Source organism: Diplotaxodon limnothrissa, linkage group LG9, assembly GCF_057381915.1.
Source record: "Diplotaxodon limnothrissa isolate DT_005_m linkage group LG9, D_limnothrissa_male_GT1.1, whole genome shotgun sequence".
NCBI lineage: Eukaryota > Metazoa > Chordata > Actinopteri > Cichliformes > Cichlidae > Diplotaxodon > Diplotaxodon limnothrissa.
The window spans coordinates 8,332,358-8,476,536 of record NC_140604.1 but is presented as its reverse complement, the minus strand read 5'-3'; the positions used below and the strand labels follow the sequence as shown (position 1 = coordinate 8,476,536).

Genomic DNA, 144,179 nt, shown 5'->3' with positions numbered 1-144,179 from the left:
CAAGGGAACACTGAAGAAATTCCCTAACTTTATTCATTTCATAATCAGTGTGGGATAAACAGACAGACAGACTGAAAGCATCACGCCTCCAGCCATGGCTGTTGTATTAGCCAAAGCCTGAAAATCATCTGAAACAAGAATCATTGAAGGAGCACAACATCTGAGATACAAATTGATATAAATAACCTGATTAAAGTGTCCATGCAGGCAGACAAAGATTAATCACATTCAAAACAAAGATGGGTTTCTGCAACAGGAAGAGATAAGAATTACAGTGATGATGAGGATTCCTGTACTTAATTTTCATCCAAAGGGAGAAACTCTAGACAGACAGTAGGTGGGAGGATACATATAAACTGAATCCAGTGTCAAACAAAAGCAGAAGTGTTTAGCTGTCCTTGTTCACAGCCAACAGACAGAATATGTCATCAGCCCTCTGTCCCCAGGCAGCTTTTGCTCTGTGGGAGAAGGAAAGAATAGGAGGAGCAGCAATTCCTGCAATGATCAAGTGGCCATGTGGCATCACCTATGAGACAAAAGTAGTAGTACAAAATACAATAGTTAAGCAGCCCTGATTTAACAGCAGGAGCCTGCACTACTCGCAGGCCTACAAGCCTCCCATTACCAGAACTAATCAGCACATCATTCTCCACATTAAAAAGGTGACGGAAAGAGCCCCGCAATATCATCTTCAGAGATATTTATGGTTTCTGAACAAGTCCATAATTTCAAAGAGAAAAAAATATAGTGGTTTTTGCAAGATATTAATTAGTGTTCCTCAGCATGGAAAAATCACTTGGTGCAATCAAGCATCCTCAAATCACATATTGACCATTTCACTACTGTGGGCTGAACTCTAGATTTAGGTCTTTTTATGGTTTACAAACAATTCGTGGCTCTCGCTGAGATCACGCTTCACTCTGCGGGAGGAAAAAATCAAGGTTGCAGGAACTTATCAAAGTTATATTGATAGAGTTGTATTGTTGGTTGTCATTTATGCTTAGAAATATTTAACCATAGATGCTTAGAAGTGTATAATCAATTGTGTAGTGATAAGTTGTGTGATCTTTAACAGGCTACAGAGGCCTGGTGTGCATTCCACACTGGGAGCATGGGAAAGTTCGTACCTTGTTTAATTGTTATGGTAGGATTAACGTAGTTACATTTGTTTTAGTTTAAGTGCTTTTTGTGTATAAATGAACTGCTAGACTTCCTTACTGTGTTATCTAGGATGAGGGGGGGTCTACCCTCTTCCTGACCAAGGATGTTTGCTTGTGTGCTTTTATGACCCTTTGATCAGCAGTAACACACACACACACACACACACACACACACACACACACACACACACACACACACAGGCAAGGTACTCTTTGTGTATGTAGACGTCATATGTTAATGAACCTATGCATATTCATGTAACCTCAATAAAAGGACAGTGATACGGGAGAACGGACGAGAGCAACTGGGGCCAAGCGAAGGAACGGCGTTTGTCCGGTTCTCTCCCGTGCACGAATAACATGAAGCTTGCCTACTTCGTGTCTTGCTTTGCGGTGTAATTATATTGCCTTCAACGTTTCAGCGAATAGGTTTATGCTACAAACCCATCATATATTTCCAAGACAGGACAGGCCAGTCTGTTCCAAAAACATTTAATTTTTTTCATCTCATGCAGTGAACTCCTAACCAATCCATGCTTCGTCACACCTTTAAGCTTAAACGGGCTGTCAAGCATGTGGAAGACAGAGCTCGGGACAAAAGGACAACTCCAATCAACGTAACTGATTGCATACAGTCTGCAGGATCCATTAACCACGTGAAGAGTTAGTAGTATTTTCAGCTACAACAGTTTTAACAGTCACACTAAAGTTAAGATGAGGATTGAGTAGAATGATCTAGCAAAATGGCTAGAATGAAATATCTTAGAGGGAACCTGGCATCTTGTCCAAGTCTGAGTGGTTAAACTGCCTTCCTATCACACTTTCCAAAAATCACGAATGATGTATAGGGTAAGGAAAGACATAGAGGCATGGAGAAGAATACTTAGGCAGACAGAAAACGTGGCGACAGACTCGTGGCTAAAGAGGGATAGATAAAATGTGGAGGCTGGAGAGTATAGTGGCAGTACAGTGTTTGTTGGATACGGTGATAGAAGGTCCTAAAGTCTGTGGAAAGGCTCAATTTGGCAGTGGTCATCCAGAGCTCCTCTTTCCCCAGATGGAGATGAAAGGCTGCTGTTTGGCCCAGCCTGAGCCGGCTAAGCTTAGATGCTCTGTAACATGGTAGAGAAAACACAGAATCCACAACAAGCAAGCCAGATCCAAATGACCTGTCACCTCCGCTTACCGTGGCAATGGAACAGCAGCACATTTTCTGGCACACGCCTGCATGTTCTGTCCAAAGCCGTGACCAGCTCCTGATTTCATGCTTCCAGAGACACGAGTCAGACAGGCCAGGAGCACCTGAAATGCTTCATTTCGTTCTTTCATTAATAGCAGCACGTAAAAATTCATCCTTTAAATTTACTTTCTAAATCTTTTTCTCTGTCTCAGAGTGCAGGCTATTACTCAGCATCACATGGCCTGGTTGTCAAACAGAGCACATGGTCTGTAAAGCTGTTTTCAGGTTCTTTGTAATGGAAGTGAGCATGTCCTGCCCGCCAGTAACCAATTTAGTACCCTGTGTGCTTTGGAAGGGAACAGCCAAGGATCTCGTCCTACCTCAACAAAAAGAGAAAGAATGCTTCGTATTCAAACAAATAAAAGTCATCATTCTTCTCTCTGAGTTGCGCTTGCTCATTTTCTTCCTTTTACATCTGCTTCCTCTGACAGTGTTTTTATTTTTTCTTGGTAAAATGATGTGGAAATTTTAGTTCTGATGTAACTGGAAAAAGGGAGCTCTTCCAGTGGCAACAAATCCTTGTGTTTCGGTACTGTATCACTGCGGCACCAAGCCGGCTACTGGCCATCAACCACGACAAATGGCTGGAACCTCTCAGAGGATCCCTCACCCTGCTCAGCACAGGCAAAGTTCTCCCCCAAGCCTCCCTAATGTCTCCCACAAGTTAAACCGACTAAGGACCAGATGCTCAGGATTCCTGACATAAGGATGGAAAAATTTACTTTTAAGTTTGACTTTTCTTTTCTGTGATTCTTATCATATCACTCATAATATTTAGAGATTTGAATTTTACATATGGATTCGTTCTACACAAAGAGTGTATGGAAACAATAACGCAGTGAGCTCACAGAGGGCTTCACTGCAACAGTATCTGCATTTCATTACTCAGCGTCATTACCCAGGCATCACCTTCTCCAACATGGGGGTGTTGAAGAACAGAGAGAATAAGATGATTGGAATCACTCATTGTTGCAACCACACAAACATGCAGCCAAAGAGTTATTAGTGTATCTGGTAAAAGCATTGTCCCATCGAAAGATTTCCATGTGCAGACTCTTAATGTGTGTCGCCCACCTCCTCCACAGCTGTGGATGGCTGACCCACCCTTACCTTTAAATGCTCTGTGGGGGCCGTAAACCTTGATAGAACACGCAGGTACAGCTTGGAATAACATTGTTAACTTTAATAAGGTTAATAAAAGGGCAACAGGCTCTTAAGAAGTGCCTCCTCCAAAGTGTGTGTGCAAGTCTTTGGGCTGGCCTCAGATGTGTGTTTAAAGGAGCATCATGCAGTGATGGTAATGGCACATGGAGGTTTACTTGTCAGCAAGCTTGTGGCTAAGCAGCACTATTGGGATTTCAAACAAACCCAAAAGATTTACTCAAACTTATGACTGTCTCATTCAATCAGTTAAAACGAATCAATAAGGGCAAAGCTGTTTTTTGTATGTAATTCAATCAAAAAACAACATTTATTTTATTTTTGTTGAAAGATAAGTGAATTAAAATTAACTGTATTATAAAAAAATTGCCAAACATAAAAGGAAATGGCACCCTCACTGACTGGGAAAATGTTTTTCAATGTAACTTTGATTTAAAAAATTACAGATTACTGATTACAAATGACTCAAATCTGGAATTACATTTTTCAGACAGAACATAAAGTTGAAAGTGAATAACACTATGCAAGTTAAGTTGACTATATCTATACAGTGTTTATTAGATCACCACCCTAAGGAAGGTTTATGTTACAGCTGTCCTAAAACACTATTGGTAATTACCAAAAACATTCATTAAATATTATTTATGTTTTTGGGGGGTTTTATGTGTATTTTTTCTGAAACAAAGGCCATAATTTTGTTGTTTTTATGAAGGTTACAAAGTGTAGTGCAATCCTAAGTTCCCACCAGTGGACACTTCCTTCCAAGTAAGATGGCATTGCCTCCCCTTTTCAGATCTGCCAAAACGAGATAGGAGAACACGCTACCTGTTGTCCATTTTATCCTCTACCCTATTTTTCATTTCTTTTTTCCAGTTACTAAGTAATACTAGTAATTTCCTCACATTCCTGAACAGAACACAGTAAATATGTAACTTTTTTTTAAAAGTTAGTTTTATAACACAATAATAAATAAATTATTAAAATTTATCATTTATACCACAATAACAAGAGACCTTGCATTACAGACATCTGAAACATGTAAAATTAGAGACAGCAATGCATCGCCCACTTCTGTCTCAGGGAGATTTGAAGATTTAAGTCTAGTTGTCTCCAGCCTTAAGTCAAGAGTATCACTCCACCAGAAAACTGCAATCACACTGCTCCAGAAGCAGAGAGGAAATGGGGCTACATGGAGCAAACACCCACTCTCACTCCAGGAGGCTCGCTGACCTCTGAATGGCAATAACCAGACACTGTGTCTCTCAGGATCTTTGACCAGAGAGCAGACAGAAAGATCCAGCACTGTTATTACTGTACTGCACACCAAAAAAGTCTTCATACTGGAGTGATTGTTTATGAGCCTGGTGACATTAAATTCCCCCCATTTTTAAAATGACACAACTTTGCTAATGTTGGCTGAAAAACTACCAAATTTGCTTTGTCAAAATTTAGGTTCAGTTAAAATATTTCTGGAGAGGTGAGTCTGTTATTGAGGTTGGACGGACATCCTGCGATGCTATGATAGACAGAACAAAACACCCACATAGTGTAAAGGTGTGAATTTTAACTTCTCAGCTAATGAAGTTCAATAGAGAGATAAATAGTCTGCAGCACAGCAGACAGAGGATTAGCTGGCTCTGTGTGTCTGAAAAATCCCTGAGTGGGAGCTGAAATAAACCGAGGAGAGCCGAGCCAAACTGAGCGGAGGCGTAACAGTTATCTCTCCCCGACTGAGCGTACGTCCAAACTCCATCACAGCTGAACAGGAGGAGAAAACAGCAGCTGTCTGGCACACAGAAAGGACCTGGAGAGCAGCTGCATAGCTTTGTTGAAGGGGGGTGGTTACAGTGTTCAGGTTAAAAATCAGAGCTTTGACTTGGTGGCTGAACGTCCACGTGAAGAAGACTTTGCACAATTAAACGCTCATTTTGAATGGGACCTTTTATGTTCTTCCCTAGTTTATCTTTATCTTTTATATGGTCTTTGATACATCTTTGAGCACATAGGCCAAATCCACCTGCTGTTCAAATCTTCTGTTTGTGAGGGGCAACCAATCAGAAGTAAGCTGGATGTTGGTTTTAAAAGGTGGGGCAGCATAAATGACCGCTATTATATAAATAAGGGTTATTTTGTGTTGTGACTCATGCGAGGCAGTCTCACTGAGTCCAAGAATAAAAATATGGAGAGTCTTGGCTGCAGAGGTAGGATGTGTGCTAATGGGTGTACATGGCACCCATTAGCAGCACGTAAACATTGCATTACAGCACCTGAAAGCACTGGGGCAGCAGCAAATGCTCCATCATAAATTACCTTCCACAAAATCCAAAAAGTCGACTGTTACCTAATCACCAGGACAACCTCTGCCGCACTCCCCTCAGTCCCAATTTAAGGGCAGCTTTCTAACATTTTATTGTTTTTCAAGTTTATTTTCTCACTATTTGGTTTCATTCATTGGACTTTTATTTCATACAGAGGTCTGCTGTTTATTTGGGCTGAGACGGGGAAAAAGAAAAGAGAGAGAGGGATGGTATGATCTTACATGTGCCCTCCATTTGTCTGCCCATGTGTTTGCTCTCCAAATAGTCCAATAATGAGCATTTTTAATAAAATCTACACACGCAGAGATTCTTAAACATTCTCCCACCCAAATGTGGTGATGAAATAGGAGATCTTCCACTAAAGAATAGTTTCTCTAGTGATAATATTTTTCTCACTGTGTTAAAGCCTGAGCACAGTACTTCATCTTCTGGGAGTGTGTGTGGTGAGGCTACAGAAGGGAAGCTAATGTGCTGGCATAAGCTGGAACAACTGTAATTACTGGCAGCTGCCACATGTGAAGGAGGTATTTCTTGTCTGTATGAGCTGTATGCTTGTCTGTTGAAGTCCTGATACCATAATGCTTGGGCAGGTATCGACTGTATCAGCTATATGGGTGGGGAAGGATTGAGCCGAATGCGTTTGCTATTCAAATCAGAGCCATCAGGATTTTTTGTCAGATCCTCAAACTGCTGGACTGCAAGACTGCTCACTCTGCTACAAAGTGTTTAATGAAGAGCGTGAACATTTGTCAGCTATGTGATTGGTGTTTTGCTGATCAATTTGACATGTTTTGAGATTCAGCATTGAAACAGAGTGATAGCTGAAGGTACAGACTGATGGCATTGGATGGAAAATCTCAAACAACACTATTAGGACTCTCTGTTATTTGTCACCATTACCTGTCAGTCTAGTAAGCCAGAGCTGGCAGATGTCTATCATATAACACTAGATATGCATGGTTGTGTGCTGTAACAAAAAAAAAAAAAACAATCAGAATGCAAACCTTTCTAATGTAATGTAGCTGAAAGTTACAGTTTACAAAGATTAAATTAGATTTTTAGAAGTTACTTTATTGTAAGTCGTTAACTTTTATATGAACAACTACTTGGCTTTTTGGAAAACAGTCTTAAAGTTAGATCCAAATGTTGGACTCTAAAAAAAAAACGTTTACAGGTTTATTTACAACAACAGAGTTCTCAAGTTTTTCTCCACAGAATTCTCAACAATCTCTCCAGCTTGTCCACACCCAGACATCTGCACAGAAGAGGTAAATACCAAACACAGGAGGCAACCACAGAGTAAACACACCGAGCATGAGGAGCTTAACCACTAATCTACTAACTAATGTGGTTAGCTCAACGACCAGGGGTGAACTGGATATAGAAATAGCAGCAGGTGAGTGATTGCAGACAGGTGAACTCAACCACTTCTGAGCCAGAAGTGGAGAAACGAGGAAAAGTCTTGTCCCTGAAACAGAAGAACTGAGGTTATTTAATCATATACAAACACATATACACACACCCACAAAGAAAATAACAAGATCTCTCTGATAAAAAAAAAAAAAGACTCTGCCAGTCTGCAGTGGAAATCTCTGACTATATCTGTCCAGGATGGCAAATCACCAAACCCATGAGCATTCATTAAGTCCATATCCCTCCCGGCCAACCAGATATTGGAAACAACTTCGACGCTGCCTAATATTCAGAACCCTCCTGACCTTGTAGGCTGGCTGTCCGTCAACGGCCCAGGTGGCAGGAATGGGGTTGGAAAGAGGGCACAACAGGCTGGATTAAACGGTTTTCAGCTTGGACGCATAGAAGACATGGAATCTTAAATAATTACATTCGTCGATGCCTGAATTAACCCTTGTGTCTGTCAGCTTTTTAAATTAATATAATTTTAAACAACAGTCACCTTAAGGCAGTTTATATTGTAATGTAAAGAGCCTACAGTAATAGAGAGGACAAAAAGAGAGCTTTTCTTATTCGATCCGTGACTGAATATTTTTCATGGATAACCCGACTTTCTGACCTGGGATTTACAATGGTGTAAAAAAAATGTTGCCCCCCTTCCTGATTTCCTATTTCTTTGTGTGTTTGTCACACTTAAATGTTTCAGATCATCAAACAAATGGAAATATTATACAAAGGTTACATGAGTAAACACAAAACGTAGTTTCTAAATGAAGGGTTTTTTTATTAAGAGGTAAAAATCCAAACCTACATGGCCTGTGTGAAAAAGCGATTGCCCCCTAAACCTAATAACTGGTTGGACTACTCTGAGCAGCAGCAGTTAAGCATTTCTGATAACTGTCAATGAGTCTTTAACAGCACTGTGGAGGAATTTTGGCCCACTCATCTTTGCAAAATTGAGGTAATTTGGCCACATCACACTACCACCACCATATTTTACTGTTGGTGTAAGGTGTAATGTTCCTTTTTTGAAATGGCACACACACCTTCCAAAAAGTTACATTTTTGTCTTATCAGTCCACAGAGTATTTTCCCAAATGTCTTGGGGATCATCAAGATGTTTTTTTGGCAAATGTGAGACGAGGCTTTCTTTTTGGTTAGCAGTGGTTTTCTCTTTGAATTGCTCCCATATGTAGCCTGCTCTCAATGAGTAACCATGCCCAGTTCAAGCTGTTGTTGGCAGTATATCAATAAAAATGAAGTGAATTGAAAGAGATTAGTGAGAGACAAAGGGATTTTGTTTCTGAAGTTTCTGATGAAGCACCAGTAGAAGTGGTGAAGCTTCTTCTGGGAGGCCAAAAGGAGCTACCAGATTTTCAAGTAGCCAAAGTAATGATTGAAGGTGTTTTTCCATTTGTCCCCTTCTTTTATGTGCGTGGCACACATTCTGTAGGTTAATTTTGAAGAAGATGGTGACTCCCTGCAACAGTTAAATTACAGAGAACAAGAGAGCCAGAGGATATTTAGTCTTGACAGGTATGTTCTTCAAACTGCTGAAACTGATGCATGCAAAGAGTGTCTCATCCTTCTTCTTCACAGTGAAGCTGATGGCAAGACATGAGGCAGAAGATGTTATCTCCAGCTAAGAGATCAATTATATATTTTTCCTTTGCCTCGCATTCAGGCTTCATCAAGCTGTATAGGTGGCTGGTTGGAAAAGGTGCACTTGATAGTAAATCTATTGCACAGTCATAGTGGAGACATAGAGGAAGAGAAAGAGTCAAATGTTACAGAACACCTATTCAAGATCATGATACTCAACAGGCACTGTGGACAAATCTGAGGGTTTCGAAGTGGGAGAGTCAGGGTTCACTGGAGGAGAGGGAAGCTTAAGGTGGCTCTAATGACAGAAGACGCTTTATCTCCAAATATTATTTCAATAATGATCAGTGTTAAGGTAGTGAATTCTGAACCAGTGCTGACCAAAAACCAGGGGTGTGTTAGGAGTGTTGAATAAGTACAGACCGTTTTGCTGTATGTGATTACCCCAGAGAATGAGAGAGACTGGTAACTTTGTTTGAGTGAAGGCAGTTAACAAACACAATTTAAAGCTAAAACCTGAAGGGACTCTGGTGTGTGTTTCACAGGTATTCCTAATTCTTTAGCCAGTGTTAAATCCAAAAAACTCTGTTCTGCTCCATGCATGCTTGGAGAGAATGAGAGATCAAGTTAACAGCACTGGAAAATTATTATTCTTGGTAGGGAGAAGTTACTGTTTATTTTATCTGCAAGTATCCTCAGTTTTACTGAAGGGCTCTGTTTATATTGTGGTCAGAGAGGACAGTTCATTGATTCATGCCTCCAGCAACCAAAAGACACTCACCCGCTGGGCTGCTTCTTTACGTCTCTGATGTTGAGAGATGAGCTCTGCCGAGTTCCATCGATTGTTTCAGAATTCACGGACTCACGTCCTCCTCTGCTAAGTTCTTCCAGGGCAACTTAACTGGAAGTGGAAACTGTTTTGCGCAGGTCCCATGGGAGTTGAAGTCTTTCATTTGCTGTTGCTCACAAATGTGGTTTTGCAGTTTATGCAGTTAGTTCAACAACCAGGTGCCATCTATGTGTTACTTTGGTAGTTTTTTATCTGCTCGCTTTCATTTGCTTCCTCTTTCATTTTAAAATTTAGTTCCTCTTGTGGTGTTTACTTTACTTCCCATCTTTGTCCCCATTACCCCAACCTTGTCATTATTGTCTTGTATGAGTTCTCCTGTGCCTTGTTATCCTTCTTGTGAATTTACCATGGCTTTTCTCCCTCATATTTCTGTCTCCTACCTGTTTTCTCATATTGGCTCCTTGTTTACTTGGATTCTTCAGCAGTTTTTTGGTAGGCTGCCTCATCTTTCAGGTCTTTTTGTTGTTTTTTACAAAAAGTCAGCAGCTTTGGTAGATACTCAATGGACGTTTTCAACAGTGCTCTCCACCATCATAGTAAAATCACCCAGTATGGGAATGTCTGCTGGAAAATGTATCCTTCCAATGCTAGGAAACTCTGATGGTGTAATACTTTGCTAAGTGTGCAACACATCACACACAGTTATCTAATGCCACACCTCAGCATGACACACACCTTCCTCCACATGCCCCGTGTTCGTTCACAATAGTTTATCTCAGTATCTCAACTCTTGCATGCTTGAACTCACACTCACCACAATAAACTTTGCAGTTTCATAATTTTTGTGCTTTAATTGGGGTGATTTTGGAAGTGGTGTTACACTGTTTGCTCACATGCTTTACAGATGAGTTAATTACTCCAACATTTACACAGCAGTTTTTAAACAGAGGAAGTTTTAGTTAGGAAAACACAGTTCCATGCACACTAAATTAGTGTCTAAGTCGAACTAAACTGTAACCAGGCTCACAACATTTAACTACACCTAGGTATAGTGCAATAACACTAGTCAAAAACACTGGACAAATTGCCCAAATTGTTTGAACACACAATTATTTTTCAGCATCACTCTGAGGCAGGCTATTTCTAATTTTAGAAATATTACACAAAGTCCCACATCAGTCCCACATTTTCGTTAACATGCACACTGAATGGCATATCCTTTTTTAACCTTGTATGGTGTTCGGGTCTGCAATACCCATGCCATTTAGAGGCCGCTGCCCCTTTAGGCAGTATATACCATCAAAACCTGCAAAATATGATATAAAGATATTTACACTTGATTATAACTGATTTTATTTTTTTATAACATTTAATTTAAAAAAACGAGAAGCACATTAATTCATAAATGTGATCGAACAAAGGTAAAGGGAAAAAATTTACCATGTTTGCTGTTCACATGGCTCGTAATTGGGATGAAGTAAACATCTGTTGAGTAATTTTACATAAAGTTGTTTGATAGTGTTAATTGGAAAGCCAAAACTCTAGCGGGCGGGTCCACCAGACCCATGAACACTGGCTGAGTAACAAAAATACGAACGCCACACAAGGGTTAAAAAAATTACTTAAAGATTTCCCACAGTGTTACTGGGGGGCATGATAATGCCATACAGAGTAAATATAAGGCTAAATATCATGTTTCTACAATTTTGGGGGTCAAGAACAATAACCTCAGATATATCTGAATTTAAAAGAAGAAGGTTAGAAGTCATCCAGGCATTTCTGTTATTCTCTTCTCAATATAACTGCACACTCTCTATATGCTCATGTAAAGCTGAGGAGCGCGAGCCAAAGAAATTTCATTACGGATAAATGTGGCTACACTTTATCTGGACAATAAAACTTGAAACTTATGTCTTTAAGACATGGCTATAGTGTCATCTGTCTTAATGGGGGGACAAAGCGTGATATCATCTGCATAGCAGATGCTTTCTAATAATACTTCCTCGGGGTAGCGTTAATAGCTATAGATTGGTCATATTTCATATTTCCAGGCCAAATTTAGGTATTGTAAATAGTAAGATTCCAAGATAAGAACAAATAAAATGGTTTTGAGTTTTCCCATTAGAGTGTAGAAAGGACAAACAAAAATTCTGACCTAACCGCACAAACTACTGTCTTTGGACTGTGCGAGGATCTGAGAGAGAACCCACACAAACACAGGGAGAACATGGAAACTGTATGTGGATTTTAACCTTCTTTACACAATCATTGTGTAAAAAACTATAATAATATGAAACTTATATAATCAAATATATTCATCAAAACCAATAATTTAAGGCAAAACGAAGATCTTTTTAAAAAAAATAGAAAACTGATCACTTTCACATACAGATTTGAGATATCCTTGAATGTTCAAAACAGTTTTATTATGTCACTGGAAAAGCCTTTAAAACCAGAAAATGACAAATGTTAAATCACATTAGAGAAAAAAAATTCAATACTACATTGCCTGTCACTGATCTCCAAGCTGGAAGTACATAATATATTGAAATAGATTCAGTCACACTGGAACATAGTAATAAGAGGGAATTAGTGGAATCTTCTACGAAAGCATTCGCAGGAGGAGGAGATTTTAATCAGTGGAGAAACTTACTTTTACAGCAGCAGTCATTACTTTATATTTTTTAACATTTTGCTTCCTTATTACATTTCAAAGCTGTCTCAAGTCATAACTGATCTACAAATGGGTTTCAGTGAAATGTTTGCTTTTTCTTGCACACTATGAATTCTACAGATTTTTCCATCATCCTCACAGAACTTCAGCTCCTAAATCAACAGCTTTATTATGATACCAGGAGTAATACTACCAGTATTCTGTGAAAACGTTGGTAGAACACCGGTCACTCCCTATGCCAGGCTAACCACAAGCATTTATGACTTCTCCCAACCTGTAACACAACATTCATCCATAATGCTCATTTGGTTTCACCTGCACACACAACTTCACGGGACCATGAATAGGGAGAAGCAGAGGAGATGGGCCGGAGGAATCTTTACGTGTTTTATTTGGAAACCTGAACCCTTGCCGGTAATTGCCCAAAATGACTATAATCGTAATTGACGGTCTGGCTTTCTACTTTGCCTCTACAAATTTCCAGAACAACGGGACCTTCAGTTACTCTGTTAAAAGTCTGGACACAGAAACACACACGCTCTTTATCCATCAGCGTAAGACTTAATGTCTCTCCTCCTTTTGTCCTCATGCTGTTCGGAGCTTGTCGGGTCAAGACCTCTGTGTGTGCGTGCACAGTGATGTAGCTGCCCATTAAGCCGGTCTGAGAGGAGGAAAGCGTTCCTGAGGGGAGAGGTGGTGATTTCTGCCAGCTGTCTCTGTGATGACAAGTCTGACATGTTCCTCGTTCTGACATCACACACACGCACTCCTCACAACTGGAAGGCGAGAGCACGGTGTATGTATTTTAACATCGTTTTGCTCTATGTTGTTAAACTGTAAATTCACAGCAGTATGCTTTTCATTGAGCTGGGCACAAAATGGAGCGAAAATAGACTTTGGTTTATTTTCCAACCGCAGTTTTACATGGTCCACTCGAGTGAAGAAAAAGTACCCTGAGGCACACGAATAGTAATTCTTTTCTACCTTGAAATTAAATTTGGGCTCCCCTTAAAGTGGTGGGCGCACCAACAGGCTATACTGACATTTAAATAAAGATGTATTCGTTTTTTAGCTGAGGTCAGACTTGCATTCATACTCTTCTATTTGTATGCTGTGGAGCCACATAATAGCATGAATCAAATAAGTCCTTTAGCAAATTCTTCTATAAGACACATATTAGTAGTGTTGCTGATTGTGTTCCTCGCCTGAGGGTCCGTTACCTGGCTCATGGCCGGCTCCGGTGGCCAGGGCAGGCATGTCTCCTGCCGGCTGCTTCCTGGTTCTCCTCAGACTGTGGAAAATGGCAGCGGGGTGTCAGAGTTAAGGAGCTCCTCAGAAGGAATCTCCACGGAGCAGCTGAATCTGAGGATGGGCTTTATGCCATAGAGCCCTGCAAGAGAACAAGAATTTTGAGCCTACTTGTGGCAGAATAGATGTATATGTCTGAGTATGTGTTTAGGGATTACACTGGCATCTGTAACCATGGATATAAATATATATATTATAAAACATATATTTGTCTCTGTAGGTGAGCCAGTGCATGACTCACTCTGTGTGCATTGACAGCGCGTTCACAGTTTTCTTGAGGTGTTTACAACCCAACACTTTTTTCATAAGCTGCTGTACATCCTGCTTCATACATGATCAAACAACACCTTGCCCAGCATCCATGCTGTGTATGTACACATCTGAACACACACACACACACACACACACACAGCTATGCCAGAGTTTGTTCAGCATCCAGCAGAAATGATGGAAACTTTATCTGCTGAGGGGAAAATAAGCAAGCAAATACAAGAAACCTGTGAAATATCTAACAGGCGTGGAAAAACAACGCTTCATAAATAATGGCAATAGACCAAACAGCCAGATAGAGCAGGAAGAAGGGGATGTAGAGGATAAATAAAAATGAATGTGGCTCACTGAAATCTTCCACTGCAGCAGATGAACCTCCTGAATCACAACACAAGGAAAACACATAGTTAATGTGAATCAACTTGGACAATGCAAAGCATATTCTGTTCATTTCCAGCTCCATACCTTAATTCCTGAATTCTAGTGAAGCCCATTTCTATGATTCATGGTTCAAACTACTTTTTTATCCTTCTCTTCATCATCTGTATGGGTTCTTCCCCAAAGTTTTAAGCCAGTTTTTTTCTGACTGACCCCTCATATTTTTAAACAAACATCCTGTGACTAGTTTGCTACTCTGTTAAAAAAGATCCTAATCAGCAAGTCTAAAAGACAGAAAATACTGAGATATTAGGTAAAACGGGCACACTAAATAGAAAAGTTAAACATTCGCCAACTAAACATTTCTAAACATTTCATTTTCATTTTAAGAGCTGCATGAAACCATTAATCACGTTCCTCATTAATCAAATCATGATTAAGTGATGCTGAAATGTGCAGCACTTTGCACCATGTATATGTTGCAGGCACATAGTTTCAGATTAATATTATATTTCAAAGTTTTCCCTTCAGCAGACCCAAAAGACCCCTAGAAATCTGTGCAAGGTCCCCAAGTCCAGCTAGTTTTTTTGTATCCAGCACAAACGGTTTAACTGAAAAAATAGAGAATGGAAAATAATTCGGCTCTTTACAGCACGCAGCCTAATCAGCTATATGTCAGCTCCCGTGTGCTGTGGCCCAGTCAAACTGTAGTTCCTTTGGGTACTTTTAACATTTCACTTTACTGGAAGAAAATGCTATAATTAAACTCAAGTGGTGACATAAGCTACATTATGTGTGTCTCTCATGTTGATAAGTGTTGGCTCCTTGGGAACACTGAGTCACAGTGTGTAGTATTTGACTCAGAACCACTTGACCAACGATGGGGAAAACCAAGACACCTGCGGCACTCCAGCTCACTGGTTCACTCAATGGCTAGGTGGTGTAAGCCACACACACGAAGTCTGAAAACAATTCTTCAAACTGTTAACCAGAACTTTATTATACAAACATTTCTGTAAATTAATTTCCTCTGCCCCTGCTGACAGCTGTGTACAAACACATGGAGAGGTTGAGCCTCAAACCTGCCAAGACATCAAGCCCACATAGAAAATATTACCACGCCTGTCTGACATACTGCGACGTGAACTCACCTCAGGGCCTAGCAGACCCCAGGTGGACCCTTGTGGAAAAAGCATCCAGACAATACAGTCCAGTATCAGAAAAAGGGATATTTTTCTTCTGGATTAAGACGTACAAAATATGGTGCATCCATCAAAGACCACTTAAGAAACAATCGATTTTCCAATGTGAGGAGATCTGGGAGATGAATTCAAAATCCTGCTACTATGTCACCGCAGATTTGACAGTCGTTTGCATGAGCTTTCAAAATGGTTAGGGACAATCGAAAAAACCTGAGGAAATCAGATTTAACTTCTGTTAAACCTTTTGTTTATTTCAATAAAACAGGTTAAGAGGATCAGCAGAGACGAGCAAAGGCACCTCAAGCCATGACCACAAAATCTCTCCAGCAGGCCAATTTTGAACAGGGGGACTAATCCTAACATGCCAAGAGCACTGACCCATGCTAAATCAGTTCAGTGTTTCAAAAGACAGCACTATGGCACGGTTTTGTCATAACCTTTGTGATTGGAATGACAGACTTTATGAAAAACAAGGGATGGAGAAATGGCTTTGGTGGGATTAAAGGGGGGGGGGGGGGGGGGGGGGCAGATTTACTGTATGCTATGTTGTAAAAGGGGAATGACCACATTGTCCCTGATCGGAGGAAGGATTCATCTTTCCATTCATGGAGTTTTCTGAAGGCCAAGGATCATGTCGCAGGCCTGGAACACCTGGGAATGTTTACAAGCCCCAAAAGGATCATAATAGACAAACTTTAAGATTAGAAAAAAAAACATTCTCAACTGTTAGAGTCTGCTCAGAAGTGACACCTTACCGTTTGGACAACGGTCAAGCTCTGCTTAATTGCAATCAGTTGTTCCATCGTATGTCCCTGTAAAACTTGATATCTTCACATGGTTCTGCCACCATCTAGTGGGAACTATTGCAACTGCAGGGACTGTTGGGCCTGAAAACCCAACCTGAAGGACCTTTCCTCAACAAAACACCTGTATGTATGTAAGTCAGAAGATCTTGTCTGCACGTTTTTTGTCGTGTTCAGTGTGTGAAACCTGAGGTTCAACAGATATTTAAAGAGAAAACATCTCTGGATGATGGATGGATGAGTGGAAAGATGGAAAGGTGCACAGACTGTTTTTCTTCTTCTCTTTTCAAAAACAATCCTTTCTGCTGGGCCTGCGGGGAGAATCGGTGGAACAAGCTGAATCTCAGCTGGATGCTGATGAAGTTAGAGAAAGAAACAGTCAGGAGGTGAATGACTTACAGAGAAAAACACTCGAGTGCCTGAAACTTCTCACTGCCTATCAAGAAATGTAAAGTCTGTTTCAAGTTTAAAACTTGAAGACAGTTTTGTTATTTAATCTTTAGCTTCCTCTCCTCTTTCTTGAGCAGACGGGACATTGGAAGATCACTGCTCAAAGCAAATGACCAAAAGACATCAAGAACTTCATCAGGTAAAGAAACAGGAGAAAAACGTGTCATCCTCTGAATGCTTTCTCAGGGTTCAACTGGGAGAAATGCTGTCTCCATCTGGGCCTGACAGGAAGAGCAACGACAGGACACAAGAGAGGTCAACTTTGCCAACGAAGGTCAGCGCCACTGAATCCTCCCCAGGCACCCACTGGGATGTTGGATTTTCTGTCTGTCCTGTTCTTCCCACATCCAGTAACAGCAAGGCCAGCTCCTGGCACTGGATTTTACTGGGCCACCACGAATGACACTCGTCTCCACTGCGTAACTGATGACCATCCAAAACCAGCCCTGTCACACCTGCTCTGGTTACAGCTCAAAGGAGCAGTTAGCTCCAAAGTTATCCAGCAGCTCCAGTGTCTGCTGATCAGCTTCAGGGTTTATCTACACTGGTCCTTATATGACAGAAAATCTATTCAGCAGCCTGTGCAACACATGCTCCTTTTACCAACACCGTTCTGTCAGTTTCAGCATTGTTTTGTCTTAGGCCTAAATGATCTTTGGTCAAATTACGAAGATCACCTTTTATTTTCCACTGTGCTGGTGCTTTTGACTTCATGAATCCCTCTGATCTTAAGAAAAACAATTAAAAAGAACTTTACTCTCACACTTTTCAAATTACTCTCAATGAAAAAATTTTTAAACTCAAATTACAATTTCACAAGCACTGCTGCAACTTCCATTCCTACATCAGTGATCCCAGCTCTAACTCATAATCCCATAATTTCTTCAATCCAACCATTGACAATCAGAATTTGTATTTTTTGCTGTCACTTTAAACTTCACATGTCACCCTATTGAGGCTGGGATTGGCTCCAGGCCTCCTGTGGCACCTAATTATATAAGTGGAAGGTGGATGGATGGACGGATGGATGAACGGATGGATGATTTGCCTTTCTCCAAAACACAAGGTTAGGGTTAGCACCTGTGATGCATCTCACAGGGTTTACGGTAAGACTTGGGTCTGTCTTTTTGTTTTCCTCCTCCAACATCATAATAAATCTTCTGTTTCTTGCAAAATAGTGGACCATGCATTGATAGGAAGAAAAATATTTTCCAGAATGTTCCTCCCAAAAGGCCTGATAATAGACAAATAGTACTGAAATTGCCTAGTTCCTAGTGAAAAACTCATTTTGATTGTGTCACATTTGTAGTGCAACGGAAAAAAATTAAGATAGATTTTTCAGCCCAAAGCACATCCAGCACCAGAAAGGAGAATCATAATTTAGTCAGTAATTTAAAACAGATTTTAGGACTAATTCCAAATGGGGTTAAACCCTCCTGCCTCTACTACCTCCACATCGTTGGCAGCTAAAGATTAACTGTGAACCAAACCAGCCCTTTTAATGTCTTTTCCCTCTTTTCTTAATCTTTCTGGTTTATCCAATTATAGAGGTGTGCAAAAGGGAACTGCGTGAATATATATATATATATATATATATATATATATATATATATATATATATATATATAAACAAAACAGCAACGCATTCCCTCTAACTCCAACTATCATCTAAATCCACTCTACGAGTCCTGTCTTTGCATCTTAATCCATTCCCCACCACAGCATAGTTCCGCACTCTTGCAGCATCCAAGGCCACAGACTTGCTGAGGTATTAAATTTGCAGACAGTAATCAACAGCTGCATGCTGAAGGGTACACTATGTTGTTTTTGCTTGCTCTTGTGTGTTCCCATAAAGGTCAGTTATGATAGCAGACAGCACACAATCTTCAAGTCCACAAAAAGAGGTTTCCAAACATTAGTCCTGTGATGATGTTTAAAAAGAGGGAGGTTCTGCTACAGACACTGAAGATGAGAGATTTACAAGCTCGTGGGTTTAAAACGAGGAATAAAGCTGTGCTTTTTATGGAAAACTGTGTTTTTTTAACTTGAAGCCCCATTGGTAAGCTTCGGTTTGGGGTGTTGGTATCGGGGCGACTGTGAAGAAAGAAATCAATTTGTATTTCAGCTACTCTACATCATACTGACTTGAAGGAACCACAATGTGCAAAGTCAGACAGACAGAAGTAGATAGAGTTACAGGCGATGCACACAAGCATACATGACACACTTGTAAGAGCATAATTGCAGCTTAACCAGCTGTGGTAAAGGCGAACATTCATTTACACACAGTGGAACTCCATTTCAATGAGCTGTGCATAATTGCAGTGTATTAAAGCGTGGTCTTTGGGAATTTTTATCCACATGACATTCTGAAATGGAAAGAAAGAAATTGAGAAATCCTTCTGATGGCAGCCCTCTGCCGTTTTCTGGTTCTTCTGTGGAAAAACACATTGTTGAATAATGTCTTTCTCCTGCCTCGCTGTGGCCCTGCCAAAGTGTCACCACGTCCATTCCTATTAAGCATGAGGCGCGTGGCGTTGGCGGGACAGGGTTGAGTTTTCTGGAGCGTGCCATGCGTCTTCTGCTTAATAGCCGTTAGCTTTATGAGGGATCGGGGCTGCTTAAAATAAGACTTGGCGGTACCTGGCACGGTTTGTGTTCCTGCAATGACTGACTGCTATGAAGGAGGAGAGGAGCAGTAATAACAATGCAATGAGCAATAGGAAGAAGTCCATGCATGCATATAAACAGCGTATGGAAACAGATAAGCAAATGTGGAATATCGATGTAAACCAAGATGTAGAAGAGTTCATATCAACAAGGGCAGCATCCTTGTGAGCGCTCATCTCTCGGGCTCAGGTGTGATTTTTTTGACAGCTCAGACAGAATCAGCACTCAGCCATGTGTTCCTCATGATTCTCTAGTTTTTCCACATAAAATACTTCTGCTTATATATGTACACACATGAACAAATACATGCTATACAGATATAAATCTGTGTTTAGGTCAACCTGTCCTTACAGAGTGCTTAGATATGTGAAATCATTCTCTCCTTACTTAGTGCACGCCAAGAAAATCAACATGAGTCTACTGTATTTTTTATTTCCTATAGAAAACTCCAGTAAATAACTGGTAGGTTTTGAACTTTGCACCAGATCCTCACACTTCCCGTGTTAATATAAGCTCTTAGTTACAAGGTTATCGTATCAATCAGTATGAACTGTACGAATAATGATAAAAAGTGACAAAAGTCACTTTGTCTACACAAAAATCATTTGACCACAGAAATAGATTTGAGTAAGCCAACCAGCCAAAAATCTACAGGAATACAGGATGATACCCACCCGCCAGGTGTGTCAGCTCACCTGAACAGACCTGGAAATCAAGTTTCTGCCTAAGGTTTGACTGTGCTTCTCCCTCTTTTACTTTAGACGAGATCGGAGGTGCTCAGGGTGGTATGGCTGTAAGTTAAATAGGGGTGGCTGTAGCTCAGGAGGTAGAGCAGGTCATCTACTGCTCAGAAGGTTAGTGGTTTGATCCCTGGCTCCTCCAGTCTATATGCCGAGTATCCTTGGGCAAGTTGCTTTCTGATGCATCAATGAGAGCATGAATATTAGTAAAGAACAAAATCTGAATTGGGTGAATGTGGCATGTTGTATAGAGCGCTTTGACTACTCTGGGGAAGTAGAAAAAGGCTATATAAGAGTCAGACCATTTACTTAACACTACAAATCAATAGTGAACAGACAGGGAAGGTTTTATCCAGTTTGACCCCCCAAAAAACAAAAAGAAAATTATAAAAGACTTTTTGAGAAACTGGAATTTTTCATTCCATTTGTGTTGACATACAGTTTAGTTAAACATGTTTTTTAACCCTTTAAAGCCTGAAACATGAAATCATTTCAGGCAAATTCCTTTTTTCTTTTGAGATTATTGAACCATTTGACAAATTTGTTATAAAATGTATTCTTAATTTTTATAGTATTTGCTACATCTGGAATTTTGCTTAAAATGTATTGTGCAATTTATTTAGATTTTTCAAGGGAAAAAGTCACACTGATTATATACACTAGATGTCGATACACCATATATATCTATATATATATGTATCTATCTATCTATCTATCTATCTATCTATCTATATATATATATATATATATATATATATATATATATATATATATATATATATATATATATATATATATATATATATATACAGTGATGCCGGTAACGCGTTGCTTAGTAACGCGTTACTCCGAATATGACCCCTTTTTCAGTAACGACTAATCTAACGCGTTACTATTTCCATAACAGTAGTCAGATTAAAGTTACTTGTCCAAACCACTGTGCGTTACTATTTTTTTAAGCAAAAAGGTTTGGTTTTTTCTTTTCGTCTCAGCGGATGACAAACGCATACGTGTCGTGAAACGTCACATAAGCGACAGGTCACGTTTCCCGCTCACAAGCAGCCAGCGACGTAAAAAAGTGTAAACAACAATGGAGGGAGAGAGATGTTCGTTCTTTAGCTGGAAATATGGTCACTATTTTGAGTTTCTGTCAACTAAAGATTTAAATATTAAGGTTCGTTGTACATTCTGTGTTGGCGAAAAAGTGTTATCTACCTTCAAAAACACTACGTCAAACTTAAAGAAACATTTGGAGTCGCAGCACAGCACAGTCAAACTCACAGAGAGAGTCCCACCAAGTGGTCCGAAGCAGAGAGCCGTGACTTCCGCAGAAGGTCCTACACCCCCCAAACAACAAAAGTTGGACTTTGGTGCAAAACCAGTAAGTGATGAAGAATTGAAGAAGTTGGTCGCGCAGTATATTGTAGAAGAAATGCTACCTATAAACACTGTTGACTCGCCCTCGTTTCGTGCCATAATAAAAAAGATCCCTACTTCTGTTAATGCCGAGCTGCCTCACCGAACGACTTTTACTTCTTACTTGGAGAAGGAGTTTACAGAAATGGAGAGAAATTTGAAGGCCACACTGAATGAGATTGACTTTGTTTCAACTACCGCGGATATTTGGACTGCTAACAACAGAAGCTATATGGGAGTAACGCTCCACTGGATCAGTAGAACCACATTAGAGCGTCACAAGGTTGCATTAGCATGTAGGCGAATTCGTGGTAGACACACGTATGATGTCATTGGTACAGAAATCGAAAACATCCACTCCTCTTATGGATTACTCAACAAAGTAGTTGCAACAGTTACTGATAATGGATCCAACTTTGTTAAGGCGTTTCAAGTTTATCATCCTGTCACGGAGTCCGATGATGAGACGGAGGAGGAAGAGTCCAGCCCCAAAGACGACGATGTCACTTTTTCTGATCTGTCAGAAATCCTCTCGGCTGAGAATGAAAGTGATGGTCAGCTGTCTCTTCCCCCGCACCGCAGGTGTGCTTCGCACACCATCAACATAATTTGCACACGTGATGTGGAGAAACATTTAACAACCAATGCAGAGAGCAGGGCTGTGTATAGGAGCAGCACAGCAAAATGCACAGCTCTTTGGACCAAATCGAGTAGATCTACACTTGCATCAGAAACAGTGGAAGAAATCAGCAAAAGAAAGCTCCTAATACCAACATCCACAAGGTGGAATTCCTTTTTTGATGCTGTAAAGAGAATTGCAGAAATCCCCATGGGTGAGCTGAATACTCTGTGCACAAAGCTAGGACTGAAGTGCTTCAAAGATCAAGAATACCAGTTCCTGCATGAGTACTGCATGGCCATGAAACCTCTGACTGCAGCACTGGACATTTTACAAGGCGACTGTCCATATGGAACTTTACTACCAACACTTGAAGTTCTGATGCAGAAGACCCAGGCTGTGAAAGATGACCTCTCCAGGATGACTGCAGGCCTTCCAGATGCCATTGTACAGGTACGCTCTATCTTGAAATTAGTCAGATTTTTTGCTTCATACAATTCACAAACATGGAACAGAATATTAATTATCATTGAAAAATAAGATTAAAACAATTAAAATGTTTACAAGTAACCTAAAACAAAATTAATCCATAATACTGATCTCATATTAGGCATGGTTTGCAAATAATTCAATAACATAATAAATTGTAGGCATAAAAATATCAATTATGTTTTTTAGGCTATTCAGACTCGTTTCGCCGGTGTGCTGGATGACAAAGATGCCCTTCTTGCAGCTGCCAGTTGTCCAAAATTCAAACTCCGATGGCTGAGAGATGCAGGAAGGAGGGAGCGAGTAAAACAGCTTCTGACAGCAGAGTGTTGCACCACTGCTCCTCTGGCAAAAAACCCTGCCAGTGTGCCCAGTGCTACTACATCTAGCAGCCAAGGTGAGATGGACTTTTTCACTTTTGAGGCAGAGCCAGAGGAGGAGACCTATTCTGCAGAAAAAGAAGTCATGGACTACCTGATGTCAGGCTACGACCTTCAGATTCTGCATAAATTTTCAAGCATAAAGACAATTTTTTTAAAGTATAACACTCCAACCCCATCAAGTGCTCCTGTGGAGCGACTTTTTAGTCTGGGAGGTTTGGTGCTCACGCCTAAAAGAAATCGACTTTCTGACAAAAGGTTTGAGAAGCTTCTGTTAATGAGGTACAACCACTGGTTTACTCGCTCCACTCTACTGTTTCCCCCATAACATGCGATGACAACATATACTGAAAAAACAGAGAATGGGGAATCCAATTTAAATAACTATTTACAAGTAATTGAATTAAGTTTATCAAAGTCACTTAATAAACTTATTAAAGTTTTCAAGTTGATTAACTTAAAACAATTACCTGCAAGGAAGTAAGGCAATTTAAGTTGGACCTGCAGTCTCTTTTTTTTTTTTTTTTCATAAGATTAGTCCAAAGTTACAAAAGCGGACAATAGTGCTTACATGTGGATGGTATAAAAAGTATCTTAAGGGAAGTCAAGAAAGACTCTTTGTTTGTTTGTTTGTTTGTTTTTTTTATAAAAAGTATTTATGTTAAGTGAAGTAACAAGACTGTCTTTATTTTCATACAAACAAGTATTTCTGTCAGGAAAAAAGTTTTAAGTTCAACTTCAAATGTCAGGAGATATATTGTTGACATTACTGTTAAAATACACTTCCAATAAAGTGAGTATTGGCAAAATCGGTTGATGTTTTTATGTTGAGGCAGTGGGGAGTGTTATTGGCAGCTTCTGAAAGTAACTAATAAAGTAACTAGTAATCTAACTTAGTTACTTTAAAAATAAAGTAATCAGTAAAGTAACTAAGTTACTTTTGGAAGGAGTAATCAGTAGTCCGTAATATATTACTTTTTCAAAGTAACTGTGGCAACACTGTGTATATATATATAGTATAATAACACTGTAAACTCCAAATATGTCCAGATAAGATGTTAAGTAAAGTTAAGTAAAGCATGCTACACTGCAGATGTCTTTTAAGAATGTGATGATAAAAAATAATCACTAGATGGCGCAATCAGCCCACTGAAAATATAACACACAAACCCTGTATTGGAGAATGGTAGGTACCTTAGGTTTACATTGCGGCTTCAGTATCTGTATTTTTGTGTTCAGACATCAGTAATCTCATCCACTGCCTTCCACGCAGGGCCCCTTATTCCTAATGATACGAAGGGGCCACAGAGGAGACTGTTTAGCTTTTGATCCTCATATAGTTAAGGTGGCACACAAACATAAAAAATTATATATACATACATATATATATATATATATATATATATATATATATATATAGATATAGATAGATAGATAGATACATAGATAGATAGATAGATAGATAGATAGATAGATAGATAGATATGCTAAAAAACAACAACAAAACTTTAATTTTACAGTGTTTATTTATCGGATAAAGTAAGTTAAATTTCATCGTTATTATTGTCCGGCTGGAAGCAGCAGGGGTGTCAAAATTCAGAGGCCATATCCACCCGAGGCCTTCGCGGTCTAAGTGCGCCGGGTCCTCCGAAAGCCAGGTAGGCTGAAGTGAGCGACTGTGAAATTGGACGGTCAGAATTACGTCACGAGCTCTCTCGGTGGAGATCAACTCTGCCGTCTGCTGCTTGCTATCTAAAATATAACCGGACTTTGGCGCAAATTCTCGACCATCTCACACTTCTGTTTAATCGGTTTTCTGTTTGACGTTTATTCAGTTGTGTGAAATACTCAGGAATCCTCCAGAGGGCTTAATAAAGTTTTATTGACTCTAATCATCTCAGCCAAACCGATTTACTCACGAATAAATAAAACACTGAAAAAAGCCAGACAATAACATTTTTAAGTTATCCAAGTGACTTATCATGTTTAACCTGAGTAGCGAAAACCGCGGGGGTTTGCTGCTCTCGCCGGCTCAGATATTTAAGGTTTACACACCTACATTCTCGCCTGAAAATATGTTAAAAGTTTATTTTGCGACCCAGAAAGAATAATAAGAGTAATATTAACACTAAGTAGCTGCCGCCATTGTTGGAAACTGGAATTGGCTGGACCGTGCTTTGAATTCTGGGATATGGTTTTTCAACTTTGTTGTCCGGGTGGAAAATCGGGAGAAATTCGGGAGAATGGTGGCTCCGGGAGATTTTCGGAAGGGGCACTCCCGGAGAAATCGGGACGGTTGGCATGCATGCCTTAGACCCATGCAATTCATTTTTCCCTACTTTTACAAAAAAAAAAAAACCAAACGGTTCTGCGGCTCAGACAGCGTGTAGCGGTTGCTAGGCAACAGTTTCTCGTTTTTTCTTTGAGGGTGGGCGGGGTTAAACGCAGATCAAATGACATCACAACCAGGGATCAAAGGAGTAGTCACGTCACAGGCAACGTGTATCTATATATAGAAGGCAAGGCAATGTCTAGACACACACACCGCTTGGGTTCAAACGCAGTTACTTGCTTAATAACAAACCTAGAATAAATTTTCACGAAGCAAAGAGAAATTTAAACACAATGAAAAATATAAAAGCTAGGAGTAATCTGGATAATTGTACAACTGATGACACAGTAAGTGCTGTGAAATCACTTGTGCGCCAGTTGTTCGACAACATTACAGCGGGGCAGTGGGACGAGTTTCTGTTAGGTCGCGCAGACAAGGTCACCACACAACAGCTCTCTCAATTTGTGGCAAACATGGTGACCCTGTGCTCGCAGTCGACAGCTGCAAACCAGGGGTCTTCCCAGGCCACCCCTGCACTTGACGTCTCCTCTGCCACTGCTGGCAGAAAAATAGTCAAGCGAAGGAAGACTGCACGTGGCGGTGGGTTAAAGAAAAAACTCAAAAACCCGTGGATGCGCTGTAGGCGTCAGTCAAGTTCTGTCAGCTCCGCAGACGGAGTTGAAAGCGCCATAGAAAATCCAGTCAATGTAACATCTTGTGACGTTCCTATGGATTACACCGTACAGTCAGTCATTGACGGTGTGATTTTTCAGGCCGAAAAAGCAGCACATCTCTCTGCTGAAAATTACAAGAAAGAAATGTTTGACAAACTCTGGCCTGAGCTGGAGTCTAAAGATGTAGAAATCGCAGAAAATGTGGAAACGGTCATTTTCTCTGACATCTGTAAGGAGCTGGCTATTCCAGAGCATGCGGTTTTCTCCACCATGGTTTTAGACGAAAAACACCAAGAAACGATCATTTCTACATTCAAAAAACACCTGGTTCCATCTTCTGAATATACATCTAGTTCTGTAAAAGCTCCAACCCCACAGAAATCCCCTGTTAAACATGAAAGCGTGCCGGCTGAAAACAACTCTGAGGATCAAATATGGCTGAGCAAACTTATTCAAACTGTGTTTTCAGAGTTTGCTAAAATATCAGTGTCCCCCTCTTCCGATTCTCTGCATGAACGTTTGTTGGAGGAGGTCTGGGCTGAAATCCAGAACATTAAAGTGCCTTTAGGCCCAGAAGTGCTGGAAAAGGTTGCCAAGGACATTTTCAGTGATCTAAATGAAAAATTAACTGCTTTAGATGAATCACTGAGTGACACCACAGTTTTTTGTGTGTTCAAACAACACCTATTGGCATTAACAGACACGTGTGAAGTTGAATCACGTGAAAAAGAAGAAAAATACAGACTTTCTGTGGAACTCTGTAATGGGGACGTGATTAGGTGTGCTTTTGATAAGGCAGGCATTTTCATGCCCCCAGACATGATTGAAGCCATCCAAAACAGATTTACCACTGTAGTCTGGAAAGAACTCAAAGAAGAATGTGTTAAAGTTCCATTGGAGAACTTTAAAAACCTCAGCAAGCTGGTTTACAAATCTCTTTGCAAAAAGTATAAAACGCCTGAGAACGTTCTCCTGTTCATGCAGTTACAGTACCCAATAGTTGAGGAAACAATCGTGGACGTGTTCAAAAACCAAATAGCAAAATTATCTAAGAAACCGGGTTCCATCCGCCAATTTTTAGCATCTGCACGCAATTTTTTTTGCCGGAGCAAAAGACACAATAAGGTTTCTGTAATGTAGGGAAATCAACTGAAAACATTTCTTAAAAACTAATTGGAGCCATTTTTAAAATCATAATGGCTCTTTAATTAATTGGATCATTTATGAAACTCCGCGGACCGGTCGCGACAGATGGCCGTCCCCTCACTGAGCCTGGTTCTGTCGGAGGTTTCTTTCTCTTAAAAGAAAGTTTTTCCTCCCCACTGTCGCCGAGTGCTTGCTCAGAGGGGTGTGTCTGCTGGGGTTTTCTTTTTAACACTGGAAGGTACCAAACCTTACAGTAATACATTGTAAGGTTTCCTTACAGTGTATTACTGTAAGGAAACCTTACAGTGTGAAAAGACCATCATTTACTTTCCCTTACAGATTGAAGTGAACTGAATTGAACCGAAAACACAACTAATTCAGCGCTTCAAGTTAATGTCAATAAAAATGTTTACATTTCATGCCCTGATTTCTGTTTGATTTCATTGTCTGTGAGTTGAACAAATTCATTCTTACCAACTTCGTGTTTCATTTAAACGTGTAACCTATTTTTAAACCTTTCAAAAATCTGAACATGGCAGAATACCGTTTAATAAAGCAGAATGTGATATTTTGTATCTGACTTATTTCAAAACATACATTGATTTATGTGTGGAAGAAGACAATGCATTGTCTTCTTCTCTCATTTTTTAAAGGAGAGAAAAGAAAAGGCAAATTCCTTTTTTCTTTTGAGATTATTGAACCATTTGACAAATTTGTTATAAAATGTATTCTTAATTTTTATAGTATTTGCTACATCTGGAATTTTGCTTAAAATGTATTGTGCAATTTATTTAGATTTTTCAAGGGAAAAAGTCACACTGATTATATACACTAGATGTCGATACACCATATCTATCTATCTATCTATCTATCTATCTATCTATCTATCTATCTATCTATCTATCTATCTATCTATCTATCTATCTATCTATCTATCTATCTATCTATCTATCTATCTATCTATCTATCTATCTATCTAGAGATATAGATATAGATATAGAGATATAGATATAGATATAGAGATATAGATATAGAGATATAGATATAGATATAGATATAGATATAGATATAGATATAGATATAGATATAGATATAGATATAGATATAGATATATAGATATAGATATATAGATAGATATAGTATAATAACACTGTAAACTCCAAATATGTCCAGATAAGATGTTAAGTAAAGTTAAGTAAAGCATGCTACACTGCAGATGTCTTTTAAGAATGTGATGATAAAAAATAATCACTAGATGGCGCAATCAGCCCACTGAAAATATAACACACAAACCCTGTATTGGAGAATGGTAGGTACCTTAGGTTTACATTGCGGCTTCAGTATCTGTATTTTTGTGTTCAGACATCAGTAATCTCATCCACTGCCTTCCACGCAGGGCCCCTTATTCCTAATGATACGAAGGGGCCACAGAGGAGACTGTTTAGCTTTTGATCCTCATATAGTTAAGGTGGCACACAAACATAAAAAATTATATATATATATATATATATATATATATATATATATATATATATATATATATATAGATAGATATGCTAAAAAACAACAACAAAACTTTAATTTTACAGTGTTTATTTATCGGATAAAGTAAGTTAAATTTCATCGTTATTATTGTCCGGCTGGAAGCAGCAGGGGTGTCAAAATTCAGAGGCCATATCCACCCGAGGCCTTCGCGGTCTAAGTGCGCCGGGTCCTCCGAAAGCCAGGTAGGCTGAAGTGAGCGACTGTGAAATTGGACGGTCAGAATTACGTCACGAGCTCTCTCGGTGGAGATCAACTCTGCCGTCTGCTGCTTGCTATCTAAAATATAACCGGACTTTGGCGCAAATTCTCGACCATCTCACACTTCTGTTTAATCGGTTTTCTGTTTGACGTTTATTCAGTTGTGTGAAATACTCAGGAATCCTCCAGAGGGCTTAATAAAGTTTTATTGACTCTAATCATCTCAGCCGAACCGATTTACTCACGAATAAATAAAACACTGAAAAAAGCCAGACAATAACATTTTTAAGTTATCCAAGTGACTTATCATGTTTAACCTGAGTAGCGAAAACCGCGGGGGTTTGCTGCTCTCGCCGGCTCAGATATTTAAGGTTTACACACCTACATTCTCGCCTGAAAATATGTTAAAAGTTTATTTTGCGACCCAGAAAGAATAATAAGAGTAATACTAGAAAAATTTGCATTTCCTGCGAAAATGCAGTGTGGATGCTTAAAGCTGAAGCTGTATGCAAAAAGTAGCTGAAAAAGCTGAAAAGTTGCAGAAATTGTAAAAACTTTGCAGAAGCAAAAGAAGTTTGCTAAAATGGAATAACTTAGCAGAACTGCAATATCTTAGAGGAAACATAATACTTGGCAGAAATACAATAGCATAGCAGAATTTAGCAGAAATATTGTAACTTACCAGAAACATGATAACTTCTCAAAAATACAAGAATTTAGGAGAAATAGTATAAGATAACAGAAAGAATATATTTAGCCAAAAATACTTAAACATTACAGAAACACTATGATTTAGAAAAATAGTACAACAGAGCAGAAATATTGTGATTTACCAGAGACACTGTGATGAACTATGAATATTGTAATTTTAAATTAAGACTATGTTTTAGCACAAATATTATAATTTGGCAGAAATACTATAATTTAGCAGAAATACTATATTAAGCACAAATCCTATAAAAAGCAGAAATGGTATGATTAAGCATAAATACTACATTTAGTAGAAATACTATATTAAGCACAAATCTTATAAAAAGCAGAAATACTATATTAAGCACAAATCCTATAAAAGCAGAAATAGTATATTAAGCACAAATCTTATAAAATAGCAGAAATAGTGTGATTTAGCACAATAGTAATAAGTTAAACAGAAAAATTGGAAAAGCAAAATGGACAGCTGAAAAAATGCTGAACATGCTGAGGTTCCCTCAAATATACTTGTTAAATGACAAAAATCAGCAAAAAAATTTATGACTGCCACACAATTACAAATATGTACACATGAGGAAACACACATGCACAGAGAGACACACACACAAGATCCAATTCAGTCAACCAGTCTAAATATATTGAATTTGAATCTTACAATGGGATCATCCCATTAAAAGGCTTTCTCTCTCTCTCTCTCTCTCTCTCTGTCACACACACACACAAACACACACACACACACACACACACACATACACACACACAGGGAGCGAGAAGTAAGTTTCTAGGTCAGCCTGGGAGCTGGTGAATTTGAATCCACCAATCAGAGAGGCTGTGCACTTTTCCCCACCAAAACAGGTGCATCTGTTTACACACGCAGCAGCACAGAGAGACACAGGATTTTTGCAGTCTATTTCTCATAGTGACGACTCCCCTCAAACAAATGACCATAATTTCCTAACCGTAGGGGCTAGAGCGGTCATTCTTACACCGTTTTGTTCAGAAGAGATGGGGGAATCTTCAAGTGTTGACAATTTAATATTAAAATATGAATTTTTAGAGATATATGACATGGATGACTTGTTGACTTAGAAGCCACGAATTCCCCAATATGCAAATTTGAATGCCTGAGACCACATATGTGATTGGCTGGCTGGGAAGCCGTGCAGGCCCTGATTTGTGGATTTGAATTCCTCAGCCCTCAGATATGATTGGCTGGCTTAGAAGCCACGAAGGCCCCAATATGCAAATTTGAATGCCTCAGGACACTTATTTGATTGGCTGGGAAACTGTGCAGGCCCTGATTTGAAAATTTGAATGTCTCAGTCCTCACAGAGGATTGGCTGCCTGGGGACCTGGCAGAAATATATAGAAATACTATTATTAAGCATAAATACTACATTTAGTAGAAATACTATGTTTTAGCACAAATACTATAAAAAGAAGAAAAACTATAATTTAGCAGAAATACTATATTAAGCACAAATCCTATAAAAAGCAGAAATACTATAATTTAGAACAAATAGTATAAAAAGCAGAAATACTATAATTTAGCAGAAATACTATGTTAGGCACAAATCCTATAAAAAGCAGAAATACTATAATTTAGCAGAAATACTATGTTAGGCACAAATCCTATAAAAAGCAGAAATACTATAATTTAGCAGAAATACTATATTAGGCATAAATCCTATGAAAAGCAGAAATAGTATGATTTAGCAGAAATACTGTATTTAGCACAAGTACCGAAAAGTACCAGAAATACTATGATTTAGCAGAATAGTAATAACTTATTGAAACACAAATGCACAGAGGGACACACAAACACAGGCTCTAATCCAGTCAACCAGTCTAACTATGTTCAATTTAAATCCTACAATGACATGCTGCCAAATAAGGGCAGGGTCCTCTCTCTCCCACTAAACACACACACACACACACACACACACACACACACAGGGAGAGAGGACTAAGTTTCTAGGTCAGCCTGGGAGCTGCTGAATTTGAATCCACCAATCAGAGAGGCTGTTTACGTTTTCCCGCCAAAACAGGTGCATCTTTTTACACACGCAGCACAGAGACATAGACCTGCTTCTTTCAGTTTATTTCACATAGTGAGGATTCCCCTCAAACAAATGACCATAATTTCCTAACCATAGGGGCTAGAGCGGTCATTCTTACACCGTTTTGTTCAGAAGAGATGGGGGAATCTTCAAGTGTTGACAATTTATCATTAAAATATGAATTTTTAGAGATATATGACATGGATGACTTGTTGACTTAGAAGCCACGAATTCCCCAATATGCAAATTTGAATACCTGGAGCCCACATACATGATTGGCTGGCTGGGAAGCTGTGCAGGCCCTGATTTGTGGATTTGAATTCCTCAGCCCTCAGATATGATTGGCTGGCTTAGAAGCCATGAAGGCCCCAATATGCAAATTTGAATGCCTCAGGACACATATATGATTGGCTGGGAAACCGTGCAGGCCCTGATTTGAAAATTTGAATGTCTAAGTCCTCACAGAGGATTGGCTGCCTGGGGACCTGGCAGAAATATATAGAAATATATAGAAATACTATGATTAAGCATAAATACTACATTTATTAGAAATACTATGTTTTAGCACAAATACTATAAAAAGCAGAAATACTATAATTTAGCAGAAATACTATATTAAGCACAAATCCTATAAAAAGCAGAAATAGGATGATTAAGCATAAACACTACATTTAGTAGAAATATTATGTTTGAGCAAAAATCCTATAAAAAGCAGAAATACTATATTAGGCACAAATCCCATAAAAAGCAGAAATAGTATGATTAAGCATAAATACTACATTTAGTAGAAATACTATGTTTTAGCACAAATAGTATAAAAAGCAGAAATACTGTAATTTAGCAGAAATACTATATTAGGCACAAATCTTATAAAATAGCAGAAATAGTATGATTTAGCACAATAGTAATCAGTTAAACAGAAAAATTGGAAAAGCAAAATGGACAGCTGAAAAAATGCTGAACATGCTGAGGGTCCCTCAAATATACTTGTTAAATGAAAAAATCAGCAAAAAAATGCACAGGGAGAGAGAAGTAAGTTTCTAGGTCAGCCTGGGAGCTGCTGAATTTGAATCCACCAATCAGAGAGCCTGTGTACTTTTTCCCGCCAAAACATGTGCCTCTTTTTACAGACGCAGCACAGAGAGGCACAGGATTATTGCAGCCTATTTCTCATAGTGAGGACTCCCCTCAAACAAATGACCATAATTCCCAAACCGTAGGGGCTAGAGCGGTCATTCTTACACCGTTTTGTTCAGAAGAGATGGGGGAATCTTCCAGTGTTTACAATTTATCATTAAAATATGAATTATTAAAGATATTTGACTTCTAATGCACCATAACTGAGTAGAGCGAAGCAAAAACTGCCTTGACTTGCCCTCAAACAACGCTTTGTAACTCGAAATCTATTTGGAGTATCGATATCATTCTTTCACCGTAAGAGACAGCAGGCTTTGGTGAACAGTCATGGAAATTTTCAGGTCTCTGTGGAAATCCAAAAAAAAATTATGACGAGAGAAAAAAGTGGTTCATTTCCAGAGTTTTAAATCTGAAGAAATCTGAGCGAAGGACGAATTTCCTACCCTCAAACAAGTCCAACTCATTTCAGAACGGTAATAGGTGAGAAAGAAATTCTTGAATTGTGAGCGTCACGAGTGTCTGAAGATATTCGGGGACAAGCCTCATGTCTTAAAGTCGCTTCGTTAAGGAGATATGATGATTCGAATATGCCCCTCATTACAAAAATCCAGCGATGATTTTGAACAAGCTCTCCATTGACTTTATATGGAGAGTTTTGAGACCTTGTGTTGGTCTGAGGAGATTTGCAAAAATTCTATGAATCCCACAACAATGATAGTGACATTTTCTGAAAGCCAGAAAAAATACCTACGTTTTGATGTATAATTTGTGGAAGTTGAGTGAAAATTGAGCAAGTAGCAAGAAGTTGTTCGGACATGAAGTGAAAATTGTAAAACCTTCAGTGGCACACTGGAAGCCAAGAGCATAGCAACCATAACAACGCATGTATTTTGTGAAAAATCACAATTTTGCAACTCAAAACTTTAAGAGGCATAAAAGTAAAACAGTAAAAGATTTCAAAAAGCTGAATCATACCTGAATAGCCCAATAATTTGTGAACATTTTAAAGTTTGAATGGTTGTTCTAGGTGAAAATATGAGGAAGTAGTTAAGTTTCAAAAACAAGCAAATTTTAGCAGAATTGCAGAAGTTTCCCATTCATTTCAATGGGACAAATTAAAGGAAAAAAGCTTAATATTTTAAAAAGTATAATAGTTAAAAATAGCAAAAATCGTAGCGTAAATTAGCAGAAATAGCAGAATAGTTTAAAATTTGAACGGTGAAAATCGGCTGAAAATTGTGGAAGTAGTTAAGTGCCAAAAAGTGTACGGAAGCAACTAGAATAATAATAATAAAGAATAAAGAGAAACAGGAACTCAATAGTGTGGATGCTTAAAGCATCCACACAATTAACACTAAGTAGCTGCCGCCATTGTTGGAAACTGGAATTGGCTGGACCGTGCTTTGAATTCTGGGATATGGTTTTTCAACTTTGTTGTCCGGGTGGAAAATCGGGAGAAATTCGGGAGAATGGTGGCTCCGGGAGATTTTCGGAAGGGGCACTCCCGGAGAAATCGGGACGGTTGGCATGCATGCCTTAGACCCATGCAATTCATTTTTCCCTACTTTTACAAAAAAAAAAAAACCAAACGGTTCTGCGGCTCAGACAGCGTGTAGCGGTTGCTAGGCAACAGTTTCTCGTTTTTTCTTTGAGGGTGGGCGGGGTTAAACGCAGATCAAATGACATCACAACCAGGGATCAAAGGAGTAGTCACGTCACAGGCAACGTGTATCTATATATAGAAGGCAAGGCAATGTCTAGACACACACACCGCTTGGGTTCAAACGCAGTTACTTGCTTAATAACAAACCTAGAATAAATTTTCACGAAGCAAAGAGAAATTTAAACACAATGAAAAATATAAACGCTAGGAGTAATCTGGATAATTGTACAACTGATGACACAGTAAGTGCTGTGAAATCACTTGTGCGCCAGTTGTTCGACAACATTACAGCGGGGCAGTGGGACGAGTTTCTGTTAGGTCGCGCAGACAAGGTCACCACACAACAGCTCTCTCAATTTGTGGCAAACATGGTGACCCTGTGCTCGCAGTCGACAGCTGCAAACCAGGGGTCTTCCCAGGCCACCCCTGCACTTGACGTCTCCTCTGCCACTGCTGGCAGAAAAATAGTCAAGCGAAGGAAGACTGCACGTGGCGGTGGGTTAAAGAAAAAACTCAAAAACCCGTGGATGCGCTGTAGGCGTCAGTCAAGTTCTGTCAGCTCCGCAGACGGAGTTGAAAGCGCCATAGAAAATCCAGTCAATGTAACATCTTGTGACGTTCCTATGGATTACACCGTACAGTCAGTCATTGACGGTGTGATTTTTCAGGCCGAAAAAGCAGCACATCTCTCTGCTGAAAATTACAAGAAAGAAATGTTTGACAAACTCTGGCCTGAGCTGGAGTCTAAAGATGTAGAAATCGCAGAAAATGTGGAAACGGTCATTTTCTCTGACATCTGTAAGGAGCTGGCTATTCCAGAGCATGCTGTTTTCTCCACCATGGTTTTAGACGAAAAACACCAAGAAACGATCATTTCTACATTCAAAAAACACCTGGTTCCATCTTCTGAATATACATCTAGTTCTGTAAAAGCTCCAACCCCACAGAAATCCCCTGTTAAACATGAAAGCATGCCGGCTGAAAACAACTCTGAGGATCAAATATGGCTGAGCAAACTTATTCAAACTGTGTTTTCAGAGTTTGCTAAAATATCAGTGTCCCCCTCTTCCGATTCTCTGCATGAACGTTTGTTGGAGAAGGTCTGGGCTGAAATCCAGAACATTAAAGTGCCTTTAGGCCCAGAAGTGCTGGAAAAGGTTGCCAAGGACATTTTCAGTGATCTAAATGAAAAATTAACTGCTTTAGATGAATCACTGAGTGACACCACAGTTTTTTGTGTGTTCAAACAACACCTATTGGCATTAACAGACACGTGTGAAGTTGAATCACGTGAAAAAGAAGAAAAATACAGACTTTCTGTGGAACTCTGTAATGGGGACGTGATTAGGTGTGCTTTTGATAAGGCAGGCATTTTCATGCCCCCAGACATGATTGAAGCCATCCAAAACAGATTTACCACTGTAGTCTGGAAAGAACTCAAAGAAGAATGTGTTAAAGTTCCATTGGAGAACTTTAAAAACCTCAGCAAGCTGGTTTACAAATCTCTTTGCAAAAAGTATAAAACGCCTGAGAACGTTCTCCTGTTCATGCAGTTACAGTACCCAATAGTTGAGGAAACAATCGTGGACGTGTTCAAAAACCAAATAGCAAAATTATCTAAGAAACCGGGTTCCATCCGCCAATTTTTAGCATCTGCACGCAATTTTTTTTGCCGGAGCAAAAGACACAATAAGGTTTCTGTAATGTAGGGAAATCAACTGAAAACATTTCTTAAAAACTAATTGGAGCCATTTTTAAAATCATAATGGCTCTTTAATTAATTGGATCATTTATGAAACTCCGCGGACCGGTCGCGACAGATGGCCGTCCCCTCACTGAGCCTGGTTCTGTCGGAGGTTTCTTTCTCTTAAAAGAAAGTTTTTCCTCCCCACTGTCGCCGAGTGCTTGCTCAGAGGGGTGTGTCTGCTGGGGTTTTCTTTTTAACACTGGAAGGTACCAAACCTTACAGTAATACATTGTAAGGTTTCCTTACAGTGTATTACTGTAAGGAAACCTTACAGTGTGAAAAGACCATCATTTACTTTCCCTTACAGATTGAAGTGAACTGAATTGAACCGAAAACACAACTAATTCAGCGCTTCAAGTTAATGTCAATAAAAATGTTTACATTTCATGCCCTGATTTCTGTTTGATTTCATTGTCTGTGAGTTGAACAAATTCATTCTTACCAACTTCGTGTTTCATTTAAACGTGTAACCTATTTTTAAACCTTTCAAAAATCTGAACATGGCAGAATACCGTTTAATAAAGCAGAATGTGATATTTTGTATCTGACTTATTTCAAAACATACATTGATTTATGTGTGGAAGAAGACAATGTAGCATTTTTTAAAGGAGAGAAAAGAAAAGGCAAATTCCTTTTTTCTTTTGAGATTATTGAACCATTTGACAAATTTGTTATAAAATGTATTCTTAATTTTTATAGTATTTGCTACATCTGGAATTTTGCTTAAAATGTATTGTGCAATTTATTTAGATTTTTCAAGGGAAAAAGTCACACTGATTATATACACTAGATGTCGATACACCATATCTATCTATCTATCTATCTATCTATCTATCTATCTATCTATCTATCTATCTATCTATCTATCTATCTATATATATATATATATATATATATATAGATATAGATATAGATATATATATATATATATATAGATATAGATATATATATAGTATAATAACACTGTAAACTCCAAATATGTCCAGATAAGATGTTAAGTAAAGTTAAGTAAAGCATGCTACACTGCAGATGTCTTTTAAGAATGTGATGATAAAAAATAATCACTAGATGGCGCAATCAGCCCACTGAAAATATAACACACAAACCCTGTATTGGAGAATGGTAGGTACCTTAGGTTTACATTGCGGCTTCAGTATCTGTATTTTTGTGTTCAGACATCAGTAATCTCATCCACTGCCTTCCACGCAGGGCCCCTTATTCCTAATGATACGAAGGGGCCACAGAGGAGACTGTTTAGCTTTTGATCCTCATATAGTTAAGGTGGCACACAAACATAAAAAATTATATATATATATATATATATATATATATATATATATATATATATATATATATATATATATATATATATATATATATACATATATATATATAGATAGATAGATAGATAGATATGCTAAAAAACAACAACAAAACTTTAATTTTACAGTGTTTATTTATCGGATAAAGTAAGTTAAATTTCATCGTTATTATTGTCCGGCTGGAAGCAGCAGGGGTGTCAAAATTCAGAGGCCATATCCACCCGAGGCCTTCGCGGTCTAAGTGCGCCGGGTCCTCCGAAAGCCAGGTAGGCTGAAGTGAGCGACTGTGAAATTGGACGGTCAGAATTACGTCACGAGCTCTCTCGGTGGAGATCAACTCTGCCGTCTGCTGCTTGCTATCTAAAATATAACCGGACTTTGGCGCAAATTCTCGACCATCTCACACTTCTGTTTAATCGGTTTTCTGTTTGACGTTTATTCAGTTGTGTGAAATACTCAGGAATCCTCCAGAGGGCTTAATAAAGTTTTATTGACTCTAATCATCTCAGCCAAACCGATTTACTCACGAATAAATAAAACACTGAAAAAAGCCAGACAATAACATTTTTAAGTTATCCAAGTGACTTATCATGTTTAACCTGAGTAGCGAAAACCGCGGGGGTTTGCTGCTCTCGCCGGCTCAGATATTTAAGGTTTACACACCTACATTCTCGCCTGAAAATATGTTAAAAGTTTATTTTGCGACCCAGAAAGAATAATAAGAGTAATATTAACACTAAGTAGCTGCCGCCATTGTTGGAAACTGGAATTGGCTGGACCGTGCTTTGAATTCTGGGATATGGTTTTTCAACTTTGTTGTCCGGGTGGAAAATCGGGAGAAATTCGGGAGAATGGTGGCTCCGGGAGATTTTCGGAAGGGGCACTCCCGGAGAAATCGGGACGGTTGGCATGCATGCCTTAGACCCATGCAATTCATTTTTCCCTACTTTTACAAAAAAAACAAAAAACAAACAAACAAACGGTTCTGCGGCTCAGACAGCGTGTAGCGGTTGCTAGGCAACAGTTTCTCGTTTTTTCTTTGAGGGTGGGCGGGGTTAAACGCAGATCAAATGACATCACAACCAGGGATCAAAGGAGTAGTCACGTCACAGGCAACGTGTATCTATATATAGAAGGCAAGGCAATGTCTAGACACACACACCGCTTGGGTTCAAACGCAGTTACTTGCTTAATAACAAACCTAGAATAAATTTTCACGAAGCAAAGAGAAATTTAAACACAATGAAAAATATAAACGCTAGGAGTAATCTGGATAATTGTACAACTGATGACACAGTAAGTGCTGTGAAATCACTTGTGCGCCAGTTGTTCGACAACATTACAGCGGGGCAGTGGGACGAGTTTCTGTTAGGTCGCGCAGACAAGGTCACCACACAACAGCTCTCTCAATTTGTGGCAAACATGGTGACCCTGTGCTCGCAGTCGACAGCTGCAAACCAGGGGTCTTCCCAGGCCACCCCTGCACTTGACGTCTCCTCTGCCACTGCTGGCAGAAAAATAGTCAAGCGAAGGAAGACTGCACGTGGCGGTGGGTTAAAGAAAAAACTCAAAAACCCGTGGATGCGCTGTAGGCGTCAGTCAAGTTCTGTCAGCTCCGCAGACGGAGTTGAAAGCGCCATAGAAAATCCAGTCAATGTAACATCTTGTGACGTTCCTATGGATTACACCGTACAGTCAGTCATTGACGGTGTGATTTTTCAGGCCGAAAAAGCAGCACATCTCTCTGCTGAAAATTACAAGAAAGAAATGTTTGACAAACTCTGGCCTGAGCTGGAGTCTAAAGATGTAGAAATCGCAGAAAATGTGGAAACGGTCATTTTCTCTGACATCTGTAAGGAGCTGGCTATTCCAGAGCATGCTGTTTTCTCCACCATGGTTTTAGACGAAAAACACCAAGAAACGATCATTTCTACATTCAAAAAACACCTGGTTCCATCTTCTGAATATACATCTAGTTCTGTAAAAGCTCCAACCCCACAGAAATCCCCTGTTAAACATGAAAGCATGCCGGCTGAAAACAACTCTGAGGATCAAATATGGCTGAGCAAACTTATTCAAACTGTGTTTTCAGAGTTTGCTAAAATATCAGTGTCCCCCTCTTCCGATTCTCTGCATGAACGTTTGTTGGAGAAGGTCTGGGCTGAAATCCAGAACATTAAAGTGCCTTTAGGCCCAGAAGTGCTGGAAAAGGTTGCCAAGGACATTTTCAGTGATCTAAATGAAAAATTAACTGCTTTAGATGAATCACTGAGTGACACCACAGTTTTTTGTGTGTTCAAACAACACCTATTGGCATTAACAGACACGTGTGAAGTTGAATCACGTGAAAAAGAAGAAAAATACAGACTTTCTGTGGAACTCTGTAATGGGGACGTGATTAGGTGTGCTTTTGATAAGGCAGGCATTTTCATGCCCCCAGACATGATTGAAGCCATCCAAAACAGATTTACCACTGTAGTCTGGAAAGAACTCAAAGAAGAATGTGTTAAAGTTCCATTGGAGAACTTTAAAAACCTCAGCAAGCTGGTTTACAAATCTCTTTGCAAAAAGTATAAAACGCCTGAGAACGTTCTCCTGTTCATGCAGTTACAGTACCCAATAGTTGAGGAAACAATCGTGGACGTGTTCAAAAACCAAATAGCAAAATTATCTAAGAAACCGGGTTCCATCCGCCAATTTTTAGCATCTGCACGCAATTTTTTTTGCCGGAGCAAAAGACACAATAAGGTTTCTGTAATGTAGGGAAATCAACTGAAAACATTTCTTAAAAACTAATTGGAGCCATTTTTAAAATCATAATGGCTCTTTAATTAATTGGATCATTTATGAAACTCCGCGGACCGGTCGCGACAGATGGCCGTCCCCTCACTGAGCCTGGTTCTGTCGGAGGTTTCTTTCTCTTAAAAGAAAGTTTTTCCTCCCCACTGTCGCCGAGTGCTTGCTCAGAGGGGTGTGTCTGCTGGGGTTTTCTTTTTAACACTGGAAGGTACCAAACCTTACAGTAATACATTGTAAGGTTTCCTTACAGTGTATTACTGTAAGGAAACCTTACAGTGTGAAAAGACCATCATTTACTTTCCCTTACAGATTGAAGTGAACTGAATTGAACCGAAAACACAACTAATTCAGCGCTTCAAGTTAATGTCAATAAAAATGTTTACATTTCATGCCCTGATTTCTGTTTGATTTCATTGTCTGTGAGTTGAACAAATTCATTCTTACCAACTTCGTGTTTCATTTAAACGTGTAACCTATTTTTAAACCTTTCAAAAATCTGAACATGGCAGAATACCGTTTAATAAAGCAGAATGTGATATTTTGTATCTGACTTATTTCAAAACATACATTGATTTATGTGTGGAAGAAGACAATGTAGCATTTTTTAAAGGAGAGAAAAGAAAAGAGCCAGCTGAGTCTATTATTGTTACCAGACAAGAATATAACTGCACCAAATTTTGGAAGATTAAATACAAGAAATTTTAATCTTTTGACAAAGTGATTAAGTGAAACATTTTGGATTTACTCAGTTTCGAATGATGAGATTTTCTGAAATGTAGATATATTTAAAATAAATACATTTTTAAAATAGACATTGAACAGGATACACTTCCTTTTCAACATGACACCCACCTTCAGAAGGCATGTGACGCTCCTTATTGGCCCACAGTTTTCACTGATCGATGTCTCAGGCCAAAGGGTTGAGTAATGAACCATGACGGCTCTGTAGGCACGTTCACTTATTCAACCTGAACTAAACTGAGAGCAAATTTTGGCTTTTAGGGAGAGGTGAAAGAGATACCTGTAAAGGAAAGAGGAGATGTTGATTCAAAGCAAAAAAAATATGAACAAATGAGATCTTCAAAGTTAACGGAACGCAAGCTGATGAATGATTCAAATGAGTTTTTATCCCAATGAGCTTGTTTAATTGGTTGTTAAAAGCCAGAATTGTGATTTAAATCATAATTCAATTCATCTCCCAGCTCTGTGATTAATTACTGGATTATTAAAAGTATACTCATCACTTCTCGTAGCACAACAATAAACTGTGAAAAATGAATGAATGAAAATCTGTGGTCTCAAAGAATCACCTGTTAGGACATTAAACATTGTTGAGCTCGATATGGCCAATTTGTTTGTGTTGAGCTTATTCCTTGGTCATTTGGTGAAGAGGCTTCTGTGTGAACCTGTGATGACAAAAGTGCTGAAATTAAATTGTGCGTTTTTATTTTACTGTGAATGACAAACAGGAAGTTGGTACATGCAAGAATGAAATGTCCCCAGTAAATAGAACAGAACTGCCCTTTTGTCACGGTACTGGCTTAACCATCATACACCCTCTCTGTGCTGTTTGAGTTTTTGGTTTTGTTGTCTGTATTAGAGTTTTCCAGCAACAAAGCTGCCGTTTTGACTTTACTCCCCATGTACAAGTCCTGGTGAGACCTTTACTGTCATTGTACATGTACAACGAAATTGAGGATGCTTCACACCAACTGCAGGAATAAAATATTCATTGTAAGACAGCAGCAATTTAAAAAACAAAAACAGAAATGTATACAAAAGGAGAGAGGAGCACACATTTCACTGTAAGGTCTAGTCCAACGTAAGATCACTAAGTTAGGACAACTTAGTCATTGCAAGTACACAGTAATAAGAATAACCCGATTAATCTCAGTGTGAAATACCAATTGTATACCCACTAAACACCAAGTGCTAATAAATTAAAAGAAAACATTTTTTTCTTACACAAATTAAATGCAACTAGATCACATGATGTTTTTTTCTCATATTTCTAGATTAACACTGCAAATATAATTCAAAAATAATTAACAACACTTCTTGTAATGGAGTTAAAATCCAAATTTTATTTTCAAAACAAAAAATATATCAGCCAACATACTGGACACTGTTCTGCTGCACAACAAACAATATATTGCCACTATTAGAGCTTGTGTTATTTCACTATATTTTAAATGTTATCAATTTTATATACTATATTTTTAGTTAGACAACCTGAAACTTTAAGCTTACAATGAAACTTAGTCTCAGATTTAATTAATCTGAAACTAAGTTTAAGCTTCCCATAACTTTGTATTGCAAGTTACATTACCGATATAGTCTATATAAAATGTATTGTTTACCTACAAATGCAGTCTGTAGTTCAAATGCTTTTTTTGCATTCAAAAAACAGAAGCTAATATTCCAGTCATGGCATTACTGCCAAAATGACTGTCATGGATTTAGGTCGTCCAAATATAAGTTGATTCTGTTCATCTGGACGTACGCTACGATACGTCCAGATGATACAGTAGTGAGGAGTAGATTTCTTCACAGTAGATGTCATTCTAAAAGTGCGGTAACTACGTTTTTAGGATATAATCCACCCACTGTTATCATCGTCAATGCCCTGTACCAACACAGAGCAGAGCAGCTACTTGAACGCTACTCTAACAGAGGTCGATTATCTTGTTAATAATTTTACCTCCTCACTATTTATGACTGGTGAGTAGAGCTACAACATCAACTCATAAAAGATCACTAAAGTGAAATTACACAAGATGAAAAATGACAATATATGAATTTCCTATGAATTCATTATCATGTGAGCCCTTAAATGAAAGTCTTTCTCGAAGTCTGCTTTTCCTGAGCTGTAAAGGACTCAGTCTCACCTGTGAATGGTAAATGCACTGATTCTTATATAGTGCTTTTCTACTCTCCCGGAGTACTCAAAGCACTCTGTACAACATGGCTCATTCACAAGCACAAGCATATATATATATATATATATATATATATATATATATATATATATATAATTTTTTATGTTTGTGTGCCACCTTAACTATATGAGGATCAAAAGCTAAACAGTCTCCTCTGTGGCCCCTTCGTATCATTAGGAATAAGGGGCCCTGCGTGGAAGGCAGTGGATGAGATTACTGATGTCTGAACACAAAAATACAGATACTGAAGCCGCAATGTAAACCTAAGGTACCTACCATTCTCCAATACAGGGTTTGTGTGTTATATTTTCAGTGGGCTGATTGCGCCATCTAGTGATTATTTTTTATCATCACATTCTTAAAAGACATCTGCAGTGTAGCATGCTTTACTTAACTTTACTTAACATCTTATCTGGACATATTTGGAGTTTACAGTGTTATTATACTATATATATATCTATATCTATATATATATAACACCCAGCACACCCATGCGGGCGGTTTTATCCTTCAAGCTCGGGTCCTCTACCAGAGGCCTGGGAGCTTGAGGGTCCTGCGCAGTATCTTAGCTGTTCCCAGGACTGCGCTCTTCTGGACAGAGATCTCCGATGTTGTTCCCGGGATCTGCTGGAGCCACTCGCCTAGCTTGGGAGTCACCGCACCTAGTGCTCCGATTACCACGGGGACCACCGTTACCTTCACCCTCCACATCCTCTCGAGCTCTTCTCTGAGCCCTTGGTATTTCTCCAGCTTCTCGTGTTCCTTCTTCCTGATATTGCTGTCATTCGGAACCGCTACATCGATCACTACGGCCGTCTTCTTCTGTTTGTCTACCACCACTATGTCCGGTTGGTTAGCCACCACCATTTTGTCCGTCTGTATCTGGAAGTCCCACAGGATCTTAGCTCGGTCATTCTCCACCACCCTTGGGGGCATCTCCCATTTTGACCTCGGGACTTCCAGGTTATACTCGGCACAGATGTTCCTGTACACTATGCCGGCCACTTGGTTATGGCGTTCCATGTATGCCTTGCCTGCTAGCATCTTGCACCCTGCTGTTATGTGCTGGATTGTCTCTGGGGCATCTTTACACAGCCTGCACCTGGGGTCTTGCCAGGTGTGATAGACCCCAGCCTCTATGGATCTTGTGCTCAGAGCTTGTTCTTGTGCTGCCATGATTAGTGCCTCTGTGCTGTCTTTCAGTCCAGCTTTGTCCAGCCACTGGTAGGATTTCTGGATATCAGCCACCTCCTCTATCTGCCGGTGGTACATACCGTGCAAGGGCCTGTCCTTCCATGATGGTTCCTCGTCTCCCTCCTCTTTCTTGGGTTTCTGTTGCCTGAGGTATTCACTGAGCACTCGGTCAGTTGGGGCCATCTTCCCAATGTATTCTTGGATGTTCCTTGTCTCATCCTGGACTGTGGTGCTGACACTCACCAGTCCCCGGCCCCCTTCCTTCCGCTTAGCGTACAGCCTCAGGGTGCTGGACTTGGGGTGAAACCCTCCATGCATGGTAAGGAGCTTTCTTGTCTTTATGTCAGTGGCTTCTATCTCCTCCTTTGGCCAGCCTATTACCCCAGCAGGGTACCTGATCACGGGCAGGGCGTACGTGTTGATGGCCCGGATCTTGTTCTTACCATTCAGCTGACTGCTCAGGACTTGCCTGACCCTCTGCAGGTACTTGGTGGTTGCAGCTTTTCTAGCGGCCTCTTCATGGTTCCCATTCGCCTGCGGGATCCCCAGGTACTTGTAACTGTCCTCTATGTCTGCAATGTTGCCTTCTGGTAGTTCAATCCCCTCAGTTCTGACTACCTTCCCTCTCTTTGATACCATCCGACTACACTTCTCCAGTCCGAACGACATTCCAATGTCATTGCTGTATAGCCTGGTAGTGTGGATCAGTGAATCGATGTCTCGTTCACTCTTGGCATACAGCTTGATGTCATCCATGTACAGGAGGTGGCTGACAACTGCTCCGTTCCGTAGTCGGTATCCGTAGCCAGTCTTGTTAATGATCTCACTGAGGGGGTTCAGGCCTATGTAGAACAGCAGTGGGGACAGAGCATCTCCCTGGTAGATCCCGCACTTGATGGTGACTTGTGCTATGGGCTTGGAGTTGGCCTCTAGTGTTGTACGCCACATCCCCATTGAGTTCCTGATGAAGGTTCTTAGGGTCCCATTGATCTTGTACAATTCTAGGCATTCCAGTATCCAGCTGTGGGGCATTGAGTCATAGGCCTTCTTGTAATCAATCCAGGCAGTGCACAGGTTGGTCAGTAACCCCGGCGGAAGGGGCTACATGAATAGGATGAGGGAACTATGGATATATATATATACATATATATATATATATATATATATATATATATATATATATATATATATATATATATAGATAGATAGATAGATAGATAGATATATATATAGATATATATGGTGTATCGACATCTAGTGTATATAATCAGTGTGACTTTTTCCCTTGAAAAATCTAAATAAATTGCACAATACATTTTAAGCAAAATTCCAGATGTAGCAAATACTATAAAAATTAAGAATACATTTTATAACAAATTTGTCAAATGGTTCAATAATCTCAAAAGAAAAAAGGAATTTGCCTGAAATGATTTCATGTTTCAGGCTTTAAAGGGTTAAAAAACATGTTTAACTAAACTGTATGTCAACACAAATGGAATGAAAAATTCCAGTTTCTCAAAAAGTCTTTTATAATTTTCTTTTTGTTTTTTGGGGGGTCAAACTGGATAAAACCTTCCCTGTCTGTTCACTATTGATTTGTAGTGTTAAGTAAATGGTCTGACTCTTATATAGCCTTTTTCTACTTCCCCAGAGTAGTCAAAGCGCTCTATACAACATGCCACATTCACCCAATTCAGATTTTGTTCTTTACTAATATTCATGCTCTCATTGATGCATCAGAAAGCAACTTGCCCAAGGATACTCGGCATATAGACTGGAGGAGCCAGGGATCAAACCACTAACCTTCTGAGCAGTAGATGACCTGCTCTACCTCCTGAGCTACAGCCACCCCTATTTAACTTACAGCCATACCACCCTGAGCACCTCCGATCTCGTCTAAAGTAAAAGAGGGAGAAGCACAGTCAAACCTTAGGCAGAAACTTGATTTCCAGGTCTGTTCAGGTGAGCTGACACACCTGGCGGGTGGGTATCATCCTGTATTCCTGTAGATTTTTGGCTGGTTGGCTTACTCAAATCTATTTCTGTGGTCAAATGATTTTTGTGTAGACAAAGTGACTTTTGTCACTTTTTATCATTATTCGTACAGTTCATACTGATTGATACGATAACCTTGTAACTAAGAGCTTATATTAACACGGGAAGTGTGAGGATCTGGTGCAAAGTTCAAAACCTACCAGTTATTTACTGGAGTTTTCTATAGGAAATAAAAAATACAGTAGACTCATGTTGATTTTCTTGGCGTGCACTAAGTAAGGAGAGAATGATTTCACATATCTAAGCACTCTGTAAGGACAGGTTGACCTAAACACAGATTTATATCTGTATAGCATGTATTTGTTCATGTGTGTACATATATAAGCAGAAGTATTTTATGTGGAAAAACTAGAGAATCATGAGGAACACATGGCTGAGTGCTGATTCTGTCTGAGCTGTCAAAAAAATCACACCTGAGCCCGAGAGATGAGCGCTCACAAGGATGCTGCCCTTGTTGATATGAACTCTTCTACATCTTGGTTTACATCGATATTCCACATTTGCTTATCTGTTTCCATACGCTGTTTATATGCATGCATGGACTTCTTCCTATTGCTCATTGCATTGTTATTACTGCTCCTCTCCTCCTTCATAGCAGTCAGTCATTGCAGGAACACAAACCGTGCCAGGTACCGCCAAGTCTTATTTTAAGCAGCCCCGATCCCTCATAAAGCTAACGGCTATTAAGCAGAAGACGCATGGCACGCTCCAGAAAACTCAACCCTGTCCCGCCAACGCCACGCGCCTCATGCTTAATAGGAATGGACGTGGTGACACTTTGGCAGGGCCACAGCGAGGCAGGAGAAAGACATTATTCAACAATGTGTTTTTCCACAGAAGAACCAGAAAACGGCAGAGGGCTGCCATCAGAAGGATTTCTCAATTTCTTTCTTTCCATTTCAGAATGTCATGTGGATAAAAATTCCCAAAGACCACGCTTTAATACACTGCAATTATGCACAGCTCATTGAAATGGAGTTCCACTGTGTGTAAATGAATGTTCGCCTTTACCACAGCTGGTTAAGCTGCAATTATGCTCTTACAAGTGTGTCATGTATGCTTGTGTGCATCGCCTGTAACTCTATCTACTTCTGTCTGTCTGACTTTGCACATTGTGGTTCCTTCAAGTCAGTATGATGTAGAGTAGCTGAAATACAAATTGATTTCTTTCTTCACAGTCGCCCCGATACCAACACCCCAAACCGAAGCTTACCAATGGGGCTTCAAGTTAAAAAAACACAGTTTTCCATAAAAAGCACAGCTTTATTCCTCGTTTTAAACCCACGAGCTTGTAAATCTCTCATCTTCAGTGTCTGTAGCAGAACCTCCCTCTTTTTAAACATCATCACAGGACTAATGTTTGGAAACCTCTTTTTGTGGACTTGAAGATTGTGTGCTGTCTGCTATCATAACTGACCTTTATGGGAACACACAAGAGCAAGCAAAAACAACATAGTGTACCCTTCAGCATGCAGCTGTTGATTACTGTCTGCAAATTTAATACCTCAGCAAGTCTGTGGCCTTGGATGCTGCAAGAGTGCGGAACTATGCTGTGGTGGGGAATGGATTAAGATGCAAAGACAGGACTCGTAGAGTGGATTTAGATGATAGTTGGAGTTAGAGGGAATGCGTTGCTGTTTTGTTTATATATATATATATATATATATATACATATTCACGCAGTTCCCTTTTGCACACCTCTATAATTGGATAAACCAGAAAGATTAAGAAAAGAGGGAAAAGACATTAAAAGGGCTGGTTTGGTTCACAGTTAATCTTTAGCTGCCAACGATGTGGAGGTAGTAGAGGCAGGAGGGTTTAACCCCATTTGGAATTAGTCCTAAAATCTGTTTTAAATTACTGACTAAATTATGATTCTCCTTTCTGGTGCTGGATGTGCTTTGGGCTGAAAAATCTATCTTAATTTTTTTCCGTTGCACTACAAATGTGACACAATCAAAATGAGTTTTTCACTAGGAACTAGGCAATTTCAGTACTATTTGTCTATTATCAGGCCTTTTGGGAGGAACATTCTGGAAAATATTTTTCTTCCTATCAATGCATGGTCCACTATTTTGCAAGAAACAGAAGATTTATTATGATGTTGGAGGAGGAAAACAAAAAGACAGACCCAAGTCTTACCGTAAACCCTGTGAGATGCATCACAGGTGCTAACCCTAACCTTGTGTTTTGGAGAAAGGCAAATCATCCATCCGTTCATCCATCCGTCCATCCATCCACCTTCCACTTATATAATTAGGTGCCACAGGAGGCCTGGAGCCAATCCCAGCCTCAATAGGGTGACATGTGAAGTTTAAAGTGACAGCAAAAAATACAAATTCTGATTGTCAATGGTTGGATTGAAGAAATTATGGGATTATGAGTTAGAGCTGGGATCACTGATGTAGGAATGGAAGTTGCAGCAGTGCTTGTGAAATTGTAATTTGAGTTTAAAACTTTTTTCATTGAGAGTAATTTGAAAACTGTGAGAGTAAAGTTCTTTTTAATTGTTTTTCTTAAGATCAGAGGGATTCATGAAGTCAAAAGCACCAGCACAGTGGAAAATAAAAGGTGATCTTCGTAATTTGACCAAAGATCATTTAGGCCTAAGACAAAACAATGCTGAAACTGACAGAACGGTGTTGGTAAAAGGAGCATGTGTTGCACAGGCTGCTGAATAGATTTTCTGTCATATAAGGACCAGTGTAGATAAACCCTGAAGCTGATCAGCAGACACTGGAGCTGCTGGATAACTTTGGAGCTAACTGCTCCTTTGAGCTGTAACCAGAGCAGGTGTGACAGGGCTGGTTTTGGATGGTCATCAGTTACGCAGTGGAGACGAGTGTCATTCATGGTGGCCCAGTAAAATCCAGTGCCAGGAGCTGGCCTTGCTGTTACTGGATGTGGGAAGAACAGGACAGACAGAAAATCCAACATCCCAGTGGGTGCCTGGGGAGGATTCAGTGGCGCTGACCTTCGTTGGCAAAGTTGACCTCTCTTGTGTCCTGTCGTTGCTCTTCCTGTCAGGCCCAGATGGAGACAGCATTTCTCCCAGTTGAACCCTGAGAAAGCATTCAGAGGATGACACGTTTTTCTCCTGTTTCTTTACCTGATGAAGTTCTTGATGTCTTTTGGTCATTTGCTTTGAGCAGTGATCTTCCAATGTCCCGTCTGCTCAAGAAAGAGGAGAGGAAGCTAAAGATTAAATAACAAAACTGTCTTCAAGTTTTAAACTTGAAACAGACTTTACATTTCTTGATAGGCAGTGAGAAGTTTCAGGCACTCGAGTGTTTTTCTCTGTAAGTCATTCACCTCCTGACTGTTTCTTTCTCTAACTTCATCAGCATCCAGCTGAGATTCAGATTGTTCCACCGATTCTCCCCGCAGGCCCAGCAGAAAGGATTGTTTTTGAAAAGAGAAGAAGAAAAACAGTCTGTGCACCTTTCCATCTTTCCACTCATCCATCCATCATCCAGAGATGTTTTCTCTTTAAATATCTGTTGAACCTCAGGTTTCACACACTGAACACGACAAAAAACGTGCAGACAAGATCTTCTGACTTACATACATACAGGTGTTTTGTTGAGGAAAGGTCCTTCAGGTTGGGTTTTCAGGCCCAACAGTCCCTGCAGTTGCAATAGTTCCCACTAGATGGTGGCAGAACCATGTGAAGATATCAAGTTTTACAGGGACATACGATGGAACAACTGATTGCAATTAAGCAGAGCTTGACCGTTGTCCAAACGGTAAGGTGTCACTTCTGAGCAGACTCTAACAGTTGAGAATGTTTTTTTTTCTAATCTTAAAGTTAGTCTATTATGATCCTTTTGGGGCTTGTAAACATTCCCAGGTGTTCCAGGCCTGCGACATGATCCTTGGCCTTCAGAAAACTCCATGAATGGAAAGATGAATCCTTCCTCCGATCAGGGACAATGTGGTCATTCCCCTTTTACAACATAGCATACAGTAAATCTGCCCCCCCCCCCCCCCCCCCTTTAATCCCACCAAAGCCATTTCTCCATCCCTTGTTTTTCATAAAGTCTGTCATTCCAATCACAAAGGTTATGACAAAACCGTGCCATAGTGCTGTCTTTTGAAACACTGAACTGATTTAGCATGGGTCAGTGCTCTTGGCATGTTAGGATTAGTCCCCCTGTTCAAAATTGGCCTGCTGGAGAGATTTTGTGGTCATGGCTTGAGGTGCCTTTGCTCGTCTCTGCTGATCCTCTTAACCTGTTTTATTGAAATAAACAAAAGGTTTAACAGAAGTTAAATCTGATTTCCTCAGGTTTTTTCGATTGTCCCTAACCATTTTGAAAGCTCATGCAAACGACTGTCAAATCTGCGGTGACATAGTAGCAGGATTTTGAATTCATCTCCCAGATCTCCTCACATTGGAAAATCGATTGTTTCTTAAGTGGTCTTTGATGGATGCACCATATTTTGTACGTCTTAATCCAGAAGAAAAATATCCCTTTTTCTGATACTGGACTGTATTGTCTGGATGCTTTTTCCACAAGGGTCCACCTGGGGTCTGCTAGGCCCTGAGGTGAGTTCACGTCGCAGTATGTCAGACAGGCGTGGTAATATTTTCTATGTGGGCTTGATGTCTTGGCAGGTTTGAGGCTCAACCTCTCCATGTGTTTGTACACAGCTGTCAGCAGGGGCAGAGGAAATTAATTTACAGAAATGTTTGTATAATAAAGTTCTGGTTAACAGTTTGAAGAATTCTTTTCAGACTTCGTGTGTGTGGCTTACACCACCTAGCCATTGAGTGAACCAGTGAGCTGGAGTGCCGCAGGTGTCTTGGTTTTCCCCATCGTTGGTCAAGTGGTTCTGAGTCAAATACTACACACTGTGACTCAGTGTTCCCAAGGAGCCAACACTTATCAACATGAGAGACACACATAATGTAGCTTATGTCACCACTTGAGTTTAATTATAGCATTTTCTTCCAGTAAAGTGAAATGTTAAAAGTACCCAAAGGAACTACAGTTTGACTGGGCCACAGCACACGGGAGCTGACATATAGCTGATTAGGCTGCGTGCTGTAAAGAGCCGAATTATTTTCCATTCTCTATTTTTTCAGTTAAACCGTTTGTGCTGGATACAAAAAACTAGCTGGACTTGGGGACCTTGCACAGATTTCTAGGGGTCTTTTGGGTCTGCTGAAGGGAAAACTTTGAAATATAATATTAATCTGAAACTATGTGCCTGCAACATATACATGGTGCAAAGTGCTGCACATTTCAGCATCACTTAATCATGATTTGATTAATGAGGAACGTGATTAATGGTTTCATGCAGCTCTTAAAATGAAAATGAAATGTTTAGAAATGTTTAGTTGGCGAATGTTTAACTTTTCTATTTAGTGTGCCCGTTTTACCTAATATCTCAGTATTTTCTGTCTTTTAGACTTGCTGATTAGGATCTTTTTTAACAGAGTAGCAAACTAGTCACAGGATGTTTGTTTAAAAATATGAGGGGTCAGTCAGAAAAAAACTGGCTTAAAACTTTGGGGAAGAACCCATACAGATGATGAAGAGAAGGATAAAAAAGTAGTTTGAACCATGAATCATAGAAATGGGCTTCACTAGAATTCAGGAATTAAGGTATGGAGCCGGAAATGAACAGAATATGCTTTGCATTGTCCAAGTTGATTCACATTAACTATGTGTTTTCCTTGTGTTGTGATTCAGGAGGTTCATCTGCTGCAGTGGAAGATTTCAGTGAGCCACATTCATTTTTATTTATCCTCTACATCCCCTTCTTCCTGCTCTATCTGGCTGTTTGGTCTATTACCATTATTTATGAAGCGTTGTTTTTCCACGCCTGTTAGATATTTCACAGGTTTCTTGTATTTGCTTGCTTATTTTCCCCTCAGCAGATAAAGTTTCCATCATTTCTGCTGGATGCTGAACAAACTCTGGCATAGCTGTGTGTGTGTGTGTGTGTGTGTGTGTGTGTGTGTGTGTGTGTGTTCAGATGTGTACATACACAGCATGGATGCTGGGCAAGGTGTTGTTTGATCATGTATGAAGCAGGATGTACAGCAGCTTATGAAAAAAGTGTTGGGTTGTAAACACCTCAAGAAAACTGTGAACGCGCTGTCAATGCACACAGAGTGAGTCATGCACTGGCTCACCTACAGAGACAAATATATGTTTTATAATATATATATTTATATCCATGGTTACAGATGCCAGTGTAATCCCTAAACACATACTCAGACATATACATCTATTCTGCCACAAGTAGGCTCAAAATTCTTGTTCTCTTGCAGGGCTCTATGGCATAAAGCCCATCCTCAGATTCAGCTGCTCCGTGGAGATTCCTTCTGAGGAGCTCCTTAACTCTGACACCCCGCTGCCATTTTCCACAGTCTGAGGAGAACCAGGAAGCAGCCGGCAGGAGACATGCCTGCCCTGGCCACCGGAGCCGGCCATGAGCCAGGCGAGGAACACAATCAGCAACACTACTAATATGTGTCTTATAGAAGAATTTGCTAAAGGACTTATTTGATTCATGCTATTATGTGGCCGTACCTACGGTGGCCCCTAGAGACAAAGCATGTATAAACTCCAAAACACTTACAAATTCCAAATAGCACGCACCAACTCCTCAACACATACAAAATCCAAAACACATGCAAACTCCAAAACACATGCAAAATCCAAAACACGTACAAAATCCAAGACACGTACAAGCTCCAAAACACATACAAAATCCAAAACACGTACAAAATACAAAACACGTGCAAAATCCAAAACACGTGCAAACTCCAAAACACGTGCAAAATCCAAAACACGTACAAAATCCAAGACACGTACAAGCTCCAAAACACGTACAAAATCCAAAACACGTACAAAATACAAAACACGTGCAAAATCCAAAACACGTGCAAACTCCAAAACACGTGCAAACTCCAAAACACGTACAAAATTCAAAACACGTACAAAATTCAAAACACGTACAAAATTCAAAACACATGCAAAATCCAAAACACGTACAAAATCCAAAACACGTGCAAAATCCAAAACACGTACAAGATTCAAAACACGTGCAAAATCCAAAACACGTACAAAATTCAAAACACGTGCAAAATCCAAAACATGTACAAAATTCAAAACACGTGCAAACTCCAAAACACATGCAAAATCCAAAACACATGCAAAATCCAAAACACGTGCAAAATCCAAAACACGTACAAAATTCAAAACACGTGCAAACTCCAAAACACGTGCAAAATACTAAACACGTACAAAATTCAAAACACATGCAAAATACAAAACACGTACAAAATCCAAAACACGTACAAAATCCAAAACACATGCAAAATCCAAAACACGTGCAAAATCCAAATCACAACGGAAGTGCTCCAGGACGCTAGGGGCAGTGTTGAGCTCGATTTGTAAAATAAACGGCAAGTTTGTTGCAAACACATGGGCTCTAGTCTCCGTTGCGCTTCCCAGGTTGCCTAGCAACTATGATACTAACAGCTGGAAACGTGTCATACAACTTTTTTTGACAGAAATGAAGGAGAACATATTTTTTTTCATTTGTTTGTTTGTTTCTACAAGAGCTTTGTGTGATTTGATAAGTATCTGAGGCTGAGACCACAGGACAGTAAAACATGATTTTTGGGCTTCATTTCTGTACTGAACAGTCATTTAAGATTAGCTAGTAAATAACAATTAGCTAATGTTGTTCATGAGACTAAAGTCATATCACTTTGGTAATGTAAATATAATATGGCCAATATTATGGTTATTATATTAGTCATTATTAGGTATTACAGCAGTGAACATGAACTCTTTGTCAAATACTGAGCTTCAGTACAGATTCAAGTTGCAGTTATTTACATGTCTTACCACCTTAAATCTTCACTCAAAGACAAGTATATAGGAATGACTGCCAAATTTATTTGCCACTGAAGCCGAAGGATGGCATCTGAATAAAACCTCTCTTGACATGCCTAGATGACATTAAAGCTTGGTTGGCTCTAAACTTTTTAAATTTGAATGAAAAGAAAACAGATTTGTTGGTGTTTGGACCCAGTGGCCCCTGTGAGTCCTCTTCTTTTCATTTGGAACCCCTGGAGGTTTATTTTAAACCTGTTGTTACTGCCCTTGGTTTTAAGTTGGACCAGTCCATTTTTATCATTTAAGGCGACTGGCAAGAGTGAAATCGTTTCTTTCTAGGCAGCACTTTGAAACCGTGATCCATGCTTTTATTTCTTCCCCTGTGGACTACTGTAACGCACTTTATGTGGGGGTCAGTCAGTTGTTACTCTGACATCTGCAGCTGGTTCAAAATGTATATTGACAGTGCATATATAGGTGTATCATATATAAGAGACAAATGTTGTTCCTTCAGTATGTTGGCATTACTAAATTTGGCTCAAATGCTTACATACATGTGTAAAAAGAAAATGTACAAGCTGTGAGCTGTTTCAAATCAAATCCCTTTTATTGTCACATCACATGTGCAGGTACATTGGTACAGCACATGTGAGTGAAATTCTTGTGTGCGAGCTTCACAAGCAACAGAGTTGTGCAAAATACAATAATGTAAACAAGCAAAATACAAGAATGGCTACATCTGAAACTAATAAATATATGTACAATATATAATAGTATATATATGTTTCTGATAAAATGAAGAGTAGACTGATGTATTAAATATTCCTTTATTGGGTGAGAAAATCAGACCATGTCATAACTGCTTTAAGTCATACAGAATAGATATCAGAGCTTTAAACAGGCTGACGTCTGCTAAATGGGTCAAACTGGGCAGAAAGTATACAAACACATAACATCCTTATAGAATATGATGTAACACTATAGATCAACTTACCTCAGAATATATAAAGCATATAAACAATTACAGCAATATGATGCAACAAACACAGCAGTGCTACTAATCCAAAATACTCAAAGCTTCATAGAACTGAAACAAACATTTATTTTTAGTTCCATTCTGCTGCTGATACAGACTTTAGGTTTCTGAACATTAAACTTGTTGCTGCCTTTCATAGTGCGTAACTTGAAGGCCCTGAGTACTTTCTCCCACACTGGAAACACTGGAATGATAAAATTATTTGAACATTACCTAATAAGACTGATTCAGGACAGACAATTAGTTATTTTAAACTTTTCTAGCAGTCCTTCACAAACAGGGAACAGTCTGTCTATTCTCTCCATCTGTCAGCTGCTGCTGGCTCTTCCTCCTCCTCTTCCTCACATACTGCTGAGATTGTCCTGGTGGATCATCAGGGGTGCAAAGCCTCACAGATGATGTAATGCAGTGGGTCCCTCAGTCTGTCCTCACTCTGGACACTTGCAGGTGTCACACATAGAAATCAAATGTGTGATAAGCTGCAGGATTCAAACACAAGTGTGACTTATAAATACATGTTCATACTTTTATTCCACAATCAGAGAGAAAGAAACAGAGAGAGAGTGCAGGACAGACAGACAGGTGACAGTCTCAGGTGTACACACTGCTACAAAACAGCACCAGAGAAGGAGGATTTAGTGTTTGTGTCATTACGAGTGCTAAACAAGAAGAGTTCCCAGATGGTACAGTGGACACATGTGTGACTCCTGTGATTAAAGCATCTTTCTTTCAGCTTAAGGAGTGAACCGTCAGCTGACTGACATGACTGACTTTAATTACGCATAAAATCATCACATTCTCTGTAAGATTAAAGTCAGCTATTGAACGGCGAATATTTTGAAGTGAAGGCTTTAAAACCAAGTTAGTACAAACGTCGCTAATGTCACATAACTTTCCCGACATGTTGCCAACAGTAATGTTTTAATGTTCTTCATTATAAAAACATTTGCGCATAAATAAGTGACATAATATTCAGTACTTACTTCTGGAAGTTTACTCTTCGTCCGCTCCGCTTCCGCCGTTTTTTTTTTCGGCAAAATTATCCAAACCACCGCCGCGCTATGAAGTCTGGGATATGTTGGGCCATGAAGGCTACACAGATCCATTCTTAAAATTCAGGGAAATTATGGACGCATTTGAGGGCCGCATTTCGAGCAGCCTTTGAATTGGGACAGTCTTTGTCGTGTCGCTGTGACATAATCGGCCTTAAAATGCGGCCTTTAAGGCCAGGTACTTCCTGGCTTGTGTAGTTACTAGGTAACAAAAGCTCAACACTGCCCCTAGCGTCCTGGAGCACTTCCGTTGTGTTTTGGATTTTGCATGTGTTTTGGAGTTTGCACGTGTTTTGGGGTTTGCGCGTGTTTTGGATTTTGCACGTGTTTTGGATTTTGCACGTGTTTTGTATTTTGTACGTGTTTTGTATTTTCCATGTGTTTTGTATTTTGCACGTGTTTTGTATTTTGCATGTGTTTTGGAGTTTGCACGTGTTTTGTATTTTGTACGTGTTTTGTATTTTGCACGCGTTTTGTATTTTGCACGTGTTTTGTATTTTGTACGTGTTTTGTATTTTGCATGTGTTTTGTATTTTGTAAGTGTTTTGGAGTTTGCACGTGTTTTGTATTTTGCACGTGTTTTGTATATTGTACGTGTTTTGTATTTTGTACGTGTTTTGTATTTTGCATGTGTTTTGTATTTTGTACGTGTTTTGGAGTTTGCATGTGTTTTGTATTTTGTAAGTGTTTTGGAGTTTGCACGTGTTTTGTATTTTGTAAGTGCTTTGGAGTTTGCACGTGTTTTGTATTTTGTACGTGTTTTGTCTTTTGCATGTGTTTTTTTATTTTGTAAGTGTTTTGGAGTTTGCACGTGTTTTGGATTTTGTAAGTGCTTTGGAGTTTGCACGTGTTTTGAATTTTGTACGTGTTTTGGATTTTGCACGTGTTTTGAATTTTGTACGTGTTTTGGATTTTGCACGTGTTTTGGATTTTGTACGTGTTTTGGATTTTGCATGTGTTTTGGATTTTGTACGCGTTTTGGATTTTGTATGTGTTTTGAATTTTGTACGTGTTTTGAATTTTGTACTGTTTTGAATTTTGTACGTGTTTTGGAGTTTGCACGTGTTTTGGAGTTTGCACGTGTTTTGGATTTTGCACGTGTTTTGTATTTTGTACGTGTTTTGGATTTTGTATGTGTTTTGGAGCTTGTACGTGTCTTGGATTTTGTACGTGTTTTGGATTTTGCATGTGTTTTGGAGTTTGCATGTGTTTTGGATTTTGTATGTGTTGAGGAGTTTGTGCGTGCTATTTGGAATTTGTAAGTGTTTTGGAGTTTATACATGCTTTGTCTCTAGGGGCCACCGTACTCACCAGTCATAAATAGTGAGGAGGTAAAATTATTAACAAGATAATCGACCTCTGTTAGAGTAGCGTTCAAGTAGCTGCTCTGCTCTGTGTTGGTACAGGGCATTGACGATGATAACAGTGGGTGGATTATATCCTAAAAACGTAGTTACCGCACTTTTAGAATGACATCTACTGTGAAGAAATCTACTCCTCACTACTGTATCATCTGGACGTATCGTAGCGTACGTCCAGATGAACAGAATCAACTTATATTTGGACGACCTAAATCCATGACAGTCATTTTGGCAGTAATGCCATGACTGGAATATTAGCTTCTGTTTTTTGAATGCAAAAAAAGCATTTGAACTACAGACTGCATTTGTAGGTAAACAATACATTTTATATAGACTATATCGGTAATGTAACTTGCAATACAAAGTTATGGGAAGCTTAAACTTAGTTTCAGATTAATTAAATCTGAGACTAAGTTTCATTGTAAGCTTAAAGTTTCAGGTTGTCTAACTAAAAATATAGTATATAAAATTGATAACATTTAAAATATAGTGAAATAACACAAGCTCTAATAGTGGCAATATATTGTTTGTTGTGCAGCAGAACAGTGTCCAGTATGTTGGCTGATATATTTTTTGTTTTGAAAATAAAATTTGGATTTTAACTCCATTACAAGAAGTGTTGTTAATTATTTTTGAATTATATTTGCAGTGTTAATCTAGAAATATGAGAAAAAAACATCATGTGATCTAGTTGCATTTAATTTGTGTAAGAAAAAAATGTTTTCTTTTAATTTATTAGCACTTGGTGTTTAGTGGGTATACAATTGGTATTTCACACTGAGATTAATCGGGTTATTCTTATTACTGTGTACTTGCAATGACTAAGTTGTCCTAACTTAGTGATCTTACGTTGGACTAGACCTTACAGTGAAATGTGTGCTCCTCTCTCCTTTTGTATACATTTCTGTTTTTGTTTTTTAAATTGCTGCTGTCTTACAATGAATATTTTATTCCTGCAGTTGGTGTGAAGCATCCTCAATTTCGTTGTACATGTACAATGACAGTAAAGGTCTCACCAGGACTTGTACATGGGGAGTAAAGTCAAAACGGCAGCTTTGTTGCTGGAAAACTCTAATACAGACAACAAAACCAAAAACTCAAACAGCACAGAGAGGGTGTATGATGGTTAAGCCAGTACCGTGACAAAAGGGCAGTTCTGTTCTATTTACTGGGGACATTTCATTCTTGCATGTACCAACTTCCTGTTTGTCATTCACAGTAAAATAAAAACGCACAATTTAATTTCAGCACTTTTGTCATCACAGGTTCACACAGAAGCCTCTTCACCAAATGACCAAGGAATAAGCTCAACACAAACAAATTGGCCATATCGAGCTCAACAATGTTTAATGTCCTAACAGGTGATTCTTTGAGACCACAGATTTTCATTCATTCATTTTTCACAGTTTATTGTTGTGCTACGAGAAGTGATGAGTATACTTTTAATAATCCAGTAATTAATCACAGAGCTGGGAGATGAATTGAATTATGATTTAAATCACAATTCTGGCTTTTAACAACCAATTAAACAAGCTCATTGGGATAAAAACTCATTTGAATCATTCATCAGCTTGCGTTCCGTTAACTTTGAAGATCTCATTTGTTCATATTTTTTTTGCTTTGAATCAACATCTCCTCTTTCCTTTACAGGTATCTCTTTCACCTCTCCCTAAAAGCCAAAATTTGCTCTCAGTTTAGTTCAGGTTGAATAAGTGAACGTGCCTACAGAGCCGTCATGGTTCATTACTCAACCCTTTGGCCTGAGACATCGATCAGTGAAAACTGTGGGCCAATAAGGAGCGTCACATGCCTTCTGAAGGTGGGTGTCATGTTGAAAAGGAAGTGTATCCTGTTCAATGTCTATTTTAAAAATGTATTTATTTTAAATATATCTACATTTCAGAAAATCTCATCATTCGAAACTGAGTAAATCCAAAATGTTTCACTTAATCACTTTGTCAAAAGATTAAAATTTCTTGTATTTAATCTTCCAAAATTTGGTGCAGTTATATTCTTGTCTGGTAACAATAATAGACTCAGCTGGCTCTTTTCTTTTCTCTCCTTTAAAAAATGCTACATTGTCTTCTTCCACACATAAATCAATGTATGTTTTGAAATAAGTCAGATACAAAATATCACATTCTGCTTTATTAAACGGTATTCTGCCATGTTCAGATTTTTGAAAGGTTTAAAAATAGGTTACACGTTTAAATGAAACACGAAGTTGGTAAGAATGAATTTGTTCAACTCACAGACAATGAAATCAAACAGAAATCAGGGCATGAAATGTAAACATTTTTATTGACATTAACTTGAAGCGCTGAATTAGTTGTGTTTTCGGTTCAATTCAGTTCACTTCAATCTGTAAGGGAAAGTAAATGATGGTCTTTTCACACTGTAAGGTTTCCTTACAGTAATACACTGTAAGGAAACCTTACAATGTATTACTGTAAGGTTTGGTACCTTCCAGTGTTAAAAAGAAAACCCCAGCAGACACACCCCTCTGAGCAAGCACTCGGTGACAGTGGGGAGGAAAAACTTTCTTTTAAGAGAAAGAAACCTCCGACAGAACCAGGCTCAGTGAGGGGACGGCCATCTGTCGCGACCGGTCCGCGGAGTTTCATAAATGATCCAATTAATTAAAGAGCCATTATGATTTTAAAAATGGCTCCAATTAGTTTTTAAGAAATGTTTTCAGTTGATTTCCCTACATTACAGAAACCTTATTGTGTCTTTTGCTCCGGCAAAAAAAATTGCGTGCAGATGCTAAAAATTGGCGGATGGAACCCGGTTTCTTAGATAATTTTGCTATTTGGTTTTTGAACACGTCCACGATTGTTTCCTCAACTATTGGGTACTGTAACTGCATGAACAGGAGAACGTTCTCAGGCGTTTTATACTTTTTGCAAAGAGATTTGTAAACCAGCTTGCTGAGGTTTTTAAAGTTCTCCAATGGAACTTTAACACATTCTTCTTTGAGTTCTTTCCAGACTACAGTGGTAAATCTGTTTTGGATGGCTTCAATCATGTCTGGGGGCATGAAAATGCCTGCCTTATCAAAAGCACACCTAATCACATCCCCATTACAGAGTTCCACAGAAAGTCTGTATTTTTCTTCTTTTTCACGTGATTCAACTTCACACGTGTCTGTTAATGCCAATAGGTGTTGTTTGAACACACAAAAAACTGTGGTGTCACTCAGTGATTCATCTAAAGCAGTTAATTTTTCATTTAGATCACTGAAAATGTCCTTGGCAACCTTTTCCAGCACTTCTGGGCCTAAAGGCACTTTAATGTTCTGGATTTCAGCCCAGACCTCCTCCAACAAACGTTCATGCAGAGAATCGGAAGAGGGGGACACTGATATTTTAGCAAACTCTGAAAACACAGTTTGAATAAGTTTGCTCAGCCATATTTGATCCTCAGAGTTGTTTTCAGCCGGCACGCTTTCATGTTTAACAGGGGATTTCTGTGGGGTTGGAGCTTTTACAGAACTAGATGTATATTCAGAAGATGGAACCAGGTGTTTTTTGAATGTAGAAATGATCGTTTCTTGGTGTTTTTCGTCTAAAACCATGGTGGAGAAAACCGCATGCTCTGGAATAGCCAGCTCCTTACAGATGTCAGAGAAAATGACCGTTTCCACATTTTCTGCGATTTCTACATCTTTAGACTCCAGCTCAGGCCAGAGTTTGTCAAACATTTCTTTCTTGTAATTTTCAGCAGAGAGATGTGCTGCTTTTTCGGCCTGAAAAATCACACCGTCAATGACTGACTGTACGGTGTAATCCATAGGAACGTCACAAGATGTTACATTGACTGGATTTTCTATGGCGCTTTCAACTCCGTCTGCGGAGCTGACAGAACTTGACTGACGCCTACAGCGCATCCACGGGTTTTTGAGTTTTTTCTTTAACCCACCGCCACGTGCAGTCTTCCTTCGCTTGACTATTTTTCTGCCAGCAGTGGCAGAGGAGACGTCAAGTGCAGGGGTGGCCTGGGAAGACCCCTGGTTTGCAGCTGTCGACTGCGAGCACAGGGTCACCATGTTTGCCACAAATTGAGAGAGCTGTTGTGTGGTGACCTTGTCTGCGCGACCTAACAGAAACTCGTCCCACTGCCCCGCTGTAATGTTGTCGAACAACTGGCGCACAAGTGATTTCACAGCACTTACTGTGTCATCAGTTGTACAATTATCCAGATTACTCCTAGCTTTTATATTTTTCATTGTGTTTAAATTTCTCTTTGCTTCGTGAAAATTTATTCTAGGTTTGTTATTAAGCAAGTAACTGCGTTTGAACCCAAGCGGTGTGTGTGTCTAGACATTGCCTTGCCTTCTATATATAGATACACGTTGCCTGTGACGTGACTACTCCTTTGATCCCTGGTTGTGATGTCATTTGATCTGCGTTTAACCCCGCCCACCCTCAAAGAAAAAACGAGAAACTGTTGCCTAGCAACCGCTACACGCTGTCTGAGCCGCAGAACCGTTTGGTTTTTTTTTTTTTTGTAAAAGTAGGGAAAAATGAATTGCATGGGTCTAAGGCATGCATGCCAACCGTCCCGATTTCTCCGGGAGTGCCCCTTCCGAAAATCTCCCGGAGCCACCATTCTCCCGAATTTCTCCCGATTTTCCACCCGGACAACAAAGTTGAAAAACCATATCCCAGAATTCAAAGCACGGTCCAGCCAATTCCAGTTTCCAACAATGGCGGCAGCTACTTAGTGTTAATATTACTCTTATTATTCTTTCTGGGTCGCAAAATAAACTTTTAACATATTTTCAGGCGAGAATGTAGGTGTGTAAACCTTAAATATCTGAGCCGGCGAGAGCAGCAAACCCCCGCGGTTTTCGCTACTCAGGTTAAACATGATAAGTCACTTGGATAACTTAAAAATGTTATTGTCTGGCTTTTTTCAGTGTTTTATTTATTCGTGAGTAAATCGGTTTGGCTGAGATGATTAGAGTCAATAAAACTTTATTAAGCCCTCTGGAGGATTCCTGAGTATTTCACACAACTGAATAAACGTCAAACAGAAAACCGATTAAACAGAAGTGTGAGATGGTCGAGAATTTGCGCCAAAGTCCGGTTATATTTTAGATAGCAAGCAGCAGACGGCAGAGTTGATCTCCACCGAGAGAGCTCGTGACGTAATTCTGACCGTCCAATTTCACAGTCGCTCACTTCAGCCTACCTGGCTTTCGGAGGACCCGGCGCACTTAGACCGCGAAGGCCTCGGGTGGATATGGCCTCTGAATTTTGACACCCCTGCTGCTTCCAGCCGGACAATAATAACGATGAAATTTAACTTACTTTATCCGATAAATAAACACTGTAAAATTAAAGTTTTGTTGTTGTTTTTTAGCTATATATATATATATATATATATATATATATATATATATATATATATATATATATATATATATATATGTAATTATATAATTTTTTATGTTTGTGTGCCACCTTAACTATATGAGGATCAAAAGCTAAACAGTCTCCTCTGTGGCCCCTTCGTATCATTAGGAATAAGGGGCCCTGCGTGGAAGGCAGTGGATGAGATTACTGATGTCTGAACACAAAAATACAGATACTGAAGCCGCAATGTAAACCTAAGGTACCTACCATGCAATACAGGGTTTGTGTGTTATATTTTCAGTGGGCTGATTGCGCCATCTAGTGATTATTTTTTATCATCACATTCTTAAAAGACATCTGCAGTGTAGCATGCTTTACTTAACTTTACTTAACATCTTATCTGGACATATTTGGAGTTTACAGTGTTATTATACTATATATATATCTATATCTATATATCTATATATCTATATATATATATAGATAGATAGATAGATAGATAGATAGATAGATACATATCGACATATCGACATCTAGTGTATATAATCAGTGTGACTTTTTCCCTTGAAAAATCTAAATAAATTGCACAATACATTTTAAGCAAAATTCCAGATGTAGCAAATACTATAAAAATTAAGAATACATTTTATAACAAATTTGTCAAATGGTTCAATAATCTCAAAAGAAAAAAGGAATTTGCCTTTTCTTTTCTCTCCTTTAAAAAATGCTACATTGTCTTCTTCCACACATAAATCAATGTATGTTTTGAAATAAGTCAGATACAAAATATCACATTCTGCTTTATTAAACGGTATTCTGCCATGTTCAGATTTTTGAAAGGTTTAAAAATAGGTTACACGTTTAAATGAAACACGAAGTTGGTAAGAATGAATTTGTTCAACTCACAGACAATGAAATCAAACAGAAATCAGGGCATGAAATGTAAACATTTTTATTGACATTAACTTGAAGCGCTGAATTAGTTGTGTTTTCGGTTCAATTCAGTTCACTTCAATCTGTAAGGGAAAGTAAATGATGGTCTTTTCACACTGTAAGGTTTCCTTACAGTAATACACTGTAAGGAAACCTTACAATGTATTACTGTAAGGTTTGGTACCTTCCAGTGTTAAAAAGAAAACCCCAGCAGACACACCCCTCTGAGCAAGCACTCGGCGACAGTGGGGAGGAAAAACTTTCTTTTAAGAGAAAGAAACCTCCGACAGAACCAGGCTCAGTGAGGGGACGGCCATCTGTCGCGACCGGTCCGCGGAGTTTCATAAATGATCCAATTAATTAAAGAGCCATTATGATTTTAAAAATGGCTCCAATTAGTTTTTAAGAAATGTTTTCAGTTGATTTCCCTACATTACAGAAACCTTATTGTGTCTTTTGCTCCGGCAAAAAAAATTGCGTGCAGATGCTAAAAATTGGCGGATGGAACCCGGTTTCTTAGATAATTTTGCTATTTGGTTTTTGAACACGTCCACGATTGTTTCCTCAACTATTGGGTACTGTAACTGCATGAACAGGAGAACGTTCTCAGGCGTTTTATACTTTTTGCAAAGAGATTTGTAAACCAGCTTGCTGAGGTTTTTAAAGTTCTCCAATGGAACTTTAACACATTCTTCTTTGAGTTCTTTCCAGACTACAGTGGTAAATCTGTTTTGGATGGCTTCAATCATGTCTGGGGGCATGAAAATGCCTGCCTTATCAAAAGCACACCTAATCACATCCCCATTACAGAGTTCCACAGAAAGTCTGTATTTTTCTTCTTTTTCACGTGATTCAACTTCACACGTGTCTGTTAATGCCAATAGGTGTTGTTTGAACACACAAAAAACTGTGGTGTCACTCAGTGATTCATCTAAAGCAGTTAATTTTTCATTTAGATCACTGAAAATGTCCTTGGCAACCTTTTCCAGCACTTCTGGGCCTAAAGGCACTTTAATGTTCTGGATTTCAGCCCAGACCTCCTCCAACAAACGTTCATGCAGAGAATCGGAAGAGGGGGACACTGATATTTTAGCAAACTCTGAAAACACAGTTTGAATAAGTTTGCTCAGCCATATTTGATCCTCAGAGTTGTTTTCAGCCGGCACGCTTTCATGTTTAACAGGGGATTTCTGTGGGGTTGGAGCTTTTACAGAACTAGATGTATATTCAGAAGATGGAACCAGGTGTTTTTTGAATGTAGAAATGATCGTTTCTTGGTGTTTTTCGTCTAAAACCATGGTGGAGAAAACCGCATGCTCTGGAATAGCCAGCTCCTTACAGATGTCAGAGAAAATGACCGTTTCCACATTTTCTGCGATTTCTACATCTTTAGACTCCAGCTCAGGCCAGAGTTTGTCAAACATTTCTTTCTTGTAATTTTCAGCAGAGAGATGTGCTGCTTTTTCGGCCTGAAAAATCACACCGTCAATGACTGACTGTACGGTGTAATCCATAGGAACGTCACAAGATGTTACATTGACTGGATTTTCTATGGCGCTTTCAACTCCGTCTGCGGAGCTGACAGAACTTGACTGACGCCTACAGCGCATCCACGGGTTTTTGAGTTTTTTCTTTAACCCACCGCCACGTGCAGTCTTCCTTCGCTTGACTATTTTTCTGCCAGCAGTGGCAGAGGAGACGTCAAGTGCAGGGGTGGCCTGGGAAGACCCCTGGTTTGCAGCTGTCGACTGCGAGCACAGGGTCACCATGTTTGCCACAAATTGAGAGAGCTGTTGTGTGGTGACCTTGTCTGCGCGACCTAACAGAAACTCGTCCCACTGCCCCGCTGTAATGTTGTCGAACAACTGGCGCACAAGTGATTTCACAGCACTTACTGTGTCATCAGTTGTACAATTATCCAGATTACTCCTAGCTTTTATATTTTTCATTGTGTTTAAATTTCTCTTTGCTTCGTGAAAATTTATTCTAGGTTTGTTATTAAGCAAGTAACTGCGTTTGAACCCAAGCGGTGTGTGTGTCTAGACATTGCCTTGCCTTCTATATATAGATACACGTTGCCTGTGACGTGACTACTCCTTTGATCCCTGGTTGTGATGTCATTTGATCTGCGTTTAACCCCGCCCACCCTCAAAGAAAAAACGAGAAACTGTTGCCTAGCAACCGCTACACGCTGTCTGAGCCGCAGAACCGTTTGGTTTTTTTTTTTTTTGTAAAAGTAGGGAAAAATGAATTGCATGGGTCTAAGGCATGCATGCCAACCGTCCCGATTTCTCCGGGAGTGCCCCTTCCGAAAATCTCCCGGAGCCACCATTCTCCCGAATTTCTCCCGATTTTCCACCCGGACAACAAAGTTGAAAAACCATATCCCAGAATTCAAAGCACGGTCCAGCCAATTCCAGTTTCCAACAATGGCGGCAGCTACTTAGTGTTAATATTACTCTTATTATTCTTTCTGGGTCGCAAAATAAACTTTTAACATATTTTCAGGCGAGAATGTAGGTGTGTAAACCTTAAATATCTGAGCCGGCGAGAGCAGCAAACCCCCGCGGTTTTCGCTACTCAGGTTAAACATGATAAGTCACTTGGATAACTTAAAAATGTTATTGTCTGGCTTTTTTCAGTGTTTTATTTATTCGTGAGTAAATCGGTTTGGCTGAGATGATTAGAGTCAATAAAACTTTATTAAGCCCTCTGGAGGATTCCTGAGTATTTCACACAACTGAATAAACGTCAAACAGAAAACCGATTAAACAGAAGTGTGAGATGGTCGAGAATTTGCGCCAAAGTCCGGTTATATTTTAGATAGCAAGCAGCAGACGGCAGAGTTGATCTCCACCGAGAGAGCTCGTGACGTAATTCTGACCGTCCAATTTCACAGTCGCTCACTTCAGCCTACCTGGCTTTCGGAGGACCCGGCGCACTTAGACCGCGAAGGCCTCGGGTGGATATGGCCTCTGAATTTTGACACCCCTGCTGCTTCCAGCCGGACAATAATAACGATGAAATTTAACTTACTTTATCCGATAAATAAACACTGTAAAATTAAAGTTTTGTTGTTGTTTTTTAGCATATATATATATATATATATATATATATATATATATATATATATATATATATATATATATATATATATATATATATATATATATATATGTATGTATATATAATTTTTTATGTTTGTGTGCCACCTTAACTATATGAGGATCAAAAGCTAAACAGTCTCCTCTGTGGCCCCTTCGTATCATTAGGAATAAGGGGCCCTGCGTGGAAGGCAGTGGATGAGATTACTGATGTCTGAACACAAAAATACAGATACTGAAGCCGCAATGTAAACCTAAGGTACCTACCATTCTCCAATACAGGGTTTGTGTGTTATATTTTCAGTGGGCTGATTGCGCCATCTAGTGATTATTTTTTATCATCACATTCTTAAAAGACATCTGCAGTGTAGCATGCTTTACTTAACTTTACTTAACATCTTATCTGGACATATTTGGAGTTTACAGTGTTATTATACTATATCTATATATCTATATATATATATATATATATATATATATATATAGATATAGATATATAGATATATAGATATATATGGTGTATCGACATCTAGTGTATATAATCAGTGTGACTTTTTCCCTTGAAAAATCTAAATAAATTGCACAATACATTTTAAGCAAAATTCCAGATGTAGCAAATACTATAAAAATTAAGAATACATTTTATAACAAATTTGTCAAATGGTTCAATAATCTCAAAAGAAAAAAGGAATTTGCCTGAAATGATTTCATGTTTCAGGCTTTAAAGGGTTAAAAAACATGTTTAACTAAACTGTATGTCAACACAAATGGAATGAAAAATTCCAGTTTCTCAAAAAGTCTTTTATAATTTTCTTTTTGTTTTTTGGGGGGTCAAACTGGATAAAACCTTCCCTGTCTGTTCACTATTGATTTGTAGTGTTAAGTAAATGGTCTGACTCTTATATAGCCTTTTTCTACTTCCCCAGAGTAGTCAAAGCGCTCTATACAACATGCCACATTCACCCAATTCAGATTTTGTTCTTTACTAATATTCATGCTCTCATTGATGCATCAGAAAGCAACTTGCCCAAGGATACTCGGCATATAGACTGGAGGAGCCAGGGATCAAACCACTAACCTTCTGAGCAGTAGATGACCTGCTCTACCTCCTGAGCTACAGCCACCCCTATTTAACTTACAGCCATACCACCCTGAGCACCTCCGATCTCGTCTAAAGTAAAAGAGGGAGAAGCACAGTCAAACCTTAGGCAGAAACTTGATTTCCAGGTCTGTTCAGGTGAGCTGACACACCTGGCGGGTGGGTATCATCCTGTATTCCTGTAGATTTTTGGCTGGTTGGCTTACTCAAATCTATTTCTGTGGTCAAATGATTTTTGTGTAGACAAAGTGACTTTTGTCACTTTTTATCATTATTCGTACAGTTCATACTGATTGATACGATAACCTTGTAACTAAGAGCTTATATTAACACGGGAAGTGTGAGGATCTGGTGCAAAGTTCAAAACCTACCAGTTATTTACTGGAGTTTTCTATAGGAAATAAAAAATACAGTAGACTCATGTTGATTTTCTTGGCGTGCACTAAGTAAGGAGAGAATGATTTCACATATCTAAGCACTCTGTAAGGACAGGTTGACCTAAACACAGATTTATATCTGTATAGCATGTATTTGTTCATGTGTGTACATATATAAGCAGAAGTATTTTATGTGGAAAAACTAGAGAATCATGAGGAACACATGGCTGAGTGCTGATTCTGTCTGAGCTGTCAAAAAAATCACACCTGAGCAACACTACTAATATGTGTCATTTAGAAGAAATTGCTAAAGGACTTATTTGATTCATGCTATTATGTGGCTCCACAGCATACAAATAAAAGAGTATGAATGCAAGTCTGACCTCAGCTGAAAAATGAATACATCTTTATTTAAATGTCAGTATAGCCTGTTGGTGCGCCCACCACTTCAAGGGGAGCCCAAATTTAATTTCAGTGTAGAAAAGAATTACTATTCGTGTGCCTCAGGGTACTTTTTCTTGACTCGAGTGGACCATGTAAAACTGCGGTTGGAAAATAAACCAAAGTCTATTTTCGCTCCATTTTGTGCCCAGCTCAATGAAAAGCATACTGCTGTGAATTTACAGTTTAACAACATAGAGCAAAACGATGTTAAAATACATACACCGTGCTCTCGCCTTCCAGTTGTGAGGAGTGCGTGTGTGTGATGTCAGAACGAGGAACATGTCAGACTTGTCATCACAGAGACAGCTGGCAGAAATCACCACCTCTCCCCTCAGGAACGCTTTCCTCCTCTCAGACCGGCTTAATGGGCAGCTACATCACTGTGCACGCACACACAGAGGTCTTGACAAGCTCCGAACAGCATGAGGACAAAAGGAGGAGAGACATTAAGTCTTACGCTGATGGATAAAGAGCGTGTGTTTTTCTGTGTCCAGACTTTTAACAGAGTAAAGAGCACCAGGGTGGCTGTAGCTCAGGTGATAGATCAGGTCAGCTACTCATTGGAAGGTTGGTGGTTCGATCCCTGGCTCCCCCTAGTCTGCATGCCAAAAATCCTTGAGCAAGATTCTAACCCCCGGTTGCTCTCCAATACATCCGTCGCAGCGTGAATGTGTGTGAATGTTTGCTAAACATCCCTGAAGTATAGAAGAATGAATGGGGGGGAATGTGGCATGTTGTGCTTTGAGTGCTCTGGGAGAGTAGAAAAGCGCTATATAAGAATCAGTCCATTTACTAGTAACCAAAGGTCCTGTTGTTCTGGAAATTTGTAGAGGCAAAGTAGAAAGCCGTGAAGTTGTGTGTGCAGGTGAAACCTAATGAGCATTATGGATGAATGTTGTGTTACAGGTTGGGAGAAGTCATAAATGCTTGTGGTTAGCCTGGCATAGGGAGTGACCGACGTTCGCACAGATTACTGGTAGTATTACTCCTGGTATCCTAAGAAAGCTGTTGATTTAGGAGCCAAAGTTCTGTGAGAATGATGGAAAAAAGAATTCATAGTTTTCAAGAAAAAAAGCAACCATTTAATTGATAAATACATTTTTAGATCAGCTGTGACTTAAAACTACAGCTTCAAAATGTAATAAGGAAATAACATCTTAAAAAATATGATGACTCCTGGTGCACCACTGTTGTTTAATCTGTTTCAATACAATCTGTACTTCCAGCTGGAAGACATATGATAGATAATATTTTATTGAATTTCCTTTCTGCAATGTAGTTTTATATTTGCCATGCCCTGGTTTTAAAGGTTGCTCTGCTACCACAAATAAGCCACAAAAATGATGATGATGAAACTCTGCAGAATCGTGTGACGAGTGAGAGGCCAAGCACGAGAGAGAAGAAATGAGAAACTGAGATAAACTAAAGTGAACGGCAGTTATGGCATGGGGAGAAAGGTTTGTGCTATGCTGAGGTTTGTTGCACCCTTAGCAAGGTATTACGCGATCACACCTTCCTACCACACGAAGAATGAACAACATCCATCCATCAATCACCCTGTATCAGGGACGTGCAGAGGGGGGGGGCTAGAGGGGCTTGAGCACCCGCCCCTTTCCTGATGAGTGCCCAAAGTGCCCTTTTGTTGAGGCAACTTTTAAATTTTATTTATTTATTTATTTATTTATTTATTTATTTATTTATTTATTTTATGTGTGTGTGTGTGCGGAGTCCTGTCTGTGCCCCTCAACAATAATATTTAACTATTAATCATAGTTTTGCTAAATAAAAGGATCTGGCTTGCATCAGTCACATGATCACATTTAACCAATGATCGCCCTCGACGGCAGAACGCGCTGGTTACGAGCCGGGAACGAGCTCACAAAGAGCACGCGCATTTTTAGCGGTCCGGAGCTGTAGGAGAAACACAAGTTAACTCAGAGACACAGACTGATGCGACAAAACCAGTAAGTAGGTGCACAGCGTACACTGTAGTGTGTAGCACACAGGAGTATTAGCTTATTACGTACACGTTGGTAAGCTGTCTTGGTGCTGTGTGTGCAACAGCGCGACAAACATTACCTGTCCTTTTATTAACTGCACAAGTAGTGCTGGTCATAGCTGCTGGCTACCTGTGTAAGGCTGTCATGGGTCTGTAGCTCTGTCACCGTTTTAGGGAACATATTTAGTTTTAAAGTAAGTTTCTGGGCATTTCCTGCCTTTCTGGAGGGATTATATTTCACTAAAAAACGATCTAATATGCATGTCCACATAATAATTATTATAATTATAATATATTAAAAAACACACGCTGTATTTTAAAGAACATACATTAAGAAGCAGATTATATTAGATTTATATTTTAAATAAGACAAAAGTTGGATTTTACAGCAGTAAAAATACAGTTTAAAAATGTAATAAGCTTTGCCCTGCACAGAGTGGATAGTGAAACAAATGGAATCATCATAAATACATTATTTCATATTTATTACTTCCCCCTCCTCATTGCTTTATTATTGTAGCTCTAGTAATAAATAATAATGTAAGGATGCCCATAGTATATACAGTATTCTGAAGAAGGTCTAAAATGTCACTGTGTGTGCATGTGTGTGTTTTATTTAGCTGGATTTAAAAAAATATTACTCATGATATAACATTGTGCAGACATGGCTGGTAAGGACATGAGGAGGAAACAGTAGGAGCTGTATGAGGCTACTAAAGGCAGTGCTATAACATTTTTCTGTCATCATTTTATTATAGATTAAGTGCAAGAGTTGTTAGGTGTGGATAATTAGATTATAGTTTATTGCAATAGCAAGTTGTGCCTTGTTCTCAGATAGACAGCAAGTGGAGAGTGATATATGAAATGATGGGAAGGAAGGAAGAAGAGAAGCAAAGAGTGATTCACAGGCAGAGCCGAGTTTATGTCACAGTTTTTCGTTGCCTTATGGTTCCAAGCGCTGTCACCAATCTTTGCATTTTGTTATTATCTCATGACACTTGTTTAATCAGCTACCATCTCTCCTGTGGACTTTTTAATGTCTACAGTCTCAGATCAACACAGCCCTGCCCTTCCCATATTAGATTCTTGATGAATGTGTGTTGTTGTTATTCAGCATGGTTCAATGTGCCCCTTTTTAACTTTGAGCACCCGCCCCTTTAAACCTCTCTGCACGTCCCTGCCCTGTATCGTAGTTAAGCAGCAGCAGCCTGAGCAGAGAAGCCCAGACTTCCCTCACCCTGGCTGCCTTATCTTTAGTCAGAGAAAGGAGGCTCTTCTAGGGGACACCAAGACTTCAACAGAGCCAATCAACAGATATAATCTCTCCAGCAAGTCATTGGTCTGCTCTGGGGTTACCCCATGGTAGGACATGCCCAAAATACAGTGGGGCAAAAAAGTATTTAGTCAGCCACCGATTGTGCAAGTTCCCCCACTTAAAATGATGACAGAGGCAAACACATTAACGGTTCCAAGGACTTGGACTACTGGGAACTGTTTCTCTACAAGAACTTGTTATTGATTCCCATCCTTAATTAGAATGAAACTCATTTTTCTGCCAAATCTATCTTTAAAAGTGAAAGCCCAAAGAGGAACCAACATTTAAAATGAAAGAGGTAGGAACTGAAAAAAAAGGAGAGAATAAACTCAGACAATAACACATAGACAAAGAGGACATAGAGTAAAGGAAGTTACATTCAACAACACAAAGGCTTATACAAACAAGCACTTCCATAGATTTATTCAGAGGTAAGAGAAATGAATCTAAGCTAAACTTCAGGAGGAAATAAAGAATATGGTACTTACACTGTGACACCTGACTTTAAAAGAATCATGAGAAGAAAACAGACAATATGGTAGGGATGGTGTCACACACATTAAATTACTAATGTGTGTTTTTTAAAGGGAGTTCCTGACTTGATGAGTGGGAAAAAATGACATTTTCCATACCTATGATTTGTTGCCAAAAAGCCACGCCATTGTTTATATAATAATTCATATAAATTTAATAACTTGAAAAATGTTAACCTCTAAAAACTGTAAGTATGTCTGTAAACTTCAATTTGTAGATACATTTCATCAAAATGTTTGTGTTTTGATGTGTATTTTCCTGAATTTGTATGCAGCACACATCCCCACATAGCAAAATTTGTAAGGCCCGGATCTGGCCCACACATTGTGCTTACACGTGGCACACATACCACAAAGAATGACGGCCCTTTGGTGGCCCAGATCAGGTTACCAGAGGTGGCCCACACATGGGCCAGCACAGGGCCAGTTGCAGACACACTGCTGGCCCTGTGCTGGCCCAGAACAGTTTCACCTCTGGCCCCAGATATCAGCCTAATGTGTACCTTAATCAAGCCATGTAATAACAACATGTGCTGGAACATAATAGAACAAAAGTAACATGACGAAACTGTGTTCAGACAGTGAATGGACTGATTCTTAACTCAGTGCTTCCTAACTACATTCGTACACATTCACACTCTTGACATGCAGACTGGAGGAGCCAGGGATCGAATCACTAAGCTTCCGATCAGTAGATGACCTGCTCTACCTCCTGAACTACAGCCACCCAGTGGTAAACATGAGTAAACTGTCACTAGGTTTTGGATAAAGTGTACACTCATAAACCTGTCAAACCTGCATTTGAAACGTTGGCTACCATAGCAGTATAGTATTGCAACATGGCATTTGGGTCTTCTAACTAAAATAGGAAAATAGGAACATAAATAGTGCCATCATTGCCAGACCTGGCCCACATCTGGTTGACATACACCCTGCCATGACACCAGTCAGTCAGAAGTGCCAGCTTGATCCCAGATCCGGGCCAGACCTATTTTCTATGAGCCTGGGCCACATACACCAAATCACATCGGGCCAAATGTGGCATGCCATCACATAAACAGTGCCATCTATGCCAGGCCTGGCCCATATCTGGATGACATATCACTTACCATGCCGGAAGTCAGCCAGCAGTGCCGGCTTGACACCAGATCCGGGCCAGACCTGTCTGCTATTTGGGCCCTTGTATGTCATCTGACAGTTCTAGCTTATTAAACTGGCAGGTCATAGTGACAAATAATGGGGTTTTGAGATTTTCCATCCAAATCCATCAGTCTGCAACTTCTGCTGTCACCCTGTTCCCACATTTATACTCAAAACATGTCAAATCTGTCAGCAAAACACCAAACACATGCCTGACAAAAATTCACGCTCCTCAGTGTGATTGCAGTTATCCATCAGTACATCCTCTTCTGTAATTTCTTTTATCAAAGTTCACTGAAAACCGTTTTTTTCAGCAAGTTTGGCAAAAAAAAATTCAAATAAGTATCTTTTACTATCAAGTCTACTGCTTTGTCAGTAAAGCTGTTGCTTGAGGCTGTCTTTCCTCCTCTCTCAACTGGAGAACAGGAAGGTAAATCAAGCCTCAAGTGGATTAGTGAACATGACTCTCAGACATGTTCACAAGGCAGTGTTTGAAATATGTTGTCACAACACTATTCCCCCAGCAGTCTGGCAAACCTCGTAAATCCCCCCATATATTGAGGGGGGTCCATAATTCACCGAGCACCTGGGAGAAAGACAAAACCCAGCGTTCATTTCCTCTATTCAAACGAGTTTGTTTTCATCAGTTCGTATTTTGTAAGAAGATCAGTATAGTGTGGGAAGTGGGCTCCCTTAGCAGCCCTTTCTACACCCATCACCTCATCCCATGTCTCTTTAAATCCTTTAGTTGAATATATTATGTGAGATGTTCTGTAGAGAGTTCCAAGTTGTAAATGATTGAGAGGGCCAGCTGCCCTCAGTCGGCTTTTGTTAGCTACAAAGCAAACTTTCTGGTGATGAGGACACCAGAACCTGCATCTGGCCTGCATCATTATGTGTAAAAGTTCTCTTGGTCTCTCTTCCCCCCTTTTTTTTCTCCAGAGAAACGGTGAGGTATGAGGCGCTAACACTGCACAGGAATCATGTCAGGGTTTAGAGAAAAGGACAGGATATCATACTGATGTATCCTGGTGCCCAACAGCAGCAGATGGAGAGCATGACATAAGCTCTCCCACAAAACGTCCAGAGCTGCCAGCACACACTGACTCTAACCTGGTCAGAACCCAGTTCAGTCAGTCGCTCGTCCAGCAGTCAACGTCAACCATCAATCAGTCCTTTTCAGCTCTGACTTACTCTGCTTCTGTCTGTGGTGATTTTTTGCTCTCTCCTTTCTCTCTGTTGCCCTGTGCTCTGATGAAAGACACTCAGAGAGGTAGCCAAGCCACTTGTCTTTGTTTTGACGTTTCAGTGGCTCTGCTGTGGATATGTTTAGAACTTCTTCACGTGATCAGTGTTAGTTCAAAGGCTTTAAAGCACCGTGTGGTTGTGTTTGTGGAGTTTGAAACTGGGGGGCCTTTTCTGGAGAATTAGTGAAGGGGTCTTTGATGCAGCTTGACTGCATTCAGTATGAGCCTGACCTTTAATGCATCACCTAGTTTGGTGGATCACAGCCAGGCTGAGGACCAGAAGTGAGCAGCAAACAAGTATCTGCTACCAGTCTCATCAGCTGTGCTCCAAGACTGTGTTGTGTTTGGATGTAACCCCACTCACTCACTGGTTTTGTGCTCTCTCCGTCTTGAGTGCTTCACCTCCCCTCTGCTTAATCTTGAAACCATCAGCTCCCCAGTCTGGTTCTCTTTAAATTGAATTTGAAATCTTCATTCTTTTTATAAGCTGGGTGAGTAAAACCCTGAAAGGCCTTGTGGATTTCAGCATCCGCTGTTCTGAGAGGATTCAGATTTATTCCCTGTTTTTTTTCAGTTGTTTCTAATCATGGACAGAAGCGTCCCTCAAACAACAGGAAGGGCTGGAACAAAAGCAAGAAGTAAAGGCGGGGGAAGGGAAATAGTTTATTGCCTTTACGTTTCCTCTTCTTTCCAGTGGCAAGAAAGGGAGGGATGTCATCGTCTGTTTTGTCGCTCGTAGAAGTTTGAACCATACATTTTTGTTTCTGTTTTTTTTAATGCGTAATAGAATCAGCATGGAAGGAAAAGGAAGAGCATCCACAGATTATAATTAGAGCTGTAGTCTGTGTAAGTATGTACTCCTTCCTAAAGGCACTAGTACAGGACTTTGTGTGTTTTGTTTTTACGTGTGCATCTGCTTTCTGCCTGACTCTGGGTGTGTTGGGTGTATATGTATTCATGCACACATACAGCACTTGTGTCTTTTGCTGTGCATGCAACAACTCACACCTCCCACTACCACACTGACCCCTCCTGCTTCCTCTTTCCTTCTGCAGGTCTGTATGAGCTGCTGGCGGCCCTGCCATCCCAGCTGCAGCCTCATGTCAACTGCTCTGAGGACAACACCTTCCTTCAGGATATGTTTGGAGAGAGAAGTCTTCACTCACTTGTTAAGGTACAACAAACAAATAGAGTTATAGGAATTTCGCCTACATATTTTTCAGAAAATCACGTGTTGTTTAACTCATATATGCACGCACTGATAACTCTTAAATACACTTAAAACACTTAAGTAATTTCATTTAAGTGCTATACATATGAATACCTCAGTTTAACCAAGCCTAGCTTTAATTGCACATGTAGATTGTGTACAAAGTTTATTGTCAAGAAGGCAGACAACTAAATTAGTCACATAAAAAGTCTTGAAAAGAGGAGCCCCCGGCCTCCAAAGCAATTATTATTCATGAATTACAGTCCTATTGCACCATCTACCTGCCCAGATCTTCTAATTCCTTCCTCTACCAGCAGGAAGGGGCCTGTGGTTTGGTTACTGCCTGTTAAACTAGATAGCTGCAGAGATTGGGGAGAAGGTTTGTCTGAAATCTTTCTCTGATTTTTGTTGTTAAATAGAGAACAATTTTCCCCCCTAAACATGGGGTAGTTTCCTGCAAATCGGCTTTCCATTCTTTATTATTCAGTAAATAAATGTAATAGCTGCTCGACTGCTGTGTCTGACTGATTAACTGAGCCATCCTAGTGAGCCAAATGGACAGACGGGCAGACTTTAAAACGCACACAAGTACTAAACAACCATCTCGTCTTACTCAGAAACCAGATGCAGCATTCAGGCTAACATCATGGACACACCATTAATAAAACCTTAATTATCCTCTTCCTAAAGCTCGGCCACCAAATCTCCACAGTCCACCTTTATTTGGGATTTGTGTAAGGTTGTAGAGGGGATACGAAAGAATGGCTAAACAGCAGAGAGAAAACACACACATCAAGTTAATCTGACAGGCTTCCCAACCCAGGTCGCTCACTGGTTGTAATTGCCTCACCTGGGTAATTACAACCAGTTGTTGGTCACTCTGTCTGGAAGGAGAGAGACGGTCCAGAGGAGGAGGTGTCACAGATGGAGAGAGAAACAAGAAAGAAGTAGAGAATTCAGAGTAACATGAAGACTTAAACCAGACATATGCTCTTTCTGTCTCTCTCACCTGTACTCACCAGATGGTCAGGACGTCTCACATCCATCCTAATCCGATTATGTTACAGAGATGAAAGAAATATTGTCCGATATCATCTTTCAGCTTTTATTTACATCTGTTTGTTGCTAGAAAATATTCTCATGACACGAGCCAGGTGCTTATTTATATTTTAAAAGCCTCACTTGAATCCAAAATATATCCCCTTCCTTGCACTGTCTTACTTTGGATTTAGGCTGCCTTCCAAATATTTTCATTAAAGTTCAATGGTCGACTGCAGCCCAGATTTACCGGATCAAGCACGTTGTTCACAAACAAGTACCTCTGAAATGAGCCAAAAGTGGCTAGATGATGATAGATGAAGCCAAATGCAAGGTTATGATAGGGACAGGGGAAGGAAGAAGGAAACTCCATATTGCAGCAGACAGGTCACAGTATGCTGTTGACTACTGAAAAACTTTTTGAACCATGTCAAGCACACTGGAGGGACAATTAAAACAAGAAGAAAGCTACAGGTCAACCAGTCCCTATTCTATCATTTTGTATTGTCTGTATTGGTAATCAAGGAAAATCCCACAGCCATTACTCCAGTTTCATCCATCCCTCCATCCATTCTCTGCTGCTTTTCAGAGTTGCGGGGGGACTGTGGAGCCTATCCCAGCTGTCTTAGGGCGAGAAGCAGGGTACACCGTGGACAGGTCGCCAGTCTGTCACAGGGTTTTGCTCCGGGTCACTTTGAAAAAGATGTTCAGCTTGTAAAGGATGTGATGTGAAGTTTTCTGGGCAGAGGTCTTAAGCCTGCTTAAATACTATGTTTTATGTCTTCGGGTATTTTGAAAAGTCTCCAAAGTGTGCAACCCTGACCCTAAACATTACATTAGTTCATGTTAGCAAACTAGTGACAGATTATTTCAAACCAATAACTCAGTGGAAAGAAAAATAAAACTAGTTAGCCATAATGTTAGGGCTTATAGATGATGTTCACAAGATGCAGTTAGCAGTGTTATAGAGTGATTTGACCCCCATTTATCTCAGGATTAATTCTGAGATAATTGGGGGTCTAAAAAAGTTTACAGCATGACAGGTTGCCGAAGCATCAACAGCAGTCCTAACATCCATCAGCATGTCCACAGGGGAAAAACATGTTTACCTCCACGACACGCATAATGCACCGTGTTTTATTGCTGAGTAATAACGGCTTTATGCAGGATTTGAACTTCTAAGCTGACCTTGAAACATGACTGTTGTGCTGGCCAAGACAGAGTCCTAACAGGCTGTGATTTATCTCGGCAGACTGTGTGGATAAGTCCAGCTGAAATGGCTGTAGCTGTTTAAGGCCAAGATTTAAACTGGAATCTTGATGGGGAGAGACGATGTAAAGACATTTCACACGTCGTTGCGTCGCGTTTTCTTCACTGGAAAGTTATAAAAGTGATTTTGATGGGTGACATTTGGTGTTTGGGTAATGTTTTTGAATGACATCATGTTTTGGATTTTGGTGTTGGTCCCTGGTGATTATCGAAGCCAGATGACAGCTTGAAGAGACTCAAATCAACTCATCTACGCACGCTGCTCATGTTATTGCTAATCAGAACTTCTACCAGGGCCAAAAACATTGAGGTCAAATACCGTCCTGTGACTGTGTCAGAACATTCAACTGTCAGTGATTCTGACTTGCTTTCCTCCGTATTTACAGTACTGCTACCATCTAGCTTTAAAACATAATCACCTGTGTTGCGAGGAGTAAAAACTATGTCTAACATTCCTAAAACAGATGTTTTAATTGCACAAAGCATCTGTAGCCGTTCAGTGTGACAGCAAACAAACTGCTTTTCTTGTCTTTTTCTGTCACGGCTCCATCTGTGTGTGTGTGTGTGTGTGTGTGTGTGTGTGTGTGTGTGTGTGTGTGTGTGTGTGTGTGTGTGTGTGTGTGTGTGTGTGTGTGTGCACTCCCGCATGTGTGGATTTGGCCCTTTAGATATAGAAGTGGCCCAGAGCGTCTCTGTCACTCTCTCCTCAGCCAGAGGCTCCTCTGTTCCACCATCCTCCTGGAATGCTTTCTAGGACATCCAGCTGGAAGCTCCAGGCTCGGGGCCCAGCTATCAGTCAGACCCGTGGCCCAGATCCCCTTCACCATGCTGGGCCTGAGGAAGGAGAGACGCAGGAGTGGCTGCTGGGAGGAAAGCTGTCCCTGTCTGTTCCTTGATGGAACCTGACAGCAGCCTGTAGGCTGTCAATGCATTCCTGCGCAGCTGCTTTTAAATCACAAATGGGATATCTGTAGTGTTTTTTGTGAGTCTGTGTGTGCGTAGGCACAAGTGTGCAACTGTGCCTTTGACGTTGTGTGCGTGGGTGTGAACGTGTGCTTTGTGTGTATATAAATTATTCCATCTCTGCTCCACATATGATGAAGTGGTTTTGCGTGTATAAATGAGTGAAAGTGAGCGCACGAGTCAGGCTTACTTTCCATTTTAGCAACTCTCCAGAGACGCAGCTCTGTCTCTCAACACTGTGCAGTCACAGCGCTGAGGCTGATAAGGAAATGTTTAGCCAATTTCACCAGACTGTTGAAATGATTTGGAATCATCACGGGGCCACTGGGACATATCGAATGCATGGTGGAAAACTGGATTGTTTGTACAGTGGCTAAGCTAACTGAAATACTTAGTGGATCGAGGGAGTGAAAGATCTTTGTGTGTGCTTTTGGTATTTAAGGACATGATTTAATGAACTCTGTGTATGTACAAGATGGTGCTGATGAAGGTTGTACATGTTTTCTTACATGTCTGTTTGGAGATGTGCACATGGCTTCCAGCGTGCACACTTTTTCTTCCACATGTGCTCACTACTATCTCAATAACTACCTTAATAATGAATACAATCTGTCCTTTCAGATCCACGAACGGCTGCAGCACTATGAAGAGAGCAAGCCCGCCCCTGTCCTGGAAGGAGCTGCACCTCTGGCACGTGACGTAAGTGTTTTAAAAAACTTGTTTAAACTGATCGATCTTTTTATTGGCTGGGAGGCAAATGAATCGATTAAAGGAACCTTTGGTGAACAGTGTCTGTCTAGATGGGTTTCGGTTAATAGAGGTTTAATTTATTGACTAACATAAAATGACACTTCAACCCTCGTCTGGCCCCGGCCGTACTGTCTAGAACTCCCAGCAAGTGACTGCCACCGCTCAAGTGAAACCAGCATGGCCAGTGCCGTTGGTGTAAGCAAGTGAGACACACCACATCATCAATAAATAGTTCAAATGATGGCCACTGATCTAGAACTGTATGGTTGTTATGGTTGACTTGTATCCTTCTCCCTGTTGGAAAACCGTTTTCCTCTTCTGGCTGACTTCCAAACATCTTAATACAAACTCTGCTGTTACTTGGACAGACCACTTGGTGCCATCAGAGAGCATTGGTCTGCATTTTATTCCTGCAGGGTCAGATACGAAAAATACAAACACAGAGAAAGGGTTCATCAGTGTCAAGTGGCTTTCATGTCAGTTTTTACTGTGTGGGATGGCTTGCTGCTCCTTTCCACACTCCAACCAAGTCCAGGAGGATCTTCCATAAATCAGTGATGCTCTCAGAGCTCCCATTGTTTCCAGGTTTAACTGACTGTTTTCTTTAGTTCTTGAGATTCTCATTGGAAAATGATCTGGTACAATAGAAGATTTATCAAAGGGCAGGTGCCAGTAGGTGGGAGTTCTAGGCCACATGACAAAGTGTGGCCTTGCCTCCAGCTGCGATTTACCTTATTTAAGACAAGATGAAGCTGCAGATAAATCCTGTAACTGAAAGAGCTGCATTTTTATGTCTTAATACAATATGATACAAATAGAAGATACACCAACATAACTTCTTTAGATAAAGCATAACTAGTATGTTTATCTCTCTAAATGCAAGTCCTCTATTCATTACTGACACAAAGCACACCTTGCAGAGTTGAACTGTTAATTACAAACCTCTACCATTGGTTTTTCATTATACAGACTGCTGTTGTCTTCTTGTCGAAGCATTGAATGTTCACATGCACACCTGAAAAAGAGAAGCATGCTTAATGGTCTGAGCACAGTTGTGTGAACATTGTGTCCTTGACTATTTTCAGGTGTCTGATGAGCTGGAAGGCAAATCAGCCAGTCAGGATGTCAAAGAGCTTCTTAAACTGCTGGCAAACCCACATGTAAAGGTGAGTAAAGGATTTGCTTATTTTGTACTGAGCAGGTTTTAACAAACTAAAACCACATATTCTCTTTGTGGAGGATTGTATTATTCCATCCAAAAAACAGCAAAGCATTTGGCAATTCTGGCTCTGGATCTTTGCTGTTTGCACAGCAGCCACATTAAAGCGTTACAATCATCGTGCTGTACACAAAATAACACGCCTGTTAGATCCAGGCCTTGTCTCGTTTTCTTGGCTGCCGTTGCTGACCTCGTTAGCCAGATGCAGACAGCTACAAAATAAATTTACACATTTTTATTTTCTAATGCATAACTGGGGCCATCCATCAGGGCCTCCAGGTGTCTCAGCCAGACAGAGCTGCCTTCACGACGGCAGGATAGAAGCAGAGTTGGACAGGCTCCGTTTTTAATGCGCTGTCGTCATGCTTGTTTGGGCTCTGCCAGAAACAACAGCTCTCTAGTTCTCCCCCAACATAGCACACACACACACACACTTACAGTACATGCAAATATTTAATACCTATCAGTGTCAAACAGCAGGAATTCAAGAGATGGTGGTTCCCAAACATGGATTTTTCAATGTCTGAGCTGGTAATTATGATTCATTTCCTAAATTCTCCAAACACATTAAGAACAACTACATTAATCTGTTCAAAGACAAGTGTGGAGCATGTGTTTTTTACAGGTGCTATAGGTACAGACACACATATTTCACCAGGCAGCACATATTTTAGACATAGAATCAGCAACTCCACACACACCTCCAGCAAACTGGTACTCATTTGGCTCATTACTATGTTTTTCCCCTGCACCTAACACATATAATTGCTGCTGTAGTTGTGCAGTGGTCTCTCAGCTCCAGTGCAGAATGGGGTCAGCCAAGCAATTCCCCACCAAACAATGGAAAATGTTCTTTCTGCTACTGCTTCCTCCATTGCTGGCTGGTGAATTTTGGCAGACGGTGTAGCAGCACAAGCCAAAGAAGACAAGCTGGAGAGGAGTGGCATTTTATCTCTGAAGTAGGATCAAAACCAACCATTTTTAAAGATTTCCTGGCTGTGAGATTTTCTTTACATGTGTTATTCATTTGGGATTCTCTTGATCGAAAGAAGTTATTATTTTTAGTTATAATAAGGTAATACAGACTCTTTGCCTTCCAAAGACTACTCACATAGCTCCAGTTGTGTCTCCTCCTCTCATCTGCTCCCAGTTAGCAACATCTTGAATGCTGTACTGCAGCATGCTCCCATGTCATAAAACACACTGCTTCTCTTCTCACCATATCCTTCTCTTTCTTCCCTGTTTCTCTTGCTCTCCACCCCTCTACTTTTGTCTGGCACTTTGGTTGGAAGATGTTTTTCTCAATTTTTTCCCCCCCTCTAAACCACAGAAAAAGCAGCACGCATCTAGCTGCATCTTGGTCCGGACACGCGGTTGTTAAATACTTTGAAAAATGAATGTCTCCTGAATGGCATCATTCCCGTCTGCGTCCCGTCTCTTTTTATGCCTGCTCGTGAAAGTGTGAAATATCTGAGCTGAGAACTTTGCTTTTGAGTCTTCACCACCTTACCCTGCAAAGTGTGGATTTTGTGGTGGTCACATTTGCAGCTCTTGCTGAGCAATGGTGCAGGGCGAGCCTGGGTTGCCTTTAATCAGAGAGATGTATGGAGGGAGAGCACGGGCCTAATGGCAATTAACGCTTGTTCATCTACAAGCTCTGGCCTTGAATGCTTTCAAATCCATCACCCAGCACATGAGGGAGACAACCCAATTCATAACCATCCTCCCTGCAGTCTGCAGTGTCTCTGTCCTGCTTAAAAAAGGAAGTGATAGATCGGACTCTTAATAGCATGCATGGCCATACTTTATTTAGCTAAGTGGACTGGGGTAAAGTTGAGGCCTTCGTGGCTTGACAGATAACCCTTGCCTGTTTTGTGTTTCCTCCCATAAATCCTATTTTCTCCTTTTTCTAGAGCCTCCTGTCCGTCCACGACGCAGTTGCCCAAAAGAAGTATGACCCCGAACTACCTCCGCTGCCTGAAGACATCGATGACGATGAAGATTCTGTGAAAATTATAAGATTGTTCAAGAACAAGGAGCCACTGGTAAGTAACTTAACAATCATCCTGTGTGCAGTATCTATCTGTCTCTACGCCTTAATTTTCATCTTTACAGTGATTTTAGGTCATTGCTGTTTGACTTGCACATCATAATGTCATAAAGGTAGAAATGCTGTTATAATGACTATTCTTCTTTTATAGGGAGCAACAATAAGACGTGATGAGAGCACAGGTGCCATCATTGTGGCCCGGATCATGAAGGGAGGGCCAGCTGACAGAAGTGGTTGGTTCCAGCCTTTTTCTCTCTTTTATAAGTTTGCCTGTGTGTGTGTGCGTGTGTGTGTGTGTGTGTGTGTGTGTGTGTGTGTGTGTGTGTGTGTGTGTGTGTACTCGATTCTACTCAGTTTTCTGTCATTTTCTGTCACTGTGTAGCACCTCAGTTTACATAGGGTCGTTATAGCAACTCATTTAAAAGTCCCATGATGTCATTTGTATGCAACACAAACCCAGCACACAACAGTGGACATGGAGGCGTTGGTATACCTGTCCGATCACACTGTTGGTTTTTCTGCACCCATTTCCCTGGATGCCGTGTTTCAAAAAGGGCAGTTTTGATGTTTGTGAAGGAATCACTTTCATGACTCATCAAGTGACATAATTGACTGGCATCACATGGTGGCATGGAGTCTGTTGACGTCACAGTTTCAGATCAACTCAGGTTGCTCAAAACGACTGCTCTAGTAGGTATCAGGTGCTGCCATCTAATAGAAAACCCTAAAAAACAGAGTCAAGTCAAGATGAGCAAAGTAGATACTAGTGGAAAAGAGCCATACAAGTCTGTAGTGTGGAATATATTGGGATTGCACAGAATTTAGTACCTCGCTTACATCAGGGCGTTAAAATAATAGAATGCCAGAATGACTGCAAATTAGTAACGTCTGTTTATGTGTGGCAGGTTTAATTCATGTAGGGGATGAACTGAAGGAGGTCAATGGAATCCCTGTGGACGACAAGAAACCAGAGGAAATCATTCGTATTCTGGTAAGTCTTGTCTTTCTATGGACGTTTGTGAGACTGAGGGTTTTTCAGCTCCACTCCCTTGGTACCAGCCTTTGTTTATAATGACAGAAACCTCCCCTTATCAACTCATCCACGACCCAGGCCTCCCATTGCCGTGTTGATGGCCGATAGATCACATGCAGAGTCTCTGTGGATGAGGCTGATGATGTGTAGTTCCTCCACGCAGCTTTGGTCACAGGCCTAAATGAGCTCTGTCATGTGCCTGGGATCTTAAACTCTTAAGGCCTTCTCAGACACAAAAGTCTTTGAGCTCTCAACACTCCTCCTTTACACCCCTGCACTGTACTCCCTAATTCTGTCAAGAATGGTTATACTATCCCACTAAACCTTCCTTTGTTGAAAAATCAATGCTTGACGCTATGTCACTGTAACTAGATTAGGTCTCTTATAAAATACTTAAAAGGATAGGAAAACTATCCTTTACAATTACTCCAACTTCTGTTCCTACATTATTTAGGCACAGTCACAAGGAGCCATTACCTTTAAAGTTGTCCCTGGTGCAAAGGACGAGGCATCTATCAAGGAGCCACAGGTAGGTCCTGTCTTTCTCTGTTATTTGGTTTATCCACTTGTTAAGTGATTTAGACCCTTTGATAGTGGAAAGTCATTGAAAGACCATCTTGGCCATCACTTGCAGCGTTTACCATCGATTGCTGTAATCTTTTGAGAATAATCACTCTGAGCTTTGGTGAATCACCTTTAACCATGATGACAATGTTTTAGAAAGAAAACATTTTATATACAACATAGTGAACTTGTTCCTGTTGTGTCTTCAATCCTCCTCTTTGTTTTCTTGCCTTTCCCTCATGATGATGTACAGATGTTTGTGAAGGCGCTCTTTGACTACGACCCAAAAGATGACAACACCATCCCATGTAAGGAAGCTGGTTTGGCCTTCAAGAAGGGTTGCATCCTACAGATCATGAGCCAAGATGATGCAACCTGGTGGCAGGCCAAACACGAGGGCGACACAAATCCTCGTGCTGGCTTAATACCATCCAAACAGTTCCAGGAGAGGTGAGAAACACAAGGCTGACCTTATTGGCTCCAGTGCTGTCACTGTCATAGATGTTCCATCTTCTTTCTCTCCCTCTTTAATCCATGTATTCTTGCTTCACTCTGCCAAAGTAGTCTGGGTTTCCACACATTTTCTGGTCCAAAGTGAGTAATGACAGAAAATGATAGCGCTGGTACCAATCCACATTGAACTGCAAGTGGATGGAAAACACACACCAGACCTACACAGAGCTCAGGAGGCTTGGGCAGAAAGAGGAAGGCTGAAGAGTAAAGGGATCGAGTAGAACATTTTATATTCAGGTTTATTATTCTACTTTTTTCAATAGAAAGATGTTCTGTTCTTCACCTCCTCAATCTTTGGTTTCACCAGTCTCAGCTGACAGAATAGAAATGAAGGATATTGTAGAGCAGGGTTTCTGTAGCATAGCAGAGTGTTTATTATTCCCAGAGTGACCATGAAAACTGATGGTTTTCTTTTTTCTGTTCTTTCCTTTTTCTTCTCTTTCTTTATCCATCTTTTTGCTTTCAGGAGACTTGCATTTCAGCAACCTGTTACGACTCTTTCGTCCCTAAGGAGGTCTACTAGACGATCATGTAAGCATATATTATTTGCTGTGTTAGCGACTAATAAACCACAACAAGACAGTTGTCGTTAACAGGTGGATGGGAGGAAGAGAAGAATGGCAAAAGTGAGGAATGCTGGTCAGGACAGTTTGTGGAGTTCATTTCTGAAACAGACTCATCCTTCTGCTGATTCCACCACTGGAGTCTTTCGTGTAGTTGTGTAGTTCATGCTGGTCGTCTGGAGAAGCAATTTAGATTTATCTTTGTTTTCATTTTCCTTCCTGTCTGCTCAATGTTTCTCCCTCTAAATTTCTATCCAGAGTCTGTTCCATGTGTCTTCTACAGCCTCTTTGTGTGTTGTTCACTAAGTCCACAGCATGTCTTTTATCCTGCCTTCCTTTGCTCCCCCCAACCGGTCACGGCAGATGGCCGCCCGTCCCTAAACCTGGTTCTGCCAGAGGTTTCTTCCTGTTAAAAGGGAGTTTTTCCTTCCCAATGTTACCAAAGTGCTTGCTCATAGGGGGTCATATGATTGTTGTTGTAGTCACGCAGGAGCTTTAATATGAATTAGGAGAGGGTTTGCCCTCTGGCTGTTACTCTAGCTAAAGAGATGATTGATTTTCTAAAAGCTGTGCATAATGCAGATAGCAAAGATAAAAGACAAGTTCATGTGAACTGGTATTGTCACTTGGCTGCCTGGCTTCTAATTTGGATAATCACTTATACTCTTGGGGTGATGATGATGAGGGTAATAACAAGGATGGTTTTGATGGCAGCCTGTTATTCAGCAATTGTCCGTGATTGACTCCAACTGCAGAGTTCAACTCCTTATCATCACTGCCGGAAAAGAGAATGAAGACAAACAGTATTACAGTATTATTACATTATTACCCAGATTTTTCCAATGTAAACATTCCTGGCAGCTCACCCATGGACTTGATAAAGGTGGACTAATCATACATCTTTATGGCAGTTTTCATCACATTCTTTCTTTAAGGTTTAGTTTCAAATAAATTAGATAATTAAATCTGGCTAAACTCTTATTCACAGTACAGTTAAGATGCCACATTAGAGCAGGAAGAGGGCAACATCAGTGGGAAAACTGACCTGGCCATTGACATTTGAAACAAGATGTCAGATAAAGGTACACACACTTCAGAACAGCTGCCGCTCTCGTGCCTGATGCGTCTAGCCTACAAACAACCTTGCACAGATAGGTCTTGACTGTTGTTTTGGTTAGACATTAATTCTGGACATGCTGAACAACACTCTGGAAAATGAATGCAGTGATGTAAGGTGAGCTTCATACTGTTAAATACTTACAGAGGACTGTATCAGTATTACAATATCAATCATTTGGAGGCTTATGAATCTAAATGGCTTTTTCCCCCCCTGTAAATAGTGACTGCACCACAGACATGTACCGCAGATTGTGTATCACTAGGTAACAATGGATATACATTTCTATCAAAATAGGAGCAAATAGAAAGTAAATGTTTGTTATATTCTCATAAAACCTGAACTCAAGCTCCACTTACTGGTGTTTTTGTAACCTTTTAGTAGCAGCATGGCTTATGAAGGGTTTCTGTACGTGTTCTTTTTAAACCCAACCTTAAAAAAAGAAAGAAGTTAAGGATAAGATTTCCTCAATGAGTTCCATCAATTTATGTCATGACAGCTGAGTGTACTGCAACTTCCTCTCAGGAAGACCTGACGAGTGTTTCAGAACCAAGTGGAACTTGAGTTATTTTATTATTTGAAACGTAGATAGTTAAACTAGTGATACCATTAGAGTGATACTGGGAGTTACAGTGTAGTGGTCAAGCTCGGTATTTTTCACAAACATTACAAAACTGAAGAGAATTGTTTGCTTTTTCAGTGTTTTGTGAGAAATGACTGAATTGAACCTGCATAGGATGTTTGTGGATGTGGCACTCAGCTTTAAAATGTTTTATAATGTTCTCTCTGTTGTCTTTTGCTCTGCTTTTCTAAGATGATGTGACAGTAGAGTTTGGTAGGTTTCTTCTTATATTTCTTCCTCATCCCTGAGTTATGTTTACTTTCCTAATCTAATATTTTGTTTAGTATTACCTAATTTCCATTCCTTGCTTCTCTTGCACTCAAAGCTGAAGAGATTGAAGGTACTACTTTTCTGACATCCTCCACCGAGTAGGACTTTACTAACCCAACCATCTGTGATTGGTTCCCCTTCATGCTATTTGTGTGTAATGAGGTCCACTTCTTACCTCATCTCCCCAATTGACCCATTAAAGCTATTCACCATTTAAGAGTAACATTAGTTGTCACAGTCAATGGTTCCTCATAGATTTTATTGACTTTAACATTTTACAAAGCCTCATCTTTCCTCGACTCATTTTCACAAATGTGGACATCATTTTTGAGAATCATCCCGTCACAAGTAATATTTGTTGGACTCAGTCACAGCACAAACTGATTCACTGTCTCCAAGAATCGTCCAACACCACAGCCAAGAATGTAGTGGCCTGTAAGGCTAAATGGGGCTTAGTCAGTTAGCTGGGACCATCAACATTTTTCAACATTGTTAGTTCTGTAAAGAAAAAGAGAGTATTTTGTTTATTTTGGTCAACTTTAGCTGCTCACTAGATGGAGGTTATATGTAACCTGTCCTTGAATTTACCTCTACATGCGTGGCTGTCATTCTGGGCAAAGGCCAATATTTAAAAATAACGAACACACTATAAAATGTAACTCAAGCAAAATTTACCCCAAACCACTCTGATCACTCTCTTCTTAACAGCACCTGTGTGTTTTCCCCTTTATCATATTTAGAGGGCCGCAGCTCATTTCTGACTATTCTCTTTAACTTGATGTTGTGGTTCTCTTTGGCTCCTTTCTTTTCATCACCAGAGGATGCTGATTATAGTGGTGGATTTCACCTAGGTGAGAGATTGTCTTCTTTTGTCTTCTTGCCTTTTCCTGCCAGATGTGGTCATTTCACTGTTACAATAAATATGAGGACAGTGGCCAAGTACAAGTTTTGTTTTTTCCACATGAATCCTTCATATATCATCTTCTAAGAACTATTAAGTCATACATGTTTCACGGGACGGAACAGTTGTTCATACCTTTGACCTGTTCTTCTAACTCACAGAGCACTTGTGGGGCAAATAATTCACTTCTTAAACCTTCTTACATAATTCACTTTTTGGACTTTAATAGTTTTGTACTTTCTCACTGTGCTGTGCTATTTGTGCTCCCATGCTGACAGCATGAGTGCACTGGCAGATCATGTCATGGATTTGCAGTATGTAGTTATCCTGTTCTGCCTCTGCTGTGGGTCTGAGGACTTCTTTGAGAGGTTCTGGTTGGAGTTGGCTTAAAAGAAAGGTTTGTGTGCTTCGCTGCATTGTGGAGGTCCGGATGAAGGCCGGTCTTGCTGATGTGGTTCCAGTCAGACTTAATGACAATTACCATGGCCCACTTTGGTTCTGCAACCACTTTAATTCCAGAGAGCTGCTTCCAAATCCCTGTCTTGTACAGAAAATGTTTCCCATCGTGTTTTTATTACCACTGTCATTTGCACATTTAGACTCCAGATTTCACAGGATATCCAGAGCACACGCAAGTTTATAAATACTACATTTGAGTCATGTCTGCCAAGCTCAATCAGGGTCACTCCCAAAGCCGAACTCTGCCAAACATTATTCCATTTTTTTGCCCAAAAAAGTCCAGCACCTTGAGTCCAGCAGCCAAGAACGAGGTTTAAATGAAATGAGAGAACCTCGGGAGAAGAAGTAAAAAATAGTGAGTTATAATAACATCTTCTCTATGAGAGTACTTGCTGCATGGCTTTTCAGCCTGTTGGATGTGGTTGTATGATTTAAAGTTGGCCTGTCCCTAAAAGTTTGAAATCTTAGAACTTACAGATGCTTTTGCAATGCTGCTGAGGTTGCATGGGGAAATAAAGGAGTGGGAGGGGGCGGCAGTCTTTCTCCTTATTTTTGGGGGGGGGGGTTCTCTCCATGCCTCTCAATGATGCAACGTCTGTAACTTCCATTGCCAGAGTCATTCTTGAGCACAACTTTGGGATGAACAGATTCCTGATTTTACAGCCTGCAAACTTGAGAATGATATCTCCTTAGTAAGCACTGTTTAGAGGCTACTTCGTTACTGTACTTAAGTAGAACCTTCAGGTATCTGTACTTTACCTGAGTATTTACTCTTATTCTCTACATTTTTGCACAAATATCATTTTTAAAACAGGCTCGTTACTCTAGACTCAACAGTATCAGCTGAAATTGAGTCGGAAAAAATGCGTTTGTCTGTATGTTTTAGTCAGCTTGTAGCTAGTGTTACAAAAGAGGAATGAGTATAAAGGGAGTAACCTTGCTTCACAACATAATGTTTCTACAACATTTCTATCAGCTCAACAAACATCAGCAGACTCAAGCTGTTTGTGTGCTGTTCGTCTCAGTGTGTTGCTAGTTAAAGGTCCAGCTGCTGTATTTCACAAGGAGAGAAAAGAAAGAGAGCTAACTTCACTCAGAGACGGAGAAAGATAAGAAAGTCAGGTCAGGAGAGAAAGAGTAGAGATTATTTTTAAAGCTGATCTCTGCTCTGGGACATTTAATGACTTGCAGATTTAAAGGTTACATGTCAAAATTTTTAATCACATATCACATATGTGTTTTGACAAATGGTCTATTTTCATTGTGTGAGTATACTAACTTTGTCTTTCTATAATATCATATTTGCAGAATAAACAGGTTAGCTTGCATTAATGTGGTGAAATCACAGTAAAGCTCTGTGTTGGGCTGATACAGAGCAGCTGTGGGGGTCAGTGTTAGGTTACATCAAGTGTAGAGATTAATTTACATTTAAGCTGATGACGCTTAGATTCATTCACTGATTTCAATCTTTACACCAACTTTCTGTTTTCATTTAACTGTTTGTTTGTGGAAGTAAAGTCGCTTCCTGTATGTATCTGTGTGTAAGTGTGCGTCGTCCCAGCTTGTGTTAAATATGCTCATCTTTTTCCTTCACATTTTTGCACTTCTACTTTACTGAAGGGGCTTTGAATCAAAGTAGAGATCGGAACTTTGTGCCAGTTCCTTTCTTTTTACTAACTTGTTCGTGTTTGGATCATCTTATGAGGCTTTCCAGAACAAATGAGCAAGCTTCGTTTACCCATACCTGACTTGTTCTAAAATTTGGAGCACATTCATTGTCATCCTCTCTGTGTAATACAGTTTCCACTGGTATGGAAGACAGGATGGTTGTTGTTGTTGTTGTTGTTGTTGTTGTGTAATTAGTTACCTGTGTTATTTTAGTGAGTGTGTCAGCGGGTGCAAGAGGAGAGAGGGACTGTATTTTGGATGATGATAGACCTATGATGAGTTTTCACCTGTTTGATGTCACCTGGGGAAAGTAATGTTTGTGTGGAGGTGTTTGCCAAGATCCTGAAACAACTATAAATTGAAGTCCACAGTATTTGTATGTGTACATACGGTTGTGCTGGATTTTACACTACTGACAAAGAATTTTCTTTTTTTGTATTGATTGATCTGTTTCTTCTGTCTCCTCTTTTGGCTCATGCTGACCTCCAGCTGGGTTCAGGAGAAGCTTTCGCCTCAGCAGGAGAGACAGAAAGACCACCAAGTCCATGTACGAGGCGAAGAAGAGTGAAATGTACGACATGGCTGACGTGCCCACATACGAGGAAGTCGTCCCGTACCGCAGGCAAAGGGGAGACAAACACAGGCTGATGGTGCTAGTAGGTGAGTAAAGAGAAATTTAAGTTCTCAAACTCTGATGTCGCTGCTTACCTCACACACTGTTGCTGTTAGGATACCGAATTTAATGAAAATCCTCACCTTCAATCTCATTGTCACATAGAGACGACAGAAACAATAAAGGTGGCCCAGCTCTGCAAGAGAGAAGCTGAATATTATGTTTCTCTATCATCTGTTCCTAAGAAGTGAATATGAATAACCAGAAAGTAACTTTAGATCTTTTGGATACAAATTTTCATTAGTTCATCATTTGATCCTATTAGACATTTGAATTTATATTCTCATCATTAGTGTTTGAGGTCTTGAGTTAACCTCGGCAACTCTAACCACCAAGTACAGACGAAAGAAAGTTTGAATGTCTCATATCATGTTATGGATGTGATAATAACGTGATGAGGAGTTTGGCAGAGTTTATAATTAGATGTTTGTGTGTAGGACCCACAGGTGTCGGCTTGAGTGAACTGAAGAAGAAACTGTTGATCTCTGACCCCCAGCACTTCAGTGTGACCATTCCACGTAAGTGTCCTGTAAAAGAGACATTGGGTGTCAGTGTGACTACCTGTGTAAATAAAGGTTAAATTAAAAAAAAGGAAAAAAGATAACTTCACTCTTCTGATTTAAGCCCACCAAACTTTGGCTGAACAGTACAGTTCATTTGTCTTTCGCTCTGCATATTTCTTTGTTCTTATCTCTGCGTCTTATATGTGAATGTGTGCTTTATACTAGTTAATAGAATAGAAGTTAATTCGCTGACCATTAAATGTGGTGTTCCCAACAATCTCTTTTCTCTTTGTTTCATCCCAAAGAAACCTTTAAACATTTGTGTGCCGAAACTAAAGTTTCTGTCTTTCTTCCGTTCTGTGCTTTATCTTGAATTGAGGATGCAACATAAATGAAATAAAATAAAATGTAATAAAAACGTGGCTGTATTATTCTCACTGTTCTCACTATTTGAAATATTTCTTTACATAGAGAGATTTTTTTAATTATTGAAAAAAAAAACTTTTATAACCAAGTTTTATGACTTTATTGTCTTCCCCCAGCCAAAGTCTGACACTTGAAATGTCCCCGGTATTAAAATCCCATTGGCGTGGCCTTTTTCTCTCCACACAGCCTGTTAATTGTTCTCAAATGTGACCTGTGCTGCTGTTGTTTAATAGAGCCCAGACAGTCTGATTCAGACCCGTATAGGAAACGTATGGCACAGGTCCTGGCTCTCATTGAGAGGAAGGAGAATCGGAAAGTATCTCGTCTCGCTCTTTTTGAATGTTTGATCGCTGCCAGTGGACACATGGATATGTTTAACACTTGCTGTTGTTTCGGGTTAAGCCCAAAAGTGTTGCTTCTTTTTGTTAATTTGAAAACCGGAGCTTTGGAGACCACCGGCTCTCTCTCTGTCTCTCTGCTTGTTGCACACAAGGAGCATTGCACTATTCATTGCAATGACTCACAGGCATCACTCCCTCTCTTTCCATCTTCATCTTCTTTCACTCAGACACCAGTCGACCCAAGAAGAACCAGGAGACCGATGGTGTGGATTACCACTTCATCTCCAAGCAGCTCTTTGAGACGGACATCCAAAACAACAAGTAAGCAAAACTGATGAATTCAATCACAACACACATTCAGACTTTATGCAGCAGAGATGAACAATTGATATTCATACTCTGGCCAAAACAAAAGTACTTTTTCCCTGGGAAAAAAAGAGAACAACTTTTTTGGATATCCTGCTGTGTGTAGATTATATGTTTGTACGTCTCTATTTCAAACGGCCTTTCTTTAATGTTTACTACAATGGAGAGAACAATTCTGAATTGTTTTGGTTTATCACCATTTCTCAAAACTCTAATCTCAGAAATCACAGTGATTGTAGAAAATTAATTATAAAAATGAAAGTTGAAAGTTGCTGTTTAAAAAAAAAAAATCCTGCTCTTATGAGGATATATAAAAAAATCTTAAAAGCACAAATTAACATATCTAATACAGTGGAAAAAGGTTTGTTTGTTTTATGTAAACTAGTTTAAAAATGTCCTCCTGATGCTCATTTCAAGATCTATATTTTCTTTCTTGGACAATATATGCAGTTAAAAATAATCCTTGTCTCGTCACAGTCTAAAAGAACCTCTTTTAGCTCAGGTACAAGGCCTGAGCTTTAACTCAGATTACAGTAATTACTCTTCTAAAAACTGACATAATTATTTGAAACTTTGTCCATGTGTCCATCCAAAGATGTGCGTTCGTGCTTTTTCTCATCACTCTTCTTTTCATGTCTCAGGTTCATTGAGCATGGCGAGTACAAAGGGAATTTCTACGGCACAAGTCTGGACTCGATACGTTCAATCCTCTCAAAGAAGAAAGTGTGCCTGCTGGATGTCCAGCCTCATGTGAGTGACACCTTCTTTCTCACCATCCCTGTACTGTATTCTTAGCCTGTTTTGGAAACTACCTGTCTCAGAAGCAGATCGCCCTGTTACTTTATTTGAAGATTTCCTCTTTGGCTTATGTCACCATAAACCTCCACAGTAATGCCATTTCTCAGTTATTGACCAACTGAGTGAATGATGGAAGCTGTTTCCCAGTGGTTCCGCTGCTGCCTCTCCATTAAGTTTTTTATCCATCTTGTTGTGAGTTGTGGGTCTTGACCCACTGCTATTAGCATAGCAAGAAGGTCAGATGATCATGCCAGAACCAGACACCAGACACCACCTCTAATCAAATCTCATCTCTCTCATACCTCTGAAGGGCCTTTCACATTGGGCGCACCTACCACGAGCTGGAGCGAGTGGCCTAAAATTTGTCTTGCAGTGGTTGTTGCGCTCTTGTACGTCGAAAACTCGATGGACCAGCTATTTCTCATCCATAAAAAAGAAAGCTTTGGCACTGTCCCCACAAGTGAACACTTGTGTTGTTTCCTCCCAAAGTCTCAGTATGCATGTCAACTTGTGTCATGAAGTTTGTTGAACTCGGAAACACACACAATCAACTTTTCCTCCTTGTTTTCATTCATTGTGTGGTTGAACTTAGTAGGGCTGTTTGCTTCGTTTCTGTTGGTCGTGCGACGGTACGTCGCAGCAGTCAAAGTTTAACCAAGTTTAACCCAGTTAAACGTTGACCCTTGCATGCAAGAGTACTCTTACCGGCGCACTTGCTCTTTAAAACTGTTATTGAGTGGCGCAAGCAATAGAAACAAATGGGTTTCAGAGCTCTGCACTTGCCATATCCTATGTGAAAGGCCCTTGAGGTACCAGATTGGCATGTTATTTCAGAAAACTGTCACCACAAAGAAGAGACAGACACAAAGATCAGGCATAAATAAAAACATATATATCCTCCACTATCTTCCAAAAGAATTTAAAAGCTGTGATGAGTTAGTGTGAGTAGTCTTTATCCCTCAGATTGGTGTTTGTGAGTCATTTTTAAATGACAAAAACTATAAACATGATTTCAAAGTTCTAGATTCACTCAGAATGATGGGAAGTCATCTGCTCTGTGGTCATTATTTATTGTTCTGTCCAACTAATAAGTCATTTATGCAAAGACTTCTTCATTCTAGAGAGGTCAATAAGTTAAAAGGTAATTTAAGATTTAATGCTTCAGCAAAACAGAAATATATTCGGTTTACAATGAGAGAATGGAAGAAAAGCCTCAACTTTTCATGTCTGAGGAACTTAAGGCAGAAAATGTCTTTGCTTAAAAATAGAAGGAAGATTTTAATTTTTAATATCTTCTCGATTGGAAATCAGCAGACTGAATCTGTTAAACTGGACTTTGTGACAACCCCATAATCCAGTTCATATCACTATTACAAGTGGACCATGAATTGGCAACCTTTTTTTTTTCAGGATTATATTTTTAAACGTTTTGTCTATTAATTTTTTCACAGTCTGTTTATACCATACGTGACACACTTTGTGATTACGTCTTAATGTGCTGCCAAATGCCTAACTCCTTTTTCTCTGCATCCACTTTTATTCTTTTCAGCTAATAAAGCATCTTCGAACAGCAGAGTTTAAACCTTTCGTTGTGTTCGTGAAGCCCCCGACCGTCGACAGACTGAGAGAGACCAGAAAGAAAACCCAAATTATATCAGGCAAAGACGACAAGGACTCCACCAAACCCTTCACGGTAAAAACTTATTTCTAGTGTGTGGGTTGTACATGGCTGATAGTTTATATCGTATGTTAATCAGATATTACCTCCCTGCTTAAGTTGAGATAGAAAAGCAAGAGGAAATTGTTACTGTGTAACTGTGACTTGGTCGGGTTTAAATGTATCTTTCTCTCTGTCCACACGACCTGTTTTATGTGATTTGTTCTGATGTATTTTTTGCTTGAGGTACATCGTGGTGCTTGGTTGATTCAAACAGATGTTTTCAAAGTGCAGCCTTGGGGCAAATGGCCGTTCTGAAGACCAACAAGGAACGAATACAATCCTGTACATTTCATTCAAGCACGGTTCACGTGATACTGTGAAATAAAAATATTTCTCTTCAGTTTCAACAGCTCTATTTGAGCTAATATAGCAGTTAAACCTTCCTAAAGTTGTCAAATCAAGCATAGCATTACTTCAGGCAGGACATGCAGTCAAATTAAGCTGCAATTCCAGCAGATCTTAATTCCACATCAGTTGATGACTCCACTGATACATTTCTAGTCATAGCTCTATCAACTCTATACTGACACCAGAATGGACCATAGAGAAATTACAAACTGGTACAAATTAATTTCCCAAACACAACCCCATAAAAATTAAAAGCCTGGTAGTCAGACCCGATCTGAAATGACCTGAAAATAAGCAGTCTCTGGCAATTATATTACGATGAACTACAAGTCACACACATGCAATCTGCAGTGATACAGTCACAGGACTTTAGTTGACCTCTGTAGAACAACTGGCAATATTTCAGGGCTTCTGGTATAGGCAGCAGACATCTGAGCCAAAGGGGTCATTGTTTAGGAATGTAGAAAACTTTTGAAAGCTAATAAAAAGCTAATTTGTCATCAGTCGATAGCCAGTGGTTTCATTTCCACATGTGTTGATTTACCTTTAACTCACATGTCAAATCAAAAGGTCAAACATTACTCTGTTTAAAAAAGTTACAACACATATGCCCAGAGCTGATAGTTAGTCAAGTCATATTCACACAAAATATAATAGGATCCGACTTATTGAGGCATAATTTAGTGCATTTATGGGTAATAAGTGTTGAGGAAAATGCTAGAGTACAATACACTTTCACCTAGAACATGCAGTGAATTTATGGTTGAAGGTCAGCTTGTTAAACCTTGATACAGACACAGCATCAGCTTATATTATTCACACAGGTAAACATAATTCTGTCTCAGTCCGCTCCTTATTTCCCAGCTGGGTCTTGAGAACAATAAGCTTTAGTTGTCAGAAGCAATCTGGTTGTGAACAGTCTGTTGCAGTTTTAACGTCCCTTTATTAGCTTCTGTTATTCTCTCATGTAATACAAATATACTTCTATAAAGCTGTGTGACAGCGGGCTGTATTTCAACCAGCTAACAAACAAAGTCTCTGTGTAAATGTTCATGTACACTGACAGAACCAAACCCATCTTATATTTACTATTAAATGAAGGGAAGCTGTTGTTGGGCAAGTCGTCCCAGACATTTTCAATCCAACGCTAGCTGTATTTTTCTTTGCAAGAGACAGGTCTGCTTTAATGATAAAGGCCGAGGAACAGTCGTCTCATTGTTTCAGTCGAGCTGGCTGGAAGCGTGATGTGAATACAAGCAAAACAATCTGATGTAATGCAAAATCCCAGCTGTAATGTGGTTAGCATAGAAACTGGCACCCAATCTGAAAGAACCACAGGCATTTCAAAGTGATTTGAGGAAATCTCTTTGGTTTCTGACACTTTTTTAAAACGCAAAGACAGGTGGGTTTTATTGGCACAACAAAGCAGGTGTCCAGCAGAGAACGTGGTTGCTTGTAAAAGAGGATACTGAGGCTGACACGTGCTGCTTCATGCCACTGAAATGCGTAAAGATTTATAGTCCTGTAAGGTAAAAGCAACAAATGTATAAAGGCTACAAATAAAAGAATTACAATAAAAACAGAGGGAACGTTCACCTAAACTGTGACTCAGTATTTAGTTGCTGTGCAATGAAATTTATCTATGCTGTTACAAAGTACTTAAACAGGCACAAGATGCTACATAACTTCTTGTGGAAATTAGGCCACCTAGTGGGAATAAACGAGTCCCGGGTGTGCTTTTTCTCAAGTTTGGTCCCCCAGAAGAGGCATCATCCTAAACCAATCTTTTCTTTTTAAGTTCTCTGATTTTCTATTCATCTTCCAAACCCAGCTTGCTGTTCCTTAAACGGCTTCCTGCTCAGATTAATGTTCTTGTTGGGCAGACAAAAACACAGCTAATCCATTATGAAGCAGAAACCACCAGAAACATTCTGAAGGAACTGCTGGCAAAAGTCCCTGTAAGAGACAGCTTCATCATGACAACGTGTAAAAGCAAAGCTGTCAATTCATCCGTGGATCTATGTCCCTCCCCTCATCTATGGTCATGAACTTTGGGTAGTGATTGAAAGAACGAGATCACAGATACAAGCAGCGAAAATGAGCTAAAGTCCAATTTAAAGTTAAGTGTTCCCAGTAAAAACACAGCACCCTAACCTACCAAGAGATACCTGGGCTCATTTAGAAAGGCAGTATTTACTTGAATGATAAATGATAAAATAAGTTCTCCAAAAGTTGATTCTGTTCATCTGGACGTAGCGTTCTCAGTGGGAGAAACGTTTCATCAGTCACTTGGATGACTGACGAAAGAGATTTTATTCGTTTTGTGTTTTTAACTTCCATCTATTTTGTCTCTTCCCTCTTTTCCCAGGAGGAAGATTTTCAGGAGATGGTGAACACGGGCCAGACAATGGAGACTCAGTACAGCCATCTCTTTGAGATGGTTATAGTCAACGACAACCTCGATGTTGCCTTCAGCGAGCTGCAGTTGGCACTAAAGAAAGTGGAGACAGAGACACACTGGATTCCAGTCAGCTGGACTCACTCCTGAGAGACATACTGACTGTAAAAGGAGAAAAGGGAAGCGCTTTGACAAAAATATGCAGGTTTTCTATCTTTTTAAAAAAATATTTGCCAGGGACGGTGTTGGGAAGTAAATCAGGAATAAAACAGTGCCTGGCTGCTATGTCGCCATACCTGAACTGCATCGAGCTAAAAATAAGCTTCTGCCTGGGATCAGGTTGGATTTAGACCTCAGCTGTGGTCTGGAAGCTCCAGGTCTGACCAGATGTGATCAGGTTGTGGCTGCAGGCTTCTTTCCAGAATCTAAGACTTTGACATTGATCAGGGTCTCAGTCTGGGTCACACATCCATGGCCACAACTTGGAGCGCCTTGGTCCAAACCGGAACGTGGAGCGAGCTTGGAGCATCGTAGCACCAGCAGTCCTGCCAGCACATCAGTAAACCGGCCAAACAGGACTCCTTTAGTGGTTTTATAACATTAGACCATTAGAAACCAAAGGGATTGATGTATTTCTTCTTCGTGGACAACTTACATGTGTTTGTCTGTAAAAGAGCACAGCACCAGGGCAAAGAGGAGAAAGGAAAACATACTTGCCTTCTGTCTTACTAGACTTTTGTACATCTAAAATCTTCCATGACTGTTATTCCAAGCAAAACACTGTCAGGTACACTTTTGAGAAAGGGCAATGAGTGTAATTTTATTTAAAAGAAATTAATATATTTTCTAATATCTGCTTGTAGTCCTTTTTATGCATTTTATATACATTTATGACTTTAATATGATCTTAGCTGTAGCCATCTCTGTGACAGCCTCTTTTTACTAGAAGCATTTTTTTCTCTCAATCTAGCATTTTTTTGTTCGTCACCCTAGTTTAGTTTTTTGGCTCTGTCAGCTCTACTTGGCTTTATTTGGCTCTATTATCAGCACTGCTACAATTCTCCTAGCTCCAGATTTTGCTCTCTTGTTGATTCTGGGACAAGCTGACCTCCTTTAAATTAAGGGGAGACTATAATTCCAGCTACATTTTTATTCACCAGAATTCACACAAAAACAATCCATATTTTATTTATTTATGCTTTGGGCTGTTGTTTTGTTTTGTTTTGTTTTTTAACTTCCTGCTCCTTAAAAGTATACTTTCTTTGATTGGTTGCCCCTCACCTAGCCTGTGCAAACAGAAACTAGTGCTCGTATGCACTGCCTCCCAGAGATGACCTTTTGCATATTTTGCATATTTAGCAGTGTTTAATATCTGCTTAGTATATGACAAAATACAAGCCAATGGATAAGTTGTCCTTTATACATGGAGGTAGAGCGCAAGGATAGTTGGAGACTGGAAACAATTAGGAGGAGCTAGCCTATGTCTGCTAGTCTTTCTGAACTTGTGATTTTAGTACATTGTTCATCCCTATTAATAACAGTTAGTTCATATTGAATTCATCTCTTAATTTCTGTGCTTGCTCGGCTGATTGCCTCCAATCTCTAGCTGCATTTAAAACTCTAAGAGTGCTATCAGTCTTCCAAAGTCTCAGTAAAAAAAAGCATTAAGCATATTATCCAAACTGTCTAAATGATTCCTTAAACTCTATATTTATTCTTTTTTTTTCTTTACTCTAAGAATACTCTCTTACTCTGCTGAATGTCCAGCTCAGGTTGTATGTTTCCAAATTGTGCATCATTTATTTCTCCCTTTCCACCAACTGTGACATATACAAACTTGATTTGTGTCCTTTTTTTTAAGTGTAAGCATGATTGGTTATACTGCTCTGATGTAATATGATTTAAATGTCTTTAACACTCTTGTCTGCCATACTTTGTCCCAACATTTTTTTGTCTTTTTGTTTATTCAGTTTTTCTACCTCCCCACCCCCCTGCTGCCCATCTTACAGATCAAAGTCACATTTGTACAGTCTCCAGAAAATACCTTTTTAATGTCTCCCTGTAATGATATACTCTTTAAGTGGCACATTGTATGAATTTACATTATTCTTGATAACTGCTGCATTTTTTATTAAAGAAAATACGACTAAACTTGTAATTGCAATGTCCCCAAATTAATTCATATATGTTGTTAGCCAAGCAAAGAGTGAACACAACTTTATGTTTACCAGCACAATCCCTACTTCTCTTTAATAAAATGTTGCATATTTTGTGAATAAAGGTAATGAACAGGTGGAGGTGGTGAAAGGGGGGGGGGGGCTCCTAAGAAGAGGATTTAGCCGCCCTCCGCTTGATGTTCAAAAGAAATCCTGTACTGATCAAAATCAGGTTGACTTAACCCAAACACCTTCCATGGTGCTCACTTTGAGAGTAGAGCAGAGCAAAGGAGAGTTAATGGTGTTGGGCAGAGAAGTGCTAGGTGGGGGAAGAGGAGGAGAAGCCACTTACTCAGTTTGTCCACACATTGCTGCTGATGTCTTTCACTCATTCCTGCTTCATAATTAGGATACTAGAGTAAAGGGGGACACAAAATGGCTGCTTTCACATACAGTAATGTGGCACTAACCCTCCACACTCCCAAGGCTGTACGCACAAGTGAATGAATGGGCAAATACGTTTTTCCCCCCCAAAAGCAATCAAGGTCAGTGGCTCATTTTTAATATGCGGAGATGTACTGGGTACTGGCAACAGCACCTCCAGGCTGTCTAAAGCTTGCACAGTGATGGGTTTAGGAGGTGCTAAGTAAGTGTATTTGACCAAATTTTCTCTTAAATTGTTAATACCACAAGTTGCTTTGCATCTTTTAAGGAAGACACTCTAGCCCTCCTGTTGTCCTCATGTCCTGTACACGCCTAGGGTCAAAAATGACCCAAACTCACTAAAAATCTAAAATCTGAAGAACCTTTACCCACTTGTCCCACACCTCTGTTATGGGAGCTATGTCTTGATGCATGTTCAGTCATCCAAGTAAGTAAATCCCCAAAAGTTCTGTTCATCTGGACGTAGCGTCTTCAGTGGGAGGAACATTTTGTCACTCCTCTAAGTGACGACTTTGAGTCTCAGCTGACTGCAGGATTTTCACAACCTTATAAACAGTACCTTTGAACAATGACTGAAACTAGCACCACTGAAAGAACAATGGGCTGTGAGGTCAGTTCCTTGATTATTAATGATTATGGAACCGACCTCAGCCCATTGTTCATTCAGTGGGCTAGTTTAAGGCAGCTAGTTTGTCATCACACATATTGCAGGTCTTGACTCGAGGTTATCAAACTGTATCATCCTTGAGAAAGTGTGACAAATTTTCAGTGGCATTTTGGTACTCACTGTATCTAAGAGACACACGTGGCATAGCCATAGTTATGGCTATTGCCAAGTTATGGCAATAGCCATAACTTCATGAAAAAAATCACAATTATAAATTATTTCCCAACACACATAAGATCACCCAGCAGCTGTGTTTTCATACACCTCTCACATGCAAACTATCACACAGAGTGATTTTTATAATTATCTCATTTGTTACACACTAACCTTCCACAGGCTAAATCCTGAACATTTCATAGCTTTTTATTTTACTGGTTTATGTGACTTACTAAACACAAATATTATCCGTGAAAAGTTTACTACACTTCTGTGATCATTAAAATAACAAAGTAGTACAGTACAGGAGAACTGGTGCCAGAGGAACAACCTCCTTCTAAACGTCAGTAAGACAAAGGAGCTGATAGTGGACTTCAGCACTAAGCAGGAGAGGAACTACCAGACCCCTGTCATCAACGAGTGCCCAGTGGAGAGAGTGGACAGCTTCAAATACCTCGGAGTTCACATCACGCAGGACCTGTCATGGTCCTGTCACATCAACACCGTGGTGAAAAAGGCCCGTCAGCGTCTCTACCACCTCAGACGCTTGAGAGACTTCCAACTGCCCTCCAAGGTGCTCAGGAACTTTTACTCGTGCACCATAGAGAGCATCCTGACGGGAAACATCTCAACCTGGTTCAGGAACATCACCATGCAGGACAGACGACGAGCTCTACAGAGGGTTGTGCGATCAGCTGAGCGCACCATCCGCTCCGAGCTCCCTGACCTGCACTCAATCTACAGCAGACGGTGCTGGACCAAGGCCAGGAAGATCGTGAAGGACCTCAGCCATCCCAACAACAGACTGTTCTCTCTGTTGAGGTCAGGAAAGCGATTCCGCTCCCTGAAGACCAACACAGAGAGACTGAGGAGGAGCTTCTTCCCGCAGGCGATACGGTCTCTCAATCACATCACCACATAATACTGACCCACACATATGGTTCTTACACACACACTGGACATTCCGGACATTTGTTTACACTAGTGGGCACTTCACAACTACACTGCGTGGTCATCTAATCAAATCACTCACTTAGTCACACGTCACTTAAATAAATCACTTTTAAGCATTTTTGCACTGCACAAGACACTTAAATATGTGGATTGCACAACCCTGGACATTACATTTCTTTCATTACCATTTATTACTTGTACAGCTGCTCTTATTGTTCTATATTTCTTCATATATTCTTATATATTTTCTATATTGTGTATTTTGTTGTACAGTTATTTTATTTTTAACTTTCTTTTTTTTTAAATTTTCATATTTATTTCCTATCCTATTCATAGTCTTTTATTTTAGGTCACGGGCAGTTGTCTAAGCATTTCACTGCATATCGTGCTGTGTATGACTGTGTATGTGACAAATAAAATTTGAATTTGAATACAGTAAGTGATTGGGTCGTAGGACATGACTTGTAGGCTCCTAACATGTTCACCAGCAGCTGAAAAGATTGCCAACTTCAGTAAGTGACAACAACAACACTTGACACCACCTTTCTTCTTCTTCTTCTTCTTCTTCTTCTTCTTCTTCTTCTCTATATAAAAAGTCGTTTTCTATCGTCATGTGTCAACTGAAACAATTGGTTTTGTGAATTTTGACTTAACTCGCTTGCCGTTTCGTTTACCAGTGTCATGGCAACAAAAGTGGGAGGGGCACTTACTAGAGCCGATAGTGGTCTTGTTTCTATGGACACTGTGGTTGACTAGCTACCAGTAAAGGTGTTGTAAAGCAAGTTAAAATACACGGTAAGTTTGTACTAATACAGGTAAAAAACAGATAGTCATAACTTCATGACAGACAGCGGAAGAGACTTGCTTCATGGTGAATTAATGAGGAATACCTCGGTGTGGTTTCAGTTGTTGTATCTAATATTAGCTGAAGACCATCGGCTTTTCTAATAACGGGACTCTGTAGCATAAAAATACGCTTAACTGTAGTCACTCCTGTCCCAAGAAAGTGTGCTGGTGCTCTTCACAGTCTCGTTAACGCCGTTATTATAATACATTACTTGTTTATTTTTGCATTGCTGTCCTCTAGCGAGTTTTGATTGTTGGATATGTCTTTCTTTTGTTAAAGTTCTGCAGCTAACACAGACGTAAGGGTCTGGCTCTCTAGATTTTATTTAGCTATAATAATGATGGGAGGAGGGAGGGGATTATATAGTGTATATAGTACATGCCATTTATTTGAATGACCCACTATGGCCATCATGATACCAGTGCAAGCATCTGTCTTCTTTTTTTTAAAATTATCCATGAATCCATCCAGAAATATTTATTTATTTCCTGTCATATCCAACAAGCAAACCAAGACTTAAAAGGCTGTTTTAAATGGTTCCTTTGTTAATGTTAAGTTTTAGAGTATCCCAGACACAGCGATGGGGATATCATTGACCAGGGCTGCCCAATGGACCATGGTCAGCTCCAGTACTGCAAAGCTGGCATCCACACCAATGAATGAGTCCTTGTTGAAAGAAATCCTGCACTTTGTGGAGCACTTTAGTTCCCAACACCCACAGGAAGCTGAACATGTGTTTGAGGAGCCACTCCAGTGGAGTACCACTTTAGTGGCGTCTGATTTCAAAACAGACTACGACATCAGGTTGGTCTAATCATGAAGTGGGCAGCTGGCTGGCTCTCAGTATTATGTGTCTGTGCAGGATTTGCTGTCACCATGGTCTCCAAATGTTTTTACCTTAGACATACTCAAAGCTGCATGTGGACTGTAATTTATTTGTTTTTCAGCTTCAGTAAGATTGAGAACGTTCCACTGTATTTCATCAGAAGTACAAAAACAAAGACTCAGATCTCCATTAAGCATTTCAGGCAATTAAAGTTTCTTTTTTGTTTTATTTCCTACTCAGTGACTCAGATGTTCAGTCCCACGAAAGAGATAGTGAGGGCCATCCACTCCTGCAGCTCTCTCCACCGACTGTTTATGTACGCAGCTTCAGCCAGCTCTCTAAACTGCTTCATCTGGCAGATGATAAGAAGTTGGTGGAGGTTCGGGCATGTCTAGAAGGTAAATTTGAGTCCAATTTGCATCCTAAGCAGTCCAACCACCAGCATTCCTCCATAACCCACAGACTTAATGTGTTTGTCCTCCTTGTTACTGTGTACAGCCATCCAATTATGCCACCATTGGTAATTCTTTCTCTGAACTAATATATATTTCTTTAACAGATGGACACATGATGAATATAGTAATACTTATTTCATACTGCCAGTGGATTTGTTATGGAGAGATAATATTAGCTTAGTTTTGAAAAGAAACAAAGTACAGTCAAAGCCAGCTGTTTTTATAGTTCAGAATGAATCCAACTCATAGCATTTGAATTTGAATCGCTAAACCTCCCCTCTTTTGTTGTTCAGAAAACAAAGAGCCCCTGGTTAAGATTCTTGGTAGGAGCTTTTCCTCTGACCTGGCGATAGAAGCCCATGACGATGCAGTAAGTGTGGTAGACAGGACGAAGGAGGAAGGCTTATCTAAGGACTTGGAGGTCAAGGTCAAACTGTTTCAGTTGTTCCAAGACATGGACAAACAGATCCTTGACAAGCTTCTTAAAGACATATCAGAGTGAGTGCTCCACAATATTTCCATTTAGACATGTTCAAGCACATTTGAAACAGCCTATCTGATTGGACTAGGAAGCATATTGAAAAAAGTAACTACTAATGAATTATTGTTTTGTTTTCCTTAATATTCACAAAAGACAAGTAAGGCTGAACCCCAAAGCAGTGAAGAATGAAGTGGAAATCCTTCAAATGTTCTGCGGTGGAGGGGATAAAGGGCTGTTGAAGTCGCTGCGATACACATCAGGTTTGAATCAGTTCCACATTTTACTGGAATACGAGGAAAGCAGTCACTGTTAACTCTAATGCTGCATAAAAGCTGTGTTCTGCTGCTCTCAAAGACATGAGAGACAGATTCCAGTTTACAAAGTCATTTTTCAGCTCAGGTATTTTGCTTCATTGCATTGCATTTAGCAGCATGCACACATAATGACACATTTTATTCTATTCTACAGAAAAAGCAAACAAACAAAAAAACCCCCATTCAAATCCGATTTATATTGCAAGTATAACTATAGACATCATAACCAATGATATCATGCTGCACTGTTAGATGTCAGTAGATTAGCTACTGTAGGAAACATCAAAAACATGAAATTTAGACTGTGCCCCATGATGGCTGCACCAGCTGGTGTGGTTCAACTACTGTTTGCGTAAAAAGAAAATTGTTACACACTATATTTTTACTTTAATTCAAAACAATTTATATAGTGCCAAATCACAACCATCACCTTTATTTTGTAAGCTAAGCACCTAAAATAATACAGAGAAAACCTCAACAATCAGACAGCCCCTCTATGAGCAAGACAGCAGAGAAATTTAAGTGTTTTAATATATTAATATTTCATACTTTAAGGCTGCCTGTTTGTTTAAGGGAGATGAACAACACATTATAATTTTGCATAATTATATCACAGATGATAGACTAAATAAATAGATTTTAGGTAGATGCTTGTGCATTCTTAAAGTCCCTTCACCTAATTTATTTAAAAGTATTTTATAGCATATAACACCTTTAACTCCAGAAAATCATAAATCAAAATATGGATATTACCTGTCCACAGATTCATGGTGACATAGCTGCTCTTTTAACTGTTTGGTATCTTCGCTTTGTTTGGTTGTTGTTGAAATGGTTTACATGATTTTCTGGCTGAGATTCGGAGGTTTCTATGGACACTACTCACGTCGGCACTTATATTTCTGACCTCTTGTTATAACCGATTAAACGCGATCTCCTCCCTTTTGCCCCCATTTTTCTGGGCATGGGTGCTTAAAAAAAACAAACATCTGTCTCCTATTTTTGTGTCACATAGGAAAGAAGCATCAATACCTGATAAGAGACTTATTAATTTGGCCTTGCTGTGTATTATTGTGGTATTTGGTGCAGTTTTCTTGTTTTGTGGGGTTGTTGTTTTTTTCAAGTGGAGATGAATATCTCTAACAAGTTCATTTGTTCACATTTGCATATCTTAATTTTTAAGAGAAATGTGTTTGAGTTTGTATACTATATGCATATAAGGCAACCATTTCCTTTTTCAGTATTTTTGTGTGGTGCATTTTTCTCTGTTTTAACAAGAGGCACAAAGTACATTTAAGTCGACCTAAGATGGTTTGTTTTAATTTTTACATGGTCTTACTGAGGTGATGCAAAGTGAAACAGGCATTCTTTTTTTTTGGTAATGTGCTGGAAAAGCTTGAAAATGGACCTTGAAAGTGCTTGAATTTGATGCTCAAAAATGCGTATGAACCCTGGTTAGAACCCTAACTTGAGTTCAGGAGATGAGGCTTGAAGCTGAATTCTTTTTTTCTGTGAAATAAACTCGAAAATCAACGGACTGTACCTTTAACCATTTCCAAGGTTATTAAGTTGGCTTTCTTGTTTTTGTTTTCAGACTTTCAATTTTCAAATGGCTATCGTGCCCCCCTGTGGAGACAGGTGCAGGGTGACATTTGCTACCTTGTGATTGAGCCCTGTGACACTGAAACCCTCTACATTACCTGTAGCACTGCTGGGAGTTTTCTCAATGGGGTAAGACTAGAAGTGAAAGGTACGGAAGAGGATTAGGGCCACTGGAAAAAAAAAGTGGGCACGTCTTTTTTTTTCTTCTTTTCCTGAATTCTGAGAAAAAAGTCAGAATTCTAACTTTTTTCTCAGATTTTTTTTCCAGTGGCCCTAATCCTCTTCCGTAGAAAGGCAGTGTGGTCCACATTGTGATCTTTTATATTTCTATGTAAATATGACTTAAAACATAATCATTTCATTTTCACACAAGCTTTCAGATATGTTCTAACCTCAGCTCAACTGTAACTTTAACTAACAACAGCTGACATGTGAGCCACAATAAATTGTGGTTTTTGGAATAAAAAAAAGTTAATTTAACTTTGTTTTCACAGGGCATAAAACAGGAGGGGGAGGAGAATGGATATGAGCGAACAAGTGATGCTTATGAAGACCTGGTAACACTTCTGAAGAGCAGATCTCCACATTTTGCTGATAAAATAAACCAGGTAGAGTAGAATTATAGCAATTAACATAAACACATTAAGGTGTGTCTTTTTTTTTGCTGTGAATTGTAACTCTCTAAGCAAAAGTGTGTGGGTTCTCAAATGCCTCTTTGTCTTATGAACCTTCTCTCTAATCCTGTGATTTTATGACTGATGCTGTGTGATTCATATCTGTACACAGAGTTGGGATTCTGTAATCCAGGCTAAAAAATTTCGTTAGAGACCAAACAGACAGCAAAGCAGGGTATGCTTCTGGACATGACTTCAATGATTGAGCAGTTGTTAGTATATGAACCTGCAGTGTCCCTGTTTTTTTTACTTTTTATCAGACTTTGCTAATCAGTCAATAGTCTGCACCAACTCCCAGTTTATATTAGCATGTTGTACTACTCTCAGCCATTTAAGCTGAGTGAATGAATGTGAATTTTTTGCAATAGTGCAATACTATACATCTGTATATATGCCCAGATATACTGATGATAAGTGGACTACTGGAACTACTACTTGTCCATGTATGCCTTATACATGGACAAGGACTGACAACACAGAATTGATGGATGCTACTATTCCAGCCAATGCAGTAAGAGATCAGTTATCTTTAACACATGTGGGAACTATGGATGAACACAAAAGCCAACATCCACACTGCCCAAGAAGCACCTGGCAGCTCACTGCAATGACATCAATAAAAGATGAAGCTGGAGTTTAAGAGGCTATTGCACAGTGGAAACAGTAGTGAGCAATATGGACATAATGAACCAACTGTAGTAAAAGAGACCAGCAGAATTGAACTAGTTGATACCCAGCTGCCTACAGGGACAGAAGGATCTAATCTTTATCAGAGGAAAAAGATTGTGCCCAACCTCAAGTAGCCACTCAACCAAGAGCAGGAGTCCCCCGGCTCACTGGCAAAATCCCATCAGTGAGGGAACATTACATCACCAGGATCATTAGCGAGGATATCAAGATGTCATTCAGACTGGGAACGTGTAGGCGAATAGCTGCAAAGAGAGGGAAGGTGATCCAAACTTGCTAGAAGATAGAATATCAGATAAAAAGTGCAGCTGCAAGTACCTTCTTATCCCACAGGCCAGTGGGAACTGAGGTGAAGTGAAGGCCTGCCATAGCCAAGTACCTCTAGAAGGTAAAAAAGGTTCTGAAAAGCAAACTGAACAGCAGGAATAAGATCATATGCTGATAGGGCATATGTATTGATGGAATAATAAGCTGGCCACAGGAGGTGATAGGTGGCATTGATGCCAAGACATAAAAAACTCCTTACAGTGCATTGAGGTCTCCACCTGAAGTCCATGAAACCAACCCCCCTCTCTCTCTCCCTGCTTTCCTGTCTTTCTTCACTGCATCTGTCCAAATAAAGGCTAAAAGCAAAAAAAGGACAGCACAGAGACATTGTGTATAGGAAACATCTGTGCCGCATATGGACTAGACGTCCCCAAGTATCAATGGGAGAAACCACCAAAGTTGGCTGAGAACAACAGGGCTAATTTCCTGTAGTACTTTTGAGTTCCAGGCAGACAAGTACAAATTTGTCCATTTCTCATATAGTAGAACTGGAGAAAGTTGGTTAGCCTAGTAAAGTCAAACTGTGGGTTTGTATATTGACATACGTTTCCAATAGCACTTTGTGTTTTATAAAACACAAGCCAATGAAAAAAGCAATTGGGCATGCTTGGCTCTAGCTAATGCACAAACACAGCCCAAATAAATAAGTCCATATATTGTTGAGTACGGGCTCTTATGTCAATTTTGTGTTTTTAATTATAACTTTTTACTCTTTCGTGGTTTTTATATGAGTCTTCCTTGAGTGGCATGACCAAGACTTTGTCAGACATAGAGTTGCAAAAATGGATGGAAAATACAGCACGCTGATTGACAAGAAGTCAAAGAAATGCTAATCAGCTTAATCAGAATAGCTTTTTTTATATAAGCAAGAATTTGAGAAATGTACAGTCAGACTACAAAGCACTTTACAGTCAAATTTCGCTTGTTTTGTTGCAAATTGGAAGAGGTATTTACACTCATTCTTCAACTTCTCGCTTTCCCCCTTACCAGCAGGCTTCTGCAGTTCAAGAACTATCAACAAAAAAGGAAAAGACTGTGAATGAGCAACTACAGCTTGAGCTGCACACAACACGTAGGAACATATATGAACCAAGACCAAGTGGTATCTTGTCTACATGTGGGTATGTGATGATTCCTCACTTAAGAATTCTTCTGAATATTCATTGCATTGCAGGTATTCTTCTTGAAGAGCAGATGAACTTTGATGACCATGATGCCAAGTCTTTAATGCATGTGTTTAGTGTATCTGCTAAGATGTTATAAAAACATCGTTATATGGTTTAGAAATTCAAGGGAAACCCTCTTTGCTCTCTGCTAAACACAAAACTTAGGAATAAGTATGAGAAAAGAATCCCCAAAAGATCTATCAAATTTGGTCTTTGATTGATAAATAGATCTAGCAAGGGCTGAGCTGTTGCAGCTTTACCTCAGGATATTTGTACCCATCTGAGGAGAAACTGGTCTTTTTAATCTTAATTGCTTAAAAAATGCTGAACCCTGTCCTGAATTGTTAAATAATGATTATGCCAGAAAAATGACCATCTCAAAATAGAAGTAGGTATAATGAGTCTTATTTCACATCATTACAGTAAAACAGAGGAAAATAAAGGCCATAAGAGTTCTGAAGAGGAGGAAAAAAGTCTTAGACAAGGAGCCAAGAGCAAAATAAAAGCAGAATTCTCTGCATCTTCTTCACCTGGACACATGTCCTCCCAAAAACGGTAAGATCTCTTTTGTCAAAACCTACAAGGGTTCCTTCTTGCACTGCAGCTGGGCTAAATTAAACTAAGCAGAGGTTAAAAGTGCAAGGGATCTGATTGTAGCCATGAAGCAGCTATAATGACTCTTATTTCACCTCATTATAGTAAAACAGAGGAAAATAAACCCCTTAAGAGTTCTGAAGATGAGCACAAAAATCTAAGACAAAGAGCCAAGAGCAAGACGAAAGCAGAATTATCTGCATCTTCTTCACCTGGACACGTGTCTTCCCAGAAACTGTAAGTTTTCCTTTTAAGAGTTTCCTCTAGATCTGCAATTGGGGTAAATTCAACCAAGACGTTAGACATATAGGGTTTTGATTGTATGTCTAATTAAAAAGGCAGAAGTTGCTCTTGTGTATTTTAGGAAGACATCAGCAGGAGCCCTGCCAGGGGAACTTTTCAGTGAGAGCTCCACTGAGAGTGAAGAGGAAGAGGAGCAGCCATATCGCCATCCAGAGACTAACACAGACCTGCCCTCTGAATACTGGCAAATCCAGAAACTGGTTAAGTATCTCAAGGTATGATAAGTTCACTCTGCACAACAGAAGCAAACTCAGGTTTCACAAAAACCTCTTTGTGTGTGTGTGTGTGTGTCTGGACGCCACACAGCACAGTTATTTATAGTTTGCCCAGTAGTCATTTTATAATATCATTACCATTAGATGCTGAAACCTACCATGAGCCAAACTGAACACCAGGAATTCAGCAAATCATTTTTTTTCTATCAGTGTTAACCAGCACAACGCTAAACACTTAAAGTACAAGGCTGTGGCATCAATGAAACAGCTCCAGCATGTGTAGCATTATGAAAAAAAACAACAGAGTAAGAGGGAAGAGCAGTATAAGAGAATGGAGAATTCTTAATGTTATTTCCTCCTCTCCTACTTTTTAATTCATTTGTGTTTGAAATTATTGTTTCAGGATGGTGACCAGATAGTCACTGTTGACACTCTTTGTGCCATGATGGACTTTAATTTGATGCAGGAGTCATGCCAAATGGCTATCCAGGACACAGGTGGCCTTAAAGTCCTCCTTAACTTGCTGGATACAGATGAACACAAATGCAAAGTGAGTTGCCATGACAAAGTTGGACCTGCATGGCCTGCTGGCATGAACAGAGCTGGCCATGTGTGCCAGCCTGTGTTTTAGTTTCAGAAACATGAGTGCAAGGTAGAAAGCATGCTGTTTAAAAAATGGGGTAGCAATTATTCTATAGCATTCCTAATGAGATGTGTGGGTTGGTGCTTTTCAACTGGGTTGTACTGCAACATTTTATCTACTTTTAGTGGAAAGTTTTGCTACTTTTTTGGCTACTAGAGACCTCTTGTAGGCATAAGTTTCTTTATCATAAAACAAACATAATTTTTAACTGGTTATATTTAATATTAATGTGTGTTCTTGTGATTAGATCGGATCTCTAAAAATACTGAGAACCATCAGCCACAACTCGCAAATCCGTCGGGTTATTGTTGACATGAAAGGCGTGCAGAGCATAGTGAAGATCCTGGACTCACCAGTCAAGGAACTGAAGGCCTTAGCTGCCGAGACCATCGCTAACGTGGCCAAGTTCCGCAGAGCAAGAAGAAATGTCAGGTTATATGGTGGTATCAATAAACTGGTGAGTGTAAGCACAGTAAAATGCAAGTTCAGAGTGTGACATGGCTCAAGCTCTACAATCCCATGGTGAGGAATGCAGCAGGAAAAAACACTGCAGATTTGAGCCTGATCTTTCTGTACTGGTAATAACGAAAAATGTCCAACAGTGGCAGATTTTCCTTGAAAACACAGGTCAGCTTATTTATGATGTAGTATTTCTTTGTAATAACCTCAGAAAACCTGAAAACTTTGAGAAAAATTCTGTTTTATTCTGATGAAATCCATATATTAACATAGTTCAAAGGTTTTTTTTTGTTGTTTTGGCTTCCTTGAAGTAAAGAATTATGTTCCCTTTTCACACAATAGATGCCTGATAGTGGTCATCAGTTTTTTTTTTAAATTAGAAAGTGGGTGCTGGGTACCAGATAGAATGTCTCCTACATCCTCTGACCTGCATTTGTGATTATTGATGGAGGGATCTTTGACTGGACTGCCTTCCTAATTTAGCCACCATGTCTTGTTTATTTTGTTCAGCTCCAAATCAAATGAACACAGAATGATGGCTTTAAATGGTCACACTGGGCTTTTCAGCATCAACATCTATCCTGACAGTTTTCCACTCCTAACTTCTCTGTTGTTTTAATTCTCCCTGAATGAAATGTTCTAGTAACAGAACTTTAATCCCACCCATCATGACCAAAAATGAGCTATTTCCATCTGGAACCATCAATTATTACCCAAATCTAGCAAATAAATTTTTTGAGTTTAGTTCTTGAATTTGTGTTAGGCTCACAGATCTTATATGTAGAGAATATCAGATTAAATACAGAGTGTGTTTGCTTGTCTGCACACAGCTTCATCTGTGTGTTTATATACATGTAAGTTTTGGGGTGTCTATATCTCCAATCAGGTAAAGCTGCTGGACTGCCTTCCTAATTTCGCCAGCCTTACTCCCAGCCAGGAGGAGGATATAGAGGTGGCCTGTTGTGGGGCTTTAGCATTATGGAGCTGCAGCAGGAGCACCAAGAACAAGAAGGCCATTCGGAAGGCTGGGGGTATCCCTCTGCTGGGACGCCTGCTCAAGTCTCCACTTCAGAAAATGCTTATTCCAGTGGTTGGCACCCTACAGGAATGTGCTTCAGAGGTGAGAGGGGCCTAGGATTGACAACAAGTCGTCAAATTAAAACATCTATTCAAAGTGTTAAAACAAATACTGCAAATCATTTTTATTAAATGACAATGCCAGTAATTTCCCTTTCTTTTTTATTGTAAATACATTTATAGAACTGATAATAGTTTTGCATTTTCTAATTAGTTTTTATTTTTATTTCATTTTAACTTTAAAAAAAATTAAAATTTAGTTTCAGAGTTAACTTTCTTATTTACATTTTCTTTGTTGTTGTTTAAAAATGTTTAGTTTTTAGTTTCTGCTGGTTTTCTACTAGTTTCAAAGCTTGTGACCATAGGTGAGGGTAGGGACGTAAATAGACCGGTAAATCGACAGCTTTGCTTTCACATTTAGCTTTCTCTTGACCACGACGGACGAGTACAGCAGCCGCAATCTATTTGTCAATCTTCTGCCCCTGTCTTCCCTCAATCAAGGGAACAAGAATCCCTCCACTTGGGACAGCAACGAGCCCCTTATCTGGAGGGGTCAAAATATTTACCCTATTTCTGCTGATGGCCATGGCCTTAGACGTGTAGGAGTTAATTCTCATATTCACTGGTTCATGCTCGACTGTGAATTGCTCCAGTGTGAGCTGGAGACCACCGCCTGCAGCCAACAAGACCACATGAGATACTGGGTGCCACGAACCGTAACTTTCCGATGCTTGGTTGTTCATACAAATTCTGTGCTTAAAGGTTATGAACAAAATGTGTGACATAGGAGAGCACTGGATGAGCACAAAACAATTCTGACTTATTGTCATTCTTTCCTTAACTCTCCCCACAAAGTTGGAAGCATGAACTTGTCAGAAATGCTTTGGTATGCTGAAAATTTTTTAATTCCTTCTACTGGAACTAAGGGGCAAAGCCCAAGTCCTGAAAAACAACCACACACCATAATCCCCCATCCACCAAACTTTACACTTGGCACAGTGCAGTTAGTAAAGTATCACTCCAACCACCAAACCAGACTCTTCCAGCCAGAGAAGCATGATTTTTCACTCCAGGCATGCTTTACAACATGGCATCCAACACTTTGCATTGCACTTATAGATGTAAGGCTTAATTGGAGCTCCTCGGCCATGGAAAACAAATCCATGAAGCTCTCTATGCACTGTTCTTGAGCTAATACCACTAATAGTTGACTGTCGGCTGTCTAGTAGCTAGGAAGTATTCATGGCTGGACTTGTTGCACAGGTGGCATCCTATCACAGTGCAACGCTGGAATTCACTGAGCTCCTGAGAGCAACCCATTCTTTCTTTCTAATGTTTATAGAAACAGTGTGCATTCCTAAGTGCTTGATTTTATATACCTGTGACCACAGAAGTGATTGGAACACCTACATTCAGTGATTTGGATAGATGAGTGAATACATTTGGCAATATAGTGCAGGTCCAATAACAGAACACCATTTGGTTTTACTATTGTTGCCTATATGAGCGTGGAAGTCTCCTAGTAGGAAAACAGAGGCTCCAGACAGAGCACTGTCGAGCACACCACCCAGCAACTCCAAGAAGGGTGGATACTATGGGTACACTGGGTACTCCAAGCGCAAACAACATCCAGGACCTATTCCCTGGCTTGCAGGTGCAGGGATCAAACGCTCTTGTCCACTGATTAAAATTCTAATTCAAGGATGCCCACCGCAGCCCACCACCTCCCATTGAAGGCAACTCTAGACTAGAACAGAGTCCAGTCCTTCTCTAGGAGACTGGTTCCATAGCTCAAGCCATGTGTTGAGGTGAGGCTATATCTAGCCAGTATCTCTCAACCTCACACACTAGTTCAGGCTCCTTCCCCACTAGAGAGGAGACTGGGAGGCTGGGACTCAGTCGCCAGCCTCAATAGCCACCAATTGGTCCTCCATGGCCTTCACTCTTGGCTGCTGCCTGAGACACACTGAGCCTAACCCTACAGCACCTCATGGTTCATTCATGGTTATGTGATCTGTTTATTCTTGTGTCACTACAGGAGAGCTACAGGAATGACATTCAGACTTTAGGCATGATCAAAGATTTGGTCAGAAACCTAAGCAGTGACAACGATGAGCTACAAATGCACTGTGCCAGTGCTATCTTTAAGGTACCGTGTTTCTTGTCTGTGTCTTGGATCCATTGGAGAATAAAGGATTTGGACTAAAAGAGTTCTATACAGTGTTAACATAGCTCTCACTTCTTTCTTTTTGCTCTGCAGTGTGCAGAGGATAAGCAAACCCGTGACCTGGTGCGCAAGTATAAAGGTCTGCAGCCACTGGTCTCACTGCTGCATAAAGCAGACAACAAGCAACTTCTGGCTGCTGCTACCGGAGCAATATGGAAATGTTCCATAAGCCAGGAGAATGTAACTAAGTATGAATACCTCAGACAGCACAGCGGTACCACTCATTAACACACACAGATTTTAAAAGAGAATATAAAAGAGACACAAAGAACAATGTATTCATAACTTTTTAGTGTTCGTTATTAGATGTAACAGATTAGTATGACTTTGACAAATCTCTTGATGAAATAGTTTGATAGCAGTAAAACACTGAATCGTCCACATATGCCCATGCCTTTCGAACATATGTTTGCCAGAATGATGCAGTCTGTGAACACATGAGTAGCAGCGGTGGATATAGAACGCATCCTGCCGACTTCTGTGCATGAGGGACATTATACCATCACCACATGTTATTTTTATAGATTTCAGTTTTTTGCACAGCTAAACAAAAGGATCAGCGTGGATGCTGATTGCATAGACATCAGGATGTGTTGGTTATTCCCTTCAGTTTAGCAAATGAACTCATAAGCTAGTCTGTTGTAATAATTGTTATGATTTAAAAAAAAAAAAAGTACTATATGAAGTTGAAAGCTTTTTCCTGAGGTGAGAAAATGCATTTTTTCTTATGTGTAGTTCAGATTTTAGTGGAATTCTAAAAATAATTAGAAAAAGGGTTCAGTAGCACTCACAAGGCTTTCTGCACTTCATATATCATAACTGACACAATGAAAGCTTAACTGGCCATGACTAATTTAGCAGCTTAAAACACTTGTTGTCAGTACAGGGTCTCTGCCTCACTTAATGAATTGTCACACTATAAAACAGTTATCCAGCTACCGATAATGATAATAATAATAACAGAAGAAGCGCTCAGACAGTGCAAACCTCAGCCAAGGCAGCTCACTCTCTGGGCTGTATTTACTTTCAAGGAAACAGTATTGTATTTTGTTCCTATCGTTTTCTTTGTTCTTTGAAAGTGAGGTCAGAGGTCAAATGTTACATGATATTTGGATGAAAACTATAAAGTAATATTTAGAATTCCCATATGCCAGTATCACTTCCTAAATGTTTCCACTACAAACAATGGCAGTAGAATTTTAAGCAGTTTACGACATAAAAGACATTTTATGAACATTTGACCATGAAAGAGAGGTGAGAGGTCCAAAGTAATGTGATATTTAGAATCTCTTATATGCTGTTATCATACAAACAATGGCAGTAACAAACATAGTTTTAAATAGGTCTTTGTACGGTACTTTCTCTATGTTGACAATACACTCTACACTTGAAGCTATTTACCAATTTTTGACTAATTAATTATCAACTCAACCTTTGAGACCTCGGAGGATGTTAGCCAAACTTTAATGGATAGTAAACATGACCCCACTCTACAGCCTTAGACATTTTTATAAGGATTATAAAAACAATTTTAGTGTTTACAGAAAGAATGACATGCATGCATGCACACACGCACAAACACTTTCACGTACATAACCTCCATGGGAGAAGAAATGATGCCATTAATCTTATGTAAAGCACATTTAGTGACACTACAAAGACTAAAAAACACTTTGGTTGTCCTCACTCTAACTTTAACTTATCACAAAGGTTGACAGCGTTCTCTCATTTTGTGGTTTGGTTTCCGTGTGTTGTGTTATGTTGTGTTTTTTGGATGACATGCACAGCTGGATATGAATGAAGGTGAAATTGGCCGCCTCTTCGGGAGGAAACCAGCATGATGTACAGCAAATGTTTTTAATTCCCACTTGAATGTGTAAGTGGATCTGTTTTTTCGAACTCTCTCAGGCTTATCACTTAACCTTCTAGGACCTGGCGTCCACATATTTGGACATCACATTTTGGGTTATTTAGACCAAAATACTCAATTTTGCTCGACAAGGGCCTGATATCCACTTACAAGGACATTATACTGCTACTGTTCTATCAAAATTTTAAACGAATATCCTCATATGTGGCTCTTATTTTTCTTAAAAACAAAAATAAGGCCCCAATGTGACCAAATATCAAAGAGAAATGAAAAATGCATGCCGTAGAGGAGTGCGGGTCTTAGGAGGTTGAAATGTCTAGGTCAGGCAAAAGTTTGGAATGAAGCGACAGAGCCATTACTGTCAAAAAGGAAAGGCTGTTAATGGTAACAGGGTTTTAGGGGCATGCGCTCATTTCAGAATCAGTCACAGGCTGAGTGGCGTACTGAAATGACAATCATTTTTGAATATGTTTTGTTACAGGAGTATTGAGAGGGAAGTCGACTTTCTTCTCTTTTCCGTCATTAAGTTCATGGTCAAATGAGACCCTGTGGCCCACTGCAAACAACAGGATGTTTTTTTCTTTTCTGTGACTGATGATTTACATGGTCTGGACAGCAGCACATATTAGCCATTTTCTTGATTAATGATAATACAGACATTGATTCCATGGTGCAGTTAAAAGGCAAAACTGGAGCCACACAGTGTGCTGGCTGTTGACATTTTACATTTATTTTTGACTTGGTTTTCTTCCCATTGTAGATATGCATGTGTTTTCCTAGTATTTCATGCTGGATTTAGTCAGAAACGGCATGAAAGGAGAAGGGGAGTAGAGGTGGGTTGCAGTGTGGCTTGCAGATGCAACTAAGTCAATGCTAAGTTTGAGTAGTATGCCCTGCATGGGGTTCTAGACATAGTGATAGTCATCAGTCTGTTGTTCAAACCACTTCACACCGTGGTCCAGACATGGTTCAGACTAGTGAATGGATTAAAAAGTGAGATAAGAAGTACTTTATTCATCCCCTGACTTTCCACCTATGTATTTTTTTGCTGCCAATGGTAGCACAAATGTTTACAGTTCCCAGTCTAGCACAACCTGGTAAACACTACTAAACTCTTAGTGTTGTTTTACATTCTTTGGTTAATATAATTAATTGCTAAATTATTCTAAGTGATATCATACAACCCCAGTTTTGTCTTCTTTCCTTAAAGGTTTCAAGAGTACAAAGCCTTGGAGATCTTGGTGAATCTACTAACTGATCAACCCGAAGAAGTCTTGGTCAATGTAGTGGGAGCCCTGGGAGAATTTGCCCAGATACCTGCTAACAAGGCTGCCATCCGTGAGTTTGGAGGCATCAAACCACTAGTTAAGTTGCTCACAAGCCCAAACCAGGTATCTAGATTTTTTTTCTATTTTTGCATTAATGGTGATGCCATGTTTACAACTTGCTCCTTTACCGATTCATCTTCCTGTAATCTAACCAGGCGCTGCTTGTGAATGTTACCAAAGCAGTGGGTGCCTGTGCAACAAATAAGGATAACATGGTGTAAGTCTGTCTCTTTCTGTACATCACAAGTACAATTTACACAAGACAAACTGCCTGTTAAAATGTGATGTGTCTGACTCATATATTCATACACTCACATATTCTTGACAATACGGTCATACCGTTTTACAAAAGAATGACATCAAGTCAAGGATCTAAACACGGTATCATTAACTGGTCATGCATTGATGCTTCAAGAAATCTCCTGTTTTTTACATTTGTAATTATGCAGGTAGGTTACCCTGTTATCCCCGGCTTAATGACAGGTTTTAAAAGCTTTGTTTATTGTACCTGCTGTGTTAAATGTGGTTGTGGTTTAATTCCCAGTGTTTTACTATCGGCCTGCAGTCACTGTTAGGAGGTGAGCTGGTCAGACTAACATACCTAAACCTAAATACAACTTAATGTCAGAATTCACGTTGTTAGTTATCTATTAGTGCTAACTAACAATAAACCCATTACATGTGTTTGGGATAAAAAGCCCAATAAAAAATTGTTAGTATGATAAAATATAGCCAGTTACTGTGGGGAGTTTCACACAGTGGGCAAAATGTGTTTACAATTGTTTATTTGTTTGTTCATTCCGTCTTTCATTCCCTCTTTTCTCACAACACTTCCATGTCTTTCTCTCTCTTCAGAATCATTGACCAGCTTGATGGAATCCGTCTGGTGTGGTCGCTGCTAAAAACCCCCAGTGCAGATGTTCAGTCTAGTGCTGCTTGGGCTCTTTGTGCATGCATTGAAAATGCAGAGGTATGTATTTCTTTAGTTGTCTGTGACTTAAAACTGGATCTTTTGTGTCTCCTGTTTGTGTGAAGTGAAGCACATATTTATCCTGTAAACCAAAGAGTTCTGCAGTGTTTTTGCCAGACTGAGTAAATATCCTGTGGCATGGCTTCTGATTTCCCAGCTGAAAATCTTCTCTGAACATGCTACCAGCTCCAGAGGCACACAGTTGGGGTGGCTGTAGCTCAGAGGACAGAGCAACCATGCACAGAATAACATTATATTCATTTGTAACCGTGGTATGTTAAAAGCATAGAAAACATATAAACTTATGAAATGCTGTAAATTAAATATTGATGTACCCACTGTGTCCAAATCCAGTGGACTACCACCTTTAAACCTCTAGCTCAGCAGTTTGGACATTTTTGTGTTGTTATTGTGTGCCAATATTTGAACAAGGTTATGCTAAGTTGTGTGGTTAGCAAGGCCAATCCATATTTTGGACCAGTGTAGATTCCAGTTAAATTGAGCTTTAACACAGAAAATAATTTAAGCATCAGTTACTCGTGTTGTTTGTCAGAGTCCACTTCAGTGATTTGAAAGTTGATAGATCGATAGATCGATTTATAGATAGATAGATGATAGATAAAAATTAAAATTAAAAAGAAAAAAAATGTGGAGGAGTTCAAGTATCTCGGGGTCTTGTTCGCGAGTGATGGGAGAAGGGAGCCGGAGATCGACAGACGGATTGGGGCTGCAGCTGCAGTAATGCAGACGCTGCACCGGTCCGTCGTGGTGAAGAGGGAGCTGAGTGTAAAGGCAAAGCTCTCAATTTACCGGTCGATCTACGCCCCTACCCTCACCTATGGCCACGAGCTGTGGGTAGTGACCGAAAGAACGAGATCGCGGATACAAGTGGCAGAAATGAGCTTCCTCCGAAGGGTGGCTGGCCTCTCCCTTAGAGATAGGGTGAGAAGTTCGGCCATCCGGGAGGGGCTCAGAGTGGAGCCGCTGCTCCACATCGAAAGGAGCCAGCTGAGGTGGTTCGGGCATCTGACAAGGATGCCTCCTGGGCGCTTCCTGAGTGAGGTGTTCCAGGCATGTCCCACCGGGAGGAGGCCCCGGGGCAGACCCAGGACACGCTGGAGAGATTATATCTCTCGGCTGGCCTGGGAACGCCTTGGTGTTCCCCCGGATAAGCTGGAGGAGGTGGCTGGGGAGAGGGAGGTCTGGGTCTCTTTGCTTAGGCTGCTGCCCCCACGACCCGGCCTCGGATAAAGCGGATGAAGATGGATGGATGGATGGATGGATGGATGGATGGATGGATGGATGGATGGATGGATGGATGGAAGAAAAAAAATGTAAATGCTTGCATTCTGTTTTTATTTACATTTTAAAAGGCATCCTGATATTTTCTGGAAACAGGGTCGGGCTTTGTTAGTACTTATTCACTGGATCCACTGGACTGGATTCTTAGGACTGCTCCCCTATTGATCATCTTCTGTGTTCATTTGCAGCTAATAACAGACTTTTTGACTCTAGGATGCAGGAGAAACTGCACGCTCGCTCATCGGTGGATTCCAACTGATTGCTCAACAAACAATGAGGTGCTGGCAAGTATTTGTGCTGCCATCTGCAAAATAGCCAAAGATGAGGAGAACCTGGCAATCCTCACTGATTTCGGGGTTGTCCCATCGCTGGCCAAGCTGACTAACACAGTAAGAACACCTCACAGCTGGAGAAAAACAACAGGGTTGTAGTGTTGTTGTCAGTATTCATATACCGTCTTTATGCTGAGTTTAGGTGCTCTTTAATCACTCACTGCTGTATGAATCCAGCTAATGAGGGGTGCATTAGTAGACACAACTTGTTCTGGGCAATGTAAAAAATGCTGTCTGGGATTCAGTAGCGTCTTATTTCTCTCCAGACTCATGACAGGCTCCGTCACCATCTTGCTGATGCCATCGCACAGTGCTGCATGTGGGGCAGCAATAGGGCATCATTTGGTGAGGCTGGAGCTGTGGCACCACTTGTGCGTAACCTTAAGTCGAAAGAAGGCTCGGTACAGCGGAGCACAGCCATGGCCCTGTATCAGCTGTCAAGGAATCCCAACAACTGTATTACCATGCATGAAAAAGAAGTAGTTCAGGTCAGTTACAGTGCTGTGGTACCTAGATATCTGACTCCAAAATTCAGTCACATTCAAACTGCTTTTTTGTTTCCTCCATTTAGACTTACATTTTTATTAGATTTTTTTTAACGGGTGGTAAGAATGTGCCAATTTAAGAAATACTTTTTAAATCTGTGTCTATGTTTGCCCTTATTAATGTACCAGTTAAGAGTTGCAACACTACTCCATAATGTATATTTGGATTTTAATCACATGAAACACAAATGTTTCACACACACTCCTCGACACTGAGCAGACTGCTTTTGTATTTTTCTACAAAATAATGTGGTTATAAGTAGAAGAACAGCAGTTTTTTAGATTTTAACCGGACTTATTCTGTAAGTTCACAGCTTTTTCATCCACAGGCTAGCTCACTTCATCTTCTGGTTTTTCTGGGAAAATCCTAGGAATGCCTTGCCTCTGCTTCTTTGCTAACCACACCGATGTGTGGACTGGTGTATTATAATGCATCTCATGCTTTGAAATGTGATGTGTTTCTGGTGTTTTAATTCAGTTTTGAGAAACACTCTTTAGTAAATGAGATTTGTTGGGAATACATTCTTCTGCTGGTTGTCAGCTCTGTCCTGTATACTTCCACAGCCACTGATCCACATGATGGGATCCGATGACGAGGAGCTTCAAGAAGCTGCTGCCGGCTGTGTGCGCAGCATCCGACTACTGTACATGGCTAACAGGAATGCTGAGTTATTCACTTTTAGAAACTGATCACAGCAACACCCCTGGATATGTAAGAGGGACTATACAAAAATGATCAGCGCAGTTATGTAATGTGTTACTTTAAAGAACTGTGTTTTTCCAGGCTTATCAAATTTCGTTTGGACCATTTAATTGTTAGAAAAAAAATTCCTACCTTTGAAGATCTCATTTGTTCATATTTTTTTTGCTTTGAATCAACATCTCTTTCCTTTACAGGTATCTCTTTCACCTCTCCCTAAAAGCCAAAATTTGCTCTCAGTTTAGTTCAGGTTGAATAAGTGAACGTGCCTACAGAGCCGTCATGGTTCATTACTCAACCCTTTGGCCTGAGACATCGATCAGTGAAAACTGTGGGCCAATAAGGAGCGTCACATGCCTTCTGAAGGTGGGTGTCATGTTGAAAAGGAAGTGTATCCTGTTCAATGTCTATTTTAAAAATGTATTTATTTTAAATATATCTACATTTCAGAAAATCTCATCATTCGAAACTGAGTAAATCCAAAATGTTTCACTTAATCACTTTGTCAAAAGATTAAAATTTCTTGTATTTAATCTTCCAAAATTTGGTGCAGTTATATTCTTGTCTGGTAACAATAATAGACTCAGCTGGCTCTTTTCTTTTCTCTCCTTTAAAAAATGCTACATTGTCTTCTTCCACACATAAATCAATGTATGTTTTGAAATAAGTCAGATACAAAATATCACATTCTGCTTTATTAAACGGTATTCTGCCATGTTCAGATTTTTGAAAGGTTTAAAAATAGGTTACACGTTTAAATGAAACACGAAGTTGGTAAGAATGAATTTGTTCAACTCACAGACAATGAAATCAAACAGAAATCAGGGCATGAAATGTAAACATTTTTATTGACATTAACTTGAAGCGCTGAATTAGTTGTGTTTTCGGTTCAATTCAGTTCACTTCAATCTGTAAGGGAAAGTAAATGATGGTCTTTTCACACTGTAAGGTTTCCTTACAGTAATACACTGTAAGGAAACCTTACAATGTATTACTGTAAGGTTTGGTACCTTCCAGTGTTAAAAAGAAAACCCCAGCAGACACACCCCTCTGAGCAAGCACTCGGCGACAGTGGGGAGGAAAAACTTTCTTTTAAGAGAAAGAAACCTCCGACAGAACCAGGCTCAGTGAGGGGACGGCCATCTGTCGCGACCGGTCCGCGGAGTTTCATAAATGATCCAATTAATTAAAGAGCCATTATGATTTTAAAAATGGCTCCAATTAGTTTTTAAGAAATGTTTTCAGTTGATTTCCCTACATTACAGAAACCTTATTGTGTCTTTTGCTCCGGCAAAAAAAATTGCGTGCAGATGCTAAAAATTGGCGGATGGAACCCGGTTTCTTAGATAATTTTGCTATTTGGTTTTTGAACACGTCCACGATTGTTTCCTCAACTATTGGGTACTGTAACTGCATGAACAGGAGAACGTTCTCAGGCGTTTTATACTTTTTGCAAAGAGATTTGTAAACCAGCTTGCTGAGGTTTTTAAAGTTCTCCAATGGAACTTTAACACATTCTTCTTTGAGTTCTTTCCAGACTACAGTGGTAAATCTGTTTTGGATGGCTTCAATCATGTCTGGGGGCATGAAAATGCCTGCCTTATCAAAAGCACACCTAATCACGTCCCCATTACAGAGTTCCACAGAAAGTCTGTATTTTTCTTCTTTTTCACGTGATTCAACTTCACACGTGTCTGTTAATGCCAATAGGTGTTGTTTGAACACACAAAAAACTGTGGTGTCACTCAGTGATTCATCTAAAGCAGTTAATTTTTCATTTAGATCACTGAAAATGTCCTTGGCAACCTTTTCCAGCACTTCTGGGCCTAAAGGCACTTTAATGTTCTGGATTTCAGCCCAGACCTTCTCCAACAAACGTTCATGCAGAGAATCGGAAGAGGGGGACACTGATATTTTAGCAAACTCTGAAAACACAGTTTGAATAAGTTTGCTCAGCCATATTTGATCCTCAGAGTTGTTTTCAGCCGGCATGCTTTCATGTTTAACAGGGGATTTCTGTGGGGTTGGAGCTTTTACAGAACTAGATGTATATTCAGAAGATGGAACCAGGTGTTTTTTGAATGTAGAAATGATCGTTTCTTGGTGTTTTTCGTCTAAAACCATGGTGGAGAAAACAGCATGCTCTGGAATAGCCAGCTCCTTACAGATGTCAGAGAAAATGACCGTTTCCACATTTTCTGCGATTTCTACATCTTTAGACTCCAGCTCAGGCCAGAGTTTGTCAAACATTTCTTTCTTGTAATTTTCAGCAGAGAGATGTGCTGCTTTTTCGGCCTGAAAAATCACACCGTCAATGACTGACTGTACGGTGTAATCCATAGGAACGTCACAAGATGTTACATTGACTGGATTTTCTATGGCGCTTTCAACTCCGTCTGCGGAGCTGACAGAACTTGACTGACGCCTACAGCGCATCCACGGGTTTTTGAGTTTTTTCTTTAACCCACCGCCACGTGCAGTCTTCCTTCGCTTGACTATTTTTCTGCCAGCAGTGGCAGAGGAGACGTCAAGTGCAGGGGTGGCCTGGGAAGACCCCTGGTTTGCAGCTGTCGACTGCGAGCACAGGGTCACCATGTTTGCCACAAATTGAGAGAGCTGTTGTGTGGTGACCTTGTCTGCGCGACCTAACAGAAACTCGTCCCACTGCCCCGCTGTAATGTTGTCGAACAACTGGCGCACAAGTGATTTCACAGCACTTACTGTGTCATCAGTTGTACAATTATCCAGATTACTCCTAGCTTTTATATTTTTCATTGTGTTTAAATTTCTCTTTGCTTCGTGAAAATTTATTCTAGGTTTGTTATTAAGCAAGTAACTGCGTTTGAACCCAAGCGGTGTGTGTGTCTAGACATTGCCTTGCCTTCTATATATAGATACACGTTGCCTGTGACGTGACTACTCCTTTGATCCCTGGTTGTGATGTCATTTGATCTGCGTTTAACCCCGCCCACCCCAATTATATATAATTTTTTATGTTTGTGTGCCACCTTAACTATATGAGGATCAAAAGCTAAACAGTCTCCTCTGTGGCCCCTTCGTATCATTAGGAATAAGGGGCCCTGCGTGGAAGGCAGTGGATGAGATTACTGATGTCTGAACACAAAAATACAGATACTGAAGCCGCAATGTAAACCTAAGGTACCTACCATTCTCCAATACAGGGTTTGTGTGTTATATTTTCAGTGGGCTGATTGCGCCATCTAGTGATTATTTTTTATCATCACATTCTTAAAAGACATCTGCAGTGTAGCATGCTTTACTTAACTTTACTTAACATCTTATCTGGACATATTTGGAGTTTACAGTGTTATTATACTATATATATATCTATATCTATATCTATATATATATATAGATATATAGATATATATGGTGTATCGACATCTAGTGTATATAATCAGTGTGACTTTTTCCCTTGAAAAATCTAAATAAATTGCACAATACATTTTAAGCAAAATTCCAGATGTAGCAAATACTATAAAAATTAAGAATACATTTTATAACAAATTTGTCAAATGGTTCAATAATCTCAAAAGAAAAAAGGAATTTGCCTTTTCTTTTCTCTCCTTTAAAAAATGCTACATTGTCTTCTTCCACACATAAATCAATGTATGTTTTGAAATAAGTCAGATACAAAATATCACATTCTGCTTTATTAAACGGTATTCTGCCATGTTCAGATTTTTGAAAGGTTTAAAAATAGGTTACACGTTTAAATGAAACACGAAGTTGGTAAGAATGAATTTGTTCAACTCACAGACAATGAAATCAAACAGAAATCAGGGCATGAAATGTAAACATTTTTATTGACATTAACTTGAAGCGCTGAATTAGTTGTGTTTTCGGTTCAATTCAGTTCACTTCAATCTGTAAGGGAAAGTAAATGATGGTCTTTTCACACTGTAAGGTTTCCTTACAGTAATACACTGTAAGGAAACCTTACAATGTATTACTGTAAGGTTTGGTACCTTCCAGTGTTAAAAAGAAAACCCCAGCAGACACACCCCTCTGAGCAAGCACTCGGCGACAGTGGGGAGGAAAAACTTTCTTTTAAGAGAAAGAAACCTCCGACAGAACCAGGCTCAGTGAGGGGACGGCCATCTGTCGCGACCGGTCCGCGGAGTTTCATAAATGATCCAATTAATTAAAGAGCCATTATGATTTTAAAAATGGCTCCAATTAGTTTTTAAGAAATGTTTTCAGTTGATTTCCCTACATTACAGAAACCTTATTGTGTCTTTTGCTCCGGCAAAAAAAATTGCGTGCAGATGCTAAAAATTGGCGGATGGAACCCGGTTTCTTAGATAATTTTGCTATTTGGTTTTTGAACACGTCCACGATTGTTTCCTCAACTATTGGGTACTGTAACTGCATGAACAGGAGAACGTTCTCAGGCGTTTTATACTTTTTGCAAAGAGATTTGTAAACCAGCTTGCTGAGGTTTTTAAAGTTCTCCAATGGAACTTTAACACATTCTTCTTTGAGTTCTTTCCAGACTACAGTGGTAAATCTGTTTTGGATGGCTTCAATCATGTCTGGGGGCATGAAAATGCCTGCCTTATCAAAAGCACACCTAATCACGTCCCCATTACAGAGTTCCACAGAAAGTCTGTATTTTTCTTCTTTTTCACGTGATTCAACTTCACACGTGTCTGTTAATGCCAATAGGTGTTGTTTGAACACACAAAAAACTGTGGTGTCACTCAGTGATTCATCTAAAGCAGTTAATTTTTCATTTAGATCACTGAAAATGTCCTTGGCAACCTTTTCCAGCACTTCTGGGCCTAAAGGCACTTTAATGTTCTGGATTTCAGCCCAGACCTTCTCCAACAAACGTTCATGCAGAGAATCGGAAGAGGGGGACACTGATATTTTAGCAAACTCTGAAAACACAGTTTGAATAAGTTTGCTCAGCCATATTTGATCCTCAGAGTTGTTTTCAGCCGGCACGCTTTCATGTTTAACAGGGGATTTCTGTGGGGTTGGAGCTTTTACAGAACTAGATGTATATTCAGAAGATGGAACCAGGTGTTTTTTGAATGTAGAAATGATCGTTTCTTGGTGTTTTTCGTCTAAAACCATGGTGGAGAAAACCGCATGCTCTGGAATAGCCAGCTCCTTACAGATGTCAGAGAAAATGACAGTTTCCACATTTTCTGCGATTTCTACATCTTTAGACTCCAGCTCAGGCCAGAGTTTGTCAAACATTTCTTTCTTGTAATTTTCAGCAGAGAGATGTGCTGCTTTTTCGGCCTGAAAAATCACACCGTCAATGACTGACTGTACGGTGTAATCCATAGGAACGTCACAAGATGTTACATTGACTGGATTTTCTATGGCGCTTTCAACTCCGTCTGCGGAGCTGACAGAACTTGACTGACGCCTACAGCGCATCCACGGGTTTTTGAGTTTTTTCTTTAACCCACCGCCACGTGCAGTCTTCCTTCGCTTGACTATTTTTCTGCCAGCAGTGGCAGAGGAGACGTCAGGTGCAGGGGTGGCCTGGGAAGACCCCTGGTTTGCAGCTGTCGACTGCGAGCACAGGGTCACCATGTTTGCCACAAATTGAGAGAGCTGTTGTGTGGTGACCTTGTCTGCGCGACCTAACAGAAACTCGTCCCACTGCCCCGCTGTAATGTTGTCGAACAACTGGCGCACAAGTGATTTCACAGCACTTACTGTGTCATCAGTTGTACAATTATCCAGATTACTCCTAGCTTTTATATTTTTCATTGTGTTTAAATTTCTCTTTGCTTCGTGAAAATTTATTCTAGGTTTGTTATTAAGCAAGTAACTGCGTTTGAACCCAAGCGGTGTGTGTGTCTAGACATTGCCTTGCCTTCTATATATAGATACACGTTGCCTGTGACGTGACTACTCCTTTGATCCCTGGTTGTGATGTCATTTGATCTGCGTTTAACCCCGCCCACCCCAATTATATATAATTTTTTATGTTTGTGTGCCACCTTAACTATATGAGGATCAAAAGCTAAACAGTCTCCTCTGTGGCCCCTTCGTATCATTAGGAATAAGGGGCCCTGCGTGGAAGGCAGTGGATGAGATTACTGATGTCTGAACACAAAAATACAGATACTGAAGCCGCAATGTAAACCTAAGGTACCTACCATTCTCCAATACAGGGTTTGTGTGTTATATTTTCAGTGGGCTGATTGCGCCATCTAGTGATTATTTTTTATCATCACATTCTTAAAAGACATCTGCAGTGTAGCATGCTTTACTTAACTTTACTTAACATCTTATCTGGACATATTTGGAGTTTACAGTGTTATTATACTATATATATATATATATCTATATCTATATCTATATATATATAGATATATAGATATATATGGTGTATCGACATCTAGTGTATATAATCAGTGTGACTTTTTCCCTTGAAAAATCTAAATAAATTGCACAATACATTTTAAGCAAAATTCCAGATGTAGCAAATACTATAAAAATTAAGAATACATTTTATAACAAATTTGTCAAATGGTTCAATAATCTCAAAAGAAAAAAGGAATTTGCCTTTTCTTTTCTCTCCTTTAAAAAATGCTACATTGTCTTCTTCCACACATAAATCAATGTATGTTTTGAAATAAGTCAGATACAAAATATCACATTCTGCTTTATTAAACGGTATTCTGCCATGTTCAGATTTTTGAAAGGTTTAAAAATAGGTTACACGTTTAAATGAAACACGAAGTTGGTAAGAATGAATTTGTTCAACTCACAGACAATGAAATCAAACAGAAATCAGGGCATGAAATGTAAACATTTTTATTGACATTAACTTGAAGCGCTGAATTAGTTGTGTTTTCGGTTCAATTCAGTTCACTTCAATCTGTAAGGGAAAGTAAATGATGGTCTTTTCACACTGTAAGGTTTCCTTACAGTAATACACTGTAAGGAAACCTTACAATGTATTACTGTAAGGTTTGGTACCTTCCAGTGTTAAAAAGAAAACCCCAGCAGACACACCCCTCTGAGCAAGCACTCGGCGACAGTGGGGAGGAAAAACTTTCTTTTAAGAGAAAGAAACCTCCGACAGAACCAGGCTCAGTGAGGGGACGGCCATCTGTCGCGACCGGTCCGCGGAGTTTCATAAATGATCCAATTAATTAAAGAGCCATTATGATTTTAAAAATGGCTCCAATTAGTTTTTAAGAAATGTTTTCAGTTGATTTCCCTACATTACAGAAACCTTATTGTGTCTTTTGCTCCGGCAAAAAAAATTGCGTGCAGATGCTAAAAATTGGCGGATGGAACCCGGTTTCTTAGATAATTTTGCTATTTGGTTTTTGAACACGTCCACGATTGTTTCCTCAACTATTGGGTACTGTAACTGCATGAACAGGAGAACGTTCTCAGGCGTTTTATACTTTTTGCAAAGAGATTTGTAAACCAGCTTGCTGAGGTTTTTAAAGTTCTCCAATGGAACTTTAACACATTCTTCTTTGAGTTCTTTCCAGACTACAGTGGTAAATCTGTTTTGGATGGCTTCAATCATGTCTGGGGGCATGAAAATGCCTGCCTTATCAAAAGCACACCTAATCACGTCCCCATTACAGAGTTCCACAGAAAGTCTGTATTTTTCTTCTTTCTCACGTGATTCAACTTCACACGTGTCTGTTAATGCCAATAGGTGTTGTTTGAACACACAAAAAACTGTGGTGTCACTCAGTGATTCATCTAAAGCAGTTAATTTTTCATTTAGATCACTGAAAATGTCCTTGGCAACCTTTTCCAGCACTTCTGGGCCTAAAGGCACTTTAATGTTCTGGATTTCAGCCCAGACCTTCTCCAACAAACGTTCATGCAGAGAATCGGAAGAGGGGGACACTGATATTTTAGCAAACTCTGAAAACACAGTTTGAATAAGTTTGCTCAGCCATATTTGATCCTCAGAGTTGTTTTCAGCCGGCACGCTTTCATGTTTAACAGGGGATTTCTGTGGGGTTGGAGCTTTTACAGAACTAGATGTATATTCAGAAGATGGAACCAGGTGTTTTTTGAATGTAGAAATGATCGTTTCTTGGTGTTTTTCGTCTAAAACCATGGTGGAGAAAACCGCATGCTCTGGAATAGCCAGCTCCTTACAGATGTCAGAGAAAATGACAGTTTCCACATTTTCTGCGATTTCTACATCTTTAGACTCCAGCTCAGGCCAGAGTTTGTCAAACATTTCTTTCTTGTAATTTTCAGCAGAGAGATGTGCTGCTTTTTCGGCCTGAAAAATCACACCGTCAATGACTGACTGTACGGTGTAATCCATAGGAACGTCACAAGATGTTACATTGACTGGATTTTCTATGGCGCTTTCAACTCCGTCTGCGGAGCTGACAGAACTTGACTGACGCCTACAGCGCATCCACGGGTTTTTGAGTTTTTTCTTTAACCCACCGCCACGTGCAGTCTTCCTTCGCTTGACTATTTTTCTGCCAGCAGTGGCAGAGGAGACGTCAGGTGCAGGGGTGGCCTGGGAAGACCCCTGGTTTGCAGCTGTCGACTGCGAGCACAGGGTCACCATGTTTGCCACAAATTGAGAGAGCTGTTGTGTGGTGACCTTGTCTGCGCGACCTAACAGAAACTCGTCCCACTGCCCCGCTGTAATGTTGTCGAACAACTGGCGCACAAGTGATTTCACAGCACTTACTGTGTCATCAGTTGTACAATTATCCAGATTACTCCTAGCTTTTATATTTTTCATTGTGTTTAAATTTCTCTTTGCTTCGTGAAAATTTATTCTAGGTTTGTTATTAAGCAAGTAACTGCGTTTGAACCCAAGCGGTGTGTGTGTCTAGACATTGCCTTGCCTTCTATATATAGATACACGTTGCCTGTGACGTGACTACTCCTTTGATCCCTGGTTGTGATGTCATTTGATCTGCGTTTAACCCCGCCCACCCCAATTATATATAATTTTTTATGTTTGTGTGCCACCTTAACTATATGAGGATCAAAAGCTAAACAGTCTCCTCTGTGGCCCCTTCGTATCATTAGGAATAAGGGGCCCTGCGTGGAAGGCAGTGGATGAGATTACTGATGTCTGAACACAAAAATACAGATACTGAAGCCGCAATGTAAACCTAAGGTACCTACCATTCTCCAATACAGGGTTTGTGTGTTATATTTTCAGTGGGCTGATTGCGCCATCTAGTGATTATTTTTTATCATCACATTCTTAAAAGACATCTGCAGTGTAGCATGCTTTACTTAACTTTACTTAACATCTTATCTGGACATATTTGGAGTTTACAGTGTTATTATACTATATATATATATATATATCTATATCTATATCTATATCTATATATATATAGATATATAGATATATATGGTGTATCGACATCTAGTGTATATAATCAGTGTGACTTTTTCCCTTGAAAAATCTAAATAAATTGCACAATACATTTTAAGCAAAATTCCAGATGTAGCAAATACTATAAAAATTAAGAATACATTTTATAACAAATTTGTCAAATGGTTCAATAATCTCAAAAGAAAAAAGGAATTTGCCTTTTCTTTTCTCTCCTTTAAAAAATGCTACATTGTCTTCTTCCACACATAAATCAATGTATGTTTTGAAATAAGTCAGATACAAAATATCACATTCTGCTTTATTAAACGGTATTCTGCCATGTTCAGATTTTTGAAAGGTTTAAAAATAGGTTACACGTTTAAATGAAACACGAAGTTGGTAAGAATGAATTTGTTCAACTCACAGACAATGAAATCAAACAGAAATCAGGGCATGAAATGTAAACATTTTTATTGACATTAACTTGAAGCGCTGAATTAGTTGTGTTTTCGGTTCAATTCAGTTCACTTCAATCTGTAAGGGAAAGTAAATGATGGTCTTTTCACACTGTAAGGTTTCCTTACAGTAATACACTGTAAGGAAACCTTACAATGTATTACTGTAAGGTTTGGTACCTTCCAGTGTTAAAAAGAAAACCCCAGCAGACACACCCCTCTGAGCAAGCACTCGGCGACAGTGGGGAGGAAAAACTTTCTTTTAAGAGAAAGAAACCTCCGACAGAACCAGGCTCAGTGAGGGGACGGCCATCTGTCGCGACCGGTCCGCGGAGTTTCATAAATGATCCAATTAATTAAAGAGCCATTATGATTTTAAAAATGGCTCCAATTAGTTTTTAAGAAATGTTTTCAGTTGATTTCCCTACATTACAGAAACCTTATTGTGTCTTTTGCTCCGGCAAAAAAAATTGCGTGCAGATGCTAAAAATTGGCGGATGGAACCCGGTTTCTTAGATAATTTTGCTATTTGGTTTTTGAACACGTCCACGATTGTTTCCTCAACTATTGGGTACTGTAACTGCATGAACAGGAGAACGTTCTCAGGCGTTTTATACTTTTTGCAAAGAGATTTGTAAACCAGCTTGCTGAGGTTTTTAAAGTTCTCCAATGGAACTTTAACACATTCTTCTTTGAGTTCTTTCCAGACTACAGTGGTAAATCTGTTTTGGATGGCTTCAATCATGTCTGGGGGCATGAAAATGCCTGCCTTATCAAAAGCACACCTAATCACGTCCCCATTACAGAGTTCCACAGAAAGTCTGTATTTTTCTTCTTTTTCACGTGATTCAACTTCACACGTGTCTGTTAATGCCAATAGGTGTTGTTTGAACACACAAAAAACTGTGGTGTCACTCAGTGATTCATCTAAAGCAGTTAATTTTTCATTTAGATCACTGAAAATGTCCTTGGCAACCTTTTCCAGCACTTCTGGGCCTAAAGGCACTTTAATGTTCTGGATTTCAGCCCAGACCTTCTCCAACAAACGTTCATGCAGAGAATCGGAAGAGGGGGACACTGATATTTTAGCAAACTCTGAAAACACAGTTTGAATAAGTTTGCTCAGCCATATTTGATCCTCAGAGTTGTTTTCAGCCGGCACGCTTTCATGTTTAACAGGGGATTTCTGTGGGGTTGGAGCTTTTACAGAACTAGATGTATATTCAGAAGATGGAACCAGGTGTTTTTTGAATGTAGAAATGATCGTTTCTTGGTGTTTTTCGTCTAAAACCATGGTGGAGAAAACAGCATGCTCTGGAATAGCCAGCTCCTTACAGATGTCAGAGAAAATGACAGTTTCCACATTTTCTGCGATTTCTACATCTTTAGACTCCAGCTCAGGCCAGAGTTTGTCAAACATTTCTTTCTTGTAATTTTCAGCAGAGAGATGTGCTGCTTTTTCGGCCTGAAAAATCACACCGTCAATGACTGACTGTACGGTGTAATCCATAGGAACGTCACAAGATGTTACATTGACTGGATTTTCTATGGCGCTTTCAACTCCGTCTGCGGAGCTGACAGAACTTGACTGACGCCTACAGCGCATCCACGGGTTTTTGAGTTTTTTCTTTAACCCACCGCCACGTGCAGTCTTCCTTCGCTTGACTATTTTTCTGCCAGCAGTGGCAGAGGAGACGTCAAGTGCAGGGGTGGCCTGGGAAGACCCCTGGTTTGCAGCTGTCGACTGCGAGCACAGGGTCACCATGTTTGCCACAAATTGAGAGAGCTGTTGTGTGGTGACCTTGTCTGCGCGACCTAACAGAAACTCGTCCCACTGCCCCGCTGTAATGTTGTCGAACAACTGGCGCACAAGTGATTTCACAGCACTTACTGTGTCATCAGTTGTACAATTATCCAGATTACTCCTAGCTTTTATATTTTTCATTGTGTTTAAATTTCTCTTTGCTTCGTGAAAATTTATTCTAGGTTTGTTATTAAGCAAGTAACTGCGTTTGAACCCAAGCGGTGTGTGTGTCTAGACATTGCCTTGCCTTCTATATATAGATACACGTTGCCTGTGACGTGACTACTCCTTTGATCCCTGGTTGTGATGTCATTTGATCTGCGTTTAACCCCGCCCACCCCAATTATATATAATTTTTTATGTTTGTGTGCCACCTTAACTATATGAGGATCAAAAGCTAAACAGTCTCCTCTGTGGCCCCTTCGTATCATTAGGAATAAGGGGCCCTGCGTGGAAGGCAGTGGATGAGATTACTGATGTCTGAACACAAAAATACAGATACTGAAGCCGCAATGTAAACCTAAGGTACCTACCATTCTCCAATACAGGGTTTGTGTGTTATATTTTCAGTGGGCTGATTGCGCCATCTAGTGATTATTTTTTATCATCACATTCTTAAAAGACATCTGCAGTGTAGCATGCTTTACTTAACTTTACTTAACATCTTATCTGGACATATTTGGAGTTTACAGTGTTATTATACTATATCTATATCTATATATATATAGATATATAGATATATATGGTGTATCGACATCTAGTGTATATAATCAGTGTGACTTTTTCCCTTGAAAAATCTAAATAAATTGCACAATACATTTTAAGCAAAATTCCAGATGTAGCAAATACTATAAAAATTAAGAATACATTTTATAACAAATTTGTCAAATGGTTCAATAATCTCAAAAGAAAAAAGGAATTTGCCTTTTCTTTTCTCTCCTTTAAAAAATGCTACATTGTCTTCTTCCACACATAAATCAATGTATGTTTTGAAATAAGTCAGATACAAAATATCACATTCTGCTTTATTAAACGGTATTCTGCCATGTTCAGATTTTTGAAAGGTTTAAAAATAGGTTACACGTTTAAATGAAACACGAAGTTGGTAAGAATGAATTTGTTCAACTCACAGACAATGAAATCAAACAGAAATCAGGGCATGAAATGTAAACATTTTTATTGACATTAACTTGAAGCGCTGAATTAGTTGTGTTTTCGGTTCAATTCAGTTCACTTCAATCTGTAAGGGAAAGTAAATGATGGTCTTTTCACACTGTAAGGTTTCCTTACAGTAATACACTGTAAGGAAACCTTACAATGTATTACTGTAAGGTTTGGTACCTTCCAGTGTTAAAAAGAAAACCCCAGCAGACACACCCCTCTGAGCAAGCACTCGGCGACAGTGGGGAGGAAAAACTTTCTTTTAAGAGAAAGAAACCTCCGACAGAACCAGGCTCAGTGAGGGGACGGCCATCTGTCGCGACCGGTCCGCGGAGTTTCATAAATGATCCAATTAATTAAAGAGCCATTATGATTTTAAAAATGGCTCCAATTAGTTTTTAAGAAATGTTTTCAGTTGATTTCCCTACATTACAGAAACCTTATTGTGTCTTTTGCTCCGGCAAAAAAAATTGCGTGCAGATGCTAAAAATTGGCGGATGGAACCCGGTTTCTTAGATAATTTTGCTATTTGGTTTTTGAACACGTCCACGATTGTTTCCTCAACTATTGGGTACTGTAACTGCATGAACAGGAGAACGTTCTCAGGCGTTTTATACTTTTTGCAAAGAGATTTGTAAACCAGCTTGCTGAGGTTTTTAAAGTTCTCCAATGGAACTTTAACACATTCTTCTTTGAGTTCTTTCCAGACTACAGTGGTAAATCTGTTTTGGATGGCTTCAATCATGTCTGGGGGCATGAAAATGCCTGCCTTATCAAAAGCACACCTAATCACGTCCCCATTACAGAGTTCCACAGAAAGTCTGTATTTTTCTTCTTTTTCACGTGATTCAACTTCACACGTGTCTGTTAATGCCAATAGGTGTTGTTTGAACACACAAAAAACTGTGGTGTCACTCAGTGATTCATCTAAAGCAGTTAATTTTTCATTTAGATCACTGAAAATGTCCTTGGCAACCTTTTCCAGCACTTCTGGGCCTAAAGGCACTTTAATGTTCTGGATTTCAGCCCAGACCTTCTCCAACAAACGTTCATGCAGAGAATCGGAAGAGGGGGACACTGATATTTTAGCAAACTCTGAAAACACAGTTTGAATAAGTTTGCTCAGCCATATTTGATCCTCAGAGTTGTTTTCAGCCGGCACGCTTTCATGTTTAACAGGGGATTTCTGTGGGGTTGGAGCTTTTACAGAACTAGATGTATATTCAGAAGATGGAACCAGGTGTTTTTTGAATGTAGAAATGATCGTTTCTTGGTGTTTTTCGTCTAAAACCATGGTGGAGAAAACCGCATGCTCTGGAATAGCCAGCTCCTTACAGATGTCAGAGAAAATGACAGTTTCCACATTTTCTGCGATTTCTACATCTTTAGACTCCAGCTCAGGCCAGAGTTTGTCAAACATTTCTTTCTTGTAATTTTCAGCAGAGAGATGTGCTGCTTTTTCGGCCTGAAAAATCACACCGTCAATGACTGACTGTACGGTGTAATCCATAGGAACGTCACAAGATGTTACATTGACTGGATTTTCTATGGCGCTTTCAACTCCGTCTGCGGAGCTGACAGAACTTGACTGACGCCTACAGCGCATCCACGGGTTTTTGAGTTTTTTCTTTAACCCACCGCCACGTGCAGTCTTCCTTCGCTTGACTATTTTTCTGCCAGCAGTGGCAGAGGAGACGTCAAGTGCAGGGGTGGCCTGGGAAGACCCCTGGTTTGCAGCTGTCGACTGCGAGCACAGGGTCACCATGTTTGCCACAAATTGAGAGAGCTGTTGTGTGGTGACCTTGTCTGCGCGACCTAACAGAAACTCGTCCCACTGCCCCGCTGTAATGTTGTCGAACAACTGGCGCACAAGTGATTTCACAGCACTTACTGTGTCATCAGTTGTACAATTATCCAGATTACTCCTAGCTTTTATATTTTTCATTGTGTTTAAATTTCTCTTTGCTTCGTGAAAATTTATTCTAGGTTTGTTATTAAGCAAGTAACTGCGTTTGAACCCAAGCGGTGTGTGTGTCTAGACATTGCCTTGCCTTCTATATATAGATACACGTTGCCTGTGACGTGACTACTCCTTTGATCCCTGGTTGTGATGTCATTTGATCTGCGTTTAACCCCGCCCACCCCAATTATATATAATTTTTTATGTTTGTGTGCCACCTTAACTATATGAGGATCAAAAGCTAAACAGTCTCCTCTGTGGCCCCTTCGTATCATTAGGAATAAGGGGCCCTGCGTGGAAGGCAGTGGATGAGATTACTGATGTCTGAACACAAAAATACAGATACTGAAGCCGCAATGTAAACCTAAGGTACCTACCATTCTCCAATACAGGGTTTGTGTGTTATATTTTCAGTGGGCTGATTGCGCCATCTAGTGATTATTTTTTATCATCACATTCTTAAAAGACATCTGCAGTGTAGCATGCTTTACTTAACTTTACTTAACATCTTATCTGGACATATTTGGAGTTTACAGTGTTATTATACTATATCTATATCTATATCTATATATATATATAGATATATAGATATATATGGTGTATCGACATCTAGTGTATATAATCAGTGTGACTTTTTCCCTTGAAAAATCTAAATAAATTGCACAATACATTTTAAGCAAAATTCCAGATGTAGCAAATACTATAAAAATTAAGAATACATTTTATAACAAATTTGTCAAATGGTTCAATAATCTCAAAAGAAAAAAGGAATTTGCCTTTTCTTTTCTCTCCTTTAAAAAATGCTACATTGTCTTCTTCCACACATAAATCAATGTATGTTTTGAAATAAGTCAGATACAAAATATCACATTCTGCTTTATTAAACGGTATTCTGCCATGTTCAGATTTTTGAAAGGTTTAAAAATAGGTTACACGTTTAAATGAAACACGAAGTTGGTAAGAATGAATTTGTTCAACTCACAGACAATGAAATCAAACAGAAATCAGGGCATGAAATGTAAACATTTTTATTGACATTAACTTGAAGCGCTGAATTAGTTGTGTTTTCGGTTCAATTCAGTTCACTTCAATCTGTAAGGGAAAGTAAATGATGGTCTTTTCACACTGTAAGGTTTCCTTACAGTAATACACTGTAAGGAAACCTTACAATGTATTACTGTAAGGTTTGGTACCTTCCAGTGTTAAAAAGAAAACCCCAGCAGACACACCCCTCTGAGCAAGCACTCGGCGACAGTGGGGAGGAAAAACTTTCTTTTAAGAGAAAGAAACCTCCGACAGAACCAGGCTCAGTGAGGGGACGGCCATCTGTCGCGACCGGTCCGCGGAGTTTCATAAATGATCCAATTAATTAAAGAGCCATTATGATTTTAAAAATGGCTCCAATTAGTTTTTAAGAAATGTTTTCAGTTGATTTCCCTACATTACAGAAACCTTATTGTGTCTTTTGCTCCGGCAAAAAAAATTGCGTGCAGATGCTAAAAATTGGCGGATGGAACCCGGTTTCTTAGATAATTTTGCTATTTGGTTTTTGAACACGTCCACGATTGTTTCCTCAACTATTGGGTACTGTAACTGCATGAACAGGAGAACGTTCTCAGGCGTTTTATACTTTTTGCAAAGAGATTTGTAAACCAGCTTGCTGAGGTTTTTAAAGTTCTCCAATGGAACTTTAACACATTCTTCTTTGAGTTCTTTCCAGACTACAGTGGTAAATCTGTTTTGGATGGCTTCAATCATGTCTGGGGGCATGAAAATGCCTGCCTTATCAAAAGCACACCTAATCACGTCCCCATTACAGAGTTCCACAGAAAGTCTGTATTTTTCTTCTTTCTCACGTGATTCAACTTCACACGTGTCTGTTAATGCCAATAGGTGTTGTTTGAACACACAAAAAACTGTGGTGTCACTCAGTGATTCATCTAAAGCAGTTAATTTTTCATTTAGATCACTGAAAATGTCCTTGGCAACCTTTTCCAGCACTTCTGGGCCTAAAGGCACTTTAATGTTCTGGATTTCAGCCCAGACCTTCTCCAACAAACGTTCATGCAGAGAATCGGAAGAGGGGGACACTGATATTTTAGCAAACTCTGAAAACACAGTTTGAATAAGTTTGCTCAGCCATATTTGATCCTCAGAGTTGTTTTCAGCCGGCACGCTTTCATGTTTAACAGGGGATTTCTGTGGGGTTGGAGCTTTTACAGAACTAGATGTATATTCAGAAGATGGAACCAGGTGTTTTTTGAATGTAGAAATGATCGTTTCTTGGTGTTTTTCGTCTAAAACCATGGTGGAGAAAACCGCATGCTCTGGAATAGCCAGCTCCTTACAGATGTCAGAGAAAATGACAGTTTCCACATTTTCTGCGATTTCTACATCTTTAGACTCCAGCTCAGGCCAGAGTTTGTCAAACATTTCTTTCTTGTAATTTTCAGCAGAGAGATGTGCTGCTTTTTCGGCCTGAAAAATCACACCGTCAATGACTGACTGTACGGTGTAATCCATAGGAACGTCACAAGATGTTACATTGACTGGATTTTCTATGGCGCTTTCAACTCCGTCTGCGGAGCTGACAGAACTTGACTGACGCCTACAGCGCATCCACGGGTTTTTGAGTTTTTTCTTTAACCCACCGCCACGTGCAGTCTTCCTTCGCTTGACTATTTTTCTGCCAGCAGTGGCAGAGGAGACGTCAAGTGCAGGGGTGGCCTGGGAAGACCCCTGGTTTGCAGCTGTCGACTGCGAGCACAGGGTCACCATGTTTGCCACAAATTGAGAGAGCTGTTGTGTGGTGACCTTGTCTGCGCGACCTAACAGAAACTCGTCCCACTGCCCCGCTGTAATGTTGTCGAACAACTGGCGCACAAGTGATTTCACAGCACTTACTGTGTCATCAGTTGTACAATTATCCAGATTACTCCTAGCTTTTATATTTTTCATTGTGTTTAAATTTCTCTTTGCTTCGTGAAAATTTATTCTAGGTTTGTTATTAAGCAAGTAACTGCGTTTGAACCCAAGCGGTGTGTGTGTCTAGACATTGCCTTGCCTTCTATATATAGATACACGTTGCCTGTGACGTGACTACTCCTTTGATCCCTGGTTGTGATGTCATTTGATCTGCGTTTAACCCCGCCCACCCTCAAAGAAAAAACGAGAAACTGTTGCCTAGCAACCGCTACACGCTGTCTGAGCCGCAGAACCGTTTGTTGTTGTTTTTTTTGTAAAAGTAGGGAAAAATGAATTGCATGGGTCTAAGGCATGCATGCCAACCGTCCCGATTTCTCCGGGAGTGCCCCTTCCGAAAATCTCCCGGAGCCACCATTCTCCCGAATTTCTCCCGATTTTCCACCCGGACAACAAAGTTGAAAAACCATATCCCAGAATTCAAAGCACGGTCCAGCCAATTCCAGTTTCCAACAATGGCGGCAGCTACTTAGTGTTAATATTACTCTTATTATTCTTTCTGGGTCGCAAAATAAACTTTTAACATATTTTCAGGCGAGAATGTAGGTGTGTAAACCTTAAATATCTGAGCCGGCGAGAGCAGCAAACCCCCGCGGTTTTTGCTACTCAGGTTAAACATGATAAGTCACTTGGATAACTTAAAAATGTTATTGTCTGGCTTTTTTCAGTGTTTTATTTATTCGTGAGTAAATCGGTTTGGCTGAGATGATTAGAGTCAATAAAACTTTATTAAGCCCTCTGGAGGATTCCTGAGTATTTCACACAACTGAATAAACGTCAAACAGAAAACCGATTAAACAGAAGTGTGAGATGGTCGAGAATTTGCGCCAAAGTCCGGTTATATTTTAGATAGCAAGCAGCAGACGGCAGAGTTGATCTCCACCGAGAGAGCTCGTGACGTAATTCTGACCGTCCAATTTCACAGTCGCTCACTTCAGCCTACCTGGCTTTCGGAGGACCCGGCGCACTTAGACCGCGAAGGCCTCGGGTGGATATGGCCTCTGAATTTTGACACCCCTGCTGCTTCCAGCCGGACAATAATAACGATGAAATTTAACTTACTTTATCCGATAAATAAACACTGTAAAATTATTGTTTTTTAGCATATATATATATATATATATATATATATATATATATATATATATATATATATATATAGATATAGATATAGTATAATAACACTGTAAACTCCCTTACAGATTGAAGTGAACTGAATTGAACCGAAAACACAACTAATTCAGCGCTTCAAGTTAATGTCAATAAAAATGTTTACATTTCATGCCCTGATTTCTGTTTGATTTCATTGTCTGTGAGTTGAACAAATTCATTCTTACCAACTTCGTGTTTCATTTAAACGTGTAACCTATTTTTAAACCTTTCAAAAATCTGAACATGGCAGAATACCGTTTAATAAAGCAGAATGTGATATTTTGTATCTGACTTATTTCAAAACATACATTGATTTATGTGTGGAAGAAGACAATGTAGCATTTTTTAAAGGAGAGAAAAGAAAAGAGCCAGCTGAGTCTATTATTGTTACCAGACAAGAATATAACTGCACCAAATTTTGGAAGATTAAATACAAGAAATTTTAATCTTTTGACAAAGTGATTAAGTGAAACATTTTGGATTTACTCAGTTTCGAATGATGAGATTTTCTGAAATGTAGATATATTTAAAATAAATACATTTTTAAAATAGACATTGAACAGGATACACTTCCTTTTCAACATGACACCCACCTTCAGAAGGCATGTGACGCTCCTTATTGGCCCACAGTTTTCACTGATCGATGTCTCAGGCCAAAGGGTTGAGTAATGAACCATGACGGCTCTGTAGGCACGTTCACTTATTCAACCTGAACTAAACTGAGAGCAAATTTTGGCTTTTAGGGAGAGGTGAAAGAGATACCTGTAAAGGAAAGAGGAGATGTTGATTCAAAGCAAAAAAAATATGAACAAATGAGATCTTCAAAGTTAACGGAACGCAAGCTGATGAATGATTCAAATGAGTTTTTATCCCAATGAGCTTGTTTAATTGGTTGTTAAAAGCCAGAATTGTGATTTAAATCATAATTCAATTCATCTCCCAGCTCTGTGATTAATTACTGGATTATTAAAAGTATACTCATCACTTCTCGTAGCACAACAATAAACTGTGAAAAATGAATGAATGAAAATCTGTGGTCTCAAAGAATCACCTGTTAGGACATTAAACATTGTTGAGCTCGATATGGCCAATTTGTTTGTGTTGAGCTTATTCCTTGGTCATTTGGTGAAGAGGCTTCTGTGTGAACCTGTGATGACAAAAGTGCTGAAATTAAATTGTGCGTTTTTATTTTACTGTGAATGACAAACAGGAAGTTGGTACATGCAAGAATGAAATGTCCCCAGTAAATAGAACAGAACTGCCCTTTTGTCACGGTACTGGCTTAACCATCATACACCCTCTCTGTGCTGTTTGAGTTTTTGGTTTTGTTGTCTGTATTAGAGTTTTCCAGCAACAAAGCTGCCGTTTTGACTTTACTCCCCATGTACAAGTCCTGGTGAGACCTTTACTGTCATTGTACATGTACAACGAAATTGAGGATGCTTCACACCAACTGCAGGAATAAAATATTCATTGTAAGACAGCAGCAATTTAAAAAACAAAAACAGAAATGTATACAAAAGGAGAGAGGAGCACACATTTCACTGTAAGGTCTAGTCCAACGTAAGATCACTAAGTTAGGACAACTTAGTCATTGCAAGTACACAGTAATAAGAATAACCCGATTAATCTCAGTGTGAAATACCAATTGTATACCCACTAAACACCAAGTGCTAATAAATTAAAAGAAAACATTTTTTTCTTACACAAATTAAATGCAACTAGATCACATGATGTTTTTTTCTCATATTTCTAGATTAACACTGCAAA

General features: G+C 39.7%; 2 protein-coding genes and 1 pseudogene across 2 annotated transcripts; all 3 read left to right on the top strand.

Annotated features, from left to right (window-relative positions):
• Positions 1–21,255: 21,255 nt before the first annotated feature.
• Positions 21,256–23,423, top strand: LOC146625077 (uncharacterized). The gene is made up of 2 exons (XM_085361924.1): positions 21,256–22,667; positions 22,893–23,423. The coding sequence occupies exons 1-2, from the start codon at positions 21,270–21,272 to the stop codon at positions 23,409–23,411; spliced, it is 1,917 nt and encodes a 638-aa protein (XP_085218050.1). The 5' UTR covers positions 21,256–21,269; the 3' UTR covers positions 23,412–23,423.
• Positions 23,424–76,590: 53,167 nt separating this feature from the next.
• On the top strand, positions 76,591–100,050 carry LOC146625076 (MAGUK p55 subfamily member 7-like). Its single transcript, XM_085361923.1, has 15 exons — positions 76,591–76,641; positions 80,569–80,646; positions 81,783–81,863; positions 83,830–83,961; positions 84,118–84,199; positions 84,872–84,957; positions 85,454–85,528; positions 85,817–86,013; positions 86,543–86,607; positions 92,166–92,336; positions 92,787–92,867; positions 93,847–93,940; positions 94,627–94,735; positions 96,333–96,476; positions 99,220–100,050. Exons 1-15 carry the CDS (start codon positions 76,606–76,608, stop codon positions 99,397–99,399), a joined length of 1,611 nt encoding a protein of 536 aa, XP_085218049.1. The 5' UTR covers positions 76,591–76,605; the 3' UTR covers positions 99,400–100,050.
• A 5,003-nt stretch (positions 100,051–105,053) lies between these two features.
• On the top strand, positions 105,054–123,557 carry LOC146625075 (outer dynein arm-docking complex subunit 2-like; annotated as a pseudogene).
• Positions 123,558–144,179: the final 20,622 nt, after the last annotated feature.

What these genes read in the sequence shown, in the direction of transcription:
- LOC146625077 (XM_085361924.1), top strand. Translation starts at nt 21,270, where the DNA reads ATGGAGGGAGAGAGATGTTCGTTCTTTAGCTGGAAATATGGTCACTAT. An exon ending in TTCCAGATGCCATTGTACAG is followed by an intron (nt 22,668 to 22,892) that starts GTACGCTCTATC and finishes TATGTTTTTTAG; the next exon opens with GCTATTCAGACTCGTTTCGC.
- LOC146625076 (XM_085361923.1), top strand. Translation starts at nt 76,606, where the DNA reads ATGTTTGGAGAGAGAAGTCTTCACTCACTTGTTAAG. An exon ending in AGGGCCAGCTGACAGAAGTG is followed by an intron (nt 84,200 to 84,871) that starts GTTGGTTCCAGC and finishes TATGTGTGGCAG; the next exon opens with GTTTAATTCATGTAGGGGAT. An exon ending in CAGGCTGATGGTGCTAGTAG is followed by an intron (nt 92,337 to 92,786) that starts GTGAGTAAAGAG and finishes GTTTGTGTGTAG; the next exon opens with GACCCACAGGTGTCGGCTTG.